This window comes from Archocentrus centrarchus, chromosome 22 (assembly GCF_007364275.1).
Source record: "Archocentrus centrarchus isolate MPI-CPG fArcCen1 chromosome 22, fArcCen1, whole genome shotgun sequence".
Classification (NCBI taxonomy): Eukaryota; Metazoa; Chordata; class Actinopteri; order Cichliformes; family Cichlidae; genus Archocentrus; species Archocentrus centrarchus.
The window spans coordinates 27,300,101-27,442,959 of NC_044367.1; the positions used below are offsets into that span (position 1 = coordinate 27,300,101).

Sequence of the window (142,859 nt, forward strand, 5' to 3'; positions counted from 1 at the left end):
GTCCTTCTTTTAGTTCTTTCACTGCTAAAATCAAACAGGATCTTTAGCACTGAATGTCACCCTGCAGGTTCCCATGTTACAGCATTTAGAGACTCGTCTCCTGATTTCAGTCTTTCAGGAAACATGCTGACCCAAAGACTTTTTTATAACATGTCAGCCGTGTGAACTGGTTTGGACTTTATTCAGCCAGAGTCACACATATAATTTATAATTCTCTGTATGTGTCAAAAACTTTAAAGATAACTGCTAATATTCAAGATTTTAGGTTTCAGGGTTAAATGCAGATGTCATTTTTAAACAGCGGCTTATTGGATGTATTTTTTTTTTAACACAGGTCTTGAAAAAGGAGGCATCAAGTCTTCAAAGGTCTTCCTGGTGTCCAGCTTTGATCTCCACATTTATGATTTCTCTTGCTTGCATAAGACCTTAGAGGAAGAACTTCCAGCACACAAGAGGAATGTGCTGCTGTTTTCCATGCCCAGCATCAACATGGAGATCATCAACAAGAAGAAAGAAGCTTTTCAGCACCAAATAAAATGGTACTCTGTTGGCTCTGCAGCATTAGCAGGTGTATCGATTCCTGGGATTCCTGCTGTTGATCTAATGATAATGGTTAAAGCTGTCAAAAGTTATATAGCTGGGTTTGGTCTTCATGAGTCTTCACTGAGAAGGCTTTCCTCCACCACAGGTGTGCCTTATGATGAATTGTGTGCTGTCCTTCAGTCACCACTGGCTGCAAAAGAAATGGAAAAAATAACCACTGATCTCATCCAGAAGCTGCTGATCACAGCTGCAAGCAGAGCCACATCAAGAGCATTAGAGATGTCCAGATTCATCCCATTATTTGGAATCCCGGTAACAATGAGTCTCTCTTTTACCACAACCTGCAGTGCTCTGAGTCTTTTCCTCAACATGCTTGCAGACGATGCTCAAAGGGTGTTTGAAAAGGCTCTGGGTTTGAACACCTCAGTGTGATATTGTAGAAGCAAACTTTCATCTGAGTAAACTGGAGTCATTTTCCAGTAATCATTCAATCATCCAAACCATAATCTAGCTGTTCATATTAACTAATGTGCTTTTACAGCTGACCAATTGATCAGATCCATTTACTGAGGCCAAGATAAGATAAACACACTGAAACTTGAATGTTTTGGTTCCAGTTATTTCCTGTTTTCCTTTGTAATCATTGCTCTTTGTGTATTCCTGAGCTTTTCATGTTGCTGTTTGGCTCACTAGATTAAATATTTGAACTTTTAGCTCTGTGCTTTGTTACAATACTAATATAACCATTTATCAATTTTGTATAATGAATTGTTGTTGTAAATTCTTCTTGTATTGTTTGTATAACAGTAGGTGTATAATATTTTTGCTTCATATTAAATACTTCTATGCAATAACTGGAGGTTTATACAATTATAAACATAAAAAGTAAGGAAAGGTGTGTTTGGATGATTTGTTGTAACAATGTTTCTTGGCAATAAATCTCAGACCGTTGGAAAGTGTTTACCGTATTTTTCGGACTATAAGTCGCTCCGGAATATAAGTCGCACCAGCCAAAAAATGCATTATAAAGAAGAAAAAACATATATAAGTCGCACTGGACTATAAGTCGCATTTTTTGGGGAAATTTATTTGATAAAATCCGAGACCAAGCACAGACATTTCATCTTGAAAATCAATTTAAAATAATAATGGATTAAAGAACAGGCTGAACACGGTTACGCCTACGGTATGCTAACGTAACACATTCAGCTACATGAAGTATAGTCTAGGGTACTACGAGTACGTTTCTGGTATTTTAACGTAACATTAACAGTTATTCAGATAACCATAGCATAAAGAACATGCTAACAAGTTTACCAAACCATCAATCCATTGAATTCTTCATCCTCGGTGTCACTTCTAAACAACTCTGCACACTCCGTAGGTAGACAAAGCGCCGCTTCCTCTTCTGTTTCGCTTTCGTCAGACTCGTCAGTTGCAGTTCCAATTATTCCGGCCTTTCTGAATCCCGACAGGATGGTTTCGCTTGTCACTGAAGGCCACGTGTTGTTGATCCATCCAATGACTTCCAGGAAAGTTGGGTGGCGCATTCTCCCAGTTGCCGTGAAGCTGTGCTCTCCATTCATCATCCACTGCTCCCACAGGTTACACAAGACTGCCTTAATGCTCCGGTTCACGGAGATGTCAAGCGTCTGAGTATTTTGGTTAATGTGTTAATAATTTCACATATAAGTTGCTCCGGAGTATAAGTGGCACGCACACACACACCTGTGCGCAGACAAAATCAAACAAAATCTACATGACTTGAAATTACTTATCAGAGGTGGGAAGTAATGAAGTACAAATACTTTGTTACTGTACTTAAGCACATTTTTCAGGTATCTGTACTTTATTTGAGTATTTATTTTTCTGACTACTTTTTACTTTTACTCCCTACATTTTTACACAAATATCTGTACTTTCTACTTCTTACATTTTCAAAAGACGACTCGTTACTTTTTAACACGTCAGAGAGAAGTTTGCATTTCCGGTCAGTACGCCGTCAAACATCAAATGATCTGAGCCTAAACGGAGGAATAATAACACATAAGAGACGATTGTACTGGCGGATTAAATACGCAAACCCATATAATTAATGTATCATTTATAGCGCTATAATCAGGGGTTACAGCGGGCTGGACCGAGTCCATAAGTTGTGCTCGCGGTACTTTAGCAGCTTAGCTAGCGCTACTGAAGGGGAGCGAGCATGAAGGGAGTAACGTGTAACAGGTAAATACATTTCTAAATGCTCAACAAATATCAGCAAACACACAAAGTGTGTGCAGTTTGTCACACAGTGTGTCTGCTCTACGCTATTGATTGATCAAATTTTCACCATGAGGAGATTGGGGAAAGGAGAACCCTCTTCCCTCTTATCCGAGTGACATACCCGGCTGGCTACGTTGTGGATTCCTGTGGAGGGTGGAAGATGACGTGCCTGGCTGTACTGTCAATTAAGGATGTGGCATATATATTTGGCTTATTGATACCAGGATTTCTCATGATTGGACTTGGGGATACCTGGCTTATTGTGAAATTCGGGAAGTCTGGGCAGCTGTTCGGGCCTTGGTAAGGCTGCTTGTTACGGGAATGCAGAGCTTTACAAACCCAAACTCAGACTCGGTATATCTGGAGCTGAATTGGAAGGGATTAGATCTTGGAGACGTACCTGTATCTGCACGGAGAGGAACAAACAAAGAAAATTTGGATGATTGGATTTTTCGCCATTGAGAGGTGTCAGAAAGACTTAAGACTGTAAAATTAATCAGTGACAGCGTGTACCAAAACAACTGTAGAATCAGAAATTTGGTCCTAAATTGATTCTAATTCTAAATTTATGTACAGCACTTTGGTCAGCTGCTGTTGTGTTAAATATGCTATATAAATAAACATGACTTGACCTGACTATATTTTACACATATCATTGATGTACAGGAGAAACAATTTGGTCCCAATACTAGGGATGGGAATTGATAAGAATTTAGCAATTCTGATTCCATTATCAATATCACTTATCGATTTGATTCCTTCTCGATTCTCTTATCGATTCTCATTGGGTTAGTGAATAAAATATACCACAAATGGGTTGGTTTGCATTAACTCTTTTTATTGTAAAGGAGAACAAAATTAAAACTGGTATAAAAAGAATTCCTCTTTCAAAATTAACACTATTAATATTTTAACATTTTAACATAAAACACAACTGCAAGGTGTGTGAGAACCTCTGAGCCAGCCAGACTCTGGCAGTCCTCATCAACTAAATGTTACAGGAGATGGAGATTATTCATACAGTATAGTGAAAGCAGTCCAGCAAAATAGGGCTGCAACAATTATGTCAGTGATTGAGTATTCTATCGATTATTCCATTGATTAATCACGTGATCTGATTAGAAATACTTTCATCGTATTAACATCTGCATATTTTAACTTCCGTACTGCAGGTTTTTTGCTATGTGAAACAAACAGCGGTGGATGGAGCAGCTACAAAGTTCTCTTTTCTTCATGTTTGCACTTACTGATCAGGTGGTTGATGAAGGACCTCCAGCTGCTTCAAAGTAAAGGTTTTAAGGTGGTTACAGGAAAAAGTGCTGCTGCTTTGGACACTAGAAAAATGTTTCCTTTTGCTCCACCTGAGCTCACCGTCTTGGTAACGGCTCCGCCTTTTTGCGCTTGCTGCGTGTGCACAGACCGCACATAAAACAGCTGCTGCTGTTGCTGAAACACTGTGAACATAATTTTGTAATGCTTTTTATCTTGAAGCTTCTGTCTTCACACTGTTGGATATATTCCAAACCAAATAAGGCGCGCGTGTGATGTAATCACGCAAATGCATCCTCACGTCAGTGGAACCGATAGGCAGAGTCGTTAGGCAAGCAGACTAACGATTCCAAGGAACTGAATTACCGGGAACTGGTTCTCTACAAGAGCCAGTTCTCAATTCCCATCCCTACCCAATAATGACCCCTGTGGGACCCCACAAACAATGCTCAGGCATTCTGATTGATGTTCACCAATTTTCACCAATTTTTGCCTGCTTCTCAAATAATGAAATAATTGACCCAGTCCAACAGCACTCTTCTAATTCCACAGTGCTCTAGTTTATCAAGTAATATTTCATGACTAATTGTGGAAAAAGCTTTTCTTTTAGGTCAACAAAAACTGAAAATAAATATAAGAAATATAAAAAATAAAGTAACTGGTATTTTGAGGTAAAAAGGAATATTATAGGAACAAAAATAAGGTATGCAAAAGCATCTGTGGGTTGAGCAGCAGAGTTCATTATGTGGGTTACACTCCTGCCAAACAGCTCAGACTGATATTGACTCTTGTTTGGTGTTTATTGGATTGGATGAAGTCTGAAGAAACGAGACATGTTGGCAATTTAATGATTGTGTCATTAAGCAGGAGCGTGAGCAGCATGTGGAAGAACCACACACAGCAACAACAGCCTGGAACCTCCTCCTCATGCTGGTCACCAGCTTGGTGTCGCACTGCTGTGGGATGGCATCCTATTCTTCAACTAGCACTCATCACATGTCAGCCAGTGTGGTTGTGTTGGTCACTGATACAAACAGCACACCCACGCTGATCCCACAAGTGTTCAGTGGGGTTGAGGTCAGGACTGCAGACAGGCTATCCATCCTCTCCACTCCCAGATTCTGGAGGTAGTCTCTGATAAACCTGCCCTGTGGGGGCAAGTGTTGTCTTGGAGAATAGAGTCCCAGACTGTGGAGATACGGGAGTGCCACTGGCTGCAGAATCTCATCTTGATATCCATAGAAATATATACCTAGATTGGGTGGCCCATTGCTGTGACACATCAGCGAGTCTGCCATATTGGATGTGGCAGATCTACGCTGCCACATCCAATACAAGTAAATGGACTGAACTTCATAAGGCGCCTTTCTACAAAGTTATTTAAGTTAATGTGTTTCATTTGCACATTCAAATATACACTAACACATACTGGGAAACTAATAGGCACAAAAAATAACGTAACTTTCTCTAATAATTAAAAATGTTAAATAATCCACGTATGATTAGGATGCAGCATCAAACCAGCATATGCATTTCTAATGTTTTTATGAGTGTTTACAGCTACCGATGTTTGTAACGCTGTTACTGTGATGATAGATCTCTACAATAACCAGATCCTGACATGTAGATATAACATCTGCAGGTTTATGAATTAAAAAAAAAAAATGTTATATTCACTGATTTTTTATTCATTTAAGTATTATTAATGACGATCTTTAAGGCAAAAAATGAACAAAGTTTATTAATTAAAATAAGAAATAACTGCAATAGACACTGATCTACTTCATTTTCTTTTAACAGTAAAACTGTATACTAAAATTATAGATCCATCTTTTATTGCATACAATAAATTTTTATGGTTAAAAAGGTAAAACAACAAAAAAGCGCTATATCCAACTTTTGTAAAGTGCTTCTTAAATTAAATGTATTATTATTACACAAAAACAAGGGGGCAAGAAGCACACATGCAAAAACAGACTCATGTGCAGGCAGCAGCAAACAGAAGGTCTGAATTTGACCTTAATCAGTCTTTATTTGTATCACAGCAGTTAGTTCGGGCCAATGTAGACTCAATTCATTGTTTGGAGGTGCACCGCGGGACTACATAGTATCACTGCAACATCTGCAAATTCTGTTTTCAAAATGTTAGAATGGACAAATACGATCAAAAACAATTCTTCAGTCCTACCTGTGAAAGGTGATCCCGTTTTGACTGTAAAATGGTTCGAAAAACTCCACACAGCACCAGAGTGCAGCATCTCTCTTATGTTATGTTGGCCGCATCCAATATGGTGGCGGCGTTGACCTACGAGTCAGCTCTCAATGCGGAGTCTATGTATATATGTCTATGTTGATATCTCTCTGCATTGAGATTGCCTCCAATGATGACAAGCCTGATTGTCAGCACCCGGGGTGCCAGAAGCTCAAAACAAGTCGATTCCTCGAATAATTCAATTATAAAAATCCTCGAAGCAAATTTGTTGCTTCGACGCTTCGTTTAACCGCTGCAGCGCTCAGGTGTCTCGTTTCACCCGCATTAGCAGCATTATCTGTAGTCTTCTTCTTCTTCTTGTGTGTTTTAATGGCAGTGGGCAAACCATCTTAGAGCTGCATTACCGCCACCTACTGGAATGGAATGGAGTTAGTTTGGGCACCCCAACAGAGAAATGACATCAAAATTTAGTAGATCTCCTTTTGCAGAATAACAGCCTCTAAATGCTTCCTATAGCTTCCAATGAGAGTCTGGATTCTGGTTGAAGGTATTTTGGACCATTCTTCTTTAAAAAAACATCTCCAGTTCAGTCAGGTTTGATGGTTTCTGAGCACGGACAGCCCGCTTTAAATCCCACCACAGATTTCCAATAATATTCAGGTCTGGGACTGAGATGGCCGTTCCAGAACGTTGTACTTGTTCCTCTGCATGAACGCCTCAGTAGATTCTGAGCAGTGTTTGGGGTCGTTGTCTTGTTGAAGTATCCAGCCCCGGCGCAACTTCAACTTTGTCACTGATTCTTGAATATTGTTCTCAAGAATCTGCTGATAATGACTGGAATCCATGTGACCCTCAACTTTAAAAAGATTCCCAGTACCTGCACTGGCCCCACAGCCCCACAGCATGATGGAACCACCACCAAATGTTACTGTGGGTACCAAGTGTTTGTCTTGGAGTGCTGTGTTCTTTTTCCACCATGCATACCGCCCCTTGTTATGTCCAAATAACTCAGTTTTAGTTTCATCAGTCCACAGCACCTTATTCCAAAATGAAGCTGGCCTGTCCAAATGTGCTTTAGTGACTCTGTTTGTGGTGTGTGTGCAGAAAAGGCTTCTTCTGCATTACTCTCCCATACAGCCGCTCCTTGTGCAAAGTGCGTTGAATAGTTGAACGATGCACAGTGACACCATCTGCAGCAAGATGATGTTGTAGGTCTTTGGAGCTGCTCTGTGGGTTGACTATGACTGTCCTCACCATCCTTCATCTCTGCCTATCTGAGGTTTTTCTTGGCCTGCCACTTCAGGCCTTAACTAGAACTGTGCCTGTGGTCTTCCATTTCCTCACTATGTTCCTCACAGTGGAAACTGACAGCTGAAATCTCAGAGAGCTTTTTGGATCCTTCCCCTAAACCATGATGCTGAACAATCTTTGTTTTCAGCTCATCTGAGAGTTGTTTTGAGGCTCCCATGTTGCCACTCTTCAGAGAAGATACAAAGAGGAGAAACACTTGCAACTGGCCACCTTAACCCTTTCTCATGATTGGATTCACCTGTTTATGTAGGTCAAGGGTCAATGAGCTTACAAAACAAATTTTGTGTTCCAATAATTAGTGCTAAAGTTATTCAAATCAATAAAACGACAAGGGTGCCCAAACTCATGCACCTGCCTAATTTTGTTTAAATAATTATTGCACACTTTATGTAAATCCCATAAACTTCATTTCACTTCTCAAATATCACTGTGTTCATCTGCTGTATGATATATTTAACTGAAATTGCTGATCTGAACAACCAATGATTTATGAAGGAAAATCATGAAAATTAGCAGGGGGGCCCAAACGTTTGCATACCACTGTAAACTTACTACCTGTAAATCATGCTTCAGGTTGACCTTTGTGGCACATTTACTTTAACAGGGAAGATGTGTGTGTGTGTGTGTGTGTGTGTGTGTGTGTGTGTGTGTGTGTGTGTGTGTGTGTAAGCTGGTGAATTGTCATAATTACTTCTGCTTCTCCCAGCAAGTCAAACATGGAGGTAATAGAAGCTATGGCTCTGGGTAATGCTGTTGTTGAGGCCTATAGTGATCACCACTAGTTTTGAATTTTTAATCAGGTCTACAGCATGTTTTCCCTGAGCCCACAGTGTGTTAGGGACTTCCTGTAGGGTTGGAATAGTTACTGCTGCTCTGCAGACAGAAATAAGTTTGATATTGTAGAGAGTGCTACCACCAAGCAGTGCAGGTTAAGGGCTGAGAAGATCCTAAAACAGCCCTGCCACCCTGGACACTCTTTCTCCCTGCTCCCATCAGGCCGGCGTTCCTGCTGGCTGAGGACAGGGGTTCAAGAAGAGTTTTTATCCACAAGCCATCTGGCATCTGTGCAACTTTGAGCCCTAAACTGCTATTAGTATCGGTAATACTTCTGCAGTGCTGACATCTCTGCTTTTTGTGGATGATGCAGGTCTGTTGGCTTCATCAGGTGGTGACCTCCACCTCCACTTAACACCTCTAAATCTGAGGTCATGGTCCTGCTGCTCTCCTTCTGTCACTAATCACCCCGACACTCATCTCCATCTCCGCTGATTTTACGTCATATCCAAAGAAGTCCAGAGCCAGGCTGCATGTTCATGTAATACCGATTTTTACCACGAGATGGCACAGTAAGACAGTGTTTATATTTACCCAGGTGAGTCATTAAGAGCACATCCTCATTATAACCTCCACAGAATCAGTGACCGTGAGAATACGTTTAGTGTGATTTTATTCGTGCAGCGCTTCCTCAAAGTAAACACGCGGTGTGTGGACTGCTCACCTCCTGCTGGGACAGCTGCGGGGGGGGGGGGGGGGTAAGGTCCTCGATCACAGAGGCAGAGGTGGAGGGCTGACGGCTGGAGCTCCTTGATAAACGCACCCACATGAAAAAAATAAAAACCGTGAATATTTGTGTAAATAATTCATATTTGATCTTTGCCACGCGGCTGCGCTGAAACAGCAGAGAGTAACCTGTGGTTTGTGGATCCTTTGCGCATGCGTGTTTCCAAATGATGACGGCGATTTGGCGACACCTTCTGTACGACTCCGAAAGAAAATCTGCTGTTTTATTTTTTTTTTAATTAAATACATATTAATAAAAAAAAACTAATTTTACCCGACAATCATTAGTAATATATTTGTTTTTGTTTTTGACCGTGGCAGTTTCACAGTTAAACAGGAATACTTTTGAATTACTCATTTTATTAGTAATAGTCATAATCTTTGTATTAAAGACAAGTTAAATAGGAAAGCAGCAAATCCTCACAGTGGGGCAAAACAATAATATTCCGCATTTTAATCTAAGAATAAACGTGATACTTACAGATAGTTGGATTTTTTATTGAAATTTATGAAAACAGCTTAATTAAATTATAAGTATATATTAACAAATGCCAAAAATAACACTGGGATCGATCCCTGGGAACTTCTCTAACAGGTGGTGGCAGACTGCCGTGTAACGCCTCCACCCTCCCGGATGCTCGTGTTGTCCTCGGAGCTGATTGGTGAGGCTGCAGGTTTGATGAAGCTGATGAAGTTTCATCATGAATCAAACAGTCCGAGCGGGGCGGTGAACAGAGGCACTGCGTAACATCCGAAACAAAGAGTGACACTTTTGGACATGAATTCCCTCACGTGAAATGTGCTTTTGAACGCGGATGAATGCTGAGTGCAAAAATAGATTTTGCAATACAAAAAAAATAAGATTGTCACTTTGTTCTCATCCATTTTTCCACACAAACACTCTTTAACGACACAAACGCACATTTTTTTAAAGCTTTTGCTGCCAACAACAGGCTGAAGCACACAGGTAATAACATGACTGCACCTCAGTGAGTTCCCCTCCATCTTTAACACTCACTGCTGACCTTTAACTCGCACTCAAGTACAAACTGCACTCGCATCAGTACTCAGCTCGCTTTGCAGGCTTATATACCGCAGATCCACACAAACACGCAACATACACAAGCACATAACACAACAGTAAACAGACACAGGAGTAACACACTGTAACAAACACGAACTGACTTAAAAAAAAAAAAATTAAAGGATAAACGGTTCGTATTGCTTTGGCCTGTTCTGTGAGCAGCCTGCTCGGGTCACCGTCCTCCGGTCACATGACCGCAGAGGCGTCAGAGAGAAGACGACCGCAGGGAGGTGGTGGGAAACGTGACTGACGTCACAGTGTCCGTTTTGCCACTTCAGTTTTCGTCCATGTTTACCACCGTTCCCCTCATTTCCCTGGTTTTCCCTTCTTGGCAGCGGCTTCGCGTTAGAACCCCCACGCGTCTTTCTGTGCGGTGAAGTCTGGTTCCTCTTGGTCCCATTTGCCCGGGGACAGGCACTCTTCAGTGCTGAGGTCCTGAGGGTTCACCCCAATGTCCAGGACCTGGGGGTTAGTGCGAGACTCAGCGAGTCTGCAGCAACAAGGGGAGGAAAAAAAAAAAAAGACATTTTATTAGTAACTGCTTTGATAAAACCATAGACTGTACATCAAAGATGGACATGGCTTCTGTTTTAATGGTGACACCTCTGGATGCAAAATGAAGTCTAGTTACATAAAAGGGCTTTGGCTGATGGGTTCATGCTCTCAATCACTGAAGGTAATTTAATAATGGTCCTCATTAGCGGCCAGATGGAAGCTAAAGCTCAGTAAGCTGCCTTATACAATCCTGCAAGTGTGCAGCTAAAATCTTCTGCTCAAGGCTTCAGAAACAGGACTGACGGTGTGATGTCAGCAGTACCGAGGGTGCTGGACTGTCATGATGGAGCTGAGCGAGAAGGCGACCAGCCGAGCCAACGTTCCACCTCTCACCTACGGAAAGAATGAAGTCGCAGCTGAAAGTTTCCTTCATGGAAAACCTGCACCGGATGTATTCACTCATCTGCCTTCATACACACATGAACCTGAGTAACATCCATCCTTAATTCAGAGGGTTTAATATGATGTGGGCCCACCCTTTGCAGCTATAACAGCTTCAGCTCCTCTGGGAAGGCTTTCCACAGGTTTAGGAGTGTTTATGGGAATTTCTGTCCATTCTTCCAGAAGCACATCTGTGAGGTCAGACACTGATGTTGGAGAGAAGGCCTGGCTCACAGTCTCCGCTCTAATCCATCCCAAAGGTGTTCTATCAGGCTGAGGTCAGGACTCTGTGCAGGCCAGTCAAGTTCTTCCACACCAAACTGGCTCATCCATGTCTTTATGGAGCTGCTTTGTGCACTGGTGTGCAGTCATGTTGGAACAGGAAGGGGCCATCCCCAAACTGTTCCCACAGAGTTGGGAGCATCAAACTGTCCCAAATGTCTCGGTATGCTGAAGCATTAAGAGTTCATATTACAGTATCACACTGAGCTCTGAACTGAGATCGACCCAGAGATATAACATCTCATCTGTTCTGAGAATGGGTTGAGATCCCCCAGAAGAAACTGGGAACCACTGCTGGAAACAGGACATCTGGAATACTCGCTCAGTGTACTCCACCATGACCCGACTTCAGGTGATCAGAAGATAATGGATGGCTGGATGGACGATGCAAACCAGTGGGTGATGTGGCCGTGTCCATCTTTTATATACAGTCTATGGATAAAATCCGAGTTACTATTAACGACACGTTGCAACATTTAGAAATCTTTGACTGACGGTCGGTACAACGTGCACAAACACAGACATAAAAATGGACATACTTGTGATGACAATGATTAAAAACAATGCAGCCGGAAGTGGAAATAAAATAACTGTCTTGGTGAACCAGTCACGACAATCCAGCACGAGCCCTTCTGACCGTACATACACAGTGCTTATTTTAGGCTGTAAATATGTTGGACTTCATGGAAACATGCCACCCTCAGTCTCGGGGACAAAGCTCATGGATGTGAGGCAAACATCTGTGCTGAGGACGTGGACAGAGTGCAGGATCTGTGGCAGAGACGTCCTTATAGGTATTAAACAGTGAGATGTGAAGGCGGGGAGGGTTCCTCCTTACTGTGCACTAATGTTAGTCGAACTACAGTTCTGTGCTATGTTAATGGGAAATGTCATGAAACATGATGTGAAGATACACGTGTCTTAGACGACCTGGTTGATCACTGCTATCCACACAGACGAGCAGGCTTGAATAGTGAGGTTTACTACAGGATGATGAGGTGGAAGTCACAACATCCAGTGATGATACTGTTACCTGAGTAGGATTCAAAGCTATCCAGACTGCGGCTGAGGATGCAAAGGAAACATCACAAATCAGGCAACAAAGTCCAAAGTCTCCTGAAAGGCCTCAGTATAAAGAAACAGACGTTTATCTGAGTTAATGTTTAAATGTTCATGTTTAAACATGACCTGCAGAAGACCGCAGCACAGGAAACCTGACATGATGCCCCTACACAGCTGAGCATCATGGACACAGCCAGCAGGGGGCAGCGCAGACCCAAATCACAACAAGAAGTCACTGGCGACAAACCAAAGGAAAACCCTGAGTGCTTGGCTCCTACACTGTGGTGGCTCTGTCGCTCTGTGCGTGGGCATTTTGGATCCACTGAGGGGGAAGGTCGCACCGAGCTCACCTTTAACCTAACAGGAAACACCTGATGCGAGGGAGTTCGCCCAGGTTGACAGCGCATGTGTTATGGCATTGATCGGTGTTACACATGCACTGCCATCACCATCATCAAAACACACAGCGTTCATACTGACATCCTCCACTACAGTAAGCTAGAGATGAACCGTTAAATAAGAGGGAAGTTCCTGTTCTTTTTTCCTTCTGAAACCCAAAGAGTCGAGCGGATTGGTTTTTATTTATATTTTATTTATTTATTTAAACTGGCGTATCGTTAGAAGAGCGCTCAGGGATTAAACGTGTAGTTAAACTGATTTATAATGAAAGAAGGGGAAACTAGGAAATCCTGAACCCTAATGAAACTTTTCAAATGTCCTGAAATAAAAAGTAGCTCCATGTGGTGTGTGTGATTCTCAGGCCTGATATTAATGAGTTCCTCAGACCCTCTGAGCACGACTCTCTGCTGCTGCTTTTATTTTTAATCTGGAATAATATTGAGCTGTTTCCTAATCAGACAGAACAGTGATTAAAAAGTCACATTTACTCTGCTGTAAACAATCCATTAATCTGCAGCTTATTTCACTCATGCTAAACTGTAAATAACATCATTACTCAGTGACATCCTCATTCACACACTCGTGAATTCGTTCTTTTGCTCTGACCCCCCCCCCCCCCCCACATCACGCAGCACAATCAGCTCCTCCTGACAAAGACATCGAACTTTCCCTCGGGGACCCTGAACCCCCCCCCATTAGCGGATGCATCTCCGCTTATGCCGGGAGCATCCTCGTTAATCACAGAGAGCAACTAATGGCGTTAGGGTGTAATTACAGCGTGTGCAGACAAATAATCATCTGATAACGGGGCTAAAATGGCCTCTTAGTGCTTGATTACAGAGACTGTGGAGCCCATCCGCCTGCCACTAAATGAAAAGTGAGAGAATGTGAGGCTCGCTGTGGAATTAGAGGGAATAAAAAGCAGAGCCAAAGGAAATAAAAGCAGTCATAAAAGGCTGAACGAGTCTTTATGGCAGTAAAATGAGAAGCTGTAAACATTTGCAGCGTGCAGCCCTGACAGCAGACCACCGCAGCTTATCAGAGCGGGCCGCCGACACGCTGAGCTGAAGCATTAATCAGAGCGGACGCCGTCCTGATCAGCGCGCAGACACAATTTAAAGGGTTTTAATCAGCAGAGAATGAACAATCAACCCTGACCCTGAAGACCTCACGTTTCCTAAAGACTTCTGCTTTTATTGTTATTCACACGTTCTCTTCTTTCAGAAGGTCTTTTTTTTATTAACTTTTACTGCAGTGAACCAGGTTTTTAGTTCAGTACGCACTCAGACTTCTGCCCTGATCCAGGGTCCGACCCTGCTGTCGAACTTCATCAGATTAACAGCTGTGAGGATGCACTGTACTCTAAGTATATCTTCTTTTGGCGTGCGATATAAATACAGAGCAATCTGCCCATCAGCTGCAGCCATTTGTAACCGCAGGCTCCCCCCCCCTCATGAAATCACTGTGTGGCAATCAGAGCCTACACAGCAGCGTGACTCAGGGAGGGTGTCGGCCAAGTCAGGGCCTGCAAACTGAGCCGGGCTGAGCCGAGCGGAGGGAGAGGCAGTGTTTACTGCAAGTGCAGCTCAAACTACAGCCTCCTGATCCCAGAACAGCAGCCTGTGAGGCTCATTAGATTTTGGACTTGAGGGAAAACCCAAATTCGCCCTGCTCACCTTGAGAAAGCCTCGTCCAAACCGTCCTCCAACTCCTGCCAGGCAGAAAAAACACACATACCAGTCAGATATAAAGTTTTGGCCTTGTGAGGTGATTAACAGTGCTTATTTATGATATATAAAGTCTGCTCTATGCTCTGAGTAGGTTGAGCTAAGCTATTCGCAGCCCAAACCCTCTCCAGCTATTTGATAAGGCCAGTTCTGTTCAATAGGCTATTGTCTACTTCAGCAGCTGTTTGAATCCAGCAGGTACGGCACATTAATCAGTAATTCATTCACAGCATTCTTATCATCAAGCTTGAACAGCTGAACCTTACTGACCAGCCCCTCTCTCGTCTTACCCATACAGTATTGTTGTTCTCTGTTGCGTGATTATGCACCGTAAAGGGATCCAACGCGCTCTGCTTTGTTCCTGAGTGGGTCAGCGCTGCGTTCGCTCCCTCTGCCAAATCCAGAAGCTTCCCTGTGGCGACCTCTGAAAAACACAAAGTTCATAAAATAAATTTACTTCCAAAATCCATACGAGCGCTGCCGACTCGAACAGACAGAAGCGAGCGTGTGCAGAAGATGGAGGAAGAGGGAAAGCCTTAATCGACTCAGGGAAGCCTCCTGGTGAAGCGCCACCCATCCTGTTTATGAGGGGCAACCAATCAGAAGGAAGCTGGTCTGAAAGGGAGGCCATAACAGCTCAGTATAAGATAAAGATCATTTTAAAATCTTGATCATGCGAAGTTGCTCCAAGAATAAAAGCATGGAGCTGGAGACGAGCAGAGCAGAGCACCCCCCCCCTTAAGGTCCACTTTTCATCATCAAGCTTCTAATGGATCTCATCTATCCAGCCGTATGCAGCACGTCACTTAGTGATGAGCGAGCACGGAGCGACCCCGCCCCTAATTACGATGACACCGCTGATCTGTAATGGGATCGGCTCGTAATGGCCCGGCCTGATGATTAATGCATGTCAATAATGTGTGTCAACACCAATTTGAGGCGAGTCTTTAGACTAATGTCGTCCCCTGAAAACAGTAAAACCCGGGCGACTCTCCTAATGTGGGATATAAAACTCTTCGATCCTCGCCGACCTTCTTACTGGATTTTATGTTCCTTAAGGGAAAAAACGCTCCCGAACAACCGGGTCAGCGGGCAATAAGATTTCCATTCAATCCCTGCTGTGTGTCAACAAACGGCATTCAGACTTTCTGCTGTTATAAAAGAGGTAATATTGTGACAGGGGCCTTTATGGAGGGGGTGGGGGCTCATCCGATGATTAATGCCCTTCAGTTAAAAGCTTATTTATTACCTTTAGGGGAAGATGGGTCTACGAGCAAACACATTTCTCACTAGAGCTGCAAATAATCAATCACCTGATAGAAAATTAACAAGCGGGTAGAATCTTTGAGACACCCCCCCCCCCCAAAAAAAAAAGTTATCTCGATTTTAAACTGCTGGTCATACAAAATTAGCCAAATCCACCACATTATCTCTGCGCTGAGGAAAAATGAAGTACGGCCCCCTTCAGTCCTGAGGTTTTATGCATCAGGATATTTAAAAAAAAAAAAATCTGGTCCTGAGCAGGTTGTGATTTAAATACAGCCTCAGCTGAACAACAGAACATGTTACACACGACATTTAACAGAAACTAAAGTGCAGAAGCAGGAAGTAAAAAAACTGATTACACCCCAGGATTCAGATTGTAGCAATAATAACTTCAAGTAACTGTTTCCTGTATGACTTCATCAGCCTCTCACATTGTTGTGGAGGAATTTTGGGCCGCTCGTTACAATGTTGCTTCAGGTCACTGAGGTTTGCGGTCACTGAATGGTGAAATACTAAATGCCCTGGTTCTTATTTAGTGCTTTTCTCTGCATGCCTCATTCACACACACATTCACACTCATTGCATCAGGCACGGCTCAGTCTTTTTCAGCCCGTGTGCAGCTTTGCTGCAGAGCTGGGGTCGCCGTCCTGCTGCATGGCACAGTCTGGGCCAAGCTTTGACTCTAGAATACTTTGGAGGTCGTGAGAAAGAAGCAGCTTTCTTCTGCAACCCTTCCAAACAAGTGTTCAGTTTTTTTCTAATTCTACTATGATGAACTTTAACCTTTAACACACTAACTGAGGCCTGTGGGTTTTTTGCAGTTCCTCTGAGCGCTGCACGGTGTGACGCTGGGGTGAATTTGCTGGGACATCGACTCCTGGGAAGGCTGCCAGCTGAATAGTTTCTATTTGTGAATAATCCTTCTCACTGCAGGAGGATGGACTTCAAATGCTCAGTGTAAAGACACACCTGAATGCTTCGGCCTTTACAGGTGCACTCACACTCGCTGAGCAATTAATCAGGTGCATGTAATTAGCAGCACCTGGCTGTGTATGTGGTTTTTCACACACTGCGTCTTCACTTTGTTTCTGTTAAATAAAATAATGACGGTGTAATATCTCATGTTTTATTGGCCGTCTTACCAAACAGATTCTTAATCACAGCAGTTTCACTTCCTGTTTGAATAAAGGTTAAAATAATATTTCATTTGTTGTATAATAACATGACAGAGAACTATGCAAAAACACTGTAATACCAAGAAAACACTCATCAGATTAAATTATGGGGAAAATGAGCTCCACTGTTAACCTTGTGGAGAGACAGAGAGGATGATTCATCTCCAGCAGGCAAAATCTCCCAGCAATCGGGTTCCAGCAGGACGTGGCATTCACAGGCCTGACGCCAGGAGAAAGTCGAGGGTATCGTGTGTCACGGATAACGCTGACTCACCTCCGACAGCGCCACTGATCCCGAGAGTCTCTCTGACATGCTGCCACTCTGGTCGATCAGCCACAAAGTGAAGGGTAGATAAATGTAAGAGCGCCGAGGCTCTGCTATCTCCTATCACGGCTTCAGCGCTGGCAGTAAAAACTCTGTGAAATTATGCTAATTTGCCTCACAGAAAGAAGGTCCACTGGCAGCTAAATGACCCACTAGAGGGTCAGCAGGATAATGTTAGTCCAAAAAAAGCCTCTCTGTTTGCAAAATCTCTGCTTTGTTGAGTCTTCTCACAGAGGATCATCTTTAAAGCTCATGTTGATCATGAAGTGCTGCACGTGCAGGGCTGCAGATCCAAATAAAGCATCAGAGCAGATTTAGGGAGATACGCTCCTCTGGTGGGAGGCCTGCTGGCTGATGGGTTTGTTTTTTTTGTTTGTTTGTTTTTTTAAGACTTTCCGGGGAAAACCAGACCAGAAAGGATCAGGTCGGGACAGGAAAAAGGCATGCACAAATACAACAGGCACAGAAAGAAAGCATTATGAGTATAAGAAACAACAGGATGCTCTTTGTGAACATATGTGGGACTAATAACGCCTTCAGGTCCTCTGGCTCTGCGGATGTCAACATGTTTAGAAGGCAATCTGCGATCTGATCGAACAATGGGGGGGGGGGTTCCTTCATGCTCTCTAAACAAACAGGGCTGCGATTGTGCTTCCAGAGTCGGGCGGGATAACAGCATGATAACGGCCCTTTGTTTGGATTAAAATGTCAGGGGAATTGCTGAACCAAGATTTGGTTTAATGCATCCACAATGACTGCAGTGTGGCTTTTATGCGCTCGAATTAAACAGATCATCATCGCCGCCATTATCACCACACATAATCACCTCAAAATGTCACCTCCTGTTAACTGTAGCGATGTGAGCGAGAAACAAACACCCAGAGAAAAGCAGACTGTCAGCTGACCCACAGCCTCGCTGTAGGCCAGCCTTTGACAAGTGGCTGAACACTCTTCCTTCCCCAGAGGCTGCGATCGCTGCCACACAGAGAGACAGAAAGAGGAAGAGAGAAGAAGATGTGATGATGGCTGACACGACTCACCTCCTCCCTTCAGGCTGCCCTGGCTGGCCGAGCTGTCCGACTGGGAGCTGCCGGCTCCTTCCCCATCTGAACCCGACTTCACTCGTTTCTCTTTCTCTGAACACAAACACGAGGTGGAGGAAAAAAAACAGTGTCAGTGAGTCTGATTCAGGAAGCTCTCACCGCAGGGCGAGTGTGGCTGTGCTGCTTAAAGAGCAGTTTGTCTTCCAGGAGCTGAGACGTGGTTGTTGAACGTTTCACCCACTGAATAGAATAGAATAGAATGACAATAAAGGCATTCTATTCAATTCCAAACAGACTTTTATGGTTAAAAAATAAACTTAATATTTTTGATATTCATCATGTGTAAAGTGAAATATCTCGAGTCTTTCTGGGGTTTAAATTTGATGATCACTGACATGCTCTACAAAGAAGATCTGTGCTGAGATCTGTTCACAGAGAGCTGTATCAGAGCATGTTAATGGAAAGTTGGCTGGAAGGGAAACGCGTGGTGGGAAAAGGTGCAGCCGCAGCCTTCGGTAGGCTGTCGGGAGAGCTTCACCGGAGCGGACCGAGGCTGGTGTTAGAGCATCAAGAGCCCCCACGCAGGCATCTTCAGGATTCCTAATATCACCTGAACCGGACATCATCAGAAGCGCCTCACCTTAAATGAAAGATGCAATTTGGAAACCAGAGCCTGGAGGACGAGCGGAGAGGCTCAGAACCCAGGAGGGTCTGTGATGATCTGAGCTGCCACGTCATCTGCTGGTGCTGGTCGGTCCACCATTATTTTATCAAGTCCGCAAAGTCAACAACATCTGTCAGGAGATTTTAGAGCACTAAAATTTGGCCCACGGTGCCAAAACTACGACCGAATGCGAGTGACCCACCAACTCGTCAGCCCCGACGCCCACAGAGGATCCGTGAGGAGCTCGAGGATGAACAGCCGAGGCTGTAAATGAACACGTTTGAACATTTCATTGTAGATCCCTGGAAATATTCTAATAATCAGAGAAACTGGATTTCTGATTTTCATGAGCTATAAACCATAATCATCAAAATGAAACTCAAAAGGCTTGAAATATTTTACTTAATTAATGAGCCGTTTCAGTAATCCAACCGGTCTGCTGTACTATAGTCCCACATTCAGAGGGTCCATTTTTCTTTTAATATCAAATAAAGACAAAAAAATCCAAAAAGCTGCTGCCAGCCCCAGCAGGGTTTGCAACTGTAGCATTTAAACAGAGTATCTGGGCCGGGTGGATAAGACACCCCGACTGAGAAGGTTCTCCATGCAGAGCAGAGCTTCCTGAGACTCGTGCTAATCTCAGTCCAGCAGAGCCGTTTCAGGGCCTGCTCGATTCACATGTTTCAGAACCACAACTTCAAACTGCACTCGAAGTTAACCAAGGACAGAAAACACTTTTCCTTTGGACTAACCCCGGGAACAGCCGGGACATCGAGTCTCAGACACATCTTTGGCCCGTCCTTTGTGCGGATTCAAATCACACCAGAGGGTTTATTCTGCACAGCGGCTTTTACGGTGTCTAATTTCCTGCCCTCCTCATATGCTCTGCACAGCCTGAAGCAGCTTCTGTAAAAATAATAATAAACCCGGCGCTATTTTAAGCAACACAGAGCAGAGAACAACTTCTGAGGCGCTTTTGGGCATCGACCTGAGTGGGTACCATCGGCTCCAGCAGCCACGAGCCCGAACACGATGCAGGACCTAAACTAGACCAAGACATAAACTGAATGAAACAGAGCTCTACTGAGGACAGAGTTTAACCAGAAACATTAAACAGGAAGGTGCTGCTGTACACTCAGCAGAGTTTTAGCTTTCTAACAGCTGGTCAACATCAATAAAACCTAAACTGGAAACAAGAACATGCAGGTTGTGGTTTAACAGCACTCAACTGTGGTTTTATACAAAAAAACATGACAAAATTCATAGAAACGTTTACAAACACAGCAGACTGTAAGTAATCTAATCTCACTCAGCTGTGACACATCAGCCACATATTTCACCATTTCTGAGGGCACTGCTGCAGCTTGCACAAGCACATGTTGCAATTCCTCTGTGGCATGACTCGTAATGAGCAACATGAAACCTGCCTCTTCCACCGATAGGCCTTTGTTCACTTATGTGCTCTATATGTGAGGAACAGGTTCTGTAGAGAACACACACACACACACACACACACACACACACACACAGGGGTACAGCCCAACATCACAATTACAGAACAGTACCTGCAGCTAAAGGTCAGCTCATGCTTTTAAGCTGATCTCAGTCCGCCCTCTTTAAGGCCTCCCGCTGCGTGCCCTACGAGTCTCACAGGTGTGTTCAAACTGTGTTACATGTTTTTAAAATTACTGCGTCAGAATGAATCATCACTACTGCACAACTACATGTGCAACACTGCAGAGCTTCTGCAGAGAGCACATGCACACACACACACACACACACGTACGTGTGTGCGGTTTGACAAACCCTTCAGTGAGCTCAGTGTCATCACACCAGCGCTCACCTGGCTCCTCCTGATTTACGCACATCGATTCACCGAAGTTCAGAGCGCTAACAGTCTTCACTCGAGACTTTCTGAAAACTTCAAACCAAAACTTGCCTCCATCGATAGAACGAGGTCGTATCAGTCTCAATTCGTGAGGCTGTTAAAAACAGCTGTAAAACAGCTTATGTAGGGTTTTAGTGCATTTTACTGAGACTAAAAATTATTACTACTACTTTTGAGTCCTTTACTGAGCTACAACCAGCTTGATATACAGAATTTTTAGATGTTTATATAACGAACTCCTTTATTTTATTTTAATTTTCCTCATTTTTAAGTTATTGAACTTATTTATTGAGCTTTTCTACTACATGTTGTTTTCAGTGTTTCGGCTTTTATAAATAAAGTGCTGTATGTTATCTTAGAAACACATAAAGCTTTAAACCAGAGCCGGCCTCTCTGTTTGAGATGCGTCTTTTCTGACCAAAACCTTCGTACAGCAAGGAGACATTTTTGATTTCTCCACCATCCTTGGTGTAATGAAAACAACATTTCCCACGAGCAGGTCGCTTAGTAATGGCGGCGTTACAAAAACGTCCCCGGGCGCCCGTGTTCTCCCCCACAGATCTGCACGTGTGCGGCGCTCCTGCTGAACATGGACCCAGCCCACAGACAGCGGGTGGTGTAGTGTTTGCAGTGAATCCGCTGTGACTGCAGACTTATGAGCAGAGATGGCATCTGTAATATCCAGAGGAATGTGGGTCAGGAATGTGCAGAACTGCTGTGGGTGGTGTTGGTGAAGAGCTTATAAGCAAAGCATGCAGACACAGTGGATATCTCCCTCCCTGCCCTCATCCCCGGGGTCCTGAAACTTTAATGAAACCGACTCCAAAAGATTTTCTCCCTCTCCCCGTCTCCCTTTCTTCTTCCCTGTCACAAGAGAGCACCACGACTTCTTCATAAAAATATTTCCCGTCCATAACCCCGCAGACCAGATAACAACTTGTTAAATTAAACGTCTTCGCCCACATTAAAAATTCGAGGTGAAAAGTGTAGCGAGAGGGAGAAAGAGAAAGAAGGGGCGAGTGTGGCTGTCTGCACTAAATTACACTTTTTAATATTCGAGTCAGAAACACAAAAAAAAGACAAATGAAGAGGCGTGAGGCGACGAGTCCGTGGCCTTGATTTTGATGGGGAAAAAAAAGAAAGAAAAAAAAAATTCCTCCTCAAAATGGAAATGTGGCCACATGAAAATGTTCCCAATCACCACAGTGAGAAGAGGAAGGGCTGGAAATGCTGCGGGAAAGAAAGAGGCGGCTGGATTTTCACACAGAGCGAGCGAGCATCTCTAAAGGACTGAATAAATAAGCACGTCGTCGCTTGAGACGGGATCAATGACACTGGATCTGTCAGAGGCTGAGCTCAAACACACACACACACACACACACACACACACACCATCCAAACACCCCTCCCTGCCCTGCCTTTCATGCTTTCTTGCCCCTCTCTTCTCCTCATCCCCAGCCCCCCCCCCCCCCCCCCCCGTCACTCTCCTCCTCTCCCCTCCTGAAAAAAATTGAGGAAGCTGAGGATGAGGATGAAGAGGGAATAGAAAACAACTAACCGGTGCGTGCATGGGGAGGCAGGTGTAAGACAAGACAACAAAGGATAATCATAAAATTCAAAGAGCACTTACGGGGCGATACAAACGTACAGAATAGAGGAAACGGTTGAAGGGGCGCTGATGCAGAAACTAATATTATGTGGCAAGAATTGCTCATTTACTTTGGAGTCATACATGCAGAAAATGACATGCGTGTTTCTGCTGAGCTGCAGAAACGCCGTTCCTCACACAGCTCTCTGATTGGCTGCTGCGTCCACGGTTCACTAAGCACTCACACCTACAGTTAAAATGGATTTTAAAGAGGTTCAACACTGACCTAAAAATTTGACATGAAAGAAAAATATAAACAGTTTTTAAAAAAAGAAGGAAAAGGAACATTTTTCCAAGTCATAGATGGATTTTATTCCATCCATCCTTCTTCCACTTCCAGCGCGATATATTTGCATTTGCTTCTGTACACCACCACAGTGGATTTTCAATCTGCAACCAAGATTAAATATAAGAACTGGGTGAAGATCCTTTGACGTCACCAAATGTTTCCTCCTCCGTTTTCAGAGAGCAGCAGACTGATGATTTTGCCACTCCTGAAGTTTTTGCTCTCTGACGGGTTTGTTTCGGTTTTTCAGAATAATGATGGCCTCCCTCACCTCCATCTCCACCTCTCTGTACCTCCAGGGAGCAGCTAACACACACAAGTTCAACACTTCGAATCACCTTCAGGTCTTTTATCGACTTAATTTGTCACGAAGGAGAGAACAGGCCTCACCTGGCCGTGAAACTGCTTGTCAGTCTGTATATAATTATGTCCATGATTTTTCATTTTTATATTACATGTCCGGCTGCATGCTCCCGTGCAGTCCTGCAAACTCCCGACTGCACGTCACTGCACGAGGATGACGAACGCGTCGGTTGAATGATAATCAGAAAAGGGAAGAGAGCGGCAGCGGAGCTCCCGGGAAAGGGAGAAGCACAAACAAATATTATCAGTTTAAAAAGGACAGCAGGAGAGACAGAGGCTGAACACGGGTCCTCTTCAGCTCTTTGCATGTTAAAACTTCGCTCTTCAGGCTGACGGACCAACAACAGACTGACCCACAGACCGGCTGTACCACCGACCCTACTGACAAACACGTGACCCACTGATGACCCCATTTGCATATTATTGCATGGAGAAGTAAATGCAATAAAAAGTGCATTTACACAGTAAATTAACAAATAAATGGAAAATTAACTCTAAAAGGATAAATGTAATCCAAAGCACAAAAATATTTTGGTGCATTTAATGACTTATTTGCGTCATTGCCATTCCTTTATTTTTGGCACTTTCGTTCCTCCATACAGCACAACTAAAATACACGAAGAGAGAAATCCCACTTCCCACACACACACACACACACGAGTCTTTAGACCAGCGTAAAGGGAAGAGAGACGATCTATTCTAGTCCCCCCACCTCTGCCCCAGGCTAATCTTTGTTCCTGTCCACTCCTCCTCACATCGATACCTTTAACCGTGAGAGTCTTTAACTGTGACTGAGTCGCCTTTAATAAACTAAACTCACACAGGTCTCATTGGTGATGATTTAACCGCCGTGCAGGGAATCGGGGAGGACGTTACTCTACGTGGGTGTGGGTGAGAAAACAGTGTAAACAGATCTCCAGTATTTCACATGACCTCTCTGGAGGGTGTCGAGGCCAAGAGCTGGAAGACACGGGGAAATTTTCCCTGGTGATGAGAGGCGACCGTGCGTACCTTCTTTGGCAGCCTGCCAGAATTCAAACGCCACTTTGAACGCCTGAGCCACCGTCAGAGTTACCGCCTGGGCCTGTTGGGAGGGAGGAAGAGAGACAGACAGGAGTGAGGGATGAATAATACACATGATATGCATCTCATGGATTACAGGAAAGAAGTGAAGGTATGGCTGTGACACAAACAGGAAACGACCGCCGGCATGAGTGACTTTCTTCACAGATACAGAGACGGCAGAGAAACCCGTGGACATCATAAAGAGCTGTTTATGCAACTGGGAGGAAACGTGGCCTTTTGACCACAGCGAAATTAGTGAGGGGAAGGAAGAGGAGGGAGTGGCTCGCTCTCTCTGCTAACCTCCAGGGATGGTGAGAAAGCCGAGGGATGACAGCCTGCTCGCCTTTCATGCTCCCACTCCTTTTCTTTTCCTGACTTAATATTTAGGCATTTGCATAAATACAAGTGAAGTGGCAGCGCAGTTATTCTGCAGTCTCTGAATAAACTGTTCCTCACATACAGCCAGGAGCAGAAGCTGCATGAATGCAAACTTCACACTGCATTTATTCAGATAAAACCTATTGCAATAGATATGATGAGAAATATGGGGCCAGTTCCTGCTCTGTTTACATTTACAAGCCTTTTCATGTCATTTCCTGCTTTAGTAAGATTGTATCCATTTAAAAACAGGCTTGATACTAAACAAGGTCGAGCTAACAAACATTGCATTGGACGAGGGTTCAGCCTCTTTAATGTGTTGCAGCACTTTGTGTATATTACCCCAATCACAGCTGGTATTTTCCATCTTTGTTTACATGCTGTTCACTGCCAACTTTTTACCTCTGACGCCTTCATGTTAAACTTCATTGAAATACCTGGAAGAACGGCCACACTGATCATTTTATTGCAGCCGAAAGGATCTGGACCATTTTTTACTATGTTTTTTTGACTGGGACTCCGATATCAGCCGACGGCAGTCAACAAGCTCGACATCAGCTGATGCATCGGCTGCGCACGCAGCAGGAGGCGTTTCAGAAATATTAAACTCACCATTTTCCTCTTAGAGCAGAGGAAGGCGTGACACTCGAGGGTCTCGTTGTGCTGGCTCTGCACGATGTAGGCAAACACTTTGTCGTGCATCTTGTCCGCAGTGCAATATGATATTCTGAAACAAACACAAACATTTGCACAGGATTTAATTTAAAAAACAAACAAACCTGATACTTTGCAGACTCATCTCGGATTAAGTGAAAATTTATCTGCGCTAAGCCCTTAAGCTATTCCAGAAATCTGACTTAAAACTGCCCAATCCAGCATTTCTCCAAAAACTAATATAGAAAACTAAAATCCGTGGTATTCCTAAAGCCGGCTGCACGTGTGCTCAAACGCACACCCCAGCTGTGTGCAGGTGCACAGCTGGACAAAGTCATAAATCTGAATGTGTGCAGTTTGGTTTCTGTTACTACAACACACCCATCGCTCCACGCGTTCTCAATCAGAGCAGGGTCGCTCCGTATGAAGCCGGTCAAATCCCAGAAACAATCAGCTGATTTACGGCTTAATAACTCCGACATGTTTAATGAAGCCGTGCAGCGTTACACGCCCTCAGCATTTTTAAGCCCTCACAGCTTAATAAATACAGAAGATCTCTATGTGATTTTTTTTTTTTTTTTGGGCCAAATCAGATCAATACCAAAACATTGTTATTGTTTAAACAGCAATCATTTAACCCCAGTGGCACCCTGATGCTCCAGCTCCATCTCAGCCTGTGGGATAAATGGTTCTTTGCTCAGGGCGCTCTTGGAGCCGTGAATCCTCCTGTGTGCAAATAATTTTCTAATTTTCTAGTCATATTTCACCACCTGTGAACGAGCTCATGGCAGGAAAATGAACAAATAGCACCGGTATTAGAATTTTCTCTCATTTTGAGCTACAACTCAAAATCCCAAAAAGCTGAGCTCAGGGATGGGCCTCGGTCACACGGACACCGCGGACAGATGTTCCTCTCTAAAGCTCAGTAACGTGAGATGAAATCTTAGACACAAGAAGTTCTGAGGTCTCAGAAATGCTGGAAAAATTAATGAAGATTAAGAAGCCCAACCTGATGAAACTGGAAGACCTGAAGCTCATAAAATATTCACAGTCTGCTGGTAAGAGTTTGCATGGCTTCATTAAATAAACTGAACCAAAGGAGAAGGATGGGATGTGGCGTGCCGTCTGAAGATCACGGGAAAAACCTGCACGCACAGAAGCAGCTGTTCCTATTTTTTCGGCGCAGAAGGTCGTCTTAATGTGAGTCTCTGCTGTCGTCTGTGTGAGAGGCATCGGTCCTGCTCACCGGCCTCAGGTGCAGAGTGTGCGTTTAAATTAAGCCGTAATAGCTTTTCTCCACTATTCGATCATGACGCCGTTGCTCTAATGCCACGAGCACGGCGGCCGTTCAGGGAGGGGATTCCCAAAATGATGGAAGAAGGCTATAATGAATTTCTGCCACCTGTCCTTCTTTTCTCCTTCGCCCATCATCTTCACTGTGGGATCGTCGCACAGCCTGCTAACGAATGGCTGAGGTATAAAAGTTTGGAGGGGAGAAGAATCACAGCTGTGGTCTGAGGAACAGATTTACGGGCTCGTGTTTGGGCGGCAGGGCGTTGGGGGAAATTGGGCGTCTATGTAAATCCGTTTTTTTATTGGCTGTTCAGCTTCTTAGCAGACGTCTGGGGAGCAGATACAACCAGCTGCTTCATGTCTCCACCCCATGCTGAGGTCACAGCTGGACTCGCCCAGCGCTTTTTAATTACTATAAACTATTAATTCCTTCAAATCGGTGACTTTATAATTATCGCAGCATTTTCCTGGAGATCCACAGCAAAAATACGGGGTTAGAGCTGAACAATGAAGCTAACATGAAGTCCCACGGTTCCTCTAACATCCACTGAACATCTTAGATGCCCGAACCACCTCAGCTGGCTCCTTTCAATATGAAAGCAGTTCCAGGATCCTCGCCCAGACCAGGGCTGGTGGAGCCCCACCTCGGTGGCCGGGCTCAGCAAAAACCAGTCCAGTTCATGGGCCCGCCATCTGTGGGAGGAGCCATAGATGTGCAGTGTTTTGTGGTTTTAATGAAATTATGTGAGAAATTGAAGCTCCGTTTCATTTGGAGTTTATGGGTGTATGGTCCTTCTGTATCCAGTTAATCCGGTGATAACAGGACGTGCCGTCAGCTCTTCCTGCATCGCTTTAATATAAATATGGACCTCAGGGCCGCTGCATCATTTTCTCAAACATGCTACCTGCTCACTTCCTTCAAAACCTCCTTCGTTAAAAGGAAGCGCTGCCAAGAAAGAAAAAAAGATGCAAATTAAAGAAATGCTCATGGAAACAGTAAATGAAGAATTGATCTTAATGTGTTTGGATGCACTTCCAGCTTCCAGCAACACATTTCAATCAGTTCAGTTTTATCTCCACTCAAGCCTGTGACATCTGTCATTCTGCCTCTCCCTCCCTTTGTTAGCCAAGTTAGTCCAAAAAAAAGAACAGCCTGGAGATGGAGAGACTAGATTTTTAATATAGATAAATGGTGCACGCCGGAGAAATTAGCTCCATCTTGCACAGCGGGGAGACAGTTGTTCAGTGATAAGCAATGCAAAATTGAACAGGTGGGGAGACTTTCCTCTGAAATAAAAGCACAAGCGCGACTCGTCAATCAGACGGCTCGCTGATACCTTGAACTGTCAATAATTTAAATGTTGTCCTCAATCTGCCAGCTCTGAAAAGAAATTAGTCAACATAACCTCCAATCATGCTCGGAAAAGTGGTGGAAAGTCCCGTCTCTCCTTGATTTGTCGACTCATAAAAGTGGAATTTGAGAAAAGTGATTCCAGCTCGGGGCCAGCGGAGGTTAGGCAGCTTTTAACGGGCTCAGGCAGGCAAGTGAGATCTTAAAGACAAGTGTGAGAGACGTCTGAGGTAAAAGCTCAGACACACAGCTCCCCAGAGAGTCGAGATTGATGAGACATAGTGCTGATAGACCGACTCCCCTCCCTGTCTCTCCCATTGCCTTGGGACCGCCACACCTCCGAACACTCAGCCATCCAGCGATAAATGAGAGCAAGAGGAGGATAACTTTGCTGTATTGTGGATGATAAAGAGAAGCTCAGGGTAGAAGTATTTCACAAACCCAGACTGAGTCAGGAGCACGACGTGTTTGCCTGAGGAGCTGAAAGAGGCAGACTGACCTGTAGATGGAGATGTTTTCTATCAGCTGGTTTGAGGCACTGTCGTACAGGATGATTCCACGAGGGGAGACCGTTAACGAGACTTTCTGGAGCTTTTTTCCGCTGGCTTTGGCCTGGAGAGGGGAAAGGGTGGAGAAACAAAAGGGTGGAGGCCACGGAGACAAAAAGAGGGAGAGTGAGTGAGCTAACAGAAGTGGGAAAACATAACAGTCTGAAACTTGGGCTGCTAATCTCGATTCAGTGTGGGCTAAAAAAAAAAAAAAAAAAAAAAAAAAAGTGACTCTTACTTTATCAAGTCTGTTACTTAAAGATCACATCCCATTCAGGAGGAAACATCCTCTGCAGGGGGACACTGAGGGCAGCCAGCAGATTAAGCCCAATCAGAGCCTCTGACTTCATTCACCGTGTCCTGCTATTCTGCTGCCGCTAACTTCATTATCCACTGAGCTGCCAGATCCAATAACATTAAGCCTTCTCCACCACGATAAAGCTGACTGAGCCACAGTGTCCACACACTAATTGCATCTTCCTCTAAATGTCAACCTGGGCCTTAGGGAGGCAGCCAACCAGTCACTTTTCACCGAGGTGTCGGTGAGGTCATAACGGAGGAAACTTCTGAGTAACTAAAATATTTAAGTAGCAAAGGTGATGATTTGGGGACAATGTCACACATGCTCGAGAGAAACTCATTTTCTAGGAACGGTTTTCTGAACTGAGATGCGTTAAAAACAGGTTTTAGATGCCCTGTGTTTAGGCTGCAGTGTGTGTGTGTGTGTGTGTGTGTGTGTGTCTCACCGTAGCCACTATCCTCTTGACAGCTGCTGCAGAGAGCTCCTCTCCTTTGGGCTGCTCAACCATCGTCACCCCCAGGTACTTGAGCTGGAACGTCATGCCCTCCAGCAGGGTCTCTCTCGTGTCCGTCCAGTTCTCTGGGAGCTCTGCAAGATGAGAAGCACACCAGTGACCCTTCTGCTCGCCACCATCCAGCTGTTTGCAGCGAGAGGCAGCCTGAAAATCCCCCGTCAGACATGTCAGCACAGATCGTGGGCTGCAGCAGATGTGACAGCAGCCAGAACGTGTCCTCATCGTGGGTTTCTATGACCTCCTTTCACAACAGTAAGTATGTTGTTCTACACTTGCTAAAATAATCTCTGGCCTCCTGACTGCTGCAGCTTCAACTAGAGCTGCGTGTGGCTCAGACACCTTCAAAATCAGCTGATTTTATTTGGAAAATAACTTTAGTTTATTTAATAAAGGCATGCAACACTTAACTGTAATACTAAGAACACTTTGAGTTTCAGGCCCTCGGGATACGTATCCACTGGTGTCCTGGATGTTTGATCTGATCTGTTTTCTGATCATTTGCTGGAGAAAACTTCAAAAATACATTTTGTGTAAACTTTCTGTGGTCTTATCACCGTGTGGCATCGGTGGCCTCTTTTTAAACCACCACTCAGATACCGGCTCATCGTCCAGCAGACTTCTGTTTCCTGATGCAGTCGTATTTTAACACACACACACACACACACACACACACACACACACACACACACACACACACACACACACACACAGGCGTTCAGGTTTTTGGCATAATCACGTTGATGACAGCACAGTGACTCAATTTCATCATCACTTGTTTCATTAATTTTTTTATGAAACTATTGAAAAAATTAAGAAAAACCTTTTTTTTGCAGTGCAGCAGAGATCTGGCATTTCTCTCTAAAATTGTTACTCCAACAGGAAACAAAAGTTTATCCTCCAATTTCTTCTTAATCATGAGGTCAACAAATAAGATTTCATCGGTTTGCACACGTACGCACAAACTCGTCTGAACGCTGCCCGTGAGTCCGAATCAGTTCGATCAGACATTAAACGGACTTTAACCTGCAGCGTTATCACAGCTTTGTTTGGTTTTTATTCAAATCCAGTTTATCTCTGAGATGTTTGCTCTTTTCACTTCAGCTTTTTTTGTTTTTTCGTTCACACGTGTTCAGTTTTGGTTTCATTTATGCCAGTTTCAGTGTTTATTTTAGCTTTATCTGATTCAGTGTGTGTCAGGAGCACAAAGCTCACATTAGATGCGACAGCAGCCGACTCAGAGTCACGCCAACGTCCCCGAGCCTCAGGAAACACGTGCACCCACGCCTCCCGTAAAGCTGGTTGTGACCACAAATTTAACCGACTGCGTCCAGCTAAAGTAAACGGAGCATTTTCAGCAGTAAGTACACGCCTGGCAGCAAAGTGCTGCTGTTTGGTACATGTGAGAAAATGGAAACTTCAGACAATGAAACAATAGTGATGAAGCACCTTTTCAAAAGGAAGCGAGCGTCATCGTGAAGCTGGAATTGTTGAGGAAATGTGGAGCTGCAGTTACAATAAGAGGGTTTGTTTGTGTTTCATTTGCATGAGTCACACATTCACACAGCATAACATCAGCTTTTTTAATTACTCCTGAGTGCATCTGCTCGGTTTTTGCTCTGATGTTGGTAAATCTTATACACACAATTAAGCAGAGTCTCAGCTCCACATTAACCCTTTTTTCCCCCCTCGCCACCCTTTATTCTGTTAAAAACATTTATTAAAATTAATTCCACACTTTAAGTGGGAGAAACAGCACCGGCAGTGCTCCTGAGGATCTACATCTTTTGCAGGTTCAAGAGAAAAACTGGTCACTCTCGCCTGTTTGCCACATTTCATTTATAATCCTGCCAACTACTGCCGGCGAAGCCGTTCACAAAAGCTGGCTCAAGGTGAATTTGTTCCCGTCTTATTGTGCCGGGATGAAGAAAGCCTCGGCGTCTGGTCGAGTAACGCCAAATCCCCGACACCCGTGTTCAATTCACGCCAGCAGATCACATCAGATATCCAACAAAGCAGAGCAAAACTGAGTGAATTAGAAACCAGCTGCATGTGGAAGTTCACACGAGTATACAACGGCTGTCACTGCTCAGCCATTCGCTCCAACAATAAACAAGCCGAGCTCTCCTTGAAGCTCATAAAAGGTTTATGGACTCGCCTCTGTGTGGTGTGACTGAGAGAAGGGCAGAGGGAATCCATTTGTCCCCTCAAAAGATCCATTAGAAAGCATTAACAGCCACAACACCAACCCAGCATCTTCAAGGAGATCCTGCTGCCAGTGCACAGTGTTTCTGCCCAACCTCTGCAGGCAGGTGCAAGAGGGACGAGGTTTGGGCCTCTGCCAGGCTTTCAAATGTACTGTTTGTTAAACCGGCACCCCACCAAAGAGCGCTGGTCTTCACTAAAGGACTACAATACAATTTATCCATTTTTAAAGTTGTGTTTATTCACTGAAGTTCAAATAAAACAGCCAAAAATGGCAGAAAATGCATAAGTAGCATTAAATAAGGAAACACAGACTCTTTGTCTACATGCAGGCCGATCGTTAAGTGCACGGTCACGCTCGAAGGTCCCAAACGAGCAGCAAACATCTTATTAGACATGCAGCATTTACAAACTTCTGGGCCCCCCCCCCGAGGCTGAAAATACCAACACAGCCCATCACAATGATTTTGGTCAGTGCTGTAATTTCAGTCATTTAACATATTTATTCATTCACATTAAACATCATGCAGTTATTCGATTTAAAAATGAGGTATTTCCTTGAACCCACTGATCATACAAACCACACCGTCCCATTACCACTGATGTTTAAGGCGCGCTGGACTCGCTGCAGTCTAACAGCAGGTTATGCAACAAAAAGCTCTGCATCAGGAACTGAAGTAACCAAAACAGGAACCAAAGCAATTGCAAAGGTTTACTCAAGTTTTCGACACAAGGTCTCATTAGTTCCAAATTTCCCTCCGAGCTCCTGCAGTGATTTATCATTGCCGGTAAGACCCACCCACCCACACAACTGTGCCAACAGAACACCAATGATCTGGCATGCACCTCCCTTTGTAGGGGTGAGCATAAACTGCCAGTTAGGCCGCGACCCATTTCACAAGGGCATCCGCCAGTCCCTGCATGCCTGAGCCTCCACCACAGGCTGTGGGTGGTGCAGATGGTGGCTGCAGCCCCAGCGAGTGACCGAGAGCTGAAGCAACCGTGGACGGGTGAGAGCATCAGTTACAAAAACCACGCCAGTTTTTCTCTCGCTGACCAGAGGCTCACCGCTGAGGCTCACGCTGAACTAAACCGAGTAAGTTTGTGCTTTTAGGGATGAGGCCAAAACGTGCTGCTGCAAAGGAAAGGGGTGCGCTTGATTTATACCAACAAGAAAGAAATGCAACTTTTGGAGTGTGAATAAATACAAAGTCCTAATTATTTTGTTTTATAATAGCATGTGGAAAAACTGTAACGGATAGAAAAATGTGGTTACAGATGCAGAACTGATCAGTTTACACTAAACTGGTAACAACGGGTGAGAGAAAACTTTAACTAGCGCCTATTTTGGAAAAGTAAATAAGTACTTAATTAAAAAGAAAAAAAAATGCTGGGACTACTAATTTCCCAAAAAAAGCATTTCATTTTTCCAAAGCTTTATGAACACAGTTACTGTAAACAACGACTTAAGACACCATATAATTTAGGGAACATAAACCATTTGGAAAGAGATGCTAGCCTGTAATATTCCTCTGTTCTCCAGCCAAACCAGCCCGCTGTGGGTGGTTATGGAGAATGGTTTTTAATGGTCTAAATGCAGCTCCAACCAAACCCGTACTTAAGTAATGGGCGAGTCTGACGGTGAACACCCACTCCAAGGTCGAGCTCTTTAAGCTCCTGAGGGCGGGGAGCACATGAAGCGCCCCTCCTGTGCTGATCCTGCAGCTACATTAGACACTCACTGTAACAGAATCTGTGGTGGAGAATCACCAGCTGCTATTCATCACTGAAACCGAGTTACGAGCAGACTGAGGAGACCATAAATGTCCATTAGGAGGGGCGGGCGCTCGAGATGTTTGCACACAGAAACAGCATCATGTTCATTCAGTTCATCTCACTAATCTGAGCCACAGTCAAACCATCTACATACAGTAAGCTGTTTTATTGCTCTGCATTATTTCACTGTATTAAGCTACTTTATTGTGTTATATTCAGCTTTTATGAGTAACATGAATTAACATTTAATTTAAATGTGAATTAATTTTATTCAGCTCCATACTGTTTTATATTCTTTATTCCTCTTTCCTTACCTTACTACTCCTCTCCTCACCTTACCTTTGTTGTGCTTTCCTTTCCTTACCTCTCATTACCTTTCCTTTCTTCACCTCACATTGTCGCTCCTTGGCTTGGCTGACCTCCGTTTTCCTTACTAATCCTCTCATTTCCTTACCTTGCCTCTCCATTCCTTTCCTTACCTTCCCCGTCCTTAATTCTTTTTCCTTTCCTCATACAGGCAGAAACACAGGCTTAACCTGCTCGGTCCTAACATCTCTAACCTTGAACGCTGGCTTGTGTTTGTAGAAGTGACAGCGAAGCTTCAGCTGAGAGATTTTCAGTGTTTACAGAAAAGCAACACTGACAGGTCTGCTCCAATGAATTTCAACAAACTGTCAGACGTGCTCTGTAAATGCTCCGAGTGATTCAAGGCTGAGGAGAGATGTCAGTCTCATCACACACACACACACACACACACACACACACACACACACACCCACACAGGCTCTGAATGGAGGGCCGCTGTACTACGGATGACCAGCAGTTGACCCTCACTGCAGGGACTCAGGAATCCCCCCATCGAGGGAGGATCTGAGAAGACGACTGTGAGACAAGACGACAGAGATAACAAGAGATGTTTAGTTCAGGCAGATGAGACAGATGAGGAGATGAGTCTGAGAACAACAGCTTTCTTCAAAAACCGACACGGTGCCGGTTCAAATGAGCAACTGTGGAACTGGAGCTATTTTTAGCCGGAGCATAAACCCAGAGTACTGCTTTATATGCAATAATAATCCATTTTCATATTGGTCACATTTGCATTAGCACAACTAACAGCCCCACCAGCAGCAGCCTCTCTGCAGCTGCAGCGCTGATTAGAGCGGACTTCAAAGGCCTGTCGGCCGGTCAGTGAGAGCTGCTCGTGGGTGACGCTGCCTGTAAATAAGCCTGAGAGAGCAGGTGATGGAGCGCCGCCGTTAGCTGAGGGGAAGGTACAACAGGTAGAGCCGCTGCTTAGCGGTGAACACGAGGGTTTAGTTAGCCAATCTTCTTCAAAGGATGGAGCGCATAAATAAACAGGGCTGGTGCATTTGGTCCCTTTCTGGATGCTGCTCTGCAAGACTGCAAGTTTTTACAATGTGATGTGCTACAAGCACACGAACGCGGCTGATTCTGGCCAACGAGTCTCTCTGGATGGCTTTGGAAACGAGTACACTGCAAAGGAGAGCATTCATTTTGACACTTAACTGCATTTTCCTCAGTTTGACAGCCTTCCTACCATACTACACCAAAGTAAGAAAGCAATAAATAAACCATTAAATGAAAGAAAATGTGGTGTGGGTTGTTTTTTTTTTTTTTTTTTTTTTTTTAATATTTGGAAAGTTTGTGTTTTTTCACCATTTACTGTTATTTAACAGAATATTTTCTGTGATTTAAGAAAAAAAAAACTTTTATAATTAAAGGACAGAGTGTGGATAATGAGCAGCCAATGCGATATTGTGAGTACACCGCTCCACTCACTGACAAATTGGCCAATGGATGCTGGAGGTTGCTGCAATCGGTCACAGAGAGGTACACAGTGCTGTACCAAAACCCTCATTACAATGGCTTTGGTCGCTACCAGGTTGGCGGCTTCCATGCTAACGATAAGTGACTGCAGCAAACGCTCGCCAACTACTCGCCGAGCTCCGGAGACCGTTTGCCTCCAAAGTAAAAGTTGCACCAGCAACTGTCACACCGCTCTCAGTATCATCTACTGGAGACCAAAGCATTCACAGGGAGATTTTTGGTGCAGCATCTTCATTGTGACAACAACCAACCTCCAGCAATCAGTTGCCACCACATTTGCCTGCACATGTCCTCAGTGACTGTGGCTGCTGGTTTGTCTCTGACTGGTGTCAAATATATATTTTAAAAGTTTAGTGAAACTGGGAAGTGTTTGTATTTTAATACCTGCTCTGAACTTATTCAGTTCTGCCCCAACAATTACCCTCATTTATTAATAAAAAACTAAAGCCAACACTGAAATATTTTAGACAATGAAAAATAAACTGAAATGAGCAAAATCTGAGCAGGAAACTAAACTGAACTGAAACTTTAATAATAATCAGGAGGAGCAGCTTGTAGTTTGTTCAGTTTTCCTGCTGCACTGAGCAAACTTTAATAAAGTTATCCTTGGAAATAAAACGTGTCTGAGTCTCAGTTCATTTTTCTTCCATGTTTAAGTTTTGATATGACAGGTTAAAGGCAACAGTATTACACGCTCATAACCCCTCACAAAAGAGCTTTTGACAGCCACTCATTGAAGCGTAATCAGCCTGTAATCACATAGTTCACTCCGCCAATCAAAAACCTGCTGCCATCCTCTCCGTCTCCTCCGTCTCCTCCGTCTCCTCCGTCTCCTCCTGCCTCGGACAAGTTTCAACACTCCCGGCAGCAGCAGAAGAGGCAAACCAGGAAAACTGTCCGGCTGCTTCCTCACTCAGCTGCTGATCTCTCAAACCTTTAAAATCCTGACAACTCGCAGTAAACTGAGACGAACATAATGTGTGACATCTGGATCAAATGTTTCTGTAACTGAGTGCGATAACAGCTCATTAAAGCAATCACATTTCTGCACAGAGCCTCTCTGACGGCGTTTCGCAACGCATGACACCGTCAGATTGTTTCAGATCACACTTCAAGCTCCTGAAATCTCAGGTTATTTCACAGGATTTCAGTTTAGGACCATTCAGGAAAGTAACCTGAACATCAACAAACTCGAGCACTGAAAGACTTCATGTCTGGGCCTTTGTCACATCTTACACATCTCCAATCACCTGTGTTGTTTTACTTTTCTCTGATTAAAAGAGGAGGGCTGAGCAATATTTCATTCATCCGTCCACCTCACTATCTGCCGCTTATCCTGGTCCAAGTTACAACAGCAGCAGTCTAAGGAGAGATGCCCAGACCATCTCCTCCAGGTCTTCCGGTGGGACCCTGAGGCTTTCCCAATCCAGCCCAAAGACACGATCTCTCCAGCATGGACCTGCCCAAAACACCTCACCTACGAGGTGCCCAGGAGGCATCCTGGGCAGATGCCCAAACCTCCTCAACTGGCTCCTTTTGATGTGGGAGTAGCAGCTCTTCTCCTGAATGACGGAGCTTCAGACAACCTTCAGAGAAAGCTCATTTCTGCTGCTTTTATCTGTGATGTTTGTTCTTTTGGTCATTTCCCATAGCTCATGGCCAGAGGTGAGGGCAGGAATGCCGAAGAACCAGGAAGATCTTTCACACTCTTCACCACAATTACAGACGTTACACCGATCCACCTGCCGTCTCCTGCTCCAGTCCTCCTCATTCATCAACAATACTCTGAGATACTTGAACTCCTCCACCTGAGACAGCAACTCATTCCCATGCTTTTCCAGCAGATTGCCTATTCCAGGTTAGGAATGAGTTTCATTCCCTACCGGCCTGCCCTATAAAGAAGCCAGTACCTGTACAGCTCCGTAGTACCAAGCGTAGCTCGTTTACTCTGGTCCAAACAAACCGATGAGTTTATAAACTTGTAGCTTTTTCCTTGGGATTACTTTCTTTCGACAAAGACAAAACTCCACACAAACTCCAAGCGAACCAACACGTGTCACCACAAACCGACGAGGACGTTCAGTCCCCTTATCGGCCAGATGTGCCAGCAGCAGCAAAAACAGGAAGGAGGTGCTGCATTTTGGAGTAGCGAGCCCTCGGTTCACAGCTAGTTCCTACAGTCTCTGTACTGGGCACATATATAGTACTCCATCATATCCCAGAATGCAAATCATACGTGGAAAGAGGAAGGTGAGTAGCTCAGACTCGCAGCGTACACCTGACGGCTGAGCCACATCACGTTGTCACCGTAAACAAATCGATCTGAAACCCTGTGGAGGAGGTGGCCATGGTACGCACCTGAGCCAGAGATCCATTTAAATGGACTGAACAGGAGACTAACCCTCCTGAGGTGGAAAACTGTTCGGAGTGCAGGACTTTTAAGAGGCCGTCACTTTAACAGGAATGATGCTCTCCCTCCAAGTGAGGAAATAAAATATACACGATTTGCAAAAATCCAGATTATTATTCTTTTTAAGCCTTAGAGGATCTTCATGAAGACAGCCAGTAAAACCAAACTGAATAGACGAGGCGGTGGTATTTAAGGCGTGTTGACTGATTCACAACATCACCTCTCACACCGAGTGAGACAAAAGAAAACAGTCCTCCTTAAAAGTCACCCAAAGCAGTATGACACAGATAAATACCGCAGCATGGTGAATACGGGGAAACTGCATGTTTAAGTTGAAGTTTGGCTTAAAATGTATTCACCGTTCATTACACCACATCTCAGAGGAAGCTTTATGATTGGGTTCGAGGGGTTAAACTAACATGATGTGAGAGAGATCTGTAACAGCCCAAGCTGCAGCCGTCCATCTTCTCTAGTGGTAAAAGGCTGAAAACATAACAATAAAGGTCCCGGCCTCTCCTTTAAGAGCGGATCATTACCCAGGACTTTTCATGAAGTTTTAATGAAGCTAAAACTACAGAGGGAGAGGGTCCTTTTGATGCAACAAGAGATTAGGAGAAGCAAGACGGCGCAGAAGTCTCTGGAATTATAATCAAAGGGATTTGAACGATGAGCCTCGCAGAATTGAAGAAGTGGTGGTGGTGATGGTGGGTATTTTGGTCAAAGCCAGCACAGAGGAAATGAAGCAGACAGTTTGGATAAGAAGGGAGGTCAGACGGGATCAGCATCGCTCTCCTTGTCAACAGCCTGAGACGGTGACCATAATGAGGAGAGAGGATCGGCTCTTTTTGGCTATGCCGCTACTTTAAAGGCGGACAGAAGGTGAAACAGACAGATGGAGGCCTGGAGACATCCATAAATAAAGACTGAAGCACATGAGAGAGAGGAAAAGGAAGTAAAATAACCGAAATAAATTTTAACACACGGTGAAAATCTGCAAATGAAGGCAGCAGAGGCACATAAGTGCACCCTCTGTACAACAAATGTAAGGGACAATTAGAGAGATGCAACAGTTTAATCACTGCGGAGCCGGCAGGAGCGCTCGGCTGCGCCGCGAGTGCAGACTAAATAATGCAGTTAATGCTCTGAGCTCAGAGAGGGGGGGGATGGAGCCATACAGGCACAAAAAAAAAAAAAAAAAAAAACACAAATCACCACCAGAGCCGTGCTGACAACCGAGTCATTCTGTCACTGCCATCTATTCTGCTTCCAGCTGACATTAATAACGTTTCTCTGCCTGAAAACGGATGAAAGCTCATCTCCAAATACAAGACATGATTGCACAAGTGTTGGGAACAAATAAAGGATAACAGTCTTCCCCCCCCCCCGAGGGACGCATGATTTGTGTTTGGCCCCAACAGCTTTACCAAAGGAGGGCAGCCACAAAATTGCCCCCCTCTGAGACTCTTATTGCTTAGAAGCATTTTAACTTGCATCTCTGAGCTCGTCCAGTCAAACGCTGCAGAATTCAGACCTTTACTGCCAGCCTGTAACATGGAGCACAAGTTAATTTTCTCCTTTCTAGATGATTGTAAGCTGCTTTTCACGTGCTCCTTTCAGTCCTCCTCAGCCTTCAACTGGTCCAGAACGCAACAGCTAGGCCGCTAAACGCTGGACTCCACCCACAAGACGACGCTCGCAATTCCCCTTAAAATAGCGCTGGTGTTCGGATTCATGGGGACAGTGTTGCTGTTGCTGGGGAGCACTTTCTCGTTAGTGCCTTCGGTTTCAGTGACGTCTCCTTTGTATTTATCTGAAACCAACAAGATTCCCAAAGGGCTGATAAAGACCAACAGCCGGTCATCAAAAATCAGCCCTAACATTGCTTCCCTTCATCCCCTCAAGACCTTTTTAAAGTTTAATAAAAGTACATTCAGAGCTCCACATGGCTGCATTCCTGCTCACAGACCTGATCCCAGTCAGCCTCTCTGATCATGTGATCAGAGCCTTTTAATTTGCCTTTTCCTTTTAAAAATTACTCCCACTTCATGCCTGTGTGCACATATGTGTGCTTGAATGTGTTGTATGTACTGTATGTTCGTGTGATACAAATAAAGTTTGCTGTAACTTTGGTGTGACTGAGTCAGTCCTGCATCTTTACGTGATGAATCACAATCACATCCAACTGTGGGAATTACTGTTCCAGCAGGATGTGGGAAAATCCTTCTATATTCCTGTGACTGACGACATACCAACAACTGAAAGCTGCTGGTATGTCAGGAAACTGCTGTAGTGTCAAAACACTCAGTTACAACAGTTATTTATTCACCCACGTTTGCTGTGAATCATTCTTTCAGACTGTAGCGAGTGGGGAGGGCCAACAGCCAGAGTGACACCAGCACAGAGGAAGATGTCACTGAAGCAGACTCCACGGCTCGAGCCTGCAGCGCTCAGTTTCCCCCTTTGTTGGATCAGAAACCGAGAACTCTGCACGGTGCCGTGTGAGAGGAAACGATCCCGGTCCGTGCATCTGCAACCTCTGGATCCCAAACTGTGAATGACTCAGTGTTTTTGGCCTGGCTGGACACGTTACGGCACACCTACATACCTTCTCATGACCAAGATGGGAATTCAATCTTCTCTGCTGTTTCAGCTGGTTTATTAAAAAAAAAAACAACATTTTATGGTCGTGCAGGGGAATCGGCACAGGGAAAAAAAAAAAAAAAAAAAAGGAAAGAAAAATATTTGGCAAACTGCGGGGGCTCAGTTCTTGCTTTGGTTGGAGATGTGCGTCACCCTGGGATACTGGGAAAGGCTGTGCTGTCTGGCTGCCTTTCATACGGTCCTCTCAGGATCCTGGTTTAACAGAGGTAACACTACAGTCAGCTGTCAACCCAAACAAACTGCAGAGGACGAACAACCTGATGTCCAAAGGGTGCATTTAAAACAGTATGATTAACATGAGTCTGGATTTTTATTAAATAAGCAGGCCAACAGGAACAGTGTGATAGATTCTTTGTTCACAGCCCACTCATTCCCACTCATGAAGCAAATCTTTAAAAACATCACATGCAAAGGGCACAGCTGATAACCAGCACCAGCTGACTTTAAAAAAAAAAAACACTGTCACAACAATGTGCCCCATTTATGTGTTTACAGTTTTTAGATGTGGAGGAACCATGAATATATTAAAGTTTAGATTTGAATCGGGGTGTATGTGCACACTGTGGCACCTCAGTGAAAGCATACAGCCTCAAATGAATAAATACTTCAGTTTATAAGTTTTCTGCAAAGATATGGAAGTGTTTTATTTGCCAAGTACTTTCTGACAAAAAAAATTAAGAAAAATAATCACCAGTCTCTCATCTTGCAGATGAACTCCAAATCCACAGTTTCCACACTTGTTCTTTTGTGCAGCCTCGGGGAGCTCGCTGCAGACTCTGGTTTGAGTCAGACCCTCTCAGGGGAGGAAGCTGAATAAATGTCAAGGAGCGCCACAGGAGCAACCCTGGCCTCCAAGCAGGAAAAACAGGAGATGGGAAGCACAGGTACAGCTTCTAAGCAGTGCCTTTCTAAGTTAGACAGAGGAGGCCTGGCCATCAAATCTCTGACAAAGAGAAATAAATAAGTCCCCAAATATCCTACCAACATCAGCTGATGGTGAGCAGCTAATTGGGTTATATCCTTCATGACTGAATGCATATAATCTTCTCACACTGGTACAGTCTGTGAGAAATAAATTCCCCGGTGTCCACTCACTTGGACTGTGGACCAGATTTTTGTCCTCGCTCTGATCTGTCACAGAACCTCCTGGGGTGTCCTCTGATCCAGGATGTGGTGCAGGACCTCCAAGGGTCGGGATTTTCCCCTCAAGCTGTTCCTGAGCAGTTTCTGCAGCGTTGCAACGATTTGCAGTGTTAAGGTGTGCGATGCATGTCAAAGTCAGAGCCGCACGAACACCAGGACCAAAAGTTTCTCAGTAGATCTTTGCATTATAGCAGTGATGAAGTCACTGCAGTTTGTTTGGGTTGACAGCTGACTGTAGTGTTACCTCTGTTAAACCAGGATCCTGAGAGGACCATATGAAAGGCAGCCAGACAGCACAGCCTTTCCCAGTGTCTCACCTGTCAGTGGTTTTAATGTTTTGTTTCTGCACGTTGTGCAGAACTTGTTAAAGAAAAAAAAAAATGCATCTCTGTGCTGTAATTACAGAATCTTAAACTTACGAGAAAAAGGAATAACGTGCATCCTTTAAGAGCTCAGTTCACCCACACCTGAGATGACCTCCTTTAGTCTCACAGCAACAAAATGCCTTCAACAATAAAACCATTCCAGAGTTATTAGACTCCGATCAGGACACTCTGGTCTAATTTAGAAAGTGCCGACTCAGGCGAGGAAAGACGCCTGAAGGTGTACGCAGAGACAAAAAGCACAGAGCTTGTTGGGAAAGAAACACTCAGCTTCTAAGTGAGCCACAAAAAAAAAAAAAGTTAAGTTCTACATCTAAGCCGAGATGCTCTGTTCAGCCTTTTGATTTCAGTAAAATCATCGCTCACAGACCCGGGCATTATGGGAAAAGGCTGAGAGGGAGCATTGTTAAGAAGAGAAAGACGGTTAGTCAAAGGGAAAAGTGTGTTAGTCCACACGGGACGATTATCATTGTCCGTCCCTGCCTGGTACAGTACCATTGTTCCCATCTCCCTTTCAGCTACAGCTTCTCTGGAAGCTGTTTTACAAATGACTGAAAAAAACCAGGTCAAAGACTCTGACACACACAAATAAAAGCATTACGCACAAATGAGCACAGAGGCATAAACAGACCAGTTCACTAAGGGAGCAATCGATGCGAAACAAGATAAAAACGAAGAGCCGGCGAGGATTCGTGTAGCTCATCAGCATCCCACCTCTTCTGCCTCAGTCCCCCGATGCTGCGCCACTGCCGTCTACATCTGCAGCTTTATCATAATAATCAATACTGATACAGAACAGTCCTAAAGAGGCGGCGCACGTGTTGCATTAGCGTGCAGCTATCAGCGTTTAATTTTTTTTGGCCCATTTGAAACCATTTTGGCCGGGTAAAGGAAAGGATTTGCAGAAAATAAGAGTCTTATAGTCTAAGTCTTAACATTGAGACTCATGTCACTCAGTATTGGCTAAATCCACTCAATGAAGGAAAGTGAGGAGATGAGAGGAGAAATGAAAGGTCATGCCAGTCAGGGATTACAGCGGATGACCAGCTGAGGCCAGAACGTACTCTCAGCAGGAATCTGGTTATGAAAGTGATCCTTAAAGCGCTCTGTGCAGCGTCACGGCTGCAGGCTAATGCAGCTCAAATGATTCTCACCGATAACGATGCAGTCTCTGTAAAAATAGCTTGGTGTAGTCTGAAGATAACTGTATAGCTGCACCAAAACTCTAAATTATTAAAGACAGGTGGCTCTCTTACATCAGGCATGATGAAAATCCTTGAAAAGCCGGTGAGGTCAGAAGTTTCCACACAGGAGCAGAAGATGCTCCATTCATGCCGTTTGTTGATTTTTCTTCAGCTTTAACAGAGTTCGGCCTCATATTTCATATTTCTAACAATTTATCTCAACAATTCCTAACTTCCTGACTCGGCTCAGAGTCCGGATAAATGGAAGTTTGCTCCTCACAGGGATTAGTGTTTATCCAGTACACAAATATGAGTCGGAGCAGGAATGAAAACAACTGTTTATTGAAGAGAAAAGATATAATCAGTGATTTTAGAAGACGCTCTCATACTCTAGAGGTCACGTTCAGATACAGTGCGATCTTATAACGACCTTGGGACAATTATGTAATCATAACTGAGCTCTGAAGCAGACTAAAGCTGTGCTCAAAAATGTTCTTACTCCCATATTGGCAAAACCACCATCTTATCTTATTTTCCTGAGCTTTAACTGACTCTGTTGTGTCTCCTTGCTGTTGTGGTTTGCACATTTATCTTTTTATCTTTAAAGAACAGAAACTGTACAGCAGACGGTCGCAGCGGTCGGCTGGCTCGATTTTACTCGACTCCTCGCACCCTTTGCATAGAGTTTCGGTTTCTTCTTGCTGAGGGCTCAAAAGTACCAAAGTGCAAAAACGTACATGTGGGGATGGGTGACTCAGCCACAACAAAGCAACAAAATAAGATAATCAAGACAAAACTATTATTCCATCCATCCATTTTCTTAACCATTTATCCAGTTAAGGGTCAAAAAGGGGTGGAGCCTATCACAGCTGGCATAGAGCACGCCCCGGACAGACTGAGGACCCTCTTGCTGTGACAATCTGCTGATCAGCCAGCAGAATATTTTCTGTCACTATGACACACCAATACTGTTTAATACGTCAGCATTTTACACCCAGGACCACAGCTCTGCAGCGTGACCCTGAGATTTAAGCAGCACGCAGGTCAACCCTGCAAATACAAATGTACTCTCTGCACCTCAATAAATACCATTAAACAATATATTCCAACAAGCCATAACCAATTAGGCATACAAGTACTTAACAGTAAAAATAACCTGGGTTATGCCCTGCTGGTTCAGGGCAGAAGGACAAATAGTTTTCCTAAAAGTTCAGATTGAACAATAAGCCAAAGAAGATAAACCAAGCAGAAGAGATGAATCAGCGCCAGCCTGAAACCAAATGTAACAAACCAAAGCAAACAGCCCTCAAAGATACGAGACAGGAATCATGGGAGGAAACCAGCTCACAGACTCCCGTGAAGTCATTTCCTTCGTGAGGTTGGAGGAGCCTTGGATTAGGGCCCGTTAGGAAAAATAAATAAATAATTCAGGTTCAGCATCCAAATCGGACACGAGGCCGAGGCCCACCGCACGGAAAAGCGATTCTGTGGATTTTGGATGCTGGTCAGACAAAAACAGTGTAAAGAAATTCAAAAAGACTTTGATGGGAGAATGTAATTATTTACTGCCCGGTGCTTCCTCCAAGCCCTGCCAGACCGAGTATTATGGCATTTAGCATTTTTAAGCTAGCTAATTTATTTCATAAGCCTTCTGTTGTCCTTAGCCATTTCTGTGCATACAAACAGCATGAATGGGCTAGCAGAAATATAAATAAATAAAGTGTTGAACAGCCGAGCCAGCTGAGTCGGACGTTCACGTTCCCACGTGCAGCTCTGACGGTAAAGCCAAGAAAAGTTCAGGGCTGCAGCGCTGCATGAGAACAGCTTTATATTCATAAATAATCCTCTTCACGGTCCCGGGGAGTTCATATACAGAGTGAATTAATGGTAAAGAGAAAGCGTGACATGCAAGGGACTCTCTCTAAGCTGTAGCTCACGGACATATCAGAGCTTTTTAAGGGCAAAGGGCTAAAAGAGGAGCAGCTGTGAAACAGGTACTCTAGACTAGCAGGTTTTACCCGAGTTACCTGCAGGTTAAAGGCAGGGGTTTGATTCCTTTCTGCTGACCCGACACACAAAAGAATCCATAAATCATTCCAGCTTCACTGAGTCACGTTACAGAAAGAAAGACCGTACCTACTGTAGGTGCACAGTAATGCTCTCGTGCTTGGGCACCTCTGTAGCTATTTTAGCATTACTGACTCACTGGCTCAACAGATTGAAGGGAAGGAGGTGTAATTGCTGACTGGGAGACTGAACTACTAACAAAGAGGTGGCCATCTAAATACACTTAATTGGTATTGTAGGCTCTCTTCTTCCTCTAACAGCCTAAAGTGGTGTTTAGCTGCCAAGATGGCCCAACAATGAACCAAAAAAACACTGACCATATGTCTAGACATATGGCTAAAGGAGATTACATCAATTATTTCTTTCCTCAAAGTCATACTGGTTAGCCAGTGGGCTTTCTACCTGCTTCTCAGAAAGGCAGAGTAAAAGGAAAGCAGTCTTAACTGTGAGAAGTAGGTGCAAATGTGTTTTATTCTATTATTTTTAACAGAACATGAACAAAAAGTTTATTTTCCATCTTTTTCTGCCTTAAATAGATTTATTTTTTAATTAAAAATCTCTCTTTTGGAGAATTAAAAATAAATTTTTTATTCCAAAATAATACTACAGAGAAAAATATCCACTTTTCCAGTCACAATGCAAACGGCTGGGCCTCACCAACAGTAACTACCAAGTTTAAATGTAACGGTGACGAGCACCCGATTCCCCTCAGGATTAAAATCGTCCTCTGGGAGAAACCGTGACGAAGCAAAGCTGTGCAGCCCAGCCCTCACATGACCACACACACAAGCAAATACAGATAACAGGCTGTAAATCAGGAAGGTCTTTACAGCTCCATAAAGGAACCCTGCAGGATGCGATCTCCATTACAGCCCAGCAGACACGTTTGGATGATTTTGTGTATGTGACGGGGCCGGAGCGGGGCACTTTATGGAGTTATGGATGCAGCTTGCTAGCTTTGGCTAATAACTTAGCACCCACCCTTTTATAAATATGGGTGGTGTCTGAGGTCATTCTTTTAATTACCACACCCTACATGAAGGGCTGAGGTCATCTGTAAAAAAAAAAAAAACTTTTAAAAGCACTTTTGGACATTACTGATTCTCGAGTCAGCAGCTTGTAGAACCACATTTAGCAGCAATAAGACAAAAAGAATGGAATCAAGTTGTCAATTATATGCAGTCTGTTTGCAATAATGTGGTGATTAACTGATCAATCTGCAAAAACTGCAAATCTGTTGCTGTCTGCATACACAGAAATTCACATTCAGAGCGCAGCCAGAACCTCAGAGTTGAAAAAGAAATTCAGAAATTCCTCCACGAAGTGATGCAACTGCTGCAGGACGGTGTTTCCTGCAGAATGATGCTCAGCAACCTCACTGCTGTAGAGGAATATAACCAGAATACAACCAACGGGCAGCTGGCAGCAAAGATGTGTTGCAGATGAGTTGTCCTCAATGTGCTGCAGTGTGATGGCAATCTGTCTGAGTTTATAAATTAGACAGCAATCCGGACCATGATTGTTTGGAGACAGGTTGTCTCCAACCTGGAGACGTACAATCAAAAGTGGTCTCCCAGAGGTTGTTGCACTCTGAACTTCTGGGAGACCACGTGGTCTCTGCAACTATTTGCAGTTGTAGAGAAAAAAAAAAAAAAAAAAAAAAACTTGATGCAATCACCGGGCACCCACCAATTTTTCCTAGTTGCAAAGAGGCAGCCAACCTATTTTTACTCCAGTGTGACTGAGCAGCAGGAGAGCTGTACATTAATGCCCACAACAATGTGAGACCTACAGAAACCAACTACTCCAAGTCATTGCTGCTAAAGGTGGTTCTACAAGTGACTGAGTCATGGGGTGAGTGATTCTTGAAACAGCCACGGCTCCAACAAACCAACGTCACGGCGGCTGACATCAGTCTTTGAAAATGACAGGCTGACACAGAGCCTCTGAACGCAGAGCTGCCTCGAAAAAGGCGACAAAATTCAGGCCACAAAAGTCAGCAGCAACACATGAAGGTCAGACACGAAGGTGTTAAATGAAACAGTGTGAACGGTTTAAGAACACACACACACACACACACACACACACACAATCTGGTGTTTTGTCAACAGAGACATTGAGAAATTAGTGGCTTCAGTATTGATAACCTCAGAGAAGAAAGCTTTTTGACCATGAGAGGAAAAAGTCTTTCTTAGGTAGAGATGGGGATTTCCTGTCTCTGTCTCTCTCTCACTCTCTCTCTCACACACACACACACACACACACACACACACACACACACACACACACACACACACACTTTTTCGTGACCTAAAAGGATGTTTGTTACATACCACCTATTTTTAAAAAAAAATGCTAACTATGTGGATGTAATGAGAGGACAGCACAGGGAGTCATTTTCTGCCTCTAAAAAAACAGCTATTTTAAAAACATGCAGGAAACGACCACAACAAGCAGAGCACGCACCGACCTTGGACTATTTTAGCAGTGCTGATACATGGCAATCATTCAAAGACACAGCAGCTTAATGGAGACAATAACTGAACCTGTTATGATCCACCTCTGACGGCAGGAGAAGAGGAATGCAGCGCTGATGCATGCCAAAGCCGTGAATAGGCTGCTCTGACACTCTGACAAGGCCAAGCCCACACACAGGAGCAACAAGACTGCAGAGGCAAAACTTTGCCCCTAATTACATCTGCACACTGAAATGTTGTACCTTTAAAACAATACAATCCAAGCCAGAGGGCACAAGATTAACTCTATATGCATGTCACAAAAATAAATACAATAAATAAATAAATAAAGGAGCCCCCCTTTGGAGAAGCTACTTAGACCACTAGTTAACAAAAGCTGCTTTTAACTCACAACATCAGAACAGCCGAGTGTGACGTTACATTACCAGACTGAAAAAAGGGGAAGATGATGTGCTGTTTGATCAGACACAATAACAGGAACCTCCAGTAAATTATTAATGTGGGTGAGAGAATTAAACCCTGTAAGCATTTGCTCCAAACGGACCTTTGAGGGACGACTACACCGTGAACCCAAGAAGGTGCCTTTAACCTCACACTAATTTTGCTCTTTCATTGCTGATAGAGCTTTTTGCACTGTACATCCACTCTGAGTAAAGCTTTGCATACTTGTTTAAATTAGTCATTTGCACTTGAATTTTCTAACTATGCAACGCGTGCACTGGCAAACACAAAGACAGTGTTTGAAATTTTAACTTGAACTCATTAAATTAGCAGTGTTGCTGTTCTTATTTGAGTATCTTATTTGTTTCTCTGTCTCAGCCCTTCATGACTGAGACACAGATTAAAGATCCAAATCGCCGGTGTTGTTCAGATATTAACAGTAACTGTACAGAATATATGGGGCACGTCAGCATGACAGAAACTGAGCTCTTGAGTTTCTGCTGTTTGCATGGCCAAGAACAGCGTACAGTTTGAGCCATTGGCAGGCTGTAGCTGAAGCTGCTGTAGTGATGAATAACTGCAGGTCAGCATTTTATTAACAACACCCAAGGCAACACAAAGTGTGTGAGTAATGCCGTTACATACAAAGTTAATGCAAAGACGTGAACTGGCAAAAATGGAAGCAAATCTGCTTCGGTGAAAATTTAACTTCAAGCTGGGTGATGAAGCCCATCAGGCTGGATGCTTCTGACGCCATCAGTGAAGGAGAACAAGCTTGTCGTCTTTCATACAGAGACGGGAAAAACTGAAGGTTTGGAGAAAACTGGGAGGACTTCTTGGTTAGTTCTGAAAATAAGGATCCTGGATTCCGGCTCCAGGTTGTAGCCGTCCTGCGCTCGTTAGGAGCGAAGATCCGAGTTTCCAAAAACACTCCAGCGACTATTTGCAAACACATCGTTACTCTGACTGTGCAGTGTGTGGGGCACAAGCCCACAAAGAGATCTCTGTCACTTATCACAAAACAGAAATGTTGTTGCAGTCAGGTGCTTTTACCTTTTTATTAAAAAATGAAAGCCCTTTGTATTGATGTTTTCTGCATTTATTGCCTATAAAACTTGTTAAACTAGGATCAGGCTTTAGAGTTGTACAGATCAGATACATTTAAGGAACAGTATCTACATTTCCTCTTATTTCTAAACATTTTAATAACTATTCTTCAGTAAAGTAAAACCTACAATATGAACCCAAATGCTCAAAAGCAATTAAAAAGTTAAAATTATATAAAAATCATTTTTTTTCAGAGATTCTGCTTACATGTTTTGAGTTTCTATGAGTTTACTCTTTTTCGATTTAATAGAACTATTTTTAACTTTTGTGGATTAAGTAAATCCCACTTTAAAGTACCCATTTGTACTGCATGCATCTACTGCAGCTGCTGATACTGTGGCATCCAGAGGTGGAGCGTCTTGGAAGTGATTTTCAGGAGCATTGGCTAAAATAGTAAGCCTGTTTTATATCTCATATTTTCTCTGTTAGTTCCATTATGTTTAGAGTTCAGTCGCTCAGGTCGGGTTTTATTTACCTTCATGTTCGAATAGTAAAGCTGTACATGAGCAGGTGGGTTCATAAATATCAGTGTGGCAGCAGAGCTCGCTGAGACCTGGAAATCACTCACCAAGACAAGAGTATATTTAAATGTCAGTAATTACAGTGTTTAATGTGAGAAGCTGTAAACTGGTGGCCCCACAGGAAAGGCAAGTTTATGCTGCATCATACTAAATGTGAGGTACATGGATAGGTGCTGAAACACGATATTAGAAAATGATTTTTAAAAGACGCAATCACAGCTAGAAGATGAGCTCAGTATCAAAATGTAGGTTAAACAAAGTGATTTCCTATTACTTATTTCAGTCAGCCGCCTATTCCACATGGTGAAACCGCCGGCCCACAGACTCTTTATCTGCCCCCGCTCCCCCGACAAAGAGGAAAACTAACCAACTCAATAAAAGCTGTAGCTTAGGCAGCTTCTTAAAATACATTAACAAATCATACCAAAAAAACTCTGACAGTAAATAATGGAGCTAATGTCAACCGTCTCTTGGAGTTTCTCATCCTGTGGGTGAACTCAGACTCCACCAAGTTGAAGTGCAGTTTTCAGCTGTAGTCCTTTATCTGCTCAGCATCGAGGCACATGATCCAGTTCTCCACCTGCTGCAGGTTCTGGTTAGAGTGACCCTCCAGCTTGCAGAAGATCTTCAGAGGACAGCAGCTGCAGGATGAGGGTCTCACAGTAAGTCCCAGAGCAGGTTAGCAGCAACTGAACTTTCAAAATAAGAGCGTGGGGACTGTCCACCAGTGAGCCAATCATGCTTCAGTGCTGCAGGTCTGCAGTGTGATGTGATATTAAAGTTTTAGCTACACAAGTGAAAACGTTCAGTTAATTCACATTGATTGAAATGAAGGGTTTTCCCAGCTTTAAACTACCCTGAGGAGAGGCGACGATGAATGAAACCACTGATCCATCAATAGTTAACAGAAAAAGAGTCAGTGTTACCCGGCTCAAAAAATAAAAAGTTGCACCAGATGAACAATCGACGTTTCTAGCACAGTTTTTGGTTTTTGGACTGAATATGTCACATCTACCAGAATGATGGATTTGAACATAGTTCAGTTTGTGGTCCTTTGCTTGCCATGCCTACACCCCTGAAACAGCATAAAATCTTCAAACATTCAATAGAAGCTCATCAGGAGTTCTGCCAACTTTTCCCATTTTTTAAAAACACAGAGGAAAAACTAAACATCTGAAATGACTGACAGGATCAGCTCAGATCTGACCTCTGCCACAGATTCCACGCGGAGGCGAAGCTCCAGCATCAGGCTGAGCTGATCGATCAGTCGCTGGAGGGGGTCTGCCTGCCCGCTGCCCGGTCCCACGTGGAAGGACCCCGCTGATCGCGCATCACACCCAAAACAAAGCATCGATTGGCCTGGCACGTGTAAACACGGCGAAGCCAACTGCTCCATTGTCTGTGAAACAACATATAAAAGGCAGAGAGGCATGGGTGCAGGGGGAGGAAACCCCCCGCTCTTTGTGTAAGGCAGCTGAGCGTGCATGTGATGATTGCAGAGCATCATCACCATCATCAGCATCATCACGGTGCATCCTAAAGACACCTCCATGGAGGCTGAAGGATCCGCGCCCTCCTAAACAGCCTCTTCATTTTTTGTTTCCCAGTATGCATCTCCTAGCAACAGAGTGAGTTGCAGGGCTTGTGAAGGCTTGCCAGGAAGGAGACCGCTCATCTCTCCGTGCCTGCTTCTGGCTCCATAAAGTCCAGATTACAGTGTTTCAGTTGCCCGTCGAGCCTCTCCTGTACGTTTCAAAGCGTGTCTGAGCGACGTGGCAGGAAACCAGCAGCACTCCCCAAACTTTTGTCGCGTCTCGTCTGCGCTTCTGGTCCAATATAAACTCAGCGGAGTCGGCGGGGAGCCGGTGCGGAGGCTGAACTTGTTACTCCGAGCCTCAGCGGGAGTCAGTTTACGAGCTGCGGGGCGCTGCTGTCAGTTTCAGTGTCAAGTTCAAATCCATGACTAAACGTTTCCGACCTGATGTGAAACTATTCGGGTTGCTAGGTGCCCGAGCCACCCCGACAACTGTAGCTAGGTAACGCTCGGAGACCACCGGCTGTACAGTTAGCTACTTGTAGAGGCTAGCTCCTCTTAGCCAAGTTAGCTTTGGTGTAGCCAAATTAGCACCAGCTACTGCATAACACGAGTGTAATGAGACGGCGAATACTTACTTCTGTGTCTGCTCGCACCCCAGGACTGTTTGGCGATGCTGGGGCTCCGTATAATTGCCCTTCCAGCTGATTTCAAAGCGTCCATAGCGTAATCCCAAAGTGGGGCAAAGAGCCCGATGAGCGTCCGTGTGTGCGAGTCGAAACACTCCGCTCGGTTTAAAACAACCCTCTCCCGTCCAAACTTTGTTTCAGCTGTTCTTCGCTCCCCTCCCGCGAACGACTAGCTCCGTGCCGACGGCGGATTACCATGTTCGTCCTCCTGGGCGGTGTTATGTATGTAAATTAACCGGAAAAGGTGCGTGACGCCCGCTTGTGGAGTCACGCGAGTGTGTGAGGTTGTAGCAGCAGCCGCGGCGGCGCGAACATCCCGGACGGGCGGTGCTAGTGTGGTTCCTGTAAATAACAAACTGTGAAAGCCGCCGTACGGTTTTTATACCCCGGCTTGCGTCTTCTGCGGTGACTCATTTGACTGTCATACCGCCGGCTACTCAAACACGGCTAAACCACGGGGGTCAAAAATATGATCCGGGGGTCAGAAGCGGCCGCCAAACGCTCCAATCCGGACCACTGACTGGATCTGACAAACGTGCAATTCACAAAGCAGGAGGTCATAAATTTTAGATTCTGAAGTGAATTTTATTCGGGTTTAGAGCCTTTTTACTGAGACAGACAGTAAGGGGATAAAGACATATAGCTGAGTAAGTAAAAGTAAACTGTTAAATGGCAGGATTTTAGGTGTTTTCATTGTTAGTATATCAGAAAAGAGCCTGTTTCTTTCACATTTACAGTTGGTCCATGGCAACAAACAGGACATTTTCTATGAATTATATAAAAAAGACCTGTTTTATGATTACAGGAAAAGTCTAAACAATGAGCTCCCAGTGCCTTTTCTTTCATTTTTTGCATTAATATATTAAAGTTTAATCCCAAAAAGTTGTGCTGATATGTTTCTTTGCTTTACTACAGAAGCACTGAGAATCCAGGCTGCGCACAAAAACAGCCAAACAATGACACAAGCAGGAACAACTTTACTGTCCAATATTTACGACATTTGTCACAATAGCTTCACTATCTGCAAATGTCCCTCAAAACTGTGTCAGAAAAAAATACTGAACAGTTTGTGATGCATAAACTGTAAATAAACAATGCAAATCCAGCAAATCTCTCAGCCAGAGACACAAGGCAGGCCTGAATGTAGGAGGGGCCCAGCCAAGGTGGCTGTCAAAGTAATTTCACCCTCCACTGATTAAAATAGGCATCTTTTCTGAAAAGTTCTGATGGTAGAGGAGCATGCTGGGAAATTTACTTCTTGTACTTCCTGACTTTGCTCCCTGTCATTTGTGCAAAATGCCCACAAAGCTGGCGAGTGTGTTATGGAGTAATTAGCTGGGACAGCAGTATTTTAAAATTATGATTAGCAAGCAAAGCAGAAAGAGGAAGGAGAGAAGAGAGCAGGATGAGTCGACCACCAGCGCTTTGAGCAGTGCTGTCAATGAGTTTGCTGAGAGCGAGGCCTGAAAGAAGAAGTTCTGATGGGTGAGTTATTTGTGTTTTTGTAAAGGATTGAAACACTGTTACCACTTACATGCCCTCATGCTGTAATATGTGTGTGTGACATCTAGAAGCTGGTCCACTGGAGACGACTGCTGAATGAGGGATTCTGTGAATGAGTGTGTTTGCTGTACGGTCTGTGCGGACCTGTGGTTACTGAGCTTCTCTCTTTGGTTTCCTGCTCACAGACATTACAGTCGTCTTCATGTTACTTCGGTGAGCCTGAATCTGTTTTGGGCCGAGTTGAAGAAGATGGTGTGAGTTTATTGCATAAGCTTAGATAAATGTGTCCCTGACCCCTGTCCCTCCCCTGACCCATGAATGATGCTACAGATGTTATTGATTGTTGCCATGTGCTATTATTTTTGTAGATTGTGTGTTTGTGTGTGTGCATGAGAGAGACAGAGATAATATGAGATGCTGTGTTTGCTCCAGTACAATGAGGTGGTAAGGGCCCAAAAAATATTTGCCCCGGGCCAGTCACAGAGCTGTTACGCCTGAGCTCTCAGCTATGAGGGGAAAAACCCGCTCAGCCCAGTCACACGCCCCTGGGGGAGCAACCTGACCAGTCAGCCAGCCAAATTTGTCCCCTTAGTGATGCTGGAGAGTTTTCCGTCTTTGGTTGGTGGTGATAATGCTGCGTGGATTGTGACAGATTTATGGTTTCTTGTGAATCTAGTGGAGCTTAATTCAAACATGCTACCAATGAGCATTTATCTATTTGCAACGTTACTAAACCACAAAAATTCAAAGTTAATTAAAGTTAAAAATTAATAAGAAATAACCAGAGAGCTAAATAAAATCTATTTTTTGCATGTTACTCTAGAAAATTTGAAATTTTAGGAAATATAAAAAACTGTAAAATTAAAATTTTATACTTCAGCCAGGTTTTTGAATGCTGCACCATATTTCTTTACTATGTAGAAAAACTGAGATGGACTGTCAAAAACTTAATGCATCTTCTCCCTCTTTCAGCTGTGCCCTTTAGGGGTCACCACAGCGGATCATCTTCTGTCTAACCCAACAAAAATCTTAACATCTTCAGCTCGGCCTCCTCTCTTTATGTCAGTGCCATCATCTCCTCGTCATCTTACCATCTTATAAACCTTCCCTTTCACTCCTGTCACAAACCACCCCTGAAAATTACTAACAAATTATAGTCTATTAAACAATATGTATCTAAAATAAATATTCACCTTATGTTTTTTTGTCATTTAAATGAGGGACGTAAGTTACAGTCTGTTATCATCATGATTTTTAATATTTACTGATGTCTTTGTACATAAAAAGAAGCTAAAGTGTGTTGTGGTGGGTCTGTTTATGTTTCTACATGAGGTCGAACAGACTTCAGCTTCATGCCCTGAATGTGTTTCCAGTTTTTCAGTGTTGTGTGCAATGAGTGCTGGTACTATTCTGACTGGTGTGAAGGAAAAAAACTGTTTGGATGTGAGTGTGAGGTTTTGTAGAGTTGTGTGAATATTGGATTTTTATATCTATAATCACCTACAAACTGCTTTTATGATATCTAATCAATGCCCTGATTCTGTTATGAACTGGATATCATTTAAAAACATTTCTAAGTAGTGCATCCTTCACTGCATGCAGGGGTGTTGCCAGCCAAACTGGTGCACAGGCTCCTCAATTAAATAAATCACACATCTGCTTCATCTATACCACTACTCTCCTCTACTTTGCAGTACTATGCCACTTTTTCCAAGAAAGCATGAAATAACATTTTTTTTTTTAAGCAAGTGAGAAAACGTTTAGAAGCTCGAGTTGTTAAAAGAGTGGAGGATCCAACAGTGTTCCCTGAGGAACTATTTCTTCAAAACATTTCAATTTCAACAATAGTCAACCACTTCAAGTCTATAATAATCTAAAAGTAAACAATGTATTCCCAAAAAGTCTGAGTGTTCTCCCCCATCCAATACCAAGTCTAAACTGAGATGGTTTATTTTTGTGAGCACTGAATCTGTGCCTATTTTTCATTTTGCTCGTTTTTGCAGTCACGCCTGCATTTTTAATTCCTGTTTTGCACAGAAAGCCCAGTCATTAACTTTTCCAGTACACCACAGACACGCATCAGCCACATGCAACACAAAATGCCCACCTCAGCATGTATTTTGGGTTAAATGGCTTTTCTCTACAGGAGGTTATTAAAGCTCAAACACAAGATTTTACTGGCGCTAATTACGGTAACCTTTGGCCCCACACTCTGCATCACAGTGAACTGATGCAGGAAGGAGGAAGGATGTGGGGCTCCTCCTCAAAAAGAACATTTTGTATCAGTTAATCATTTCTTAAAATACAAAACCATCAGGTTTTAGCTTTGGAAAAATGTGACATTCACTTAAAATAAAATCTGGGAATAATTTTCCCACAGGAATTATTTTTGACTGTGGAAATGACAGAATATACACTGTCCATACAAATGTTTGCTGTTTCAGGTTATTGAACAAGCTCCTACTTTATTTCTTGCAAGTAATTTGCAAGTTACTCTGCTCTGTTTGTAACACAGAGTACTTTAAACTGTGGAGGATCAACCAGTGTTCCCTGAGGAACTCCTTTATGATCACATGAACATGTTATTTTACAAGCACTTTATTTTCCAGCTGAATTCCCAAAAATGTTAGTTCAAATTTCTTATAAAAATCAGATTAGCCACTATTTATCTCTAAACTCATTTTACATTGTGGGTCACATGCAGCCCAATTTGACCTTAAATGGGCCGGACCATTAAAACCATTATCTAAGAAGCTATTTTAAAAACCATCTCCAGCATGTTCCCCTTTCTTTCAGAGTAAGGAAGTTTAACTCTATATTTAATCCCTGAGCTGTCTTAAGAAGAAGTCCAAGTACAACAACGTCTCAATTTTCTACATTATTTAAAAAAAAAAAAAATGCTTAAGTAAATCAATGAAACCCACATTTCCACAGGAAATGGTGAAAAACAGGAACTTTTTGGTCATTTCATGGTTCATCTGTTACTTACCTTGTAGTACACCAGGTCATGGGTGCTGTCTTTGACCTGAATTATGCTTCTCCATCGGGTCTTTGCGGGGCCCACATACATAATCCAATCTCATTGTACATCCTGTATAATGACAATAAAGGCATTCTATTCTATTCTATTCTATAACTGGAAATCCCCTCTGAACCCTACGGGGTAATCAATCCTTGCAGGCTGTGTCGACTCGTGTATAGTTGCATTTTTCGAGAGGTGCACATCAGGTTAGGTCGTAGGGTTCAGAGGGAATTTCTGGTTATGCAAAAACCAGAGGTCCACATCGGGCCTTAGTAAGAAAAGCAAGTCAAGAGTAAAAAGTGTATATCCTTCCTTTTGCAATTTTTACATTTTTCCAGAGTCATACAGCGGGCCAAATTGGACCCTTTGGTTGGCTGGTTCTGGGCCTTGAGCCATAAGTTTGATTAAGATAGTGTTTATTCGTCACATGCACAGTTATACACAGTACAATGCACAGTGAAATGTAATAGCTAATAGTTAAAAATAGCCCAATGTTAGCTTAAACATTTTTGGTGAAATCCAGTGACCAACAGTGATTAATTTAACAAACCTTACTGACCCTCTGACACTTATTATTATTTTGATTTTAATTAGTTTTTCTCTGCCCTCTGTCAGTTGGGATAGGCTCCAGCCCCCCCGCGACCCTGAACAGGATAAGCAGAAGAGAATGGATGGATGGATGGATGGATGGATGGATGGATGGATGGATGGATAGTTTTTCTCCAAAGTTAACTCCATGGATGCGACCTCGGGGAAGATGCAGCAAAAATTTGAAAATGAGATTCAGAGCTGACCCTCTGTGACCTTTTATAACACCGGCCAACATCTATTCAGAAGTTGCCTGCTTCTGATATAAAAGCAGCCATTTAATATGTGCATTGTTATACATACATTTACTTTGCCTTACTACAGATTTTCTCCTACTAGTCGGGTCAAATTTTGGAAGTATTCTGGCTGAAGACCAATGCAATCCTTGTTTGTGATGCAAAAAACCCATAAGAAAGTTAAATCAACCACACAATGATTTTCTGTTTAGATATTAAAGTCTAGCCTCAGTCATTTTGAGGACCAGATAAAATATAGTGCACAGTATCTGCAGTAAACTTGCTGATTTATATTAGAAATGTTGTCCTGTATTGGTTCCTTTATTAGAAGAGCTAAATTTCACTGAGCTTACATCACCACCGGGTGTATGAATCACTCGAGGTATTGGCTCGAAAAAAATCCAGCAGTGCCAGATTTCATGGGAGATGACAAGCTCAGAGATAACAGTTCAACAGGCCACAACGTCCCCAGGGGCATATTGGGCAACGGCTCCACTATCTTCAATCTGAAGCTTATTTTGCGGTGACAACACAGCATAAAAAAATAGATCCAAGGGAGACCTATCGCTGCTTTAAATCCCTCCGTGCTCAGGCAGGTGCATTCCTTTTAAATCACTGTTTCTTTGTTGGCAGATATAACCGTGCATCACTGCAAGCTGTGCAACAAAAAGAGTGACCGTAAACTGCAGCGTGCAAGACATAACCTGACTTTCAAAGCAGCAGCAGCACTAGCAGAATAGGTGGTTTCTGCTGGAGGGGAGAGGTGCTGCTGCATGTTTTGGTTCTTCACTCTGAAGGTGAGCACAAGAGCCAAAACACACCTGATTTAATTATACATGAGGACAAACACAAGTGAGCAACCCCAGAGTGCCGAGCATGGGAGTGAATCTGCTGCAAGCTCACCAAAGCTTCAGTGATCGTCTGAGAAAATATTTCATGTTTATTCTGTCAGGATGAGAAGGCAGTGAAAGTGTTTGTATCATGAAAAATGTCTCCTGGGATTTATGTTAACTGAGTAACTGAAGAGGAACAGGAGAGCTTTACCTGCATTTTCGTCCATTCATGGCTCATTCTCTCCAAGCACCTGGATTTACTGCAGATTTGTGATGCCTAATGGCGCTGTGGATAAAGCTTGGCCTAATTGTAATATTCATAATCTGCTAATTCCACATGTTTGACTCTCCCAAAGAGGGAAGAGCACAGAGTAGATGGAGATTTCTGGCCAATCTAGACATCGATTCATTCGCTTTTCCCACCGTTTGTCTCGCTGTGCAGGTTGGCCAAGCGTATCTGAGGAAGCCTGGCATGTGACAGGAAGCTGAGCAGAGGGCTTCTGTTATGCTTGGAGAGAGGGATTCTTCATCCTCCTCACCCTCGAGGAGTGTCATTCCCAATCTGAATGAATTCCCAAGGCCAGGAAAGGTCAGGAAAGAACAGCCACCCCCTCATCTACCAAAACCTAAATGGAGAAAACGGCTCATCCAGTCCTGCTGGAGGGGATGACACTGGATCGCACCATGTTTGTATCACTTATTCTGGCCAAGAATGACCTGCAAATTATTACTGTAAAGGATATTTAAACAATAATAAAAATAAATTCCTTTTGTCAGAACTAAATGGGATTTTATGGTCTTTAAAAGAGGGAATTATTATGGTTCTTGGCAGGGTTAATGAGCAGAACTCATGTGGCGAATGAGCAGACACTGCCTCCTAGTGGTAAAAGGAAGCTGGTGCATTTGGGCAAACAAAACACCAATTTTATACACTGCTTTAGCATTCATGGTTCATTTCACTGAGACAATCAAAATGTGATTTAAGTGCAGACTTTTACCCTTAATTCAATGTTTAATAATACTTTTGCATTACAGCCATTTTTATACAGTCCCTGATTTTCTGAAAATCACTGAATGCTGTTTCTCCTCCTGCAGATGCTCTGCCAGGCCTTCAGTTCTGTATTTAATAACTGAAAAGCTGCTCTGTTGGGCTGAGATCATGCAACTCTAGATTATCCTGTATCTTGGCCCTTGAGAAACTCCTGGGTTGCTTTTGCGGTTTGTTTTGGGTCATTATTCGCCCTGTGAAGCGAGCAGCAGAGTACAGCCCTGAACGCTTCACAGTTCATCCTGCTGCTTCTATCAGCAGTCACACCATCAGTAAACACCGGCGACCCGGTTCCTCCAGAAGCCATAAATACCCATCCTTTACATTAGGAGCAGTTTCTCTCCTCCATCATCCGGATACAAGTCCATCTCCCCAAAGAATTATTTTTCACAACTGTACAGACTCTTTTAGAGGTTTTCTGGCCAAGTCTAATCTGGTCTTCTCGAGTGTAACCAGCGGTTTGCACCTTATTATAAGTTCTCTGCATTTCCATTCATGGAGGCGTCTCCTGATTGTAGAGCTCGACTGTGATACGCCTACAACCTCGAGTGTTCTTGTTGGATGTTGTGAAGCTGTTTGTGAACCATGGAAATAATTCTGTGATCCTTCAGCTGAGCACTCAAAAATGTATCAGGCTCTTAATTTGGCCCCTCCTGAAGTTTTCCCTCTCGGATGGATTCAGGTCTGTTTGGACCTCATAGTAAGAATTCCAGTGACCAGCTCCCAAATGCCAGTTCAAGACCTGGAATCAGCTCCAGATCTTTTATGGGCTTAATTTGTCATGAAGTAATAAGGAAACAGGCCTCACCTGCCCTTCAGTCTAATAACATCTGAGCCTCTGAAAACAGGGGACTGTGTGTAAAAGTGTAATTCCCAAACAGTTAATGCAAATTTTTTATTAAACCCCTTAAATTAAAGCTCAAAGTCTGCACTTCAATCACATTTGTTTGATTTAAAATCCACTGGAAACCTGTCATTGTCCAAATACTCATTATGCAGACTGCCATGACTTTAAGAGGATGAAAGTGATCCAGCTGTTCTGCACTTTTAAAAACCTGGATGGACCCCAACAGTGTTTTTAAATGAACCTGAAGAGCACCGCAGCGTCGAGGTTTAATATTTTAAGAATGTGAAGATCGAAGGAAACTGAATCAAATCAAAGCAATCGAGTTGGTTTAATCTCTGCAAACATTAAATTAACAGCACCAAGAAGAGAGACGTCAGTCTGCAAGAAAAAAAAAGTTTATTTCTTGTAAACCTCACAGAGCGAGAGCGCAGCCAAGGCCAGGCCTGGAGGAGGGGGGGGGGCGAACTGTGGGCAAAGAAAACAAAACAAACCTGTTCTTCCCACAATCAGCTGAGCCAACAACCGACTAAACTGTAAAACTTCACAACATTTTCCAGAAGCCAATGACAGCGATGTGAGCGAGTGAGAAAAGAAAAAAAAAAAGCGTCTCCGTACAAAGTAAAGGCGAAAACCACACGCGCGACAACGACGGTGAAACCGCATCAGACTCGAGAACGTTTTTCTCTCCCTGCAGGAAAAACGAGGAGCGGAAACAGGAGGAAAGAAAAACCAGCCACTCGCCCCGCGATGCAAATACTGCGACATTCACAAAACTACTAGTCCCTTTACTGTTAGCTGTACACCCTCTGATACCCCACAGGTGACCTCAGGTGACCCTAAACCCCTGAACAGAAACCTCCATGCTCTGACACTCACCCCGTGAGCCAATGTATCTGCAGTACATTCTCGAACACAGGCGTTCACGCAAACCGAAGTGGAAGATTAATTAAATTAATTCAACTGTGACATTAAAGTTAGCTTCTTTTTTTTTTTTTTACATTGCACAGTTTTCCCTTTCAAACAGCAGCATGTGCGCTCCACAATGACAAAACTAAAGAGGCGGGGCTTCTTCTGATTGGATGTCAACAAACTGATGCGAGAATAAATTAAAAGTATTGAATATGTTGCTGTCAAACATAGAGTGATTTTATCATAAGGCTGCTCTTCAGAGTGCAATGACCAACAAATCAGTGTTTTTAGTCCCACTAAACTGATCCCTCCAGCTTAGCCAGATGCTTCAAACTTATTCAGAAGGTTTGGGCTTCATCTCATTAAAGTCATGTCCTCAACTCAAGGCACTGTGATCATGACTCGGGATGGAGGATTATGCAGAGCGGTGGGAAGCTCTACAGACTTCTCTTTCTGCAACCAGGCATGGGAATTGGGTGGTGGCGGGGGGGCTGTCAGCTGAAGATGACAGAAAACCAGCAGCGAACCCCCAAAGCAGCTCAGAGTAGGGTCAGATTTGGTGTCCCAACTGTGATTTTATTTCTTAAATAAGAGGCTGGGGTTGTGTCACGAGTGCACCACATTCCTCTGATGCTATCTCGGGAGAACAGCTGTTAAAATAAATTGGGATTACAAGTCAGGCTGTGGAATAGACGAGGACTGTGTTCCAATTTGCGGAGGGAACGATAAACCCAAAAATTCAGACTCCGCGGGAGATGAGCAGCGAGAGCGGTCCTCGATTCTGTGAGGTTTCACTAGACACTTAAGAGAAAGAAAAACTGGGGCTTCCTAGCTGACGCGGGATTTTTAAGTTTTGGGTTGTTTTTTTTTTTTAAGTTTTCTTTTGTTTTAACTACAACAAATACAGTCGCACAATACAACATCCTTCTGACCTGGCAAGGAGAAAACCGGGAAGGGGGGAGAAAAAAAAAAAGCCCGTCAGGCTCTCAGCCCCGAGGACACGGACCTGCAGGAGGAGTGAAAATAACAGAAGGATGAATGGCGGGGGGGGGGGACGAAGCGTTCACTTTTTGAGAGGCTGGTAAACGGAGGCGTTGGGGTCCAGGCTGGAGGGATTGGTGTCCATGAACTTTGAGGAGTAGTGGGGGGCCACGGGGGTCATGCTGCTGGTGTCGGCTGTGTAGGAGATACTGGGCATGACGGCCATCACTTCGGCTATCTTCTGCTTCAGGTCTTTGATCTCCTGGTCCTTCTGCAGGATCTGACCTGAAAACAGATTTCACAAAGTCAGTCTGGGACATTAGAAAAAAATAGAATTAATAAAAACCTGAATATCTGTGAAGACGGTGATGTTTTGTGAACCTTGTGCAATCTCCAGCTGCCTCTTGGCGTCTCCGAGCGCAGAGAAGAGGTCCAGTTTGATCCTGGTCTCTGCACTCAGGCTGTTCTCCAGGTGCTGCGTCTTGTCCTGCATGGCTGACAGCGCTGACATCAGCACCTCTGTGTCTTTTTCATTTTCTTTATATTTATGAAGCTCCTAGAAGACAGAAACAGCGATGTCAGAAGGAGAGGGCTGCTTTGCTCCGGTCGGATAACTGGGCTGGGTACCAAAAGCACCAAACAGCTGATCCGAGCAGAAGCTCCGCCCAAAATAGTCAATAAAAAAAAAAACTACACACATAACAAATTTTAGAGGATCTTCATGTTTTGTTTATGTGAAAGATAAAAACATTGAGCAATATGCTGGATTAGCAGGTTTCTGTATCAGTTAGTCAGGCTCTACATTACAAAAGTTAATGTAGAGCAACGAGCTGCCAGAGCTTCTTCTCTAATTTTATGCATGCATTATTAAAATGATCAAAGTTTTTATTTATTACAGTTCAGGACCAAAGAGCCATGCTGAGGTTTTCTTTAATTTAGCAGGATTTCTTTATAATGCAGAAAAACCGAGCTGCACTTTTTTTCATTAAGACCTCAAAAATTAAACGTGTCCTTAAAACTTCTTCACTCTGAATGAAAGTGGAACCATTTCAAGGTGTTTTTAAGCTAACTGGGCGACAGCTTTACTGGTCTGACCCACCTAAAATCAAGCTGGGCTGTGTGTGGTCCATTTCTGCTGCCGTCTCTCTTTATCGCCCTGATTTGACTCAGAAACATCTAAAACTTTATATTCTCATCCAAAACCTGCACAAAGCGCCTCATCATCATAGAGATGTTACATTTTGCTGTCTCACTTCTGCCCCCACACCCCCACCCTCCAATGGTAGCTGCCATCAGACCAAAAGCAGAAGCGGCCGCGCACACAGAAAGGCAGCGTCTGAGAAACCCAACCCTCCGACGGACGAATGAGTCAAACCGAAGTGAAACTAAAATACGATGAACACGCCCCGATTTCTCCAGCACGTACCTGCACTTTTAACTCGAGCTCTCGGATCTGGTCCTCCTTCAGTTTGATGTCCATTGTTAATTTCTTACACTCTGTTTCTAATTCAGTGATCCGCCTCCGCAGCGTGTCTGTGCACTCCCCTCTGAGAACAAGAACAACAACAATGAGGGGGGAACGACTTCCAAAACCCACAACAAGCCAACAGCCCAGATGTGCACCCACCTGGTTGCTGCTGCTAGTGCTACTGCTCTGGCTGCTGTGGCCTCTTCTAACTTCTTTCTCTTCTTTTCCTCTGCGAGCTGCTTCTCGGCGGCAGCTCGGGCCTCCTGCTCCACTTTGAGCCTCTTCTCCAGCTGGCTCACTGTCTGTTTGTCCTTTTGCTTGGCCTGAACTGCACTGTGGAGCCTGCAGGAGCACACGAACCACAGAGCAGCTCGTTAGCACAACAGGAAGAAAGTGGTGCTTTTTGCATCCGATTAGGATGCACGCTCAACAGGTAGGAGACCAGAGTGTAAGATCCAGGATGCTTGGAACACCCTCCCACTAAAATCCAGGAAAATGGATGGATATAATCCACTAATGCTTCCCCAACCAAATACTCACGGTACATTTTTTTGTTTTTTTTTTTTTTTATAATTACCCTCATTTTATCTATGAAATCACGCTCTCTCTCTCTTCCTGGCACAAGCGTCAAAAAATTTTAATGAATACTTTTAAAGACCTAAAAAAAAAATATAATAATAATTGAAAGAATAAACTTGAAATTTTGTAGATAGGATTCTAAAAAAAATAAATAAAAAAGTTGTAAATCTACCAGAAAAAAAGAAAAGCAAGTTTACAACAAACCCCAGCTGTTCTCAAAGACCTTCACAGATCCCAGCAGCACTCACTTGTTCTGCAGCAGCTCGTTCTCCTGCCGCAGCTGACCCAGCTCGGAGCGTATCGAGCGCTCCGCGCTGCCCAGGGAGCCGATCTGGCTGCGCAGGTCCTGCTCCACCTGCCGGCTGGCCTGGAGGTCGGCCTTCAACTTCTTGACATCCTGCTCCAGTCTGTCCCGGCAGACAGAGGACACACACACACACACACACACACAAAATGATTATTTTTGTACGTTTTCGTCTGTCCACCACCGCAGTGGATGAACAATATTTATGCTCAAGGTGAAGCCAAATCCTTAAAAAAAAAAAAAAAAAAACTCCCTAATTTCATGATCTGAAACACCGATTAGATCAGAATAATTTAGTAAAGCCTGTCTGGAGAAACATCCTGCGGCCTCTTACCTAACCAGAGCGTCTGGCTTGCTGAGCTGGTTGTTGGGGATGCAGTTGTCTGTGGGGTCTCTGTGGGAGCCGCCCGACGTCCCTTTCACCGGTAACTTGTGCTTCTTCTCGTTCTTCCCCGCGAACGACGAGGACGACGGCGCGGAGGAGGGCACGCTGCCGTTGGTGGCGCTGTGGCCGCGGGGCGAGGAGTTCAGTGCCGCAGTGTTGCTGCTAGCATTTTTGCAATTTTTGGAGGATGACGACGAGGAAGAAGAAGAGGAGGAATTGTTGTCCTCTTTGAGGAACAGGTTCTCTGTGCTGCCCAGCTCTGCGTTCAGTCTCTTGTTGTTCATATGGTTCTCCATATACTCCATCTCCTGGAGTTTAGAGTCCACTGATGATGGCAGGATGCTGTTGCTGTTATGTTGTTTTTTAGCCTCCCCACCGCCCCGGCCCTCTTTCCCTTTTTCTCTATATTCTAGCTCCGGCAGTTGTGCCAATGTCTTTTTATTGGCTGGGGCGCCATTCTGTGACACTGGAGGCGTGTCCGCTTCAGTTATTCCTTTAGCTGCCGCCGCTGCTGCAAGGACACAGAAATACAACATTGTTTATATGATGAGAGGTGTGATCGTCCCATCATTCACACTGAAGTTTCCTCAGCTTACAGCCTTTATTTGAACTTTTTGCAGGGTAAACAGAAGTTGATAAAAAGGATCGTTTTTGTTCACGTTGAGCAGGTGTGCTGATAAAAGTCCTCGTTGGGTTTTTTGGCCCGTGAAGGTTTTGATAGTGACCACAGTAACGAGAGCTGCTCCACGTTCTCGGTCTCAGCGCCGCCTCTTTGCTGCCTGTGTGCCTGAAACTGAACTTCTGACCTTGGTGGTTAATTTGCATCAAATATTAATATGCTGCACTTACTCAACCTGTTCATCCCCATTATAGAGAGCATATAAGCAAGTCTGAAACATCTACCTGAAACACTGACAGGCTGCAACTAATCATGAACAACCTGACAACTGTGTGCAAGGTGTGTTTACCTGAACTGTGGTGCAGGCGCACCTGTGACCGCACACTTTGGATAGAAAGGAAGGCGTACGCTCCAAGCACACGTCGCGATTTGACTGAAATGATTGATGAGAAACTAACGAGAACTTGACCAAAGCTCGGCTGTGATTAGAGAGGAAGTTAAAGAATATATGAAGAGGATCAAACATCTAAAAATAAAAATCAGCCTCCGTGTTTTACAGCAGTTGTGCAAAAATAACAGCAGAGCCTTGTACTCGTGGAATAGCGCCACATTGGTCCATACAAACCAAATCACCAGGCAGACATTACTTCCTTTAATTACGGTGTCCAAGCAGTTTAACGTGATCTCAGGTGGGCTGAAACCACAAACAAGTAAAAGTCAGAAGCTCACCCTGAGACTGATCTAATTGCAGAGCAGTGATTGGACCGCCTGAGAAAACAAATATTTTAAAAATCGACCTGTTTTCCCACATTAGTCTGTGCCAGGATTATACTTTCCACACGCCCGCTCGGGTCCGTATGATGTAACTTCTGTCAGACTGGGAGCACAAAGGTCCACACTGATGTCTGCCTGTTTTTGTGACTCGTCTGCAGAGAATTTACATTACAATGCACTGAGCACCAGGGGGCGGACTTCAAGTGGATTTGGAGGTTTAACCGTGGGGTCTCCGGCGATCCACGTCTGTAACGGAGTATAATCGAGGTTTTAGGAGGCGTCCGCACAGGAAACGACCAGCAGACCACAGGAAGTGATTCAGCAACTTTAAACATCGACGGGTGAAATAACCACGTGCAGCATGAACTTCGACATGAGCGAATACTAATGAGGGGGCGGAGCTTCACTGATTGACCTAAGACAGGGTGGATAATACATTACAGAGTTACCTCTAGCGAATCGGCAATAAAACAATGCACAACGAGGGAATCACCTCCTGTGCAGACACCACCCTGCTAAACGGTCATTGAGCAGCCAGCCAGCAATCACTGTGTGGATGACGTCACAGGGTAATTAACGATATAAATGTGATTTTTCTTGCACGTGTGCGGATTTGAATCTTACCTTCTTCTGCTTCCCGCTCTTGCCTCTGAAGCATCTGCTGCTCTGGAGGCAGAGCCTGCTGTAGAAGCTGCATGTAAAACTCATTCTCCTTCTGCACCTCCTTCTGCTTCCGGAGGCGCATTTTATAGCTTACGTAGCTTTTGAAGCCGAAGCCCAGCGTGACCACGGGGTAGCCGATGCTGCGGAGACAAAACGCACACCCGTGAGGTCACCTGGAACAGGTGGAGGGTCACTGCGATGTTTTGGTGCTTATTTTTTAAATAAAACAGATGGAAAAACGTGCTTATGAAAACACAAACACATCTGAGTAAAATGTGTATTTTTTTTTGTCTGCGCTGACACATCAGCTGTTCATCAGTGATGAAGACAGCGGCCCGAGTTAAAGCAGAGCAGCGGCTCACCAGTGTGCAGCAAAAGGGCGACACAGGTCCACGTGGAAGTTCTTCAGGTCTTTGAATCTGATGGCTGCCTCTATGTACACAAAGAGTATCCACAGAGACACGGTGGGTAGACAGACCCCCCTCTCTGAAAAAAGCAAAGCAGGACAAAGATGTGAGACCCCGACTCGTTTCCAAAGCAATAAAAAATAAATCAAATCAATCAAGTGCCTAAAAACATATAAAATAAGTTTAGGAGTCTGGATAACCCAATAAATCAGGTATAAAAAGTCTGAACTGCAGCTCCCCCGAGTTTCCCCATCTTTGATCACAGCAGTATTATGTGACCACTTTCTGCAATATAAGCTGTTTTTTTTATTACATATTTTATTTCCTGATGGCTGTCTATAATAAACTAATAGAACATGATATAATTGTTTTATTACATGTTGAATGCCGGCCGTTGCACCTGAGGAAAGACCAATAAACCTGAGGTATCAGAACAGACACATGCCTATAAATCAACCATAATGAGCTTCCTAACAGTCATGTCACCACTGCTGGAAATGCTGCCAACTGTGATCTGCCCCTTATGTATATAAAACAGTATAAGACAGTAAGATTACTGCCAACAGCAAGCACAGGGTGCTCAGGATATAGTCGGTACCCATTGTCTGAGTCAGTGGCTCTAAAACTCTGAGGCTCTCCAGGCTGTGGAGAGCTGGGAGATATTAATACTCCTGTGACGTCCTCTCAGTCTGAATGTGGCTGGTGAATAAAGCTGGAGAGCTCAGAAAGCAACTGGGGACCAGTTTCTGTTTCTCACCCCCCCCCCCCGAACGGGTACTGGGATTTCAATCTGACACCTGGCCTTCGGTCAGCTCAGGGGGACGCCGCTAAATCAGACCGACAACTAATCCTCAGAGGCCGGCTTACTTACACGCAAAATTCTCAGAAACAACTATTTGTAAATAAGACAGCGCCGAGTGAATGAGACCACACTTTCACACCTGCTTTCCTCCGAAGGGGAAGTTTTTCTAAGAACTGTGACTACGAAGGATGAGTTATCTTAGCAGACCATCGTCGAAAGGACACACACACACACACACACACACACACACACCAGAGGGTATTCCCGACTTACAGCAAACATCATCACGGATTTCCCCCCAAAGGGGAAGGAAAAGAAAAGTCACCAAGATTGTGATAAAAATATGTGCAGCTGGTGTTTAATTTACTCAAGCTAAAATAGATGTTTTAATAAACATACAGAATGGCCAATAAAGGTTCATTTACAGCTTTAAAAAAAAAAAAACCCTGATGTGCAGCATGTAAAGTCAGAAATATCAGTGCACCCAAAGGCAGGTCGGTCTTACCTGTGTGCCAAACATACTGCACCCACACGTAGGTACTGGCAGCAAAGAACAGCCATTGCACCGGGATGAAGAGGAGGCAAATGATATCCGAGGTAAACGCCACACACACAAAGAATACTGAAAAGGCCTGTCGGGCAGAGGAGAGGTGGTTATGACATCACATGAAACAGGAAGAGGTGTACATCATCAAACACTAACCTCAAGCTACTTGAAAGCAAGGCTTACATTTATTTATTGTGTAATCTTTACCTTTTTGAGCTCTTTTGCATATTATTTATTAAGAATTCCCCAACTTCAGGATAAATAAAGCCCAACTTAATAAAACCACCTAATTAAAGGTGTGCCATCTGCGGCCTCATGAATTACATTTTTGGTTCTCTCTTCTCTGTGAGAAGCAAAGAAACCAAAGATAAACGCTAACATCAGAATGAGCAGATGCAGAGGAACGACCTGCGCGCCCGATCAGACCTCTGCTGTTTGTGAGCGAGAGCAGCGCTCTGATCCTAAGAGGCAGCAAACAGGATTAACGATAAGAGCAACATGTTGTTTTGGGGATTGTAGTAGGACTTGAATAAACTTGCTGCACATCAGGGACTGACGGTCTGAAAGGCCGTTATTCGTATACCTGCACATCAACCCAGCTGATGAAGCTTTCCCTTTGAGTTTCTGCTGTATTTAAATTAACCCTGAGACAACCAAATCCCATCTTATCTATGAAAGGGTTTCCACTTATCTTTACCCTTTGAAACCGCTGATTATGTTCACATACGTGTGAAGGATAAATCACACAAGGACCCATCTAACTGTTCCAAACAAAGGCTGCACCTCTCTGACTTATTTATCTTACCTGTCATATAAATCTGTCTGTTTGTTATGTTTTTATGTTGTTTTAACCCAAAGTTTGGGTCAAAAAAGGCCTACAGTGTACATGAAACTATCATTTCTAGTTTCCAAACACTTTTTAACCCGTTAATGGAAACTGTCACTCAGTACTGAGACGTTTTCTTTGCGCCACACAGACGTTTTAGTGCCGCCCTGTTCATATTTCTCCAGCAGAAAAATGAACAGATAATGTTCAGGACCTAAACGCAGCATCTCAACAGGAAACGAAAAACAGTGCGTGTCTGCATGTTCTTAATTTAGTGCCACGGTTACAAAGCTGGGCACTGAAATAATAATAAAGACCGTCTGGAATTATATTTCTGTGCCCACATAAGCAGAAATGAGTGAAGATGACTCGGATATGTAGTTTAAATCTCTTATGCAGCGTCCTGCACCTTGAGTTTAATCTGGGCTGTTCAATCTCATTAATTATGAAGTCATGAAAGTTGAAATATATCAATTATTGTGCTGCATTCCCTACTGTCATAAATCCATATAAATGTCACCATACGGTTTCACAGGTCAGCTTTAGCTTTAGCCAAGATGGTGGAAAGAGAAATTTATGGTCAACGAGCAAAAGGAATAATCACCTCGCTGTTTGGATTATTGAAAACAAAATTTAAAAAAAATAATATAAAAACTGTGCAAAAAGACTCCTAATGTAATGTATACATGTCTAATAAAGATCAAAGCTGAGTCTTTGATACATTCATATAAAAATCCAGTGAAACTGGGGCTAACTTTTATTTTGTTTATTTTGTTCACTCCATTCATCACCAGACACAGTCAGTGTCTCTGTTCAAAGGCCGCCATGTTTTTAGTGTAAAAAGCTTCTTCTTGTCCATTGATCAAGTTTCTGGGAAAAATGTGCTGCGTCAGTGTAACAGGTAAAAACAACACGCCCTTCATTTTTTCTGATATCCCTCTTCTGCAACTTGTAGTCATTTAATTCACTAAATCGTGTGATTAAGACCTGCAGTCAAGGGGAAATGCTAAATCCTTCAAAGTAAAAGTCAAGCTATTTCCGGGCTGCACAGCTGTGCGCTGGATAGCGCTGTATGCCCAGCAGGTCTCCTGCTGAGTCCAGCTGGATGAGCGGTGTCATGTTTTAGTTTGTCCTCCCACAAAGAACGACTACTGTCCAATACGGTGGAGCTGGAGTCCGTCGAAACGCCGCGAGACCAGAAAGGCCGCTGTTAGCTAAGAAAATAAGAGAATATTAGCCTGATCCAGGTCATACCAGAGAATGATTTCATTCATATCCATAGGTGTGACCATGTATTTGCACATAACTCTATTAATATTTCATTTACTCACTGACTCGTGTATTTTAGCATATAAATTAGGCATTTAAGCGCATATTGACAGAGAAAAGTCAACAATTTCTAACAAAGTTCTTGTTTTGGGGAGCAAGGACTCGGCCTTCTCGTTCATGGATTTTAACACGTCAGTAAAGTTTTAAGATTGTTTTCAAGTCACTGCGACTACATCAGTGAGACCTGCTGAGTGAAGGCTCCTGGTTCTCCAGATTAATCATAAAGGAGGTTAGACCTTTGCAGCAGATGCTCCTACACTGCAAACTGCCCTTTCATATGAGGACCTCTTCATCATTAGACACCATTAAAACCTGACTGGAAACCCATTTTTTAAGTTCTGATTACTTTTTATTTACTATTGTTTTATTCTTTTAATCACTAAATCTGACTTTACTTGACTTGTGAGCATCTTTTCAGGTGTTCAGTGTGTAGTCCATACTTTAAGCCATCTACTCACCAGCCCCTGGTATCTAAAGGAGTCGTACACGCTCCGGATGAAGAGCCAGAACGGCCAGAGGTACTCAAACCTGAACTCAAGTACAAAATCTGCCAGCAGCACCAGTGCCCAGACCACCAGGAACTTCAGGTACAGGAAGGTACTAAAAAGGAAAAAAAAAACAAAACAAACACAAAACACAAGAAAATGTAAGAGTCTATACTATTAATGCCACCTGTTTCTGTGGATTATGTGTCAAGCAAATAACATCATAATAACTGCACCCAAAGTAATTAATTTAAATGATTAGTTCACATCATATGCCCACAATGATAGTGGGAATAACATCTGTGAGGAGGTCAAACTGCTCACTCTGTGTGAAGGAAAACCAGCACCAAAGAAAAAAACCGAGTGAAGCTTCCTATCTTATGGCTTCAGCTGGACGTCAGACGTCAGTGTTGACTAATGTCGCTACAGTGCCAGCAATTTAAAAGAGGCACTTGGAAACCGAATCTCTCTTCAGAGAGAAACTTCGCCTGCTGTGAAGGAGCAAAGGAGCCGAACCCGAGGCAGCAGGAACATATTTGTGTTGCAAAGGAGAAAAAAAAAATGCTCAAATGCACCTTCATCTGAAAATACTGTACTGTGCAAAATTCTTGACCCTCATTTCTTTATATTTTGTAAGGAAAATGGGAACGAGCTGCACCAATTTATTCTTCAGCTCAGCATGAACTCTCTGAGGCAGCGTCCTGTAGTTTCTTTAAGCAGCCTTCAGGAAGTTCTCCAGGAGTTCCTGAAGGACATTCAAAGTTCTTCTTTGGATGTTTCTGCCTTTTGTTCTGTTCTCTGTCAGGATGATCCCACACTGCTTCAGGAATGTTGAGGTCTGGGATCTGGGGAGGCCCATCCATGACTAATAGTGTTCACCTGCGTGTTTTTCTATCCAGGGATGCTTTTACTGCACGGACAGTGTGTTTGGGATCATCGTCATGCTGAATAATTAAACTGTTGCCAATCAGATGCTTTCCAGATGGTACTTCGTGGTGAATCAAAATCTGATGGCACTTTCCTGTATTCATAATTCTATCAGTTTTGATAAGACCTCCAACACCACTGGCTGAAACCATGACAGAGCCTCCACCGTGTTTCACAGGAGGCGGTAGATGTTTGCTGTTGTACCTCTCTCCTGACCTCCTCTGTACACACTGACAACTATGTGAACTGAATTTTTAAATTTGGATTCATCACGCCATAAAACCTGCTGCCACCTATTTTCAGCCCAGTTCTTGTGTAATCTGGCACACCTCAGCCTTTTCTCCCAGTTTCCCTTAAGAACGGCTTCCTGACAGCCATCCTTACACTGAGGCCATTTCTGATGAGGCTTCGGTGAACAGCTGATGGATCAGCTAAAGGTCCATGTCTCAGGTCCTGTATCAGGTCTTTGCTGGATTTCTTGCTGTTTCTTAAGGACATGACTTTCACAGACTATCTACAGCAGATGAACAGTTTTTTTTTTAGGCCTGAAACTTCTTTAAAATTACATTTTTCCTGTGATAAGCTGTCTGCTATGTGTAAACACAGCACTGGTTTATCCCTTGAGTTAGGAGCCTTTTTTATGGTTGATTCATGGGTCAGCGTTAAGTGGCTTAACAAACAGAAAAACATTCCTCTGAAAGTGGTCATGTACAAGGACTGGACTGATAATGAATGAAAACGCAGCCAATGTCCAAAAAATGTTTTTGAAAGACCTTCAGAAAGTCTGGAGAACTACTGCTCAAGAGCACTTAAAAAAAATGAAGAGAACATCTGGGTCCCTGGCAGCAAAATATCAAGAAATGAGTGGTGGCTCAAGCCTTTTGGAAACCCCTTTGGAAATCCCTGCACTGCTGGCAGACTGTGGGAGATGAAGTCTACCTGGAGCCTCCTGCTGCTCCTGCTGATGGAGCTTCTGAGGACACTGAACACCTGTATGTGACAACAGTGTCACTGCAGAGTACATGCGACAGGGATGTAAATACTGCTGTAGCCGCTTGCTGCTTTTTTCTTGCATTTGTCAGATACCCAGAAAGTGGCCCACTGCTCTTTGATGTCGGGTGGGGGGCACCTGTTCAATAATTCAAACACTGCCCCACATCTCCAGGTCCTGGTGCCACGTGTGAAAACTAAACGGGCTTTAGCGTTAATATGTATGAAGCCCCACGCAGCAGAGCCACTGAGGGCTGTTAGGAGTGAGTGGCAGCAGCCTTATCGACGTGTTTGTGGTTAATGTTACACCGCTGCCGTTCAGTTTCATGTGATGATGCTGGCAATAAGAAGCTGGCGGAGCTGCTAACAGCCGAGCAGCTAACTTTGACACCTTCAGCCAGTGACAGCTGAGTCGGGCGCACAGTTAACACCCGAGGTTGTTTAGTTAACATGAAAAAGTCCGCTGCAATGTAATTCAACCAGTAACTGTGCTGCGGAGTCGGAGTCCCAGCTCAAAACGGGCTGTTCTGGGGCCTAGCGCCACGGTTAGCTTACCTGCTACTAGTGTACGAAAACAGACAGCTAGCTGGTTGGCTAGGTTAACAGTCTGTCTTGGAAGTGGCACCAGGTGTGATCTTCTGGAGGTGTATTAACGCAAACGCCCCATTCATTGCCCCCCGCCGAGGACGCTCCGTGTGAGTTACCTGCCGTAAATCCCCTCGGTGATTCGGTTCCGTTTTAACGGCCGTCGGAGTTTGCTGCAGTCCGCATTGCGCCGCTTCATCCTCCTCCGCTTGGCTTTGGCCTCCGAGTCCCCGCTGTAATCTTATCCAGTTTTCTTGCGTTTGCTGACAGCGATAATAAATAAAGGTGCTTGTGGTAAATGTCGCTGTTGTTATTATTTTTTCCACTGGAAACAAAGAAATAAATAAATGACTCTATTTGGGGAACCTCCTCTTTTTCTGTTAGCGCAGGCTCAATAAGCCCAACGCGCACTGTGCTTTACGTACGTCTGGTTGTCAGACGGCCAGTTCGTCCAATCACTGTGCCCGCAGAGGCCTCTCTCTTTGACTGATACACAGGAGAGCCAATCGCGCCCCTCAGTGGCCACTCGGCGAGTTCGCCTCACCGTAAGCGAAGCGTCTCGTCGCTCCACCAATCAGATCGTTGTGAACAAATTGGGCATCGCTGATTGACCAATCAACCGCAAGTAGAGGCGGGTCTTTCCCTTATAGGTTTTTGCCTTTGGTTTATTACGAGGACTAAAATATGCTGTCTTCGGGACAAAATCCCCTTTGTGCCCGATACAAAAAACATCCAGTCCGACATGCGGGGGTTATTTATATCAGGGCCTTTGTGTGTGCTCCATTGACAGACTTGCCCCAGAGCAATGAATGCCATTATGCTTTGTTACCAGGTTTAACGTGCACGGTGTGTGCGTGCGTGTCCGCCAAAAAAAAAAAAAGAAAAAAAGAGGACTGCAGTTATCTCTGCTTAAAAATTATTTGTTGGTCCCTTTTTTTTAAATTATCATTATCCATAGGGATATAACAAAACTTCATCTTGCTCATCTCCTCATATTTAAAAATATTCCTAAGAAATACCAAAAATATTTCACTTAACTTTACAAATATTTATATTTTTCATGATTCAAATCTATTAGTGCGACTCACGCTGTCTTGCCAAGACGTTTTTATGTCCAGCAGCTGATAAAGAGCAGAAGCTGCGTGATGTGGGGCTGCGCCCGTTTTCTGAGCGTCAGTTGGAAGAGAAGTTGCGCAGCAAACATCTCCAATGCCTCCTCAGTACGCACCGAGTCTGCGCTCCCGTCTGGCACCCTTGCTGCTTCTCCTGCAGACAGGTTTTATCATCATATTTGCGTTTTACGTTGAAATTGAAAGAAAGGGAAAAGCGGATGCCTTCATCAACTTTTACGCAGGTGAGTTTTATTTTTGTGAGCTTGAAAGAGAGATGGGGGCAGAAGGGGTTAAAGGCGGAGATTATGTTTAATTTGAATATCTAATTTATGGAGAAATTATATTTTGAACTGACTTCATATGCATGTCTTCAAATGGGAAATAAACACACTTCAGACCGAGTGTGTGGGGAGGAGCTGCGGTTTGTTGGACATTGATAAGCTTCACGAGTTAACGGGTTGTCTCCTGAATAAAAAAACATCTGCCCTTTTTTGCTGTAATTGTTTATATTTTGTGTCTTCTTTTCTTCTCTTGCAGAGTTCCAGGATGTGAATGTGATAGTGATTCTAGGTTTTGGCTTTTTGGGCACTTTTTTAGTGCGGCATGGTTTCAGTGGCTCCGGGTTTAACCTGCTTGTGGCTGCCATGGCCACCCAGTGGGCCCTCATACTGAATGACATCGAGTCCTTGTACTACAGAGGAAAGATGAGGATCGATCTGAGAAGGTGGGAGGACACAGTTGGTGCAATTACTGTCCTCTGAAGGAGCTTTATGTGGGTATTAAGATGTTTAAGGCCTGCAGCAAAACACATTTAACTGGAACTTGTCTGCTACAGTTTGATAGTTGCTGAGATGCGCACGGCATCTGCCCTCATTTCAACTGGAGCTGTGCTGGGGAAGGCCAATCCAGTCCACCTCATCCTTATTGGACTGCTGGAGGTGTCAGGCTTCATCTTAAATGAAAAGCTTCTGCAGTTTTTCCTGAAAGTAAGGCTGTGTTTCACCCTCACATCATATCTTTAGGCGAAGCACGTTCACACCAACACGCAGCTGCTGCTGATGTTTTTCTGGTCCTCTAGGTCCGGCCTCTGGAAAGCATCATGATGCTTCACATCTTTGGGTCCCTGTTTGGACTCATGCTAACAGGGGTCCTTTACCGTAAAGGCTCAGAGCACCCATTTGAAAAGGAGCGATTTGATAAAAAATCAGGATTATTCTCCATGTTAGGTAACAGTTTTCCTGGATATCTGCTGCAGCAGTTGGCTAATTTCCACTTTTGTGAAACTGACTACACCTGACTCTCTCTCATCTCCAGGGACTGCTTTTCTCTGGATGTTTTGGCCCACTTTTAACTCCGTCCTCGTGGATGATCATACTCCTGGGAGGAAGCTGGGGGCTGTGTGCGGCACCTACCTGGCCCTGGCTGTTAGTGCTGTGACAGCAGCTGCTCTGTCTGTGCTCTCCAACCCCCAAGGAAAACTCAACCTGGTATGATCTGACACTTGATATGTTTGCACATTATTATGGTACTGTATGTGCAAAGTCAACATAAGGTGGACTAAAAGGAAGTGTTCAACATATGTTTCCCCTCTCAGACAGTTGATCAGACTTCTGCTGGCACTCAAAAAGCCAGTTTAATTACTTTAGACTCACCTCTGCATGCTGCAGGCATCTCTGCTAGAAACACTCTGCTTCACGAGAAATGTGAAGATCTGGCAGTTTATCTGCTTTCATTTTTAGCTTCTTCGTGTAGTTGTGCTGTCTCTGAGCAGAAGAAAACATTGCTTCTCTTCACATTTAAACTATCCGCAAGGTGCTGGAAACATTCCTCAGAGGTTTTGGTCCATATTGACATGATCACACAGTTGCTGCAGATTTGTTGGTTGCACATCCATGATGAGAACCTCTTGTTCCACCACACCCCCCTCATTATGTTCAAGAACCAGTTTGAGATGATCACAGTTTTGTGACATGGTGCGTTATCCTGCTGGAAGCAGCCATCAGAAGATGGGCACACTGTGGACATAAAGCGATGGACACGGTCAGCAGCAATACTCGGGTAGGCTGTGGCGCTAATTTGGTACTAAGGGGTCCAAAGTGTGCCAAGAAAATATCCCCCACATCATTACACCAGCAGCAGTCTGAACCGTTGTTGTGAGGCAGGGTGAATCCATGCCTTCATGTTGTTCTGACCCCACCGTCCGAATGTTGCAGCAGAAATCGAGACTCATCTGAACAGGCAGCGTTTTTCCAGTTTTGGTGAGCCCGTGTGAAATGCCGCCTCAGTCTCCTGTTCTTAGCTGACCGGAGCGACACCCGGTGTGGTCTTCTGCTGCTGCAACACATCTGCTTCAAGGATCAGAGATCCATGTTCAGAGATGCTCTTCTGCAAACCTACGTTGTAACGATATTGGAGCTACTGCTCCTTTCCTATCAGGTGGTAGCAGTGTGGCCATTCTCCTCTGACCTTTGGCATCAACAAGCCATTTTCACCTTTCTGTCCTGATACCATGAATGAATGGCCATGTCTACATGTGATTGGCTGATTAGATATTTGCATTAATGAGCAGCTGAACAGGTATACCTAATAAAGTGACTGTAATAAAATTACTGTATATTATTTTTGTCATGATTTTATTTAAAAAAATGAGAGCTGCAGCTATCACCAGCAAACTATGACAAGCCAGCCTTTTTGTCTGTAGGGCCTCCTCACTCCGTCACATTTAAAAAGATGCCATTATTAACCATTCTGTTTGAATGAATCCATTTTGTTACAGGTTATGTTTGATGTTTTGGCTGCTTTAACACACTTTTGTTTATCCAGTAGTCAAAATGAACAGGGAGAGCTGAGCTTATTCAGTTTTGTGACCATGACCCGACTGAGCCACTACGCTCGATACTGACGAGGTCCGATTTGGTCTCATCTCAGGTCCATCTGCAGTCGTGCATCCTCTCTGGTGGCGTCGCCGTTGGCATCTCTGTGTCAGCAGTTCAGCATCCTTGGGAAGCTATGACAATCGGATTCGCTGCTGCTGTTGTATCAACCATTGGATTCCACTATCTTAAGGTTCCCCCCCACTCCCACATGGACATTTGTCCCATGGTCGCACAGTCTGCACATTAAAACTCAGGTAACTTATTTTGCAGATCCACATGCTGTTGGCATTCCAGTGCCACGACACGCGTGCTATTCTGAGCAGTCATGGACTTCCGGGTCTACTGGGATGGGTTGCACATCTCATCCTGCAGATCAAAGACTCCACTAATCCCGTGATGTAAGAGCGAAACCGCCCCACAATGCTGGATTGTAACATGTAAAAGATGGAGCACCCTGTGTCATTAGCTGCTCTTCTTTTTTGGCAGAGCGATCCGGTTTGCTTTATTTCACATCTGTGCTCTCCTCATCACTATCGCTCTAAGCGTGACGCTGGGAATCCTTACAGGTATACACTGATCTCTATCACCTGCAGCCCGGGATAATCAGGAAATACATTTTATTGAATTGCTTTAGGTTACATTTCAGAGTTAGCTAAAGCCACGTCTTTGTATTGGGTGCAACAATACGCTCAAGAGTTTGTGAACCTCAATGTTTTCTGCCTCGGTGTCTGTAGGTTCTCAGTCATCCAGGTCACGGTGGCCTGAAGGCACCTGGACTTCTTCTAGGCTCTTGAAGACGTCTCTCATCAGAAAGGCTTGTTCAGGTCTAAAAGCCGATGAGGCTGTCCCAAGAGTCACTGACCCACCTGTCAGCCTGTGATATTAATATCACACGGGCCAAGGTGTGAGTGGGTGGTTGAAAGGACCTTGAGACTGCAGTGTATGTTGTAGGCCACGACCTTCTGCCTTCTCTGAGAACTCGACCACAAGCAAAGAAACCCAAATAAGCCCTTCAGATGAGAAACATCTTCAAGAACCTAAAGTAGTTCAGCTGCCTTCAGCTCAAACACCGAAGACATTTCTGTATAAAATGAGGCCATAAAAAAGCATGACCCTGTAAACAGTTACCAGCAGAGTCACTTCAGTTTTTGTTTCATTTCCAGCAGATTTTCTGGTTTGAATCAAGTTTTTGTTTAGATTATTAGCTTGTCTCTAATTATTTTTAGATTTTTGTGGGAATGTGTCACATTTTAAGTGTTACTAACTCGCAGCCATGTCACACTGAGACTGAACCGAGAGAAGTTTCCTCTGGATTTTTATTTTAGTTTTGAAATACAAATGTTTACAGCTGAATAAAACGATTTTCATAACCTTTGGTACCCGAGATATTTACCGGCATTCGTTGCCACACATGACGGGCACTGACAGCAAAGGTTCCCGCACAGTTACTGCTCAGTTTTTGCAGCTTGACCAATTTCCCTTCATCTGCTTTTAGCACTTATTTTTTTAGTAATCTGTTACTATTTAAGGGTCATATTTATGCAGAAATCTAAGTTTATCTTTTAAGGACTACTGTTTGATATTTGGCCATTTACATACAGTTTTCTTTATGTTTAATCTCTCTGTTTAAAAGGGCTCCTCGTTAAGCTGAAGTTTTGGAGAGCGCCCCAGGACAAGAAATGCTTCGACGATCAGGCCTTCTGGGAGGTACGCAGCCATCATATTTAAAGCTCCTCTTTAAATAAATAAAAATCTGAAGGTATTTCTGACAGATTTCCACTGTGATGAGCTTTAAATTCATAAAGTGTTTTCACGTTTTTGCAGTTTCCCCGTCTTGCAGAGCGCAAGTAAGAAGATGGCAGAAGACGACGACCCCTGCATCTAATTTTTTAAACCAATCGTGATGGGATTTATTCGCGTGTGCAACAAAAAGAGAAGGATAAATAAATCCAGAGTGAGGAGCGTCAGACTCGGTTACTGCTCAGTATGTTTTTATTGCCGTGGCCGTGAGAAGCTGACCTGATGCTGAAGGTGTTTCAATACAAACGCACAGCAGTGACAGCTGTTAGCTTCAGCTCAGCTCTGTGGGCTAATTCAATAATAAATCTGCATCACAGCTGATATAGTGTTATTTCTGGAAAAGTACAAACAACCCACCACAATTACATTCAATAAACATGTATGTGTACACATCTATGAAACATGACTCTTGGTTAATTTTTGTACCATAACAAATTTATGGGATTTCCACTCAACAGGCAGGTCAAATTAAAGGACAGTTGTGTGTCAGAAAGCTCCCAAAAACAAAACATTTTTTTTATGCATAAGTAAAAATGAGAGTCTGAGTGCAAACAGACGCATCTGAAAATATTCAAACTTTAAAGAAATCTGTGAAAATTTGTGCTTAGTTATGATTTAGCTTTTATACAGCAAACTAGATAAATTAAACATGTTAATCTGAAGGCTAAAAAAAGTTCATATATAAAGTGAATAACCACTGAAGCATACGGTCTCACACAGTATAGAAAGCAGAGTGTGTAACTGTGGACGTAAGGAGACATGCAGAGCAGTTACTGCCAGAGGTCCTCGGTACGCCCAAACTTGAACACCAAACCCCTGAAGAGGGAAACGAGAACATGAGCGAAACGTTTTCGTTTTCCTGAAACGGACAAACGGAGGCAGAGGAGTGAATGACTTACCCGAAGAAAATGAATGCATTTTGGAAGAAAACTGCAATTCCAGGGTACACGATGGGCTTCTCTGCAAAAGACACAGCAGGTTTACAGAGTCAGTCACGGCATCGCACCGTCTCAGAGATCCTTACAAAAATCCCTCATGATGTCATAAACCGCACCGATCCACTCAGACCGAGCAGGAAATACTCACATCGCTGCAGCAAAGAAAGACAGAGTTCAACTAAAGCACTAACTCTTTACATATTAGACACTTTTATACAGTTTCCATTTTCAGAGGCTCAACAGTAATCAGAAAAAACATTTATTCTAAATATAAGGACACCCTGGGGAGATTACATCTCTCGGCTGGCCTGGGAACATCTTGCCCCCCCCCCCCCCCTCCCCCCCAGATGAGCTGGAGGAAGTGGGTGGGGAGAGGGAGGTCTGGGCTGCTCTGCTTATGCTGCAGCCCCCACGACCCGGCCCCAGATAAGCAGAAGAGGATGGATAGATGGATATAAGGAATGTTTTTAATACTTGGATGAAAATCCTGTGCAGGGCCTGAAGTTTAGACCCCGTGCTTCCTCCCTCGAGACGCTCTGCCCGGCCTTCACTGCAGCACCTTCGGCTGCTGCTCGTTTGTGGGTCTCTGCCTTCAGTACCTGAAGCTGCTCTGAGATCAGGTGACTGAAAGTCTGCGCATCAATCGCATCTTGATGTTTGATTTAAAATCTACCGCGGCGGTGTACAGAGGCAACATTACAAAAATTGTGGCTCTGTCCAAAAACATATGGACCCAACTGTAAACACAAATCATAATGTTAAAAAAAAAACGTTACAGGGGGCCAGTGGATACGGGCGAGAGAACTGCAGCAGGGTCACGACCCCTGACCCCTGATGTCAGCGTCATAAACCTGAGACTCGCTCGGTGTGATGGACTCCAGGCTCACAGACCTGTGAGAAAGAACAAGAAGAAATCTTCGAAGTCAGCTGGGAAGTTTGAGCCCTAAGAGCTGCTTCCAGCCCGGCTCAAAGATCATAAAACTGGGCTCATTAGTCACAGGACTTCATAAAAACACGCCAACCAGGTTACACTGGCTGGATCCCTTTCTCTTCGTGCCTGAGCTGCAGGTTTGTTTCTGACAGGAGGAGCTGAGCTGCATGACACAAACCGGACCGAAGGGTGAGTGTGTGTCTGTTACACCCTCATAAAAACTGGCTCTTTGTGGACGCGTGTGGAGGTGGAGGTGTTCATATTCATGCATCAATGTGTAACAATTACTGCTCGCTGTTGTTAAACCAGGCCAATTTATACTTTCTGCTCAGAAACAGTAACTGTGGTCCACAGAGAAAGTTCCTACAGTTAAACACAGCTCAACAGTCGGGCCAAGCAGCAAGGTGCTAAGCAGATAAAGTGGACTCACGAGGCACCACAAATCCTCCAAAGAGAATCCACATGGAGGCAATGAGGGAGCCAAAAGCCAGCATGAAGCCGATGAAGAGCCACACTCGAGCGCCTGCAAGAAAAAGATAAGAGGGCGGGACACCAGGTGACGGGTTTACTGGGTTGTGTTTTACAGCGTGCACAGATACAGGCTATAAGGAGAGCACACAGCAGACCTGACACATTAAAAAAATAATAATCATTACAAAATAGAAGCAGAGAAAATCTCATCATCGTACCCGTCTGTCCCATGCAGCCTTCGCTGTAGCTGTCTCCTCTCACTTGGCCATTTGAAACAGCATTTATCCTAAAAGGGCAAAACAGCAGAATACAGAAAGTTACGCTGATTCCTGAAACATTTATTTCTCTAAGCAGCACGAAGGTCTGACAGAGTGTAAGCATTAACAGGTTAAATGTAACACTTTAAGTCCACTTTAAATTAAATTTAAGCCCAAAGAAGTGATGGGAAAGCAGCTCAAGGGGCAGCTGTGGCTCAGGAGGCGGAGTGGGTCAACTCATGAGGAGACTGGCGGTTTGATCCTTTAATACGAAGACCAGAAAAGGACTTTATAACTGCTAGACCAGCCCTTTGACTCTGTTCTAAGCGTCACACCAATGGGTGTGATGCTTACGAACAATGGTACTACGAATGCTTACAATAGTACTTCAAAAAGGAAATTTAAATATTGATGTTTTCATAAACAACATCCTCCAAAATTTGAAACACCTTCAACAAACAGCACCGAGGTCCATCGGGCCTACATCACCCAGCCATCGGGAATTTTAGGATCTCATGAACTGGCTCTCAAAGTGCCACGCACTGGTTTTGATGCCTTAAGATGAGCGTTTTCACCGTCACCTGATTTGATGAGCGGTGGGTGGACCTGATCGTCCCAAACAACTCATCACCGACACTCAGAATGCCCAAAATATGCCACATTTTATTCAGTAGGACCCAAAACGAGTAACTGAGACCAAAACCTCATCAGAAAGCTGCTTACAGAGGTCAAGTGTGAGGGTCACATTTTTCCATAGACTTCAATGGGACAGGAAGGCTTTCTGCAGCTGCATGTATCGCCCCCCTGGTGGCCATTAAAAAGAAGGCAGGTTTGAGGCACTGCTTCACTGTTCAGACTGGGAAACTGTGCCCATCTTTTAGGCTGCATTCCGTTTAAAGTAGAAGGAAATCTGAGTTCACAGTGGGAATTTTCAGCTGAAATGCTCCAACATATCAGACTTCCCACTTGGAAAGTCGCAGCATCCACACCAACCCTAACTTCTGCAATCCAGGCCCTGCCAGTGATGGCCACCTGGCTCTGCCTTACTGGGGAGTGAAACACTGCCTGTTTTTATGACTACTACAACTGGGAGGTCAGCTTGTTCCAGTAGTGGGTGTGACACCCAGAGATGTTACACAAGGGGGACACACAGGACGCACAAACCCTGAATCTAAAAAGCGTTTGCCTCACCCCCGCCACAGGAAACATGTTAGGCATCCTCAGGGATAAAGATGTAGGTAAGAAAACTTTTTAACTTCTTCTTGGTTTACCGTATCCACAACATGAACATGCATGTTATGGATTAGTGTGTAATACTGTAAAAGAGTAGCTGATAGCTTTTTAAACCTTACTTTGGGGCAAAGTGGCTCAAACTTGGAAGCATTTTTGGTGGATTGGAATCATTTTTCTCAGTGTGCAGTTTTTATGTCCTGATGACCACAAAACTGAAGCTTTGTCTTTGTTCACACTGGTTTAGATGGAGGCTTTTCACATGACTTACATGTGTAAGTTTTAGTCACATGATAACAAACATCTTTGAATAAAAAGACCAAAACGGATCCCAGTATAAACAGAGAGGGTGATCAATGAGCCCACCTTTGAAAATGGAAAGAGCAAAGAATCGCAACTCTCAGTTATCACATGACTTTTTTTTTTTTAGTGTCATGTGACACCAGCTCAGCCTCTCTGACAGCGATCGGCTCCATGTGGTTTGGAAAGCGTGGAGGCCGGGCTTTAAGCTTCAGAAACACCAAATAACTGCAGTCTGGAAAGTCTTACATGAGAAAGGCCACAGTGGCGATGACTCCACAGGTGTGATATGCATGATGAAACTCAGCCTCACTGGGATACTTCACTGCTGCGTCAATGATGATCCACCAACCTGTGAAAAACTGCAAAAACAACATGTCCGGTTAGCCTGAATAGTTCACTCACACATGAAGCTTTAATAAAAATATGTAAAAGTCTTTCTGATTGTTTAAGACTCATAAATACACAGATACTAAAAAAAAAAAAAAAAAAAAAGAATAGAAATCAGTGGAAATACCAGGACTCCAGCAGCTATAGAGGCAATGGTGTTTCTTCGCTCTCCCCAATCCACATTACACTCACAATCTCCACACCGGATCCCGTCCAGAAATCCCGACATGACTTTGGGAAAGAGAGGAAATGCAAGAGTGAGTGAGGAGTGTCAAACTTATTAAAGTTCATAGATAACATGCAGCTCAGTTTGAACAGTCTGAAAAATCTCTACAAATAATTATTTTAAATGAAAAACATCATCATTCAAATATGTCAAGATCTACATAAAATAAAATAAAATAAAATGAACTATTTATCTTAATCATCAGCACAGAAGTCAAAATATTAAACACAACCTGCAACACAAAATAGCTCAATAATGTAAATTACAATGTCAAAACAAAACAGCCCAATAAGGTTAAAAAAAAAGAGGATCTGTTAAAATAATAATAATAATTAAACTGCTCAATAAGTAAAAATCCAGAAGTATGATAAAAGGTAATTCTAAATAAATAAATATATAAATACATGTAATATATAATACATAAAATTTATATATATACATTTAGATTAAATTCCATAAAAGCTTAAAAATATAATACAATGAGGTCAATAAGAAAAATCTAAATAAAATATATTCTAAATAAACATATTTGAAAAATACAATAAATACACTGATAATTATAAATTAATTTAACAAAAACTCTAAAATCAAACCAAAAAAATATGTAAAAACCTAATAAAATAATTTTTAAAAATGAGGTCAAACGGAAATTAAAGGTATAAAGTTTTTAAAATTTTAATAAATACAATAAAATGTAAAATGTTAATTTTATTGTCCTCAAATTAAAATGTTGAGTATAATTGTTGAGTATAACAGAAACATATTATCTATAATAATATAATAATAATAAGGAAACAAAACTGAAAATAATAGCTTCAACAACACGGCGTCGCTACTGCCTGTGAGCCAGTTACACTTCATGTGCGCATGCTCACAGCTGTGGTCAGAAGTCTGCGTGCACTCATCAGGGGCATGAAATATGAAAACACGAACAGCTGTTCGTTATACTGATGTCCAATAATCAATAAGTCAGAAAAGTGGAATATGAAATCTGTAACGCAACAGTGCGCAGGCGCCGTACAGTAGGATGATGCTCACGCAGCAAACACCAACTATAACTCCACATTTCTCCCCTTTAATCAGCACCCGCAGCATCCATCCAGCCCCGGAGCGGTCACTGTGAGCCGCTGTAAGCTTCAGGGACTCGGAGTGAGTCCGTGTGTCGGATTTAAAGGCTGCGTCGTCGCTTTCTTTTGTTCATCGCTTCGGCACTAGCAAACATTTCCTTGAAGGTTTGTTCTCGCTACGAAGTCGTTGAAAAAAACACGACGGGCCAAAGGACAGCGGCGGGAACGGCCAAAAACTCTCATCCCGACAGCGGGACCTGTTTCCCGTGTCATTTTCATAGGAATTCCTACCTTTTAGTTTTCGTTTTGATGTGTAAAGCCTTTGGACAAACCCGACTGTGCTTCCGACAGCGATCCCTCAAGCACATGCGCAGTTAACCCGCACCCTTTGTGATCAGAGACGCCGTTGATGTTGTTGCCTTCAGGAGCTGTGAATAGAGTGGGAATCTGTAAACATCTCACCTATTATTGAGATATACACTGCCTGGCCAAAAAAAAAAAGTCGCCACCTGGAGTTAACTAAGCAAATAGTTACGAGCCTCCTATTCTTCGAGGAAGAAATGTGGCCGGAAAAAAAATCCTGAATGATCGTGATCGGCGATCACTTAAACGTTTGGTGAAATCAAATTGAAGAAAAACAACAGTAGCACTCAGAGCTGTGTTTAATAGTGAAAGTAAGAGGATTTCCACACGCACAATGCGAAGGAAACTCAGGGGACTGGGACTGAACAGCTGTGTAGCCTTTAGAAAACCACTAATCAGTGAGGCTAACCGGGAAAAAAAAAAGGCTTCAATTTGCTAGGGAGCATAAAGATTGGATTCTGGAGCAATGGAAGGTCATGTGGTCTGATGAGTCCAGATTTACCCTGTTCCAGAGTGATGGGTGCATCAGGGTAAGAAGAGAGGCAGGTGAAGTGATGCACCCATCATGCCGAGTGCCTACTGTACAAGCCTGTGGGGGCAGTGCTGTGATCTGGGGTTGCTGCAGTTGGTCAGGTCTAGGTTCAGCAACATTATGTGCTCAAAGAATGAGGTCAGCTGACTACCTGAATATACTGAATGACCAGGTTATTCCATCAATGGATTTTTTTTCTTCCCTGATAGCACGCAGCATATTTCAAGATGACAGTGCCAGGATTCATCAGGCTTGAATTGTGAGAGTGGTTCTAGGAATATGAGACATCATTTTCACACATGGACTGAGGTCTTTGTCAGTAAAAAGGCTGTAAAACTGACAAAAATACAGCTACAAGTGCAAAAATATCTGCACTCTTTCTTTGTAACACTCTTGTTTTGCAGAGCCATGCAGCAGGCTGGACTGGACCCTTTGGTGGGGCCGGTTTTAGCCCCCGGGCTTTATGTTTGACACCTCTGGTAGAAAGTAATATTGAATTCATGTGCTGCTTTTTGGAGAATCTTTACAAAGAGTTGGACCATGAAACAGGAGGAAAAATAAGCAAACTCTATCCTGAGATTCAAATACTACTCAAGATAATAAGCGAATGAAGGCAGAAGTGATTCATGTTTATTTCCTTGGTGGTGTGTTCAGCTTTGATTGCAGCTAAAAATTAAACAAACTTCAGTTTTTTGGTGTCAAACGTGAACGTAAAAAACCATTTCCTGGGGGGGGGGGGGGGGGGGGGGGGGTTGTGCCTGAGACCTCAGGTGTGGGTCACATGACAGGCCTTTCACCCCTGCTGCTGCTGACCCTCTCAGTGACCACAATCTGTATTACCTGCATCTGAACAGAGTGCACACAGAGTCCATTCAAGGCTGCACCATCAGCCAGCATCTACTTTATTGTTGAGTATTGTAGATTTTTGATTACATGGAGCATACAGTCACAAAAACACTGGGATGTCAAGTTAGTGGTCCATAAAACAAACAAACAAAAAAAAAAAGTTTGAAATAACTATACAGACAGTTTATTGTTAGCAGATTTGGTAAGATGCATGTTGTTCTGTATACATGAGCAGACTCTCCAGTCAGATGGGCAAACACAGGATGACTTCATCTTAAAAGAAGCCGAGCAGCTGCAGGGCAACAGATACGGAGAGGAGGATGACTCCGAAAAATCCGATGTAGCCGTAGGCACCGTTCATCCTCTTGGCTGGATCTGAAATTAAAGGACAAAGCAAACATTCGCCAAAGCAGAATTATACCAAGAAGATGAGACTAAAATGTTCTGAGCACCTGATAATTAAAATTTTATGCTTTACTAACAGTGCACTGTTCCTACTAAACCCACAGATCTTTAACCTCTCAGCTTAGTAACCATTCACTCATATGTAATCAAATGTAAATGATTAAACAAAGCAGATAAAGAGCAATAAAACTGCTCAGTCACAGAGCCGTGAGCACTGTAACGCCTGTCAGACTGTCGTGTTATTAATAATGTGGAAATGAGCTGTGAGTTCAATCTTTTACAAGAGCTTTTTCAGCATAACACACACAGTTTACTGACTGTGATATTCATTAACAGATCTATACTCACCTTTATATTTAAATCACTCTATTAATAATAATAATAATAATAATAATAATAATAATAATAATAATAATAATACAAGTCTGTAATTTTTAGCTCATTACTCCAGATTACATACACTTAATTTCAATCTTACCTCCTGTGTAGTAGCCCCAGGCATAGGAAAACCTGCTGGTCACCCAAATAGCCCCCAGGACAGATGCTGACAGCTGGACAGACACACACACACACACACACACACACACACACACACACACTTAGAAAGAGCAGGGAATATAACATTGCCCACTCATGTATTTTACTTACAGTCTAAGTATTTCTATGTTATGCCACTTTGTTATTGTGCAGATTATAAAACATAATTGTATCAATACAGCAGGTAACATAAGTATTGAACACGGCACCAATTTTCTAAGTAAATGTATTTCTAAAGGTGCTTTTGATATGAAATCCTCACCAGACGTCAGTAACAAGCATCATCAATCAAATTACAGATGTCCATAAATTAAGTGTAAAAATGAGAAATGACACAGGGAAGAAGTACTGAACACATGAAGAATGAGGGGTGCAAAAAAGAGTCATGACACCAGCTGAACTCAGTCACCAGCAAACTTAGTGCAAATTAATATCAGTCCCAACTGATGGTCTATGAAAGGTGTCACATGAGAAACGTCTCATAATGGGTAAGACCAGTGAGCTCTCACAACACCTTCACAACCTTATTGGTGCAGAACATACTGATGGCATCGGTTACAGAAGAATTTCTAAAGTAATGAAGGTTCCAGTGAGCACTGTTGGGGCCATAATCCGGAGCTGGAAAGATCATTTCACCATAAACTGGCCACGATCAGGTGCTGCCTGCAAGATTTCAGACAGAGGAGTGAAAAGAATTCATAGGACCACTGCAGAGAGCGACAGAAAGACCTGGGATCAGCAGGTCCAACCGTTTCAAAGAAAACAAAGAATAAACGCAGCCACCGTGGCCTGTGTGCATGCTCACCACCCGAGCCTCCGCTGCTGAAGAAAACGCAGGTTGAAGCACGCTTAGTTTGCTGAACAACATTTAGACAAACCTGTGAACTACTGGGAGAATCTAGCTGACCAGATGAAACCAAAATTGAACTCCGTGGATGCCATAATACACACCATGTTTGGAGGTCAAAGGGCACTGCATATCAACCCCCAGACCCACCCCCCCTAAAAACACCACCCTAACAGTGAAGTTTGGAGGTCATCTGAAGAGTGTATGTGTGGAAGAATGGGCCAAAAAAAAATAAATAAATAAATAAATCACACCTGAGCGATGCATGCAACTCGTTTCAGGAGGCGTCATCACCAACAAAGGCTTTTGTACAAAGTATGAAATAAATGTCAGTGTGTTTACTCTTCCCTGCATCATTTCTCTTTATTAAACAACTTAATTTATGGACCTCTATGGTTTGATTTCTTTGGATGTGTGGGTCGGATGGTTGTTACTGACTGTCGGGGAAAAAAAAAAAAAAAAAAAGATTACTAGGTTATTAGGATAAGCATAAAGATCAGTTCTTTATTTGTTGGAGATAATTTATCTGAAGTTCAGGAGCAGGGCTGTCGCCCAAACACCCCCCTTCCATGTCCGTAAATGCCTGCTTGTCGTCCTTTCTTTATCATCCACCCTCACGGGTATCAGGGGGATCAAACAGGCTGCCAGTCCTCAATGAGGCCTTCCCATAACCGCTGGGCAGGCTCGCTACAATTAATACTTCTTTCAGCTCTTTGTAAAACAAAGCAATGTTTAAACCTGTGTGCAAAGCCAGTTTTCTGCCATTGCTGTTCATGAGCCTGAACAATCACACCCCATATTTCCTACATCCAGCAATCCTTATTAGAGACTCCATAAAATAAAATACAGATCTCAGCTGTACCAGAGTCTCTATTTCACAAACACTGAGCCTTATCACAGCTTTCACTGTACTCAGTCCAAACATTTCACTTCCTCAGTGATATCTCACCATCAGCCACTTAAAGTTTCTGTAAACATGACATCTGCTGTATCAGTTTTTTAAGCAAAGACACTGAACGTGTTAGCTGCCACATTTTCATCATACTCCATGTTTGATGACAATAAAAGCTTTCCACTCTTTTCACCCTCTCTGTATAGACTTTAAACCTGTCTAACGGGATGTTTGCATGCTGTGCGTATCTTATAGCTTTTCCTACACATACCTGTTGAACCTAAGTAAGATTTTACACTGCATTTAGTCATTTCTGATCACATATTCTGTTTTACTGTGCCTCCCTGAACCACCCCAGTGAAAAAATCCTGGAAACGCCCCTGTGCTGGAGGGAAATATGCTTATTCACGCTGACACTGACTTTTGGACTTGACTCTTATCTGGAAAATTCATGGCAAAGATCATGAGGCCTGATTCCTGCCCACCCCTCCGAAACACTGCACTAACAGGAAGGCAATAAATCAATAAACAAATGCTTAAAAACTGCTTTGTAGTGGAGCCTGAGTAGGCGCATATAATCACACGTACCGGGTAAACCAGGGCTGCAATGGTCTGGAAGAGCAGCCACTGGGGGTACACCTCCAGGGTGTTCTGGTGCGCCCTCTGGATGCAGTTGAAGACTTGCTCCTTGTCGCTGTACATGGTGGGATACTGCACAACAAACATGCGACACATCAGCCCGAGATGCAAACAAACATTTCAGAGCGTGCAGTATTACTTTTAGCCGTCATTCATTTCACGTACTTTCACGTTGTACTTCTTTCTGCCTCCTCCAACCTTCACTGCCAGGTACGCCAGCATGATCCAGCTGTACAGGTACGTGAAGATCACGTAACCGAAGTCAGAGGGCAGCACGGTGAGGACGTCCATCTCCAGCCGATACTCAGCCTGCGATCAGGTCGGGACAGCACCGAGGTGTGCACGCGGAGCGAGTTTATAACGCGGGCAAAAAGGCGGAAGCTGCAAAGTAAACAAGCTGACGTTACATGAAATATCGCGAGATCGCACGAGACTTAGCACTACAGTCAAAGTGCGCGTCTGCCTTTTAACCCCTAGTAAAATATCAATTATTATTGATATTTATTAATAATTATCAGCCTATTGAGGTTAGAAATGGTTAGAAATTATAGCAGAGCCATCCGTATGTCAAAATTTTGTATTAATAACTACATTTTTTTAATTATTTACTCAGAAGTTTGAGTTAGTATTGTAGCGGCCCCTTGGATGGTATAAACCAAACACGTAGAGTTTCAAACGGGTGTCGTTTATTTCTCTTCCTTTGGTAAGCACCAGACAGTGGTACTGTGACACTTTGCCATCTTGACACCGTGAAAACTACAGAACAAAGCAGATATAATTCACAAACAATTCTTATGAACATTATGTTACAGTATTAGTCACAATTCCAAATAGTAAATAAGTGTTAACAACTCCATAACCTTTCCTTTAAATAAACAAATAAAACTTTCAAACACATATTACAGGCAATCTTGACAAACTATGCAATTTACTCATATGAACAAATGAAATGACACTTTTCAGGTAAAACAAATAACATTTGTCATAGAGTGTACAATCAACATTTCTATACCTCATTCCGCTCTCCAAGGGCGCTAATCAAGTTTTAGACCCGGACCTCTCCGCTAGCGAGCTCTGCACTAAAGAGCGTGCGTGGAAAAAAGAGCGAAACAGTAAAGATAATGCAACAAATGACAAGACAAGCTTGTGTCTTACGAACATCAACTTATAAACAATAAATACCACTTGGCTTTCTTCGTCTTCCACCTCACAACGTTATCTACACGTAGAGCCAAACCAGACGGCGGCAGAGTGTTGGCATGGCAACCGTAAACATAACCTTTCAAAATAAAAGCGCAACACGGCAAGAACAAACTGAAAGTTGCGAGCACACCCGGAGCCACATATAAACACTCACTATAAAAGGAGAATGTTCATCACATTTAGTAGGCATTTACACTCCCACCAAATCCTGTTGTAATGAATGAACTAATACAGGAGTAAATGAATTTACACAGGATTTCTTGAACCTACTAAACGAATAACTTCAAGCAGTGCTATTAAATGTGCATAGGTATAGATCATACACAATACAGCAGCGTACTCACAAATTGCCACTCAGTTTGTTGAAATCAGCTCTCTAAGAGAAGTACCAATTTTTGAACTGGTCGCTCAATAACTGAAGGTTTAATGGGGGCATTTTGTTTTTCTTGAGATTTTCGTTCCCCAACTTGCACTTTGACTCGACGAACTAGGCCCTCACTGCCTTGAGCAGCCTCCACCACTCGACCTAGTTGCCACTGGTTTCTCGGGAGGTTGTCATCTTTGATAATAACGATATCATTCACTTTGAGGTTGCGTTGGGGTATATGCCATTTCTGTCTTGTGGATATATTGAGCAGATACTCTCTTTTCCAACGACTCCAGAACTGTTCTATCAGATACTGAACTCGTCTCCACCTCTTGGTTGCATACAGATCCTCCTTCACAAATAGTCCTGGCGGAGGAAGAGGAACTTTAGATTTCATCATAATGAGATGATTAGGTGTTATAGGCTCTGGCATCTGAGGATCATTGATTCCATCCACTGTCAATGGGCGGCTATTAACGATAGCCATGGCTTCATAAAACAGTGTTCTTAGGGAAGCATCATCAATTCGGCCTGTGCATTGCGCAAGGGTGGCATTCAGCACGTTTTTCACAGTTCTGATCTGACGTTCCCAAACACCACCTGCATGACTAGCGGAGGGGGCGTTGAAAACAAATTCACATTGTTTCTCAGTCAAGAAGATTTCTAGTAGCTTGGAGTCACATTGTTTAAGCGTTTCCTTAAACTCATTTCGCGCTCCAACGAAATTAGACCCCTGGTCACAATGCAGTTGTCGAACAGCTCCTCTGATGCTTATAAAGCATCGCAGGGCATTGATAAATGAGTCTGTTGACAAATCTTCAAGCATTTCAATGTGGACAGCTCTGGAACATAGACATGTGAAAATCAGGCCATAACTTTTGTATTCTTTGCGAGCTTTCTTTACAATAAATGGACCAAAACAGTCCATGCCACTATACGTGAAGGGTGCAGTAGCTTCCACACGTTCTTTAGGGAGTTCTGCCATTTGCTGTTTCTCCGTCGGTCGTCTAAGTTTTCTGCATAGCACACAGGTGTGTATCAACTTAGCAACCAGCTTGCTCCCTCCAATGACCCAGAATCCATTGCTCCTAAGCTCCATTTGGGTTTGACATCGACCCTGATGACATGTCTTAGCATGGTAGTGGGATACGATCAACTTAGTGATGTGGCTGTCATTAGGAAGGATGACTGGATGTTTCACCTTGTGACAGAGAGATGACTGTTTCAATCTCCCACCAACACAGAGAAGCCCTTCATACAAAATAGGGTTGAGACTGAAAAGAGAACTTGATTTTGGGAGGTCCCTGCCACTCTGAAGCATTTTCCATTCATGGGGGAAGGCTTGCCGCTGAACAAGCTTCACCACTTCCTCCGCAGCCTTCTCACGCTCTTCAACAGCCACATGTTCACTATGCTGTTTCTGTCTAGAACCCAACCTCTTAATTCTTGCAACCACTTTGATAAGTGGTGTCCAAGATGAAAAGTGACTCAGACGTTTGAGGATGTCACTGCAATTAAGTGTTTCAGTTACTAGCACCTGGATTGACTTAACTTCAGGATCACCAACCAGTACTTCTGTTTGAACGCTGGGTGAGAGATGCAATTCTTGCTCCCAGAGAAATTTGGGTCCTTGAAGCCAATTTGTTGATTGAATGCCCGCTGCACTAAGACCTCGGGATGCGTGGTCAGCTGGGTTTTCTGAGGTGTCCACATAATGCCACTGACTGGGGTCACTGTTATTTCGAATCAGTTGTACTCGATTTGCAACAAATGTGTGGAACCTGCGAGCATCGTTGTTGATATAGCCTAATACAACTTGCGAATCTGTCCAGTAAAACTCTTCGTCGATCTTCATATAAAGTTCGCTTCTCAGCATCACACTGATTTTTGTAGAAACTGCTGCTGAGAGTTCCAGTCTTGGGATACTCATGATCTTCATGGGTGCAACCCGTGCCTTTGCCATTACAAGACTGCAATGAACCTCATTGTTGTCATTTTTGTACCTGAGGTAAGAGCATGCACCATATCCCACACAGCTGGCATCTGAAAAATGATGCAGCTCTATCCTAACAATGTTATGGAAGTTCTGTGGGTGATAACATCTCGAAATTGAGACCTCTTTCAATGTGTTAAGACCCTTTATCCACTCCTCCCACCGTGGCTTCACATCTTTTGGGAGGGGATCATCCCATCCGATGCCTCTGTGACACAGCTCTTGAAGGACACGCTTTCCACTTAGGCTAAATGGAGCGATGAATCCAAGTGGATCATAAAGAGAGGCAATGACTGACAGTGAACCACGACGGGTTGCTGGCTGATCTTTCAGGCTGATGTTAAAGCTGAATGTGTCACCCTTTGTCGACCACTGAATGCCGAGTGTACGCTCTGATGGGGTGGGGTTCAGCTCTAGAGGTTCAGTGGTTGCTGCTCTTTCTGAGGGTTCAATGCAGGTGAGTACTGTTTCCATGTTCGAGTTGAACTTGTGGAGGCGTAGGCCTCCTCTTTTGCACAGCTCTTGGGACTCAGTGATCAGTTTCACAGCTTCCTCAACTGATGAAACGCTGACTAACCCGTCATCAACATAGAAGTTCTTCTCCATAAATGTTGATGCCACTGGATAGCTAGCATGGTGTTGTCGTGCCAGATGTTTTAAGCCAAAATTGGCACATCCTGGAGATGAGGCAGCCCCGAAAAGATGAACTGCCATCCTGTACTCCTGTGGCTCCTTCTCCAAATCTCCATCCTTCCACCAGAGGAATTTCAGATAGTTCCTGGATTCAGGAGTGACAGAGAACTGATAAAACATTTTTTCAATGTCACAGATAACTGCTATAGCCTCCTTCCTGAAGCGGCATAGCACTCCTGGTTTTCTGGGATGATATATTCCGTGATGTGGAAGGTACCACTCTGTCTTCTCCTCAGATGCTGTAGGGGCAAGCTCTGCCTCACCCTTGTTGATTATTTCCTCCATGAATGCTTTGTATTCATCGTAATATTGTTTGTTGGCCTTTAGCTTCTTCTTAAGACACTGAAGGCGAACTGTGGCTAACCTCTTGTTGTTTGGTAGAGCGGGTGGACTGTTCCCCTTGAAAGGGAGGGGCATCTCATATTGCCCATCCTCCTTCTGCTTGATGTGTTCATTGAGGAACTGTATGAAATGAACGTCATCCTGGGACACATACTTATTTTCATAAGTTCTCTCATTGAAGTCTGATTCCAAGGCTTTCAGAACATCCGTTGCAGATGGGATTGGCAGCTCCCTTACCTTGAGACGATGCACAAAGCTTTGATTTCCTTGTCGGTCTAGGTGAGGATTTGATGTGCCTATTATGGTCCATCCTAGTTCTGATCGCTGTGCAAATGGTTCATTTTTGCCACCTAACACAACTTCAAGGGGCGCTAATGCTGGTGGACAGTCATATCCGATTAAAAGCCCTACATCACAGTCCTGGACGGGTGGCAATTTGTCTGCCAGGTGCCTGAGGTGAGGCCACAGTAGTGCTGTTTTCTTTGTTGGGATGTACGACTTGTCCACCGGGATAAAGTCGCGGCTGTAGGTCTGCTGCAGTTGGATGTAGTCCATGGAATGGAATCCTCGAACCTGTAGACCATGGACATTCTTGCTTGATATGATTGTGTCGATAGCTGTCATAGTACTAAGTTTCAGCTTTACTGGTCGGGCATCTACATTCAGTTTATCAAGTACATCTTCTAAGACGAACGTTGAATCACTCTGGGTATCCAGTAGTGCATAGGTGAGTACTTCTCTCTCCGGCTCATGCACTGAGGACACGAAGACAGGAACAATAGCTGAGGTAGCAGACACACGATGTGTTGATGTGTGGGACACGACAATGTGAGTATCCAGGCTGGTGCGTTCTTCTGTGGATGTGGAGCCATTTGTTTTTACTTCTAAGGGTCTTTGCTTCCTCTCTTCATGTAAGCAGGTTGGATGACGACGGCTACAAATGTTACATGTGTGTCGCCTTTTGCAGTCCTTGGTAATATGACCCTTTCTTAAGCACCCAAAGCACAGCCTCGTTTTGAGAATAAATGCCTTTTTATCTTCAATACTTTTTGCAGTAAAGGTGGGGCACTTTGCGATACCATGGGTTTCATTTTTACAAACACAGCAGGGTACTTTTACTTTGCTGTAATTTGTGTCTTGTTTCTCTGGAGTAGAACTCTTAGCGTTTGTGTTGAGAGCTTTGGCTCTCTTTGATGACCTCTCATCTGTATGCTTGAAATCCATTGAGAATGGAGAGGCAATAGGGTTGCAGGCTATTCGTGCCTCTCTATTCAGGAACTTTGTGAAGCATGCAAGATCTGGGTAACTTCCAGATGTATCAAGTGCATCTACAACAATTGGACTCCACTTTCGCACAATCCATTCTGGCAATTTCTTGAGCAACTTGTGGTTTTCCTCACAATCATTAAGGATAGCTAGTCCTTTAATGTGAGAGATTGCCTCAGTGCAGCCTTGAAGAAAGTCAGCGAACTCTCGTAGTGCTAGTGGATCATTTGCACCTATCTTTGGCCATCTTGCAAGCTTATCTCTGAAAGCCCTCTGGATGATGAACGGGTTCCCATACCTGTCTTGTAAAACTTGCCATGCTCCCTTGTATGCGTCCTCTGAGTCTCGATAAAAGAAGCCTTCTACAGCCTTGCGTGCTTCTCCAGCTAGATAATGTTTTAAATAAAACATCTTCTCATTTGCTGGGAGAGGTTTTCTTTCAATAAGAGTTATGAATGAAATCTTCCAGTCTGTAAACCTTAAGGGGTCACCACTGAATATTGTGGGTTCAGGGACCGGCAAGCGGCTCATGCTTAATGAGTTTGCTATTGCTTGGGCTAGACTGTCAGACTCTTGGGCCACTGTTACTTCAGGAGATGCTCTGTGAGGCTGGAACGAGGCAGCGTCTGGATTCAATCGAGCTGCAGTTTCTGTCTGATGGTAAGCAGAGTTAATTAGATTATCAATCTCTTCGTGGCTCCCCAAACCTTGAAAATCATCATATGCTCTCACCCGAGCTGCTGCTATTGCAACTTCCTTTTCTGCATGCAACTGCTCAAGTTTTGTTCTCTCCTGCTCCAACTGTTGTTGCATTTCGACCTTCCTTTGTTCAAGTTCTGACAAAATTCTTGCTTCTCTAAGCTTCCATTCCCCTTCTAACTTAAGAAGATGCATTTGCTGGGCTTGAATTTCTCTCAAGGCCTTTGCTTGTTCCAGCTTTGCAGCGAGCTCTGCTTCTGCCTCTATTTTGCTATTATGGGTACCTGCTGAACTGGAGTGGTCACTTGATCTCTCTATTGACTCTGATGAGCTTACAGTTTCAGTTTTGGTGTGACCAAAAACAGAGCCATATTCATCTTTGTTTAAGGTTGCTCTCACTCTTTCCTTCTCCAGTTGGTCATTAAAGTCTTCATTAATAGTCTCTAGACGTTTACCTATGAGGTCACAGATTTCCTTTGTTAGAGTACCGCAGGCATCCATTTTTTTGACAATTTCTGGTGTTGTTTTACTGTTACGTAAAATAGGTTCATAGTGCAGGCTTACAGCATCACGCTGCACTTGGATATCTTGTTGGAGCCTGTCGAGGCCCTCTAATGAGCAGAGGGTTTTTAGTTTTGTCCTTGTCTCCCTTGCTACCAGCTTCCAAGAGTCATAGGCCTTACTAAATGCTTTCTCGTGTTTTTTGGTGAGTAGATCACACATCTCTTGGCCCTTTTCTGTTAACTTTCTTTCACGGGTGCCAGATCTAGATGGTGTGTCTGTATGTTCACCTGCCTCTTCAGTTGGTGCTTCTGCAGGACTGTCTGTGTTCTCTATCGAGAGGGACATTTTGTTTGCTTATGCAGCTGCCTTACATTGACTATAACCTTTGATTGCCCTAGGTCTGCCTTTACACTTATAAGCTGTAGTTGTCTTTAACCACAGAGTATTATTTACCAGACACTAACAATTTAAAGACGTTCAAAGGGATTTTGTAGCTTGAGCATCAACAACACAAAATGAAGAAGCACTTTGACCTTTAAATCATTTCACAAACAGACATATCCTCTATTGTTAACATTCCATAAACATGTGTCAGTTCCTATTAAATATCAAATTTCAACTGTATCCAGCATTTAAGTTTATCTCCCAAATACATTGACCTTATATGTGTATTTACACAATCCTCTTCCAGTCCATCCTGCTTCTTGGCATCCAGTCTCTCCTGACACTGGAGGTGAATCCTAAGAGTACTCTTTGTTTCAAATCTTGCCTGGGGGGGGGGGGGGGGGGCTGGGTGCGAATTCAACTGTTCATTAGCTGTACCTTGCATGTGATGGCTTAAGCGCAGGAATTTTCAGACTGGTGCAGCGTTGAGTTTTCACTGTAGCGGCCCCTTGGATGGTATAAACCAAACACGTAGAGTTTCAAACGGGTGTCGTTTATTTCTCTTCCTTTGGTAAGCACCAGACAGTGGTACTGTGACACTTTGCCATCTTGACACCGTGAAAACTACAGAACAAAGCAGATATAATTCACAAACAATTCTTATGAACATTATGTTACAGTATTAGTCACAATTCCAAATAGTAAATAAGTGTTAACAACTCCATAACCTTTCCTTTAAATAAACAAATAAAACTTTCAAACACATATTACAGGCAATCTTGACAAACTATGCAATTTACTCATATGAACAAATGAAATGACACTTTTCAGGTAAAACAAATAACATTTGTCATAGAGTGTACAATCAACATTTCTATACCTCATTCCGCTCTCCAAGGGCGCTAATCAAGTTTTAGACCCGGACCTCTCCGCTAGCGAGCTCTGCACTAAAGAGCGTGCGTGGAAAAAAGAGCGAAACAGTAAAGATAATGCAACAAATGACAAGACAAGCTTGTGTCTTACGAACATCAACTTATAAACAATAAATACCACTTGGCTTTCTTCGTCTTCCACCTCACAACGTTATCTACACGTAGAGCCAAACCAGACGGCGGCAGAGTGTTGGCATGGCAACCGTAAACATAACCTTTCAAAATAAAAGCGCAACACGGCAAGAACAAACTGAAAGTTGCGAGCACACCCGGAGCCACCCATAAACACTCACTATAAAAGGAGAATGTTCATCACATTTAGTAGGCATTTACAAGTATGGTAAAATTTTGAGGTAATAATATGAAATTTAACTTATGGATGCCAGTTTTTAATTTAGTTTAGTTTTTTTTCAGTGGCAGAAATAAGCTTCCATGCCAGATCAGTCCAAACATTATTGGTACAAATCCCTCCTCCTGAACACACTCACCCAGTCTAACTGTGGGATACCCATATCCTGTGCAATAATTATATTATTCATATTGAGCAATATCCTCTTATCATGAATGGTGTAATATTTATCACTCCTATACTGTGCAATATTTATTTACCAGAGTGCAATTACTTACCGTACATCATGTTTATATGTATATATTTAATCTTTTTTATATATTCTATTTTATTTTATATATTTATTTATGGCCTTTTTACAGTTTGGCACTGAAACTGGAATGACCTTCCACTCTCACTGAACATTCTGAGTAATGACAAGAAATGCATTCTATTCCATTCTAAACAATGACAAACACATAAATAATAATAAAAAATTTTTTCAACTAAATAAACGGTGTCTTACTTTTTTTGTATATTTGATGAAGATGTGCAAAATTTGACCTTCATACTATTTTCAGAGTTACAGGCTCTCCGAGTACATAAGGGTGGGTCAACAATTTAAGTTATTTCAGCATTTTTGAGCCCCCATAATTTCATAAGTACGGGAGACAAAGCTGAAAAACATCCTACATTTCATCTCCGTTAAAACCTGCGTTCAGCCGTGTGGAAAGGACCCAGGAGGTGGAGGTCAAACACAAAGCAAGAATTTAATGCTGATGAGTCCAAAACCACAGAATCCAAATATTCAGGAAACACAAGCAAGACACAGCTAGTGACACACAGCTGAAGATAATCAAGACAGCGAGCAGGGGAAGTAAAGCTAGTCAAGATACAGGAAACCAGGAGCTACCAAAATAAAACAGGAAATGAAAACCACTAAATGGGAAGGAGATTAACTGGACAGAGAATCAGACGGGGGCACTGAAAGACAAACACAGACACAAGACTGATGGATGAAAAATAAACTCCACAAAGTCGTCAGCGACTAAAACTAAAGACTGAAAGACTAAAACAACAAAGCTGCAAAAATGAACCATAAAGAACCACAGAAAGCATCAGAGAACAAACAAGAAACAGAAACTCTACAAATAATAACCATGAGTATGTACAGAGGCCATCAGACCACTAAAACCAATTTCTTGTTTTTGTTCACATCACTGAATATCAATATCAGGGCACATGTACCATAATTTGAATGGCAAAGCTGCCCCAGTTTATTGTGTTTGAGTGCTGGTATTCTGGAGCTTCGATCTGTTTTCTGAAAATTCACTGAAAACTTCAAAAAAAGTGCATTTTGGGTAAACTTTCTTCTCCATGTGTGATAGGTGGCTGGTCACAACAAGTCACTGCAGATGAAAGGTCTGCTTTTAACCTGCATTTGATACCTGACTGATCTTCTAGTCTTCCATCTCATGATTGAGATGTTGGCTGCAGAAAAAAAGATTTTGGCTTCAGTGCAGGGGCGTCCAACACGTCCGAACAGGCCCGTCCTGTATCCTGAATAAACAGCATTTATTTCTCTCACAGGAGAGCAGAGGGGTTGATTGAGTCGTTAACAAAGCCGTAAAGTTGTGAAACTATGCGCACAGGAGACAGAAGTAGAACGTGTGTGTGTGTGTGGGGGGGGGCTTTTTAAACAATGGTCTGGAGCAGAGTATGCGGGATAACAACCCTCTGACCTGCTAAAAGGTGTAGAGGGCCCCTTAGCTACCAAAAATAATTCCCATTCAACCGACTGCAATTACAGCCTGCTGGGTGGTCTGGAAGGCATTTTTGTCAGTTTAACAGTCTTCCTACAGAGAAAGGCATCCCTCATGGCCTGGCATAAAAGACCAAAGTGAAAAAAACAAAAGCTAAACCAGTGATTAACAGAAAAAGTTGCATTTTTATTGTTACTATTCCATAAATACTAGAAAAGTTCTTGCTTTCCCACTATTTACTATAAACATTTTCATTTTTCTAATTACAGGAAAAAGTCTGAGTAATTAGCTGCAAATTGTTTATCAGTAATTTTATGCATTTGCTATTAAAGTTTAAGCTCAAAGAGATGAACTGACAGGTTTCTTTGACTTCCTACAGCAGCGTTTCATTATGATGCACAAAAATTGTATTGAAATTGCACTTTTTTTTTTAATATTTCTCAGGATTAAATGTGTAGTTCAAGTTCTTTGCACTGAAAGTAAGACAGGAATACAATAAGGAGAAGCCCAAAGAGCAATAGGAGGACAAACAGAGGTGAGAACAGTTTATGGAGGTGGAGGATGAGGGTGGGGCAGTCTGTCACAAAGGAAGGAAAACAGAAACTGAATAAAACATGGAGACATGGAAACATGGTGACCATGAGAAACATGAGAAAGAATATCAGTTAAATCACAACACACATCAAAACTCAACAAATACTAATCAGGAAATAAGAACAGAAACACAATTTGTTGAATACCTGCAACATCCACTGACATAGTTTAAGGATTTTCTTTCCCCGACCTTAAAAGAAATCTAAACTGAAAGGAGGAGCTAACAAAGTAAACCGCAACCAAAAGACTCAGAAATACCTCCAAAACTCCAAATAATCTAAAAACCTCATTTCATTAAATCCTAATTTAAGATATTTCAAAATGACAATATATGTCAAACTGGAATCATCAAAGCTCACCCTGGCATGCGATTGCAGAGATCTGTAACCGAAGAAACTCCACAGGATTTCTGCTTTGAGCAACGTGTGAAAGGATGAGGATGGGTTCATATCTTCGCAGCTCTTTGTTGAATCTGGGGCGTCAAACTGGTCTGAAACTTTAATTTTCACAATAATTTCACTGCACTTTTCTTTTTTTTGCACATAATAGCATAATTAATGTTTATTTATTATATAACCTATCTGACTACTGGCTGTGTATATTGTGTATTAATAAAATGATATAATCACATTGATGTCCACTGTAATCTGAGCAACAACCGATATATTCACCTGCTCCTGTGTTTCTTTTATCCCTTTATGGATGAAAATACTGCAGATATAATTTAAGAAATATGTTTTAGGTTGAGGGGAATTTTCTAGAAACTCAAAGGATCCCCCTCCCTCCACCTATCACACGTTATCTACTGCTGGAGAGCAGCAAGGGTTTATGCATATAAGGTATGCATACATGGTAAAATTACACTACATTCATTGCAGAGTTCATCTGTACACCCTCTCTTGCACAGGAAACACATAATGCACTGAATACACGCAGAAAAAGTATGTTTTTCATAAATAAATAAATAACAACAAGCATGTGTATGTATATAAAGTCTGCAGGTTTAAAATATGTCCTGATATTTGCTCTGTATCAGGATGGAAGTTATTTATAAAATATATTTATTATACAACAGCATTTACTGCATCCCAGAAGTGCCTCTGCATCCTTTCCTGCGGTGCTGCATCAGCGCTCGGCCCTTCAAAACAAAAACACCCTCAATGCGGCGCCTTCTCTGTGGGTTTATCGGTCGTCCCGAACGATTCGATTCTTTTTAACATTTTTAATCAGTCGCTGCTGAATCGGTTTCCTTCCTCTTGTTTTCACTCGTCACTGGTTGTAGAAACACACATATGACAACGTTAATTAACAGTCATTTAATTTAGAGTGGATAATATCGATTTAAAGAAGCCGACGTCTTTAACCGAGAGTAGATTGACTTCTTTTGTTCGTTTCAAGGAGTCACTAAGACCTCGACTCTTTCAAAAGAATCGAATTGTCGCGAACATCACGTGAATGGAAATTTCCAGAAGCGGCTTTAAAGCCGCCGCGGTTTCCAGCCCGCCTTCATTTCAGTGACGACGGCGGACGGATCAGCTTCGAGGAGGAGACTACGGCTACGTTTCTGAAACGTTGTGCTATAGACCGACGAACTCGAGTATTTTGAGCGCTTTTGTCAGTTTTTCGTTTTGTGATACGTTTTTGGAGGCGATATTTTCGACGCAGCTTTGCCTTTAAAATTAATCTCGACGCTGAGAGAAGAAAAGCTTCGAGTTACAGTCGAGCTGGTAAGCTAAACGGCGCCGGGTGGCATTGTTTTGTTTCCGAGCTGGAATTACGTGAAACCGTTTCTATTAATGACATTTTATTCTCAATAACATGTTAATCGTGAATGTTGTTAAGCGACCATCTGTAAAATTTTGCATTTTAACAACTTTTAGAGAGCTGTAAGTTCAAGCTTAGGTCATTCTGGAAATTTCCAGCTCTGCCCGGTCAGTCGGGGGATTACGCAACGCTGCTTTGCCGGCCTTTGCTCGCTAGGGGCAGCACTGAGAGCTGATATGCACCGTCTGTGTTGGCTTTTAATAGTTTAACCGCTGAGACAAGTTTCTAAAATATAAAGTGACTTAAACAGTGCTTTTGTAACCGGGTTATTGTTCAGAGCTCTGTTTCTGTCTCGAGATTGACTTGAAATGGGAATTTCCAGTAGTCTGCAGTCAGTTATGCAACGGTGCTACGCTCCCTGTGGGTAGCAATGAGCGCGGTGGTTATGCAACATTAAAAATGGACTTTAACACCCCCCAGTAAGGCCTTAATTTAAAAACCACTAAACCAGGATGCTGCTGATGACTGCTTTAAAGCGTTTGATTTAACACATGCATGTTGTCTTTTCCAGCCCGTGGCAAGACAACACAATGGCCAAGGGAACAGGCTCCAACTCTGAGATGGCGCATGCTCGCCAGAGCGACGGCCTCAATGTGATCTTTGACCAGAAGAGCCCTGCTTCATCCCTATCCAGATCCCACTCCACACCACGCTCCAGATCCCGCTCCAAGTCCCGGAGCAGCTATGACAGCAGTTGCTCCTCCGGCTCTTACAGGGGGCACGACAGACGCAGGAGATACAACAGGTCATCGTCTTCTTCTTCGTCCTCTTCATCGTCATCTTCTAGGAGCAGGTCCTCCTCTCGTTCCAGGTCGCGCTCTTACCCTCGCTGTCGATGCGACGACCATCGCACATACAGCAGAGGCTATTCTCGTCGTTCACCGCCCCGCCGCTACAGGGCCCACTCTCGCTCATACAGCCGCTCACCTGACAGGTACTCATGCCACAGACGCTACAGGTCTGCCTCGAGGTCGAGGTCCCGCTCCCGGTCACCCGTCCGCTGGAGCAGGTACAGAGGCCGCATGAGCCAGTACAGATGCAGGTTTTCCCGATCTCCATCCAGGAGCCGGTCCGGATCCCGGTCCACTGGGCGTTCAGTCAGCCTCAGCATGCGTGGTAAGCTACCCAGAAGACGTGCATTAATTGGCAACAAGTTGAAATAATACACTTGATTAAATGTCCTTTTTTTTTTTTTTTTTTTTTTTTTTGTTCAACAGACAAGCGGGTTCTCCTTGAAGCTGCAAAGGCCAATGCAATGAAGATCCTGGGAGTGGAGAAGCTGGAACTTCCCGAGAGCGTGAAGCCAATCCTTTCAGATCCTGAGCCAGAGAAAAGGGTGAGACAAGGCTCCCAAAAGACTGAGTCACAGGTGAGTGTCTGAGGAAAAGTTACCTGTTCGTGGAAAGTGCCACGTACTGAAGACGAGGCTTTTAAGAGACTCCAGAGATGTAGCTGTAATTTAATGTGTCCATAGAAATAAAAAGTGGGCTGTGAAGACCCTTAGAAATATCTGCAGTGCGCAGCAGTGCGCACTCTTAATTTTACCACGAGTAGACGTTAATGTATTCCAGCACTGTTTTCAGATGTTATAGTTGTGATGATCCTGTGGTCTGTTGTGTTGAATTTTCTGTTTGTGTTAACCCTTTGGACCATGAGGGAACACACATACTCTCTATTTATTCCTGTCTTCATAGATAACATGACAGTGGTCTCCTTCACTCATCGGCACCTGGGATTAAAGGGCTGTCATGTGACTTGGGTGACAACAAAAATGTACTCGTAATCTGCACAATGTGTATTTTCTCCAGTAGAGGCCAAACAAATGCAGCTGTAGATGACACACCTCACACTTTAGACGTCTGCTAATTGCACACATAGATGCAGCAAACTCAAATGTTGTTACTGACTCACCTTCATGCAGAAAGGAAGTAGAAGTCTGATATTACAAATGTATTTATGCTTTCAGTTGAAATGGGTTGTTTATTTAGCAGAACCCTCCACTCGCTGATGGAGCGCAGGACTGCATTATAGAGCTAAAAACAGATGAAGAACTCCTCTCCATATGCCAAAGATAAGTTGGTACACGAGACGTGTGCTGAGGGGCTGGGAAACCTGCGTGACCATTCTGCCACTGTAGACAGAGAAGACTTCCTTTTGTATATGGTTAACTTTTAAACAATGTCTCACCTTTGAAGCTTGCATTAAGTGTTTTTGGGGGGGGGGGCTGCATGAGAGCTGCAGTTTGTTGCAGATATACCTGCCTATGCAGTAGTAAAGTATTTTCCATCTAATATCACCATCAGAATGTCAGAGGTCACTCTGCCGCATGTTTAGGTGCTCGTAAATGACTCCGGTCTGCTGTTTGTTTTTGAAACAGGGCACCGAGGACGAGCCCAGCGACGCTTCCAGCCCGAAGACGTCCCTGAAAGGGAAAATCGCTTTCAGCATTAATGTAAGTGAGCTGAGCTGAAGTGACATTTCCCCGATTCACGCTGCTCTGAATGACTCCTGATATTAAAATCAGCATCTTATTGTCTTTCCAGAACTCTGTTGCTAAACCAACGGCAGCAGCTCCTCCTACTGCAAAGGTCACCTCCCGAGTGGACAGTGTGGAGAGCAGGAAGCCCTACGGCCAGTGGATCCCAGTCAGATCAGTCCAATCCTCGAGTGCACGCAAACACACCTAAACCCGCAGTCACGGGCAGAGCACACGGACGCTGTACATGCTGTAATATATTGTACGTTTGAGATGTATCATTTCACACGTTGGTGTTTTCTTTCAGATGTTAAAGGTTTTTGTGGGAAGAAGTGAAGAATCGTTCAGGTGGGATTATTTCTTTCCCTTTTGTTTTTTTGTGGTGTTTATAGATTCAATAAATATTTCACTAAAAATACTCGTTTCTGTTTGATTTTTGAGCTCATGAGTCTTCAGGTGAAACTGTTTCAAAGGGAAGGCTGAGCGGCTGCCATGTCCTCCCAGAAGGTTCCTGCTTTGAGCAGAAAACCTGCGGTATCTGAAATAACCACATGGTGGCACTGTTTCCGCTGCCTGTGGGACTTTAAGACCTAGAAGGTTCCAGACCTCATGAATTCTCATTGTGATTCAACCAGTGTTAAAATTCAGCTCGGTTAGGCAAGGTTTTTGTTCCACTGGCTAATTATGCCCCCGTAGATCCCGAGCAGATTTTTCAGCAGTATGACAATACATCAAAATCCAGGGACTTCCCTACATTAGCCTAATCAGCTAAAATGATGTGACGTGTTAGGGCTGGGGTGGTCCAGCTTGAAAACAAACCAAAATGTAGGAAAACCTGGTTTTTGTCTGATAACCATCTGAAGAACTCTAATTCACTGCTGTTGGAATAACTGGGAAGGAATAGCTTTGGCAAGTATTTATGGGAGCCTGAATATGAATCATTCAAGCATAGAAAGGCCCCGAACTCCAAAAAAAAAAAAAAACCCAGTGATGTGTCTACACAAACTTTAAATTGTATCTTCAGGTACTTTGCCAGCAGCCTGTCATGGAAACACGTCTTCCCATTTCTTGAGTTAAATTTATGAAAAATGTCAGATAACCCAGTCTGACAGGCATAAAACTATTTTATCACCAACAAAGTGATTTCCAAAGAGCTACTAGCTGAAAATTTTGAGGAAACTGGACAAGTGTAGGCCAACAGAAGTAGGAAGCCTGCTTTATCCCTGTATCAAGTAGTTACCAGAAAATTCAGTTTTGAAACTGGAGTGTTTATTGAAACTTCTGACAAAAATTATCACTTTGCATATACGACTTGATTTCTAACATTTTTGCGACATCTGGGATTTTTGTGCAATTCTTGATTTTCAGGGGGAAAAAATCCGACCGGTGATGACGAGGTCTCAAAAACTCCAACATGACACGTTTGGCATCAATATTACAGCAGTCAGGAGACAGACAGTGAACATCTGCAGCCTTCTGTAGATGTTCACTTCTGTATCGGATCAGTAACAAATTCAAAGGTAAAATCACACATCTGAGTGCTGCACTGCCAGACTGCGTGTCTGCGGCTGTAAGCGGACTTGTGTGATTAACGACTCCGATGGGAGATACTGCACGCAAATACATGAAGCAGCAGCAGGGAGACGGCGCAGATCACTTGATACAGATCGGCTGCACTGATACATAAACACATAAAACAAACTTTGAGCTCGTTTAAACAGGAGAAGGTGAGAAGACAGGTTTATCCTGACATTGCTGCATGTTGCCAGTTTTTTTTTCTTTTAAAGGAGCTTCACAGGCAGACACTGGCATCAGTCTTGTTTACTAGCTTTAAATCAGTGCTGTTTTATAGGGTACACCAACTGTTGGTTGGCTGTGAATGAGTCAGAGATGTCAGAGACAACAGTGAATTTATGCAGTGTTGCTACAGCCGGTGTCCTCAGGCTAATCAGATAAGACTGCACAAACCTGAACACTCACTTCTAGATCAGAGTCAGATATCAAAAGGAGAACTTCCCCCGCTTTTCATCAGCCTCACATAAACACGTATCATTTTTGAGGACGACTCGTGAAATTATTCCGAGGGTCTGACACATCCAGGTACAATCAAATTCAAATAAGGACAGATTTAATCTTCCTTTAACCTTTCCGACTCAGTCCTGTCGCTGCTCGCCCAGCAGAGGGCGCAGCCCCCCCACATTCAGGCAGCGGGAGCCTGTTTGCATGTCATCTCTGCAGTCACAAGGCTTTCTGTTCACTTATCTGCTTTGGGCAAGTTAGCGCTGAGATGAAGGAGATAAACAGATAAATTGAATTACTCAACTGTTGCTCCGCATCCCGTTTCCTTCGTGCATCTACGCTCAAATCTTTTTTTGGCTGCCATCCTGCGCCAAACATGCCCCAAGGAGGCTCGATGGCAAGTTAACGGTTCATTCTCACGCTCAAAATGTCTCATCATGAGACCACACGCAGAAGAAGCCACAGGAATAAAAAAGAACAACAAGTGTGCGAGATAATGAGATAATTGGAAGTGGTTTATTAAAAATAAAAGAGTTCAGAGACAGACTTTTCATACTGTACACACACACACAAGAAAATACTACAAATCTCAGCTCAAAAAACTGGTAACACACTCGGACTTTTTATAGGAAGAAGAAAAAAAAAAGCGAAGCTCTGACGCTCTACACGGCCGTGCCCCTCTCCAGGTTCTGTTTGATCTCTGCTGTGTATTTGCCGTAGAAACGCTCCGCCTTCTTGTTGAACTTGGCGTTCCTCTCGTTAATGTAGTCGATGTCGGCGTCGTCGTTGTAGGCCCTGCGCCGGCTGTACTTGGACCGCTTCTCGATCCTGACACAAAGCAAAAATAAAAGCAGCTTAGAGAAGATTTCATAAACCAGCGTGGCCTCCATCCGTGGAGGATCCAATAACAATAATTGGCTGCAGGCAATAATTTGGAGGCACGCATTTTAAAATTTGGCGAGCTGAGTGGCGATGGAAAACCTAATGCATGGATTCAAGAGGAAAATACTGTCAATTTGTGAACTCCTACTCCTCATCCACTGCATCTTCAAAGCATTGTTGTGCGTCATACCCTGGCATCCAAACCCTTGTCTAATGCCCTGCAGTTGCACCTCTGACAGTCCTTCGACTGTCGTAAATATAGAACAGCTCGGGGGAAGACTGAGGTGACCAAAAGGCCAAAGATTTCTGGAGGAAAGAGAAAACCTTCAGCCTTGTTACATTAAAAGTGGGTGAGACAGAAGCTACTGTTAGACCTCTTTGTCTCGGCACCTTACAGACGCCTCTATCACAAAGGTCTGCGAGTGCATCCCGCCATCTGTCTGACATTTAGTCGTGTACACAGTCTGTTACGGTTGACGGTGCCCTGCCTATGACCCTGTTTAACCTCTACATGAGCGAGCTGGGTCATCTACAGGGTGATTCCTCAGAGCACTGATCAACTTCTCCTTCACTCTGATGTCACGTGTACTACCAATCATCTTGGCATAACACGATGTGATTGGCTAGCTGCAGCGCTGGAATTTTGAAGGCTGACCGTTTCCCAACTCATTCTAAAATGAAGCTTGAGGACACGTCAGACTAGCAGAGGTTCTGCTGTCAGAACGTGGAAGAAAAACACGGGACTGCAGCAGAAGCTTGGTCCCCAGATGCTACTGTGATCACCCCAAGGAGGATGGAGTACCAAGACCAAGAGTGGAGAAATCAATGTCTACACTCAATGATGCCCTAATGATGCCTGGGTCCACTTTGTCCAGCTGCCACCGGCTGCCAAAGCACGATAGTAGTAAACTACCTCCTGCCCCCGTTTGCCCCAGAATTTACAGCCCAGGGTTGAATTCTTCCACACACTGAAATCGCCTCGCATTGCCTTTGCTTATCTTCACACTGTGTTTGCAGTGTGCCAGAGTTGGGAAGCAGAGATCTAACCAACGTGAACCCACTATCATCCTCAAACATGTGACAAAATAAACATTTTGGGCAGTTTTGATTGTGCAAATCAATCATAATAACCAAGTTTAACCAATCTGTGCTTCGCTTTTCTTCCGTACTGCCACGGGTGGATGAAATTCTGTTTCAGGGTCACATGCTTCACTTTGTTTAACCACAGAGCATCAGTGGGTACAGAGGTTTATCTTAGCGGGCTGCCCAGCGAGTCGGGCTGATGTAGATCTAACATTTAGTGATGGTCAGGAGAGGAGGGGGCACTGCATTTTTAAAAATGTGACTTACTGTTTCTCAACATCCTCCACCATGCGGTCAATGCCGTCCTTTGTGGGAACATGGGTGCCATAGATCAGACTATTGGATGTGGGGTGGAAGTCTTCACCGCTGTGGAGCACCAGCAAAACAATTAGAAATGCATAACCACAGATAATCAGCACTTTAACATTCCTAAATCCATTTTTCTATCCCATCATTGTGATTATGCTCGACCTAAACGAGGGAAGACGACGTTGCTTTGGGGCCAATCGTGATGGTGCATCGTTCACGGTTCTGCGTGTGGCAGCTTTTTATGAGCGGGAAGAAGCCCCGGGCATCGAACTGACCCGTTTGACCTCAGCGTGCATTCTCTGCGGCTACGTCAGCACACCACACGGGGCAAATCAGGGGTACACAAATTAATACACAGAAAATACTTTTCGCACACATGATGATTGGGTTCTAGATCAATATCACAAAACTTGACTGAAAATTTCACAGTTCTGGTCTCAGCAGCCACGACCTCAACATGCATCATTTTTATAGCAGAGTTTGTGGGAATCCATAAAACTGTGAGGCCCCGGGACATTTAGAGTTTTCTGTGTAGCTGGATCAAAAAAACACAAGAAATATTAGTCAGCTAAATGTACCGTTCATATTTTAATAACGTGCAATGCTAGTTAACTTTTGCTTCTATGATGTGGTGATGCCACAAGCGGGGGCTGGAGCACCTCTCTCTGTAAACATGCATGCTGGGTAACGGGTGAAGTACAGAGCATCTTTCCCACAGCCAGGATCTCTTTCTTTAACCACATACGGCCTAGAGACTGGGCGTAGATCCTCTAGGGATCTACCCACTAGGGAAAAACGTGTTTTCGTTGACCAGCCGGCGAGTGGTTGTTGGCTGTTGCTAAGTGTAAACTGGTCACACAGAGGTGCTGCACCAAAGACCTCCTTGCAATTGCTTGGGTTGTTACCATACTGCTGCAGTCACCTGTAGTTTGCATGGAAGATGACGACTTGTCTGCAAACACTTGCCAACTAATCTCTTCTAATCCGTTTCTAAAGGAGCAGCTTTTACTTTGAAGGGAAACGGGCTCCGTTTCGGATGAGCGTTTCAGAAAAGTCAGCGCTTTCCATGCAAACTAAAAAGAACTATGGCAGCCAAAGCAATCACGACGAGGTTGTCCGTGCAGCGCTGTGCGCCACTTTGTGACCAGTTTCACCTGCCAGCACTTTGAGAAATACACAAGTTCCTCAGGGTCCCTGAGGTTTGACTGCTTTCTGACTTCGGTCTGTTCGACAGGCCTGAGGCCTAACTCACCTTTCCTCCTTTTGCTTCTCGTAGTTTTCCATGTCTGGTCTGATCTGCTTGGTAAGCCTCTGGTACTGACGGAACTGGGCCTCTGCATAACCTGTAGTCCATTGTGTGTGTGTGCGTGTGTGTGTGTGTGTGTGTGTGTGTGTTTGTGTGTGAGAGAGGAGTGGGGGGGGGGGGGGGGGGGGGGGGGGGGGAGAGCTATAATTAGTGGAACAAACAGCAAGCAGGCACGAGGCTCAGCAACACAACCTGCGGCTGGTTAAGGAGGGCTGAAGAGGCATCTCTCCTCCTCCTCCCTTCCTTTTTTGAAGCCCCTCTGCTGATTATTTTCTCCCCAGAGGTTTTAATTCGGGGGAGGTTCTGATGCCACACATGGCAGCCATATTTAGGAGACACAGCAAGCCCCCCCCCCCAACAGATTAGAGTGGGAGCAGTCTGACATGGTACGGCTCCAGGACCTGTATTCACAAAGCTTCCTGGTACTAAGACCTGTTCCTGGTGACAAAGTTTAGATCCTGGGAAAGATGAAAGTTATTCACAAAGCATCACATTCCTGAGGAGAGATTCCAAGATGGAAAAATTCATGACTGGTGGATTTTTAAGAGACTTAAGGGTTAAGAGAAGAAAAAAAATGATCCCAGTCCATTTTACCGTTTGTTTCTGTTCCTCTAGGTCAGAAACATTAAACTGGTGCAAACTAGGATTCATACCATCATCACAGCTGGTTAACAAAAACACATTCTGGCTCTAGATCGTGATGCCCGAGGTGTGTGTAAAACTGATTTATACAGTTAAAATCGCCTCAGTCGGATTGGCCCATGGAATTTTATGTCTAAGTCGGATTAAATTTGACTGGTCAAAATTCTTCCAAGTATCAGGCAGTTTGGGGTCTAACATCGAATTTCGTTGCAATGGCTTCTGCTTCATCCCTGGATCTGCTTCTCCAAATGTTATAATCTCATATTTTTGCTCGTAGGTGCGAGTTTGTAGCTTACCCTTTTCTCATGCACTTGGCATGATCGTCTCCGGTGAAATAAACTGATTCGCCCAGTGCGGCCGATCCAGACATCACGTGACTGTATAGACGCTGAAGCCATCTCCAGGCGTTAGTGTGTGTCGTTGTGCATGAACGAGTCGATGCATGCGATCACATTTCATTGGAAATCTATTACAATGGGAGCAGATTTTTCATCCGAGGTAGGTGAAAATCTGACTTGTATGATCCGATTTAGGCGATGATTTTTATTGGAATTAACGTTAGGAACAATCGGGACCTGCAGAAGCCATCCGACTGGAGCGAAAATCCGATTTGCACGACTTTGACTTTCTACTGTACTTATGAAGTTATGAGGGATCAAAAGTGCTGGTATTTATGCCACTAAATAACTGCTGAACAGCTTCTTCAGTGAGTCTCTGAACCCGCCTGTGAACTCCCAGCACCACCACCTCCCCCTGTAGCCGACTCTGCAGCCTCTCCACCTGCCGCAGGTCGCTCTCAGCTTCGATTGGCTTCTCTTATGTAAGGATTTCAGTTTGCCCCTCCAGATCAGGTCATCTGCCTCACTAATGATATTCAAATCTCGTCTGTGGACAGCTGAGGTTTATATTAATTATGTTCTATTATTATTATTTTTTAAATCTAATTTGGAGTATGTCTTAGCAGTGACTGGATTTCCAAAATATAAGCGAGAAGCTGCAAAATCCTAAAATACAGTCACCTGGAAGGAAATCTTTAGGTGGCACAAATCCTCCGGAAGTACAAGTTCTAGAGCACATAATTAACGGTCTCAGTAGATCTTAACGGGCTGCATGTGAGCCTGAGTGACTTTATTCCCCATATCAATTCAAGGGCAAATGGCTGAGTAAGAACCAGGAATATGAAATGCTAAAATAATAATAACTATGAACCCCTGAGAACACTTTCTGTGATTGGCATCATTATGGTAAGAACTAACTCGTCTGAGATTTTCAGCAGATGCATCTACGTATGAATTTGAACATCTTAGGTGACCTCATTCTCGAGTTATCGCGTTCACGGTTTTCAAAGTTGCCTGCCTTCCCGGTGGGGTGACGACAATATCCCATAATTCCACATCTCCTTTATGTGGCTGTGTTACAGTAACCTTTAATGTTCACATGTATCCAGTTTTATGTTTCAGAGCTCTAATGTGCAGTCGTCACCTTAGAAATAAACAACAGCATTCAGTAATAAAATAATTAACTAAAACAAAAAAACATTTTTTTTACCGCTCTGTGCTCAAAATCTGCAGATTAACAATTTTCTGCAGCATTAATCTCACCCTTTTTGCAACAGTGTTGCATTTTACTTTTTTTTAATGTTCTTTATAGATTTTTGATCACGATTCTATCATCACCTGATAAAACATCATCCTGTGTTTATGTGAGCGCACACAGAGCCTGATCTAGAAAGCCCGGTTTAGCAGCAGATTGATCACCACAGCCCGGCTGTGCTGAACTTCGTCTGCAGCGGATCCATTCAGCTTCTATAACAACTCTTCTGCTGTAGCCACACTGAACCTTCTTAACTCTGAGAAGTACAGACGGTGCAGTGAAAACTAACGGCTAACCAAGTACACAAAAATGGACAGAATGACACGAGGAACTAAAACCAGCTGGCTCCCTGCACTGTGCTGTAATGTAGGCATCCGTAACACCAGCACTCCTCTGAGCGATAAACGGGAAACTAAACAGAAGACGAGAATCACGGCGCACCACTTTCTCAACAGTAAATTGGGTTAAAAGTATCTCCTAACCGAATAGACTGAGACTGTGTGGCGTGACAGGAGGGTTGCCCACGTTTGATCTGATCGCCTTGTAACACTAGCAAAAAGATTCCTCAGTCAATGCAATCATTAAACGTGGCCTATTTTTACACTGTGTTAAACAATCATGCTGGATGTTAAAGATGACGAGAAACATGCAATCAGATTAGAATTCTTTTAACATCAAAGCCAAACGAGGAGACGCTGTTACTCTGAGCTTCAAACTTCACGTGGACCGGATCGAGGCTGGTGACGGCGAGCGCTCGGTTATCTGTCCGAGTGGCTCCTCCGAGGGTCAGATGTAAGGTTGGTGTGTATGCTGATAAAAGGTAAATGAGACCTTAGACTTGGACATATGAATAAATGAGGTGAATGAACTGGAAACACAGGCCTGCTTGCACTGCAGGTACAATCACATGCTGGCAGTTACTGATAGATTTGATTAATCTGAATTATTCTGCTTTTATCAACTACACCAACCAAACTGTGAATATGGGTGCCTGTGACATTTTCTAAGATGTGAAAATAAAAAAGAGCTGAACGATGAAAGCTGAGTAACCGTTTACGATCACTCCGCTGCTTAAAGCTCGGCAGACCTGTTACATTTTACTGTTGCTTTAACGTTATGATGTTGGCGGATGTGAGTGAATCTTTAATGGGATCAACCACAGACGCTATCGCTGCGCAAGCTCAGCCCGCTATTTCCTGTTTATATTGTGCCAACGAAGACACCAATAGACGCGCACGTTCATGTTGTGGCTAGTTTCTACAATTATGCAATCACCGTTATTATAGTGGCATAATTAACTGATTAGTCAAATAAAACCACATGATGAAATGTTAGGCTGCACGAGTAGATCATGAAGTCATCTGTCACTCTGTTTGCCTCCACAGGCAGAACCATGGAAATGTTGCCTCTAGTTTTAAAGATTAAAAATAAACTATCATCTTTAGACAGAGTTACTCATTAAACAGACCGAGCAGACAGAGCTGATGGGATGAAGAGAGATCTAATAGGAAATAGTCTGTGTCTGTCTTTAGTGGAGCGACCAACCTGCAAATCCTGTGTCAGGATTCTTCTTCTTCTTCTTCCTCTCCCACCTCTCCGCATCGTCAGCAGTGATTTCCAGCAGTTTCACTCTGTCGTAGTTCTCCCCACGAGCGGCACATTCCTGGAACCGGAAAACGATAATTAATAATCAGCTCAAATTAGGACAAAATGTACTGCAATGGGACAAAACTTTAGATATTTAGATTCTAGTAAATCCAGCATAAAATGCCCACAGGGATGCAACTTTAAAAGTTTGAACTGTTTCATACAATCAACAGCAGAATTATACAACATGATTTTATGGTTCTACAAATTTCTGTTTTGGCCTTTGTATAACAAAGGAACTCATTTAATTAGATATATTCTTACATATCCCATGGCTATATGTGCTCCTATCAGAGGGTACCCTGTAATGTTGACATACTCTGGTGTATTCCCTCCAGCACATCTTCTCTGGTGTTCTTCCAGATTTTTGCCTGAGCACTCGGACTACACTCCAAATGCAAACAGGCTATTTTCAGTAATGAGAACACGTTATGTTGTGCTACATATGACAGAAATGGAAATTTCGGAAAATGCCTGGACCTTCACGGTTCACACTGTGCAGAAACTGCATTAGTGATGATCTGATGGGCCAGTCCAAAGACACGTTAGGTAATTATGAAATATACAGAAATAAAGTGCTGTATGAGTGTATGTGGTTTGTAGACTAAAAGTGCTTTGAGGAGTCAGTAAGATTAGAAATGAGCTACCTAAATACCGGTCCACTTCCATTCCCACCGTCTGAGAGTGAGAAGGCTACACAATTAATACCAGCCCCCCCTCTCTTTAGACTCTCAGTGACCATCAATGACGCATTTAAAAGAATAAATCCCTCAGAGAGTCCTAGCAGGCATTTTTTGGGATCTATGGTATGAAATTAGCATAAAATTCTGACTAATATAGTAGTACATCCAGTTTACTCCCAGCACTACTGAAAGAGTGAAGTACCTTCTTCTTCTGATCTTCAGCGAGTTCCCACTCCAGTCGAGCTTTCTTAGCCTCCCAGTTAGTGGGCAGCTTCAGCCTCTTGTCTTCCTCCACAACCTCCTGGTGATTGAGTTTACGCGCTTCATTCTGCAGGGAAAAATAACAAAATCACAGGTTTTACGAGAAGCTGCATGCAAGAAGGTTCGATGGGGGAAAACAAACAATACTCCTGGGAACCTCTTCATGGGTCACATACAGCGACTGCGGGGTGGCTGTGGCTCAGGAGGCAGAGAAGATCACCTACTAATCGGAAGGTTGGCGGTTCGATTCCTGGCCCCTCTGGGCTGCATGCCAAGTATCCTTGAGCAAGGTAGTGAACCCCAAGTTGCTCTCCGATGCAAGCATTGGAGAATGCATGTGTGTGACTGTTAGACAGTAAGCACTTAGCTTAAAAACACAAAGTGCTTGTGTGAATGGGTGTGAATGCAAACTTGTTGTATAAGCGCTTTGAGCGCTCACTTAGAGTAGAAAAGTGCTATATAAGAACTAGTCCATTTACAGTCCAACTTGTAAGTGGGTCCGAAAAGTAAAACTAACGCACCCTGAGTTTGCTGTGAACGCACATTCAAAAGTATAATGTTGAGCAATAAAAAAAAAAATTAAATTAAAAAAAGCTTTTTAAAACTTTCTAAGCAGTATTTATTAGACTTGGCAGGTGGTTCTGTCCATGCAGTTTTTATGCCCTGACCTCCACATGTATTATGGTCACATTCAGGCAGCTTGTTTTGATTTAGAAGACACCACCCTTTTCCACACATTTTCAGTCCTGTGCAATAAGGCTGGCATCACCACAGCAGGAGCAGTGTGCTTTATTGAAAAATTGACCCATGCTACTTTCCCACCGCCGAGGAGCCGGTTCACGTGCCAGTGCTCGTGCTGTTCCCAATGAACCGGCGAAACGCTTAAGAACGGGCCCGCGTTCCCACCGCGTTTCTGTGAAGCGCTCCTTTACGTATGAGCGTGGGCGGGTCCTCGTCTGGACACGGAACCCGAAGCGCACAAACGTGGGAGAACACGCTCCACTTTAGGGGAGTTTTAGGGTCCAAACCAAACTACTGCAGCATCTGTGTGCAGCACAGAGGGAAACACAGACAGCGATTAGAGCAAGACGACAAGTACGCACTTTGTGTCCTTTTATCTGTGATATGAACTGATACAAAGCAGCAAGTTCAGCCTTAGAGCCCAACCTAATTCACAGCCGTGAAAATCGCTTCGCTTTTCTCATTAATACACATGTAATACGGTAGAAAACTTGATGTTGAGACGGCAGAGTCAAGCCTTTCTGCCGCTTTTGGCACGCATTCGTGGTTCGAGACCAGCTAGTTTGCAGGGCCAGAGTTGAACCCGTTTTTTGGCCGAGCACCGAGTGATTCCGCGGTGGAAAACCCGCCTAACGGTTCAAATAAAGGCACCGGCTCCGGAACCCTGTTGGTGGGAAAGAGGCTTCAATGACCTCACTTCAACTTTCACACTTTGCAAATCCATCCAGCGTCGGCGTGAAACAGGCCTGACGCTGGCCTGCTGATGTGTCTTTTTTTATGTGTAATACTTTTGCTTATATTGGTAAATAGAGCAGCACGCCGGTGTGGTGGTTAGCACTGTTGCCTCACAGCTAGAAGGCCCGGGCTTTTCTGTGTGGAGTTTGCATGTTCTCCCAGTGTCTGCGTGGGTTTTCACCAGTTTCCTCCCACAGTCCAAAGACATGCAGTTAGTGGAGCTAGGTTAATTGGTGTTTCTAAATTGCCCATAGGTGTGAGTGAGAATGTTTGTCTGTCTCGCTGTGTTAGGCGACCTGTACAGGCTGTACCCATCCTCTCGCCCTGTGATAGCTGGGATAGGCTCCAGCCCCGTGCAACCCTGAACAGGATAAGCAGAAGAAGATGGATGGATGGATGGATGTTGGTAAATAGGCTGTTCTGACCTGTTCTGTATTATTGTACCTACTCTGTGTGCTACACTATAATTAGGTACTTGGATAGACCCACTCGCACATGCCAACAGTATGTTACGACACCGGAGGAAGAATTAGCAATTCGTGTTGACTCGCCGTCGGGGGTCTCCCCCAAAGTTTGTCCGGTTCAGATCGGATTTCTCTAAAAAAAAATAAATATTTTTGCAAACAAAGGTGAATTTTTAACCCAATATCTTGCACACTCACACCCCTCATACCACCAAGAAAACCCTCTATATTGATTAATTGTTCCCTTAATCATAAAACTATAAAGTTTGAAACAATAATTTGACCACGCCAGCGCTTTACTAGGCACCGCCTTCGTCGAGTGACATTTGCGAGGTACCAGGAACTACGGAAAAAACAAGTTTTATTATTTTTGATCAATGCATGGACTTAATTGTTTTTATCCCAAATATACAAGTTGTAATGGATCAGAATAATAACAAAATCTAAATACAATTTCTAATAAATATATTAAAAAATATAAATAATAAATACATTAAATATATATTAAATATAAATATTTTAAAGCAAATATGGTAAATATTACACAAATATAAATATTTCAATTTTCATTTTCTTTTCAGGAAAGAAAGTAATTGCTGGCTAATATGAGTCCATCAGCCTTTTTCATTTGCAGATTCATAATCTTTGTCAAATTCCCTTTATTTTGATATACTACTTGCTATATTTCAGATATGATCAAAATTTCACAGTCATGACCGCGTGACCTTGAAGGTTAAAGGTTCAGGTTAAGTGCTAATGCCAGGGTCATTATGTAAATGCAATCCTAAATCTTATAGGTACCTGTGCAATTGCTAAGCAAGTGATTGAAAGCCTATTTGAAGAAGTACTGCGTTTTATTTCAAAATCATAGAATAAAATCACAGTTTTTTCATTGTTTTACCATCAAAATGTATTAACGACTTGCCCCCAGATTTGCTGGATTAAAATCCCTCTAGAATGTGAACCCCTGGTCCGATTTCCAAAAACGAAAGTGTTCTGTAATCTGTGTGAATAGTTCTATCAAATTAGATTTGAAATCAAATAGACAACTTTCAAAACTACTGTACCTACTGTATAGAGCCATTATATCTGTTGCCTTCTTCTTAGCCAGATCTCTGCTGCTAAAAAACATAGTTTTAATCTCTGTGAGAATTTTTACCTGGAGAAATAATGGACATATAAAGACACTACGGTTCTCCTCCGAGCCTCACATTTATCATGGCTGCTCTAAAACACCGGGTTTATGTGCTTTAAGGGTGAATCTGACTGAAGCTCACCCGTTTGAAGTGAAGCTCCCGGAACTTCCGCAGTCTCGCTTCTCTCTTCAGGGACGCTAAGCTTTCAGTGGGCTCCTCCTCAGCAGCTGCGGCCGGCTCCTGCAAACAAAAACGGTTAGAAATGAAAATCTCCGCTGGCTGAGAGGCAGCTGGCAGCCAGAGAGCTAACGCTCATTAGCAAACACGGTGAATTCCCTGAGCCTCGTACACAAACGCGACACTTTAACCAACTAAGAAACACAGCATCTGTCAGCAAAAACACACATCACGCTCTAAGAGCCACATACATCCACTCTAATCCAACACTCAGTAAAAAAAACTGCCACAAACAAGAAGAAAATGCTAACCTCGCTACAAGACGCCATTGCTATTCTGCGACACTACTAACTGTTAGTAGCTAACAAGGAAGAAAACAGGAAGTCTAGCACTCGCGCCGGATGTTACGTACAAGATAAACGTAACAGAAGAGTAACGATAATTGCTAATTGGTGACCAATCACTTTATTGCAAAACAAATATAAAATTATTGCAAGCAGTGCTGTAAAAAAAACTGTTGGTGAAATCAGCGATGAAACTCGGTCTGGCAGACATATAAACCAACAACATAAGACTCGCCTTAGACGTCACAGATCATCCAGAATTAATAAAGGATGATGCTTCAACTTTATTCTTAGACTTTTTGTTTTTAAGATTTTGAACATAATTTCTTGTTTAAAGCTCTTAGAAATATTAGGATTGGGAAAACCTTTGAGAAAAGCAACCTTTGAGATGCAGGGAAACCTTGCCTCCTACTTATTTATGCTGGCAATCCAAATCTTATCAACCCAATTTAAGACGAGTGGAGTCTCTGAACTTCCTGTGGAAATAAAACATTAACATCAGTCAGCTGGCAGACAATACCACCCTATTTCTAAAGGACTAATATGAGATTAAAGAAGCACTTCATGCCAACAACACATGTTCTGAAGCTTCTTTTCTGATATTAAACATAATGAATGTGACCTGCTTCCTATTAAACCTTCTGTGGAAGGAACATTATATGATGTACCCATAAAACACAGTTAAAGTTCTCAGAATATCTGTGGAAAGGAACCAAAATGTGAGCTCGTTAGAAAATTTAAACTCTGGTCAAATCAGTGTAACAAAGGTTCAGTCTGTGGCTCCAGGGGCACCTGTCTATTTTAGGCAGAGCCTTAATGACATAAGCAGGAGGATGCTTGTACTAGATGTTCCCACAAGCTGCTGTTCAAGTACTGATAATTTTATTTGGAAAAACAAAAGCCGTCTCATTAGGAAAACTGCTTAATGAATATGCCCGATAAAGGTGGAATCAGTGCCTTTGATTTTTCAACTCTTATAATTTAAAAAATCAAATATATTCAAAATCTCCTTAAAATCTGACCTTTGGATCTGACAAGTTTCCCAGCCATGCTGGACAGATTGTTACCAAATTGCTCCTAAAGGATGTTTTTAGTGTGTCAGACCTGAAAAAGCAGAAGCCTACAAACTGTGATCAGCTTGGACCTTTGTTAAGGCAGGAATGGATCGCTGATATCCGGCATGCCATCGAGAACGGCACCGTATATACAGCCGTATGAAAGCTGAAACTTCTATTGAAATATTATAGAAATATGTAAAAAGAATCTGAATAAAAACAGAAGTGAAAAAAAGTGTAGGAAACACAAAGTTTGTGCCACTGAAAAACTTTGGAGCATGACTCTAAATGTCCAATCCCAAAACCTCTTCCTGTGGTGGGGGTCCTGGGGTCTGTGTCAGGTATGGTCCAGTGTGCTTACAATCTGCTTGACTGAGAGTTAATCTACTGACTTCATCTAATAATGAAAATTTACATTCATTCGTAGTAGTTTGAAGAATGTTTCCATCAAGTTTTTATGTCTAGTTTTATATCTTCCTTCCTGTGTTATCTACACATCCCAAAGAATGCTGTTCTTTGTAACTCTGGAGTTATTCTGTCTGACAAAAGATTGTCTCATGAGGTCCAAGTTACTAGACATGAATCATTAACAAAAACCTGTTGTGTAACTACAAGAACTCATGATTATTTACTGTGATGCTGCATCAGTTGTGTGCATGTTTAGTCTTTTTATGGTGGCACCATGGCAAAAAGAATTGGTAGATGTAATTCATTACACAGTAATGCCTTTGTTTATAATTTGAAACCAGGGCATCTCACTGACTTTTGAAGTTTAAATTCATTGAAAAATACTGCTAGACTAATGGAAACTGGCATGACACACACAGAGAGCAATTATGAATATGACTGGAGGTTATAAAATGAGAGGCTTGAAAGGTCAAGCATAAAGTCATCAGTGTACCACACAGAGAGTCTGTTTAGACTCTCCTAAACTCAATTGTTATGGTTGTTTTTGCCACATAGAAATGTATTACCACTGCTTTTTATTTTTACCCACAGAAACACAAGTATCAATCAAGGCCTTGGAACGTAGGACATCTAAATATGATTCTATGATCTGATCACGAGATGAAAGTAAACACTTTCAAGAGGCATTTGATCATGTTTGACTTGCCAAAATGGATGTGCTCCCTGTTTGATTGCATTATACTAATAGAGCTCTTTTGGAGGATGTAATTAAGTGGAGTTTATAGTCTTAGATTAAAGCATCCTCTAGATCACAGGCAATGTTAATGGAGTGATGCATTTTCACTGGAAACCAGATGGGAGCACATCACAACAGAGCAAAACATCACTGGCTGCAGTAATGGGCAGGGCTCTATTACTGCCATGCAAAGAAGGAAATATCTTCCTAATGAACGACTCTCAAATGAGTAAGAGAAAGAAACGGAAGGAAAAATGGGACAAAACAGCATCTCCTCGGTATCTGAGTCAGTGTGCAGAACAGTTGCAAAACAACGGGAAAAAAGGAATTTAAGTGGTGGTTGATATGACTTTCAAATATCCAGAAACGCATGAGTTTACAATATGTCAAATGTGGCGGTGCTATTTTTCTTCAATGGCTGCTAATCTCTTTGTCATCCACACATTATTCAGTGTTCCCAAGTACTCTCATATGGTAGCTAAACTTCCCTTCGGGGTGCATTCAGTCACCTCCCTGGAAACTCTGTCAAACCCGGTGCGAAAGAGTCGGGCAGACAGCTTCTTAGCAAGAAGCAGCATCTGTAACCTCAATGTTTAATATTCATGTCATGCACAAAGCCAAAGCTCAGTAACGCGTACTCCATTATAGCATTTAATGCAGACTCAAATGATTAAAGAGCATCCGAGACGCTCTAAAAAAAACAAAGCAAACACACAAACAAATGAGGACATTCATAGCAACCTTTGTGAGTTTGTTTATTATAAAAATTTGATAAAAAGAATATTTAACTGGAATAAAACTTCTCAGACTTCTTTTTGCAACCACAGAAGCTGCTCCCTGGTGGCCATTTAGAGGAAATGCAGTTTTAAGGCACTTCCACAGTGATGGTGGTGATGCGGTTTATGGGGCACAGCAAAGCAACAAGCAAAGAGAGTTCATCTCCAAACACATAAATATTACAAAGTACCCTCAGTCATAGAAAAATCTGAGACATTCACAGTGACATCTTCTGAGTTTATTTATTATAAATTGTGCTAAACTAAGGTGGTATAAAGAGTATTTAACCACGCAGACATTCTTTGCTTAGTTCATATAACTCCTTAAGTACTGCACTCTTAAAATCCCAAAGTCCCACAGCAGCTCATCAAATTTTACAGTGTGGTACAGACACAAAGGCAAAGCAGTTTTTCTGTTGTGGTTATAGACTGTAAATAAAAATGGATGCCAGCCATTGGTTAATCTTGAAGCCCGACCGTTTGCATGTTGAAACACGAGAACCCGAGTCGTGTCTCCTGGACACTAAAAATAAAATCCTGTTGTAACAAATATGATTTTATTTACTGACTGAGACCTTAAACGTGCTCATAGGACTCGTCAGTCACAAAGCAGGTGCGTCCAAAAGCTCGTCCTGCTTTAGCGTCCTGTGTGACTCTTAATGGGGATCATAATTTAGTAAATAAACTGCATGTTGTGTTCAACAAGATGTGAAACTAGCAAATAAGACCTTAAACTCATCAGAACAGTCTTTACTGAGGTCACAGGTCAGGTAGCCAGTGGGTCATTTTTACCATAAACATCTGACTGGCTTTTGAAACCAAAGGAGTCACCCCCTACTGGTCACTTGAAGGAATGCACTGCTTCACTTTTCAGACATGCAAGCTACATCTATCTTTTGTACAGTCTACGGCTGCCATTGTTTGCATCACCTCCTCCTTTGCATCACATCAAGCAGTTTGTGAAAGCACGTATTGAGTATCTGAATCACAAAAAGGAAAAATTTTGTTTTAAATTGCAGAATCTGACAAAAAATATATTTTTTTTGGCATTTGAAACCATAGAAGTGTCATTTAGTTCAATCTTATTGAAGAGAGGCCACATATCTACAGCTGATATCAAATGTAAACAATCCAAATAGATCGATAACAGGAGGAAAAATATGTCTATTTGGAACAAGCGGTCCCTTTATTACGCCTTAAATTTGAAATCCAGTTGTGACATGAATCACACGTGTGCAGAGGCCACCCAAAAATGCTGAACAGCCACTCCTTAATATTAACTTTTCCAGTCAGGCAAATCAGGTCTTAAATAGAGTACCATTATATCTGCAAATAAATTGCACTTTGGGGGCACTTTTATAAATACAGCGCTGGCCTCACGGTGCTTTATAACGGTCTGCTATTAATCAGAGGAGACGTGAAGTTAGTCGCTGTGAATGAGATACTATATGTTTTTCCTACCTTTGACTGGTGCCGTTATCTCGCTCTTAATAAGAGCTCCTCTAGATAGCACGTGGGGGAGGGGGGGCCTCTCGCTGAGAAGACAGCTGCTTCACATCTGGAACTTAATATAAACATCATGGCCAATAAAATCATTCCATTTCCTTAATTACTATTCCTGTCATTTCCGCACTAAATGAAAGTTATTAATTCGGGGCCAACACAAACATGGTTCTCCAATACGAGGAGCTGCTCCTGAAGCGTCGCCACCCTGACTACAGGCCGCTGTCACTGGACTGGAACCACAAGCTCCTGCCATGCTCTGCCAGTACATGTGTGTGTGTGTGTGTGTGTGTGTATGTACAGGGAACAGAAGCCAAGCTGCTGCAGACATGAGTGGAACACAAGATGGCGTCTGGTTTTCCATCTCATCCAGCTGCTGCCAGTGTAATCATGACAGGCAAAAACCCATCCTGTTTCATCTCCTTCCTCCTCCTCCTTCCACACTCTTGCTCTTGCTCTTTTTGCTGCTTCTCTGTATGTTCAACACATGCACCACCATCCTTCCCGCCACCCGCTCTCTGACATGCCTCCAATCAGTGTTGGGGAAACTACTTAAAACTGGCAGTTCTGAAAATAAACAGTTATTGGAAGCAGCTGAGCTGCAGCAAAACGACCCGAGAGACAAAAGAGTAGTCGGAGAAACTGAAGCTGCTTAGAGAAAGTAGTTCCAAGTACTTTATAAAGTATAGGATCAAGTGACAATATACAGGTTGTATAAAACTACCACATTGGTTACATGCAGAATAAAAGGCTTATCAAAATAAAACACCCCACTATTAGTGGGAAAGTGCAAAGGACTGTTTTTGTACAGAATGCCCATCATCCTCAGTTTTTATGGATTATTTTCTGACATATATATTGTTCAAACCGGTTTGCAAAAAACATCCAATCAGAAGCTCTGCTGAGCCAGGGCACACACACAAAAAAAAAAAATGAAGGTGGCCTCACCGTAACAAGGTCCCGGGTTCAAATCCAGACTGGGGCCTTTCTGTGTGGAGTTTGCATGTTTTCCCTGGGTTTGGTTAATTGGTGATTCTAAATTGGCTGTCTTTTGCTCTGTGTTAACCCTGCAACGGGCTGATTATCTGCACAGGGTGTACCCCATCTCTCGCCCAATGACAGCTGGGATACACACACCCACACACACACACACACACACACACACACACACACACACATGAACCTGAGTGACATTCTTAATCCAGAGGCTTTAATATGATGTGGGCCCACCCTTTGCAGCTATAACAGCTGCAGCTCTTCTGGGAAAGCTTTCCACAGGTTTAGGAGTGTTTATGGGAATTTCTGACCATTCTCCCAGAAGCACATCTGTGAGGTCAGACACTGATGTTGGAGAGAAGGCCTGGCTCACAGTCTCCGCTGCAATTCATCCCAAAGGTGTTCTTGCTCAAACCGGCTCATCCATGTCTTTATGGACCTTTCTTTGTTCACTGGTGTGCAGTCATGTTGACTCCACACCAGTGCACAAACTGTTCCCACAGATTTGGGAGCATGAAATTGTCCCAGATGTCTCAGTCTGCTGAAGCATTAAGAGTTCCTTTCACTGGAACTATGGGGCCGAGCCCAACTCCTGAAAAACACCCCCACACCATAACCCCCCCCCCTCCACCAAACTTTACACAGTGCAGTCAGACAGGTACCGTTCCCCTGGCAACCACCAAACCCAGACTCCTCCCTCAGATTGGCAGATGGAGAAGTGTGATTCATCCCTCCAGAGAACACGTCTCCACTGCTCTATAGTCCGGTGGCGGCGTGCTTTACACCACTGCATCCGACACTTTACACCACTGCATCAACACTCTGCATTGAGCTTGGTGATGTAAGGCTTGGATGCAGCTGCCATGGAAACCCATTCCATGAAGCTCTCACTGTTCTTGAGCTGATCTGAAGGTCACATGAAGGTTGGAGGTCTGTAGTGACTGACTCTGCAGAAAGTTGGTGACCTCTGTGCACTATGACCCTCAGCATCCACTGACCTCACTCCGTTATAATCCCACTAACAGCTGACTGTGGAATATTTCGTAGTGACTGGACTTGTTGCTCAGGTATCATCCTATCACGGTACCACGCTGGAACTCACTGAGTTCCTGAGAGCGACCCATTCTTTCACTGATGTTTGTAGAAGCAGTCTGCATGCCTAGGTGCTGGTTTATACACCTGTGGATGGGTGACTGAACACTTTTGGCAGTATAGTGTAACTTTCTAAGAATAGCCATGGAGCTAGTCAAAATGAGTTCAAGTCATAGACTGTATATAAAAGCTGACATAGATTCTGTAGCCATAAGAACATGTTTCCAGCAGGGGGTGCTGTGGGGAAGAATCAGCATGTATGAGGTAACACCAATATGAAGAAGGTAGGTATAAATGATGTATAAAATGGATGTGCATGTTTTAAAGCCCATTAAATACTTTAATATTTGTCTATGAAAGGTAATGATGCAGGAAACACAGAAAAACAGCCTCGCTATTCTAAGCAGCGAATGGATAATGATTCACAGAAAAGCGATGATGAACAGCCGACACTAAAGATCAAAGTCTTTTACCCGCCAGCTATGATCTGAAAGCAAGCACATGTGCTACAGAATGGCAGCTATGAAATCAGTATTTAAAAAAATATCTTCATGATAACATCATCTACGACTCTGACTGACACTATTAACAGGCAAACCAAATCATCATCAAATAACAGTTAATAAAAAGCTATGTGGTGATTTTTATAAAACTAGTAGCCGTGGACATGCAGCACCCTCGGCACCCTTATTTAACATGTCGATAGCTTCTGGGTCTGAAAAGTGAAGTCAATGGGAAAACAAGCCCTGAGCTCCTTTGATTTGTGACCTCAGTAAACACTTCCCTGATGAGTTTAAAGTCTTAGTTGTTAGTGTTACATCTTATTGAACACAACATGGAGGTTATTTACTAAATTATGATTCTGATTGGAGCCAAAAAGGAGCATAAAGCTTTAAAATGTTTCTGCTTTGAGAGTAAAAAGTTGCAACTGTATAAGCACTCAGTGTAAGCTGGTCCTTCTATGTTAGACCGAAATCAAGTCAAGTTTATTTATATTATCATTATCACAAATTTAGGTGTGAAAATGGACCCGGCATTAAAGCTCGACGCTCAGGTAAATGCAGTAGTGAAATCCTGCTTTTTTCAGCTGAGACGGCTATCAAAAATCAAGCCTTTTCTTTCCGAAGGTAATCTTAAGACAGTGATACATGCTTATATAACGTCTCGCCTTGACTACCATAATGCGCTTTTGTTTGAAATCAGCCAGGCCTCTATTGCTCGCCTACAACGGGTGCAAAATGCTGCTGCCCGATTTTTATCTGGGGCAAAAAAAGCAGGAGCACATCACCCCAATCTTGGCTTCTCTTCACTGGCTTCCAGTTCAATTTCGAATCCAGTTTAAAATTCTTTTGCTTTTCTTTTTAAATCCTTAAAGGGTCATGCCCCTTTGTATTTGTCTGAACTGCTGCTCCCTTACGCTCCATCTCGTTCCCTTAGGTCAGCAGACCAGATGTTGCTGTGTGTTCCAAAGTCACAACGCAAACTCAGAGGAGATCGAGTTTTTGCAGTTGCGGCTCCAAAATTATGGAACGAGTTGCCATTGTATGTAAGAGAGGCTCAATCACTTGCTGTTTTTAAATCTCGCTTAAAGGACATTTTTACTCCCTGGCCTTCGACCCAGTGTGAGACTGTGACTGCGGTGTTAATTTTTCTGTTTTGTAGTTACTTATTTTTAAAACTTTTTGATATTTTAAGTATTTAAATTTTAAATACTGTGCTCGTTATTGGTGTGTCTTTTATATTGTTCTATGTCTGTGCTTTTTGCTGTGATTGATGTGTTGTACAGCCCTGTTGTTGTTTTAAGGTGCTTTATAAATAAATTGGTATGGTATATAGCACATTTAACACAACAGCAGCTGACCAAAGTACTGTACATAAATTTTGAATCAATTTAGGACCAAATCATTGTACATAACCCAACTCTTGCTCAGTTCAAAACAGCCTGCGGCTTCACAATGAGGCTTCACTAAACAATGGGTTTTCTCATGGTAGCGTAGACAGTATAAAAAATGGATGTAGTGACCACGACATCACCCACTGGTTTGTGAAGTCCTGCTGTGATGCCTCGAGATGAGTGTTTTCGCCCCCGCCAATGAGCAAACAAGCATTACCCACTGAGCCTACTCAGGATAATCCTCCTCTCTGACTCTGAGAATCCTACTATAATACACTAAACCTCTGTTTGTGTGTCTGTCCTCCAACTCCTCCCACGGGATCAGGAGCTGAGCAACCAAACTTGGCACACAGGCTGTCGCGAAATGCAGGATTGAAAACTTAAATGCAGACAGGTGGATAAAAAAAAAAAAAAAGAGTCAAACACAAAATGCACCTTTATTGGTGAATGTCCAATAATAAAATCAATAAACAAAGCAACATAAATCCACAGGCATGAATAACACTAGAAAACACACAGGAACAGATGCTATGACAGCAGACAAAGGAAAGACAGCACTATTTATACACAGAGGTACACTGAGGGGTAATCGGGGGAATGGGAAACACCTGGGTAGCGTGACACAGCTGAAAACAATCAAGACAAGACAGACGACAACCAGCTATCAAAATTAAACAGGAAATCACGGGATAACGTACTGAAACGTGACACAGAAAGAAGGCGAGGAAATTAAACTCACAGATCCTAACGCAGGTACACTTTAGGCCCCTGAAGGTTCTTATCATCACGACCAACAGGCTAAAAGCTACTCTCAGCTACTTTCTATAGGAGCATCTGTCTGTAACGTTGCCACAACGCTGACAAATAATTATTAACAGCTATACGATGCTCTCAGAAGGTCAAGTGTCACCACGCAAATTTTCAGCTGAGACGGCACATCATTATCACCATCACATATACACAGGGCATGGATGAATGGAGTCAATATGGAGCTATTTAGACAGCAGTCTTTTGTAAAATCCTCTCCACTAAATGCATCTTTGCATGAGCAAAAAAGCCTGTACTGAGCTCCACTCACCGATTGCCACCTTCCCCTGTAGATGGTATAATAATGCCAGTATCTACAGGCGATTTGGCGCGGTGCTGGGTGCTCTGATTCCAGCCGAAGCCATTCACAAGCCAGGAGAGGAAGAGGATTTGGTGAGTGACACATATACTTACACAAAAGATGCATGTATGCACTCAAATACCACCAGTTTTGTAGTCAATGCTTTTGCTGCACCACACACAATTAAAGTCCCAATTAAAGGCCATTATGGGTTTTCCACTAGCAGCAACCACAGGGAGAGCAGCTCCGTGGCCTGTACATTGCGGGCGCACAGATGTCTCCTGTGCTGTCATCCAAAGGAACTCAGACTGATCCACAAACTTTATGATCATAATTACTGATCAAAATTAAAGTGCAACAACAATATGAGCTCAAAGGATGGCAATAAAAAAAAAAAAAGGTTTGAGTGATTCTGCTAAGTGGGGCCAAGTGGGACTTTCAGAGGGAAGTGTTTGTGAGATATTCATCCTGAGGAGGATATACTGAGAGAAGCAGTGAGTGAAGCCACAAGAGGGAGCCATTTCCCTGAAGATTTATCAAAGGTGACAGTCCTATTAAATCTGAGTGATAATATTAAATAAAAGGGCCGCATTTTTACTTCCCACAGCAAGCAATCACAAGGAGATATGAGTTCTCACCCCAGATTAACGCAATGGGCTCCATATCTGCAGAGAAGCATCCGTTCACCACAATACCCACATGCAAGTTCATCACCAGTGTCTTCCCTCAAGCGGGACCCAAATGTGTCATGGGTTTCCGCTTCTGAGTTCCCATCCTCTTACCCAGTGACCTTAATGAGCGAGTAAAGTTCTCACTTGGCCAAACAATACGCTATTGTAGAGCGCTCTGATAAGAGGTGGCCAGTCAACCGCCTCTGGACATGCAGCTGTGCAGGCCAGCAGTCTGCTCTCTCTGCTCCCCGGCATGACACGCAAAATCAGTCACCTGATCAAATAACTTCACGCAGACGCACACACACGTGTCAGGATGCGTGTGGCTGCATGTACAAACACGCATGTACACACACACACACACACACACACACACACACACACACACACACACACACCAAGTGAATCCCATTCCCACCCGATTTAGTTCTCTGGGAACTAACAATCTGTTTAGTGCAAAAAGTGCAGCGGTTTCTTTCATCTCGGGTTCAAGATGCAGATGATCTAATTTCAAGTCTGATGATGAACAAGCTAGTGCCAAATAACTAAAGCAAGTGTCAACAACAACACTGTGAACTGCTGTGTGATAAATGGGCTCTTTCTTTGTGGACAATATGGCTTATTTTCAAAGCTATTCAGGGCTTAAAGAGACCTTTTGTATTCATGAAAAAACTTATTTTGTGAGGCAGAAAATTTGAATTTGGTAGTCTTCAAGGTGGAGAGTGTTTTCCTAGGAATAATGTCAAAGGAGAACTTGCAATGTGGGAAAATGCTCAGTGCACAGTTGAAATACATCCTGTAGATTATAGAAAATCTCATTACACGGCCTGTTTGGAAGCTGATCTGGAGCTTTCCATCATTTCCAAAGATGATAAATTCTCTGAAAGAAGGAAGCATGTACAAGTACTAACAAATTCAACGAACATTACGATGACAGTGAGATCAAGTGATATGATCAAAGGCTCCAGCTATGAAAGGGATACAAATCAGAGGACCGACTGACACCAACAGCAGCTCAAACTGACAGATTAGCAGGAGCAGCACATAAAGGGAATGCAAATTTGTGTTATGTAACGTTTTTATAAAAAAATATAAATAGGATAAATTGGTTATGATTATTGTTGGAAGGGTTTAAATGCAGCTGATTATTTGTCTGTTAGCAGGATTAATTAAAAAATCGTGGATGAATTTGTATGAAATTTTTTTTTTACCAGAAGCGGGGCCTTCCCCCAGTTTTCAACTTCCCCAGCTTTGAATCTGGGATCCGGGTAATTCTGGGTCATATGTTCACAAACATTTAAGTAAGAAAATCTTGATGTTATCAAGAAAATATCAGAAACTCATCTGGATCCAGAGGAAACTTTCAGCTCAGCTTCGAGCCTCAAAATACTTACTTACATACGCCCATGTTTCTTCTTTTTTAAAATCTGTTATTCAGTGATTATAGGTCTCAAACACTGACATGTAAGTTAATCTGGTGAATGCACCAGGTCTTATGTAGTGCTTTGCTCCTCTACTTGAGCATTAAAAGCACTCTATACAACCTGTCTTCATTCAGGAAACACACTACCTGAGTGAGACAATGTGACAAAGGACAGGAGGACACAGACGATGCACACACGAGGCAATCAGGGAGAGAGGACACACCAGGGAGCACAACTGAACAAGGCCAGGGGAGGAAAACTGAATACAATACAAAGACCTGCCAAAGTAAAACAGGAAGTAGACACAGAAACAGAAATGCTTAAACTACAGCACAAGGAACAGAGACCAGGACTAAATCTACTTAACAGGAGAATAAAACAGCACAGAGCCGGGAACACGGGGGAAGCCCGAGGACAGAAACACGGCATTCAATAAAGAGTGAACAACAGCCAAGAGCAGAACTCAGAAAACTAAACCAAGAAGCCTGAAGATAGAAACAATGAAACCAACCGGGAATTAAACAGAAGAATCAAACAATAGAAAGAAGTCCTGAAACTGAAAATGCTGGATCTAAGCAAAATGTATATTAACCTGTGCAGCCGCATGTTTCGCCTGTGCCTCGGGCTGGCCATGCATGTTTTTTCAGGGCTTTCATTAACTCTGTAAAACACGCGCACAAAAGGAAACGAAGCTGCTTAGACATCTGATTTGGAATATTATTGAAATTACTGAAAAAGATTAAAGATTTGCAACCAAGATTTTACACCAACGATTAATAACAGATCGCTTGCTCATGGGTATTTCCTTAGCAGTATGAGTATTAGTGTGTTCTTTGGTTTTTTTTATTTAGTTTACATATTTTATATAGTGCTATTTACGTAGATCAGGGATGGCACCAGGGGTGAGAACAAAGGACAGCGGATACCATCCATCCCAAAGACCGCTTTGCAAATGAAATGCAAAGAAAATGAGAGAGTGACAGATCAGTCAGAAACATGCACGAGTAGCCTGCAGGAGGTCATCTTCTAGGGCTCTGGCAGTCCTCTTCCTGTTTCTCCTCGCACAAAGGAGCAGATACTGGTCCTGCAGCTGGACTGATGGGCTGATCAGTGTGACACTGAAGCTTCGGTACATGCTTCAAACCCTGGGCTTACAGTTCCATACAACCATAGATGTACATACGGGCTGAGGAGCTAACGGAACGGATCGCTATCGTAACAGTTTTTTGTCTAGCCCGGAAACAAACATGGTCATCGACCGTCTCCAAGATTTGGTGAACCAGGAAATCAGCAACATAGAGTCTGCCGGAAATCTCGAGGACTCCATGCACCAATTCACCAAATCTAAAGATCTCATCAAGGAGTTTGGATCCCCAGGCAAGGTGTTGAAGGCTGCTATGGCCTACGATTCATCTTTTGATGAAGCTCTCCGGAGGAACCTGAAACTGGATCTCGGTGTCTTGCCTAGTCCTCCCCCAAAGAAGTCCAAAGTTGCCAGATTCTTTTCAACAGTGGGAAAAGCTTTTCTTAAGCCCTTTAGGCGCTGCTGTAAGGGCAGCGATGATTAAATTACCATTTAGACTTTTCCCCACTGCCCTGCTTCTATTAAAATCCTGAAGCAGATCATTTATTAAAAAATTACACTGAATTTTAGCGCCAAATCAAAAAAATTTAAAAAGTGTACTTCAGCATTTTAAAAATTCCACAAACTGTAGTAAACATCCTCCCGTCTCCTTTTTGAGTCCCAACATTCCCAACCGGTCGCGGCAGATGTCCGCCCCTCCCCGAGCCTGGTTCTGTTGGAGGTTTCTTCCTGTTCAATTGGAGTTGTTCCTCCCCACTGTCGCCGAGTGCTCGCTCACAGGGGATCATTTGATTGTTGGGATTTCTCTCTGGTACTGTAGCGTCTTTACCCTACAGTACGAAACATCTTAAGGAGACGGATTCCTTTAATTTGGTGCTTTCTAATCTTGATTTGAACTGAATCTTAAAACATCTGATTTAGCATCAAATCAAGTCAACTGAAGTACAGCACCAGTCAAAACCTTTGACTGGTGCTGTACTTCAGGTGTACTTCAGTTCATCTGCTGTGACTGATTGGGGCTGAGGGGAGAGAGCCAGAGATTAATAATAACCAATGATTAAATGCAGAGTGGGGTATAAACAGAGTAAAAAGAGGTGAATAAAAAGAAACAGTGCAGTTAATAATGTGCATTGAAGGACATATCCTGGTCAAAAATGACTCCAAGATTTCTCACAGTGTTACTGGAGGTCAAAGTAATGCCATCCAGAGTAAGTATCTGGTTTGAAACCACATTTCTAAGATTTGTGGGGCCGAGTACAAGAACTTCAGTTTGATCTGAATTTAGAAGCAGGAAATTAGAGGTCATCCAGGCCTTTATGTCTTTAAGACATTCCTGCAGTTTAACTAATTGAAGTGTGTCATATGGCTTCATGGATAGATAAAGCCTGGGTATTATTTGCATAAAAATGTTTGCAGTGCTTTCTAATAACACTGCCTAAGGGAAACATGTATTGTGTAAATAAAATTGGTCCTAGCACAGAACCCTGTGGAACTCCATAATTAAGTTTAGTGTGTGAAGAAGACTCCCCATTTACATGAACAAATTGGAGAATATTAGATAAATATGATTCAAACCACTGCAGTGCAGTACCTTTAACACCTATGGCATGCTCTAATCTCTGTAATAAAATGTTATGGTCAACAGTATCAAAATACCAAGAATGCCCATATTTCGCAGGAACAATGCAGTTTATCATAATTCTAATAGAGATCATGAAACTGATGCTTCACAGAAAAGTTTGACGCTAAAGTTTGCAACAACGCTTGTCCCTAGTTGAAGCAACACATTCATGTAAACCCTGCATAAAGGTGTCAGCTGAGCCACCAGGTGATGTAGGCTTGCACTGAGATCAGCTGATCCCCCATGACTGCTGCTCAGCTTGACTTTGTGGCCTGAAACTATGGTCAGTTTAGCTGGGAAGGTTGGTGAGCTGTGGTGGGAAACCCAGTGGTGACTGCAGTATTCAAATGACAGAAAACAGTGGGACAGCCTACAACACCAAAAAGTAATTTCTGCTGCTAGCATAGGCTGAAAAAAAAAAAGCATTTTAATAGTGTAAAATTTTCCAGCGTGGTATTGGCGCTATTTGGTGGATCCACTTTTAACAGGTCTGTGGGTGAGTTGCAGTCATTGAAACCAGACGCACGCGTGAGAGCGCTGAACAGGGGAGGGAAAACAATGACAGATATCCCAGAGTCAATGGACTGTCTCTGCCAGACAATCTGCAGTGATGCAGGCTCATGTGTGTGAATGAATGAGGTGTTTCTCCTAATGTAGGCTATAATCTGACCCTCCTGGGAGGAGCAGACAGAGTGCTGGGGAAAATATTCAGTGAAAAACTCTGGACTGGTGGTCCATTTAAAAAAAAAAAATCATGTACATGAAAAGAGGATTGCTGTCGACACAGGAATGCAGAAAGAAAAAAAAAGAATATTTGCAGAAATGAATCTAAAAAGAAAAAAAAAATGAAGCAGAACAAGCTGGAGCGATGTGTAAACAGACTGTAAGAGAAACCAGATAGGGGCAAACCTAAAGGTAATACACAGAGAGAATGTGTTTAGCAGAGTCCATTAAAGCCAAAAGCCTCGGAGGGAACGCTTCGAGCCAGACTCTGATGGAGATAGCCAACTCCAGGTTATCCTCTCACTCTGTGTAATGGACCGGGGTGTTTTCAGACTCCCATGGCCCCTCGCGAGCCCCGGTGAGCCCCTATGATGAAGTTAGAGAGGGAGCAGTGGTGTTATACGGCACAGAGAGGGTGAGCGGTGCCCGTCTCCTCTTGCTGCTGAATGTAATTTCGGATCGTGTTGCAGCGGAAGCACAACTGACAGAAGAGGAATCTATTGAATTCAGCTCAGACATCACAATAATATTGAGCCTTGTTTATAAAACACACAGTCAGGATGCTGCGGGAGTATCACTTGTGGGAGAAGTTCGCTGCCCTGAGAGCAAAGCCTGAAATAGGTGTGAAACTGTGCCATTCGATAAGGCTGCTGCAGATTTGTATTAGCCTGAAAGAAGCCTAATTTATCAAGAATCAAAATCAGCTTTTCTTGGCCCAGTACATATGCATGTGCATTCAGCATCTGCACTCACACAGTTTCTAGAACAGTAACTGCAATACAGATTTTGTCTGAGGTTCAAAACACCTGATTTAGCCTTCACCTGATGAACATGGACAAATCCTCCTTTTCCTTTCTTGTCATTCATCGCACCCCCATCTCTTTTCCTCTGCGGTTAACCGATTCTTGGCTCGTCCCTCCGGTGCGACGCCATCGCTATTATAATGCCATCGTTCTCGCCTGCCAAGCCATGCAGAATGATGTCACTTCCACCCTTGGTCATGGTGGTTTGGCTCTGGCCACTGGTGCATGTCACAATCTGAGCCCTACTAGGAAGGCCTGAAGCTTCCAGCTTGGCCACCAGCCATGACTTCCACACCCTCACCCAGATTTGTGGATGCAGCTGAATGTTTTAATTCACCAGAACACTTTTGACTGTGCCCTTATTTCTACTTGATCACTTTAGTGCCGCCATGTTAAATATGCAGCCCCCTCCCTTTCTTTCCCGTTACGCTCTGCATCGTCTCCACTCCTTGTCATTTAGCCCGTGGCTTTGTAGTCGCTCTGTGAGGCAGAACGGAGCTGGGCAGGGCGAGGCGCAGACCCAGCAGTGGCTGATGTATGACTTCTGGAGAGGCAACGCAGCACAGGCGATGAGAGAATGTGGAAATGTACGCATGGCAGGATGCCCGTCGGGCCCGGCCCACTCTGCTCTGTGTTTAGAGGCAGCCTTTCTTCTCCCGCCAGGTGGGCGGGGGATGAAAGAGGGCACTAAGGGGGTGGGTGAGTGGACACAGGCCTCGGATCAAACAGCAGAGAGGCAGTGGAGGGTGGTGGCTGCGGTTGGTGGTTGTGCGATGAGTGCTGAACTGACTGGACGTTTCTAATTTCTAATTCATATGTGATTAATTACCGCACAAATCGCCCGTGCACTTCCGTTTGGATTTTTTTACGTGAGGCCGTTAACGAGCCATTCATGAAAGTGTTACTCGCTCTGCTTCATTCAAAAAACAGCACACAACATTCAGCTGACAAACAGTCCTGCACAGTTCCTCCTGCACATCAGGGCGGGCGCATTTTGTTTTTGCACAGGGCCACACAGAGTAAGATAAAGTAACTGCTGATTTAGGTTAAACTCCATGAATCTGGTAGATTATTTTACAGGCTGGTTCACAGCCCAGAGGCCCCGAGTCCTTGTTTAAAAAATACCAAGAACTTTATATTAGAAAAAAAACGGACCTTTTTACAGCTGTATGTGTTAATCTGCTCTACTCTGCAGTTTCACTTAAACTCCATTGAATTCACTGATACGCACCACTGGATAAGTCAGTAACAAAAAATGTTGCATTATGTTATAAATATGGACTCAAAGAGCAACAACACATTCATCAAAATGCTTTCATCATCAAAACCATAAATTCATAATAATAATCAGTGATTCATTTTCTGGTCTATTATTATATCTGTAATGTAAACTCTAATGGGCTGCCTTTGCTGCCAGAGCCGTAGATGATGCTTCAAACTGAAAATTTAGGGACTACTTATAGCTTCAATTATACCTTAAATTGCTACTTCGTGTGTCATATCTAAGCATATTCAATGAAATATTTTTTTCTCCCACTTTTTGTCTATAATTTGCCAGTCAACAGCATCCCCAACCAAACAGATGCAGTTCAGCATACTGTATTTGGGAATGTGAATTTTTCCATACATACTTCCACTGTGACTAAGAGCCGGGGCTGATGCCTTTGTTGTCCTGTAGCGTCTCATTATCCCGGCCCTTCCAGCTCAAGCGTGTGGGCTCTCAGCGGAGAACCCCAGCCCAGAGTGTGGTGACGAGGACGGGACAAACCAACCGCCACTCACAGCTTCTGGTCGGATGAGGAGAGAGGAAGACGACGCTCATCATTTGGAGGTTTGGGTCTGATTGCTTCCCCTTGTGAGGGACTTAACCGCCCCCCCTGGGAATGCGGTCCCTGTTACACCCACGCCTAAAGACACTGTCAGGGAGCGTGAGGTGTAAAAATACAAAAATAAGTTAGATCTGCAGCCACAAAGGCTGAAGCTGAAAAACAGGGTCACTAAGTCAAGAAACAAAAACAGAATGAATAAAATACGTATGAATTCAAGCTAAAAAGGGACTATATTGTGGGAATGGGTTGTGACTGGATACTTATTATGGCAGGGAGGAATTTCATTTTTTCATATATTCAGCAAATAAACATTTTTAGTCCACTAAGATATGTATTTTTTCCAGTCATAGCTGATGTTAAAGGAAAAGCTGGGCCAAAAATTTAGTTTTTATACTAACTGTGAATCAGATAATTTCATAGGTGTAATGAACCAACAGAGAATCATCCTGACTCTGAAATTCAACTATCTGGCAAGGCACAATAACTATTTATGAAGTACTTTCATACACAGAGGCAGATTCACTGTGCTGTACTGAGGAATTAAGTCAATATTTAACAATTTAAAACAGCAAAGTTAAAATAAAAAAAAGGATAAAAAGGTCAAATTATAAAAATACAAACATTATATAATATAAAAGTATTATAAAAATATTATAAAATATTATAAAAAGATTAAAATGAGTATCATTAGCACAACTTTGCCAAAGTGTTTTTGTGAATAATACGGCTAATTGGAAACATGAACAGGTTAAACAGAAAGGGGCCGACCCTTGACCCTTGAGGGACACCGCATGATAAGGACGTGGCTAAAAATATGGCTACCTGCCAATAGCAGAAAAATAACCAGTGCCTTTAAGGAAGCCAGCTTTTTGTAACCTTTCAGCTCGCTGTTTTGATTTTTAGACCTGTAACTTTAGTACTTTTTTTTTGGCTGCAACACGTGACTGTCTCCAGACAAGAACCAAAATTTAAGCTTGAATGCTCAGCTAAACTAAAAGCTTGAAATAAATGCTATCATTCATATTATTTCACAGCTGGATGTTGGTGAACAACAACATATGGACTTCAAATCTTAGTAATGTGCTGAAAGCTTGTTTCTCTGGGTGAAGTCAATGCATACAGTTCTGTCATAAAGTAAGTACACCGTTACTGTTTCCATACAAACTAAGAGGGTACGTAGTGGCTGCTGCTGATCAAATGTCCAGATTAATTGATAAAAGGCGTGTTAACAAAATGATGAACTCTTCCCTGGAGTGGACATCTCAGCAAGCAAATTCACCCCACAGTCAGGCTGTGTAATGCTCAGAAAAAATGCTAAAAACCAAAGAGACCCTTAGACTCTACAGGCTTCAGTTAGCACGTTAAATACTAAAGTTCAGGACAGTACAACTAGAAAAAGACTGAAGGACTAGGGCTTGTTTGAAAGGGCTTCAGGAGAAAGCCTCTTTTTTCTCAAAGCAACACAGCAGCACAGCTGGAACACCATCCTTTGGACAGACAAGACCAAATTGGAGATGTTTGTTCATAAAGCACAGCACCACATCTGGCACACAGCACATCAGCACAAACATCTCATACCAGCTGTCAGCACGGTGGTGGACGGTTGATGATTTAGGCTTGTTTTGCAGCCACAGGACCTGGGCACCACGCAGCCGCTGAGTTGATCATAAACTCCTCCGCGCACCAAATGTGAGTCCATTTGCCCCACAGCGAAAGCTTTGCCCAAACTGAGCCCTGCAAAAGAACAATGATTGCAAGCACAGCAGCAAACCTACCACAGACTGGCTGAAAAAAAAAGAAAAGAGTCGAGGCGTTGCAACGACCGAGTCAAAGTCCAGAGATGAACCTGATTGAAATGCTGTGGTGGGACCTTCAGAGAGCGGTGCATAAACCTCAATGAACTGAAGCAAAAAATTCTTCCACAACAATAAGAGACAAAGTCATACAGAAAACTATTGCTTCAGGTTATCGTTGCTAAAGGTGGTGCTACAGGCTGAATCACAGGGTTTAGTCAGTTATTCACAGGAGTGAAAACTTTCTGCATCATTTCTAATGGCCAGCAGGGGGCAGCTCCTCTGTTTACAGAACTGAAGTTCTCACTTCCTCTGTGATCTCTGTAAACACATTCCTCTGAAGCTTATGACCTGACTGACTTGTTTCAAGTATTATTTTTTTAGGCAAAGTCACAAATTTTGGAAATTATGATCCTATTAAGAGTAAAGTAAATGATAAAGGTGGTTTAAATGCTTTAAGGTGGACCTACTGTAGGAGCGTAGTGTCCTCAGGTTCTTAGATTGGTTCTCACTCACCATGTCAAAACACATAAAAGAAAATAATAATAATAATAAAAAAAACAGGTCAGCCATCTTTTAGATAGTCTGTGGTTTCTTCTGCACCAAGTGGCCAAAATCTCGATGTTGCAGATTTAAATGTGCAGCTTCCACAAAACACTGAGAGGAAAATGATGTTAATGTTGTTTTTGGGTTGGAATTACACCCTTGCATGACATCCACGTCAGCATTAGTCAGTGATCGAAACCAGACATTGTTCAGCTGATTTCTAACTCTACTTCTGAAATTCAACCGTGTTTGAAAGCTGACCATATTTCACTGAGAAATCCATGGGTCGGAATACATAATCAATGTAATTTTTGTCTTACTCTCATATGCTCCTATACTCTCCCCCGCCTGCTTTATTGCTCAGTTGTTCCTGCTCTAAAGCCAATCATTTTAATTTCCTCGTATCTTATTTCATTCATTTACTTTAATCACAGTGTACAGGAGGCACCAGTGATTCCCCATGCGTCTGCTTTCAGCTGGCACTCGGGCAGAGACATCCATACTACTGTACTTAATGAGTGCGCCGGAGTTCAAGCACTTAGAGCTCATCTCAGAAGAGCAGCAGGTCCTTTTGATCTTTGAATCCTGCAAATGAAGTCAAGGGGAGAGACAGAGACAAATCACCTGCGGTTTCGGGAATCGTTTGGAAGCGACTGGCTTTCCATACTGATAGGGGGTGAAAAAGGCTTGATCTTTGCTGGAGCTGCACCGCTTCAGATTCTCCATCTCTGTAAGCGTGTGTGAGGGTTGAGTTTCCCCAAAGACTGATAGACACAAACCCTTTCAAAGTGAAAAAAGGCACTGCTCAAGCAATCAAAGCATCAGACCAGCAGCATGTGGATGACTGTGATCCCCGAGCTGCCTAGCACTGTGGCAGTCCAAGGGCCAGCGAAGAGTTATGGCCTTCGTCTGCTCCATTAATTAACAGCCATTCAGACAGGAAACCAGAGCCAGCACTCCAGCCCACTTTCATGTGTCATCCCATTTGCCAGCAGAAACCTCATTTTTCTTTATTTACTGTATCACTATCAGACTGAAGATCATCCATATTGTATAAAGATTAAAGATCGAGGGGCACGATGGTTTTCTGTTGAAATACTGGCCTGACGTGTTTTCTGAGCGCCTCAGTGGGCTGTGGCAGCGTGACATGAAAAAGGCAGGCTTGTACAGCCACACATGCAGGCGTAACAGTAATGAACCCCAGGGACTCTGACAGCAACAGCAAAGTGGACGCAAGTGTTTTATGATCTGGCAGCGCCGCGGACAAAGCAAATAATCGCCAGACACGGAGGAGCAGGTAGTTTCACTTAACCTCTGCTCGCGGCTGAGCGCCGGCTTAACTGGAAGCACATGGCTGCAGAGCACATTAGATAGAGGGAAAGAGAGTGATTATTCCTGACTGACCCACCAATTAAAGATCCTTCTCAGTGTGGAGGGGAACCGGCCTAATGACGCTGTTATCCTGGCCTTTCACGGGCGCACACAATCCTGCAGCTCAACCACTCAGGAAACTTTAGGAAGTCACTGTTGCAGTTGTTGTACCTGCGTGGTCAAATGGAGGAAAGAGCATACATCTCGAGGTCTGTGGTCTGCTGTTTACTGGATGTCTGTGGCCTGTGGCTTTGTTTCTCTCCCATTAGTGTGTTTGGTGTTGTTAGCATGCCAATTGGCCCTCCGGTAAATTCTTCGCATCGGTCGACCACTCCCAAGGGCACCGTGGCCACAGAAACCCCTGAGAGGGTGTAGGATGGATGAGGTGTGTACATGAGGGGAAAGTGAGAGAAAGTGCCTGTCTGTTCAGATGTGTACGCCTAAGTTTGCATGTATAATGACATTACATGAAGCTACGGTGTAAGACTCTCTGAATGAGCACGCTGAGGGTCAGGCGCAGCATCTCTGACCATTCATCTCATGAGCACGGAGCAGCCTGCTCGCACCGCCTAGGTTAACTTCTCCTCTGGCCAATATCAGGTTCCTCCATGTGGTTCCACTTAGACCGCCAGGGGCTGCAGCCTGCAGGCGGCTTCTCAGGCCACAGAGACGGAGCAGAGAAGGCCTCAATAACTGGATATTTAGCAGGATCCATATCATGGCACAACTCATCACTGCCTCCTGGCCCAGAGTGCTCTTCACTGATGATCACTAAGCTTCTTCACCTCCTGTGATTGATGAGAGGGCTCAGGTTCGACTTGAATCGGTTTATTTTAACATATGCGTCAGTAAAACGATTAAGAGAGCCACAGATTATCTGTTATACATAAAACTTTAGTCAGACACTGCAGAAAAAAAAAATCAGTGGAGACATTTTATTATGATTTATGGGACCAATCCATGGTTTGCTGGTGAAATTACAGCCTCCTTATGACACACCCAGCTGTACATGTTCCCAGTTTTCTGCCTCAGCACAGTCAGAACCAGTCCCTCTGCCTCGGTGCCCCTCCATCCCTCCTCGTCCCCCCTTCAACACTTAAAGTCTATCACTGTATATTTTTATTGATGAGGCCTGACAGCGCCCCGATTCCAATATAGCTCAGGACATTTGATATGCACACCCCACCCTTAAAAACAAAACAAAAAAAAAAAAAGAAAAGAGAGGAAAAATGTACTTCGGCCTCCCTCCCTCAGCCCAGAGACTCCACTCCATAACAGCAGGCACTAATTTCTCTTTCCAGTCATGGAATATGATAATTTTCTTATTTGCAAGAAATATCAATTGCTCAAGGCGGACACATAATCATTGGGGAGGAAAGGAGAAGCTACCTGTGTAATGTGCTTAACAGGCTAACCCATTTAGCCGCAGGCGCTGTTTGAAAATGAGAAAGTGCTGATGGTCAAAATCAATTTTCACTGTGTCCAAATTACTCCCTGCCCGGCTTAGAATTTCACCTAAATGGCCAAACCTTAAAACACTGATACTAATTCTATCATATTAGAGCCTGGTCATATAGTTGAAGTTATTGCTAATGCTATTTCGCTGTATTTATTGATGTAGCGAGAGGACTCGAAGGCAAGGGAGCAAAGAGTTGTGTTACTGCCTTTGTTTGTGCAGAGATGCATATCAGTGCAACCCAACGCAGGCGCTGTACGTGCAGCAGGATGTCTGCTGCGTACGGTTTACAGAGAGAAAGAAAAGAAAGCTTAAAGGCTGCTTTTGTGTATTATGCAACACTTCAAGCTTTATGAAGTGTGTTTGTATGTCCCTCCTTTATTTTCTTATCTCCTCTGTTTCTTAG

At 43.3% G+C, this 142,859-nt stretch overlaps 8 protein-coding genes and 2 long non-coding RNA genes across 13 annotated transcripts in view; 4 read left to right on the forward strand and 6 right to left on the reverse strand.

Moving 5' to 3' along the window:
* The window catches only part of LOC115772945 (interferon-inducible GTPase 5-like), a 1,543-nt gene extending 568 nt beyond the window's left edge, over positions 1–975 (forward strand). The window contains exon 2 of the mRNA XM_030719407.1: positions 335–975. Within this exon, the coding sequence (XP_030575267.1) occupies positions 335–975 (641 nt within the window). The remainder of the gene's footprint in view (positions 1–334) is intronic.
* An 8,670-nt stretch (positions 976–9,645) lies between these two features.
* Positions 9,646–52,225, reverse strand: ldlrap1b (low density lipoprotein receptor adaptor protein 1b). 4 transcript variants are annotated; one of them, XM_030719415.1, is made up of 10 exons: positions 51,808–52,225; positions 29,347–29,489; positions 28,552–28,664; positions 25,367–25,481; positions 24,323–24,395; positions 18,460–18,555; positions 14,983–15,077; positions 14,603–14,637; positions 12,499–12,530; positions 9,646–10,737 (listed from the first exon to the last, which is right to left on the reverse strand). In XM_030719415.1, the coding sequence occupies exons 1-10, from the start codon at positions 51,890–51,892 to the stop codon at positions 10,691–10,693; spliced, it is 834 nt and encodes a 277-aa protein (XP_030575275.1). In that variant the 5' UTR covers positions 51,893–52,225; the 3' UTR covers positions 9,646–10,690. The 4 variants fall into 4 exon arrangements, with proteins under 4 accessions (XP_030575275.1, XP_030575273.1, XP_030575272.1 ...); XM_030719413.1 differs by having other exon boundaries at positions 14,944–15,077; XM_030719412.1 differs by lacking the exon at positions 12,499–12,530 and having other exon boundaries at positions 51,808–52,219.
* A 1,027-nt stretch (positions 52,226–53,252) lies between these two features.
* LOC115772955 (uncharacterized) lies at positions 53,253–58,774 on the forward strand. The gene is made up of 4 exons (XR_004019060.1): positions 53,253–53,343; positions 53,430–53,574; positions 57,841–58,004; positions 58,483–58,774. It is a non-coding gene; the product is annotated as an uncharacterized LOC115772955 (long non-coding RNA).
* Positions 58,775–60,926: 2,152 nt separating this feature from the next.
* Positions 60,927–73,714, reverse strand: maco1b (macoilin 1b). Its single transcript, XM_030719401.1, has 11 exons — positions 73,635–73,714; positions 70,987–71,128; positions 68,332–68,458; positions 66,980–67,103; positions 66,579–66,757; positions 64,511–65,072; positions 64,121–64,279; positions 63,453–63,635; positions 63,252–63,372; positions 62,207–62,381; positions 60,927–62,110 (listed from the first exon to the last, which is right to left on the reverse strand). The coding sequence occupies exons 1-11, from the start codon at positions 73,712–73,714 to the stop codon at positions 61,908–61,910; spliced, it is 2,055 nt and encodes a 684-aa protein (XP_030575261.1). The 3' UTR covers positions 60,927–61,907.
* A 956-nt stretch (positions 73,715–74,670) lies between these two features.
* On the forward strand, positions 74,671–79,704 carry rhd (Rh blood group, D antigen). Its single transcript, XM_030719404.1, has 10 exons — positions 74,671–74,869; positions 75,165–75,351; positions 75,463–75,613; positions 75,706–75,853; positions 75,942–76,114; positions 77,556–77,693; positions 77,774–77,901; positions 77,990–78,069; positions 79,137–79,210; positions 79,328–79,704. The coding sequence occupies exons 1-10, from the start codon at positions 74,725–74,727 to the stop codon at positions 79,352–79,354; spliced, it is 1,251 nt and encodes a 416-aa protein (XP_030575264.1). The 5' UTR covers positions 74,671–74,724; the 3' UTR covers positions 79,355–79,704.
* Positions 79,699–85,562, reverse strand: tmem50a (transmembrane protein 50A). The gene is made up of 7 exons (XM_030719419.1): positions 85,405–85,562; positions 83,948–84,051; positions 83,680–83,792; positions 81,862–81,929; positions 81,603–81,695; positions 80,203–80,263; positions 79,699–80,119 (listed from the first exon to the last, which is right to left on the reverse strand). Exons 2-7 carry the CDS (start codon positions 84,047–84,049, stop codon positions 80,074–80,076), a joined length of 483 nt encoding a protein of 160 aa, XP_030575279.1. The 5' UTR covers positions 84,050–84,051; positions 85,405–85,562; the 3' UTR covers positions 79,699–80,073.
* A 1,453-nt stretch (positions 85,563–87,015) lies between these two features.
* On the reverse strand, positions 87,016–90,555 carry mgst3b (microsomal glutathione S-transferase 3b). Its single transcript, XM_030719420.1, has 4 exons — positions 90,340–90,555; positions 90,124–90,246; positions 87,738–87,810; positions 87,016–87,229 (listed from the first exon to the last, which is right to left on the reverse strand). Exons 1-4 carry the CDS (start codon positions 90,463–90,465, stop codon positions 87,129–87,131), a joined length of 423 nt encoding a protein of 140 aa, XP_030575280.1. The 5' UTR covers positions 90,466–90,555; the 3' UTR covers positions 87,016–87,128.
* Positions 90,556–90,808: 253 nt separating this feature from the next.
* LOC115772954 (uncharacterized) lies at positions 90,809–92,099 on the reverse strand. Its single transcript, XR_004019059.1, has 3 exons — positions 91,357–92,099; positions 91,187–91,253; positions 90,809–90,930 (listed from the first exon to the last, which is right to left on the reverse strand). It is a non-coding gene; the product is annotated as an uncharacterized LOC115772954 (long non-coding RNA).
* Positions 92,100–102,747: 10,648 nt separating this feature from the next.
* On the forward strand, positions 102,748–105,960 carry rsrp1 (arginine/serine-rich protein 1). Its single transcript, XM_030719410.1, has 5 exons — positions 102,748–102,969; positions 103,578–104,182; positions 104,284–104,435; positions 105,444–105,518; positions 105,610–105,960. The coding sequence occupies exons 2-5, from the start codon at positions 103,597–103,599 to the stop codon at positions 105,751–105,753; spliced, it is 957 nt and encodes a 318-aa protein (XP_030575270.1). The 5' UTR covers positions 102,748–102,969; positions 103,578–103,596; the 3' UTR covers positions 105,754–105,960.
* Positions 105,961–108,055: 2,095 nt separating this feature from the next.
* Positions 108,056–119,622, reverse strand: syf2 (SYF2 pre-mRNA-splicing factor). Its single transcript, XM_030719417.1, has 7 exons — positions 119,532–119,622; positions 119,185–119,283; positions 115,909–116,034; positions 114,922–115,039; positions 111,088–111,178; positions 109,794–109,892; positions 108,056–108,389 (listed from the first exon to the last, which is right to left on the reverse strand). Exons 1-7 carry the CDS (start codon positions 119,547–119,549, stop codon positions 108,224–108,226), a joined length of 717 nt encoding a protein of 238 aa, XP_030575277.1. The 5' UTR covers positions 119,550–119,622; the 3' UTR covers positions 108,056–108,223.
* Positions 119,623–142,859: the final 23,237 nt, after the last annotated feature.

Coding starts and splice junctions, on each gene's coding strand:
- ldlrap1b (XM_030719411.1), bottom strand. CDS start 51,892: ATGGACGCTTTGAAATCAGCTGGAAGGGCAATTATACGGAGCCCCAGC. Junction 25,482..28,551: donor GAAAACATCTCCATCTACAG/GTCAGTCTGCCT, acceptor TGTTTGTTTCAG/AATATCATATTGCACTGCGG. Junction 15,078..18,459: donor GGGCAGCCTGAAGGGAGGAG/GTGAGTCGTGTC, acceptor TGTGTTTTTCAG/AGGTCGCCACAGGGAAGCTT.
- rsrp1 (XM_030719410.1), top strand. CDS start 103,597: ATGGCCAAGGGAACAGGCTCCAACTCTGAGATGGCGCATGCTCGCCAG. Junction 104,436..105,443: donor CCCAAAAGACTGAGTCACAG/GTGAGTGTCTGA, acceptor TTTTTGAAACAG/GGCACCGAGGACGAGCCCAG. Junction 105,519..105,609: donor AAATCGCTTTCAGCATTAAT/GTAAGTGAGCTG, acceptor TTGTCTTTCCAG/AACTCTGTTGCTAAACCAAC.
- mgst3b (XM_030719420.1), bottom strand. CDS start 90,465: ATGGACGTCCTCACCGTGCTGCCCTCTGACTTCGGTTACGTGATCTTC. Junction 87,811..90,123: donor TTGCAGCCCTGGTTTACCCG/GTACGTGTGATT, acceptor GTGTCTGTCCAG/CTGTCAGCATCTGTCCTGGG. Junction 87,230..87,737: donor CTGGGGCTACTACACAGGAG/GTAAGATTGAAA, acceptor CTTTAATTTCAG/ATCCAGCCAAGAGGATGAAC.
- maco1b (XM_030719401.1), bottom strand. CDS start 73,714: ATGAAGCGGCGCAATGCGGACTGCAGCAAACTCCGACGGCCGTTAAAA. Junction 64,280..64,510: donor AAGCCAGACGCTCTGGTTAG/GTAAGAGGCCGC, acceptor CTGCCGGGACAG/ACTGGAGCAGGATGTCAAGA. Junction 62,382..63,251: donor AGCTCGAGTTAAAAGTGCAG/GTACGTGCTGGA, acceptor TCTGTCTTCTAG/GAGCTTCATAAATATAAAGA.
- rhd (XM_030719404.1), top strand. CDS start 74,725: ATGCCTCCTCAGTACGCACCGAGTCTGCGCTCCCGTCTGGCACCCTTG. Junction 78,070..79,136: donor GACGCTGGGAATCCTTACAG/GTATACACTGAT, acceptor TCTGTTTAAAAG/GGCTCCTCGTTAAGCTGAAG. Junction 79,211..79,327: donor ACGATCAGGCCTTCTGGGAG/GTACGCAGCCAT, acceptor ACGTTTTTGCAG/TTTCCCCGTCTTGCAGAGCG.
- tmem50a (XM_030719419.1), bottom strand. CDS start 84,049: ATGTCGGGATTTCTGGACGGGATCCGGTGTGGAGATTGTGAGTGTAAT. Junction 80,264..81,602: donor TGGAGGATTTGTGGTGCCTC/GTGAGTCCACTT, acceptor TGTCTTTTGCAG/AGAAGCCCATCGTGTACCCT. Junction 80,120..80,202: donor AATGCATTCATTTTCTTCGG/GTAAGTCATTCA, acceptor TTCCCTCTTCAG/GGGTTTGGTGTTCAAGTTTG.
- syf2 (XM_030719417.1), bottom strand. Junction 115,040..115,908: donor CTGAAGATCAGAAGAAGAAG/GTACTTCACTCT, acceptor TTCCGGTTCCAG/GAATGTGCCGCTCGTGGGGA. Junction 109,893..111,087: donor GAGAAGCAAAAGGAGGAAAG/GTGAGTTAGGCC, acceptor GGTGCTCCACAG/CGGTGAAGACTTCCACCCCA.